Source organism: Rhodamnia argentea, chromosome 1, assembly GCF_020921035.1.
Source record: "Rhodamnia argentea isolate NSW1041297 chromosome 1, ASM2092103v1, whole genome shotgun sequence".
Classification (NCBI taxonomy): Eukaryota; Viridiplantae; Streptophyta; class Magnoliopsida; order Myrtales; family Myrtaceae; genus Rhodamnia; species Rhodamnia argentea.
Genome location: NC_063150.1, coordinates 3,711,644 through 3,852,203, shown reverse-complemented (window position 1 = coordinate 3,852,203; position 140,560 = coordinate 3,711,644). Strand labels below are relative to the sequence as shown.

At 39.8% G+C, this 140,560-nt stretch overlaps 10 protein-coding genes, 1 long non-coding RNA gene and 2 pseudogenes across 27 annotated transcripts; 9 read left to right on the top strand and 4 right to left on the bottom strand.

Moving 5' to 3' along the window:
* The first annotated feature begins 13,347 nt into the window (after positions 1 to 13,347).
* Positions 13,348 to 16,406, top strand: LOC115748706. 3 transcript variants are annotated; one of them, XM_030685298.1, is made up of 9 exons: positions 13,348 to 13,425; positions 13,603 to 13,828; positions 13,994 to 14,110; positions 14,310 to 14,502; positions 15,231 to 15,301; positions 15,376 to 15,453; positions 15,685 to 15,772; positions 15,903 to 15,958; positions 16,058 to 16,406. In XM_030685298.1, the coding sequence occupies exons 1-9, from the start codon at positions 13,360 to 13,362 to the stop codon at positions 16,132 to 16,134; spliced, it is 972 nt and encodes a 323-aa protein (XP_030541158.1). In that variant the 5' UTR covers positions 13,348 to 13,359; the 3' UTR covers positions 16,135 to 16,406. The 3 variants fall into 3 exon arrangements, with proteins under 3 accessions (XP_030541158.1, XP_048135212.1, XP_030541157.1); XM_048279255.1 differs by having other exon boundaries at positions 14,280 to 14,502; XM_030685297.1 differs by having other exon boundaries at positions 13,985 to 14,110.
* A 12,561-nt stretch (positions 16,407 to 28,967) lies between these two features.
* LOC115748705 (S-adenosyl-L-methionine-dependent uroporphyrinogen III methyltransferase, chloroplastic) lies at positions 28,968 to 32,051 on the top strand. Its single transcript, XM_030685296.2, has 5 exons — positions 28,968 to 29,658; positions 29,873 to 29,950; positions 30,061 to 30,130; positions 30,315 to 30,592; positions 31,336 to 32,051. Exons 1-5 carry the CDS (start codon positions 29,104 to 29,106, stop codon positions 31,483 to 31,485), a joined length of 1,131 nt encoding a protein of 376 aa, XP_030541156.2. The 5' UTR covers positions 28,968 to 29,103; the 3' UTR covers positions 31,486 to 32,051.
* Positions 32,052 to 32,786: 735 nt separating this feature from the next.
* On the top strand, positions 32,787 to 38,575 carry LOC115748701 (chaperone protein DnaJ). 5 transcript variants are annotated; one of them, XM_030685289.2, is made up of 11 exons: positions 32,787 to 33,154; positions 33,431 to 33,499; positions 33,753 to 33,848; positions 34,038 to 34,162; positions 34,244 to 34,439; positions 35,044 to 35,219; positions 35,534 to 35,663; positions 36,331 to 36,491; positions 37,730 to 37,812; positions 37,925 to 38,027; positions 38,169 to 38,575. In XM_030685289.2, exons 1-11 carry the CDS (start codon positions 32,891 to 32,893, stop codon positions 38,407 to 38,409), a joined length of 1,644 nt encoding a protein of 547 aa, XP_030541149.1. In that variant the 5' UTR covers positions 32,787 to 32,890; the 3' UTR covers positions 38,410 to 38,575. The 5 variants fall into 5 exon arrangements, with proteins under 5 accessions (XP_030541149.1, XP_030541148.1, XP_030541151.1 ...); XM_030685288.2 differs by having other exon boundaries at positions 37,919 to 38,027; XM_030685291.2 differs by having other exon boundaries at positions 38,155 to 38,336.
* Positions 38,576 to 44,642: 6,067 nt separating this feature from the next.
* On the top strand, positions 44,643 to 47,599 carry LOC115748700 (probable inactive receptor kinase RLK902). Of its 2 annotated transcripts, XM_030685286.2 has the most exons (3): positions 44,643 to 44,852; positions 44,884 to 46,307; positions 46,570 to 47,599. In XM_030685286.2, exons 2-3 carry the CDS (start codon positions 44,957 to 44,959, stop codon positions 47,199 to 47,201), a joined length of 1,983 nt encoding a protein of 660 aa, XP_030541146.1. In that variant the 5' UTR covers positions 44,643 to 44,852; positions 44,884 to 44,956; the 3' UTR covers positions 47,202 to 47,599. The 2 variants fall into 2 exon arrangements, with proteins under 2 accessions (XP_030541146.1, XP_030541145.1); XM_030685285.2 differs by having other exon boundaries at positions 44,643 to 46,307.
* A 1,918-nt stretch (positions 47,600 to 49,517) lies between these two features.
* On the bottom strand, positions 49,518 to 58,495 carry LOC115748697 (probable serine/threonine protein kinase IREH1). The gene is made up of 18 exons (XM_030685278.2): positions 57,592 to 58,495; positions 56,717 to 56,781; positions 56,434 to 56,589; positions 54,999 to 56,348; positions 54,317 to 54,489; positions 53,673 to 53,919; positions 53,219 to 53,311; positions 52,997 to 53,137; positions 52,825 to 52,917; positions 52,493 to 52,697; positions 52,187 to 52,272; positions 52,005 to 52,093; positions 51,470 to 51,521; positions 51,320 to 51,376; positions 51,048 to 51,218; positions 50,845 to 50,922; positions 49,869 to 50,063; positions 49,518 to 49,763 (listed from the first exon to the last, which is right to left on the bottom strand). The coding sequence occupies exons 1-17, from the start codon at positions 58,376 to 58,378 to the stop codon at positions 49,977 to 49,979; spliced, it is 3,930 nt and encodes a 1,309-aa protein (XP_030541138.1). The 5' UTR covers positions 58,379 to 58,495; the 3' UTR covers positions 49,518 to 49,763; positions 49,869 to 49,976.
* LOC115748702 (TPR repeat-containing thioredoxin TDX) lies at positions 58,482 to 77,236 on the top strand. Of its 3 annotated transcripts, XM_030685292.2 has the most exons (11): positions 58,482 to 58,495; positions 73,448 to 73,573; positions 73,850 to 73,883; positions 74,792 to 74,935; positions 75,021 to 75,108; positions 75,212 to 75,292; positions 75,390 to 75,454; positions 75,588 to 75,728; positions 75,812 to 75,925; positions 76,346 to 76,376; positions 76,757 to 77,236. In XM_030685292.2, exons 2-11 carry the CDS (start codon positions 73,464 to 73,466, stop codon positions 77,083 to 77,085), a joined length of 1,137 nt encoding a protein of 378 aa, XP_030541152.2. In that variant the 5' UTR covers positions 58,482 to 58,495; positions 73,448 to 73,463; the 3' UTR covers positions 77,086 to 77,236. The 3 variants fall into 3 exon arrangements, with proteins under 3 accessions (XP_030541152.2, XP_048129331.1, XP_048129330.1); XM_048273374.1 differs by lacking the exon at positions 58,482 to 58,495 and having other exon boundaries at positions 73,471 to 73,573; positions 73,771 to 73,883; XM_048273373.1 differs by lacking the exons at positions 58,482 to 58,495; positions 73,448 to 73,573 and adding an exon at positions 73,607 to 73,732 and having other exon boundaries at positions 73,783 to 73,883.
* On the top strand, positions 68,148 to 72,399 carry LOC115748703 (protein TIFY 6B-like). 3 transcript variants are annotated; one of them, XM_030685294.2, is made up of 7 exons: positions 68,148 to 68,266; positions 70,248 to 70,408; positions 70,579 to 70,865; positions 70,998 to 71,088; positions 71,175 to 71,463; positions 71,574 to 71,634; positions 71,824 to 72,399. In XM_030685294.2, the coding sequence occupies exons 1-7, from the start codon at positions 68,197 to 68,199 to the stop codon at positions 71,954 to 71,956; spliced, it is 1,092 nt and encodes a 363-aa protein (XP_030541154.1). In that variant the 5' UTR covers positions 68,148 to 68,196; the 3' UTR covers positions 71,957 to 72,399. The 3 variants fall into 3 exon arrangements, with proteins under 3 accessions (XP_030541154.1, XP_030541153.1, XP_030541155.1); XM_030685293.2 differs by having other exon boundaries at positions 71,556 to 71,634; XM_030685295.2 differs by lacking the exon at positions 68,148 to 68,266 and adding an exon at positions 69,780 to 70,151 and having other exon boundaries at positions 71,556 to 71,634.
* A 586-nt stretch (positions 77,237 to 77,822) lies between the features above and the next one.
* On the bottom strand, positions 77,823 to 80,759 carry LOC115748756 (ABC transporter G family member STR-like). Its single transcript, XM_030685371.2, has 4 exons — positions 80,406 to 80,759; positions 80,111 to 80,290; positions 79,590 to 79,858; positions 77,823 to 79,501 (listed from the first exon to the last, which is right to left on the bottom strand). The coding sequence occupies exons 1-4, from the start codon at positions 80,757 to 80,759 to the stop codon at positions 77,848 to 77,850; spliced, it is 2,457 nt and encodes an 818-aa protein (XP_030541231.1). The 3' UTR covers positions 77,823 to 77,847.
* Positions 80,760 to 82,002: 1,243 nt separating this feature from the next.
* LOC115748755 lies at positions 82,003 to 82,972 on the top strand (annotated as a pseudogene).
* A 4,806-nt stretch (positions 82,973 to 87,778) lies between these two features.
* LOC115748754 (non-specific lipid transfer protein GPI-anchored 3-like) lies at positions 87,779 to 89,221 on the top strand. The gene is made up of 3 exons (XM_030685370.2): positions 87,779 to 88,190; positions 88,732 to 88,782; positions 88,896 to 89,221. Exons 1-3 carry the CDS (start codon positions 87,845 to 87,847, stop codon positions 89,039 to 89,041), a joined length of 543 nt encoding a protein of 180 aa, XP_030541230.1. The 5' UTR covers positions 87,779 to 87,844; the 3' UTR covers positions 89,042 to 89,221.
* Positions 89,222 to 93,829: 4,608 nt separating this feature from the next.
* On the top strand, positions 93,830 to 104,989 carry LOC115748708. Its single transcript, XR_004016247.2, has 4 exons — positions 93,830 to 94,167; positions 94,544 to 95,812; positions 102,243 to 102,247; positions 104,979 to 104,989. It is a non-coding gene; the product is annotated as an uncharacterized LOC115748708 (long non-coding RNA).
* Positions 101,417 to 104,797, bottom strand: LOC115748707 (annotated as a pseudogene).
* Positions 103,007 to 125,169, bottom strand: LOC115748698 (protein argonaute 10). Of its 6 annotated transcripts, none has more exons than XR_007197763.1 (22): positions 123,315 to 124,461; positions 122,715 to 122,923; positions 122,324 to 122,473; positions 122,113 to 122,246; positions 121,889 to 121,998; positions 121,455 to 121,561; positions 121,199 to 121,337; positions 120,987 to 121,103; positions 119,637 to 119,744; positions 119,481 to 119,552; positions 119,076 to 119,198; positions 118,759 to 118,918; positions 118,547 to 118,668; positions 118,171 to 118,308; positions 117,933 to 118,075; positions 117,764 to 117,826; positions 117,331 to 117,394; positions 117,099 to 117,234; positions 116,941 to 117,014; positions 116,032 to 116,158; positions 115,604 to 115,944; positions 103,007 to 103,110 (listed from the first exon to the last, which is right to left on the bottom strand). XR_007197763.1 is itself a non-coding variant. In XM_030685284.2 (22 exons), the coding sequence occupies exons 2-22, from the start codon at positions 123,753 to 123,755 to the stop codon at positions 115,745 to 115,747; spliced, it is 2,937 nt and encodes a 978-aa protein (XP_030541144.2). In that variant the 5' UTR covers positions 123,756 to 123,844; positions 124,883 to 125,169; the 3' UTR covers positions 115,380 to 115,744. The 6 variants fall into 6 exon arrangements, 5 of the variants coding, with proteins under 5 accessions (XP_030541144.2, XP_048131743.1, XP_030541141.2 ...); XM_030685284.2 differs by lacking the exon at positions 103,007 to 103,110 and adding an exon at positions 124,883 to 125,169 and having other exon boundaries at positions 115,380 to 115,944; positions 123,315 to 123,844; XM_048275786.1 differs by lacking the exon at positions 103,007 to 103,110 and adding an exon at positions 124,887 to 125,169 and having other exon boundaries at positions 115,380 to 115,944; positions 123,315 to 124,224.
* Between the last annotated feature and the right edge of the window lie 15,391 nt (positions 125,170 to 140,560).

Below are 140,560 nucleotides of genomic sequence, written 5' to 3'. Positions count from 1 at the left end.
ATAAGTATACAAAAGGAGAACAAACATCGAAGGTTTTTTGGCAAACACAGAAATACTAGAAAACTTTCTGCTCATAAACCTATTGAAAAATAGATGGGAAAACTTGTGATAGAACCTTAAATATTTTGCATAATGTTCTTTAAATGCAAATTTGAACTCTCAATCACGTTTGGAAAAATGTAGGTATTGTGCAAAACAGCGCAAGGAAAAAATTGCCCAAATTGGCAACATCTGGAAATGACTTTGAAATAAATCTTTAAATCTGGTTACTCAAAGAAAGAATATTTAAAACCAAGAAGTTAATATTTAAAAAGGACAAAACAAAAGTCTCTTAACTCTTTAAAATGTAGAGAGGAATTAGGAAATCTCTTCAAAAGCATATTTAGATTGCAAATGTTGTCCAAAAATAGTGGGTCTTGCACAAAACAGTGTATGGAAGAAAAATGCCAAGATTTGCAACATTTGGAAACGACTTTGAAAAAAAAATAACTTCAAATCCTGTTACTTGCAGACTAAAAGTCTCACATTCTTTAAAACAAAGACGCATTGAGAAATAGACAAGTGATAGAATCCAAAAAAATTTGCCACCCATGTCGTTTGAAAAATAGTAGGTCTTGTGCAAAACAGGGTAAGGAAAGAATTTTCGCCAAAATTGGCATATTTAAAACAAATAGAAAAGTGTACATGAGGAAAAAACAAAAGATAAAGCTTTGGGGAAAAAACTGATATCTGTAAACGTTTTGCTCTAAAAGCTTCTGTGAAATAGATTGGGAAAACTGGTGATAGAATATAAAAGAAGTTGCCCCCCATGTTGTTTGAAAATAGTAGGTCTTCTACAAAACAGAGTAAGGAAAGATATTTTGCCAAAATTGGCAACATTTTTAAATCGGGTTACTCAAAGACAGAAAATTTAAAATCAAGAAGATAAACAGAGAGATGTTAGGAAACCTCTTGGTCAGAGAACTTTTAAAATAGAGAGATAAGTATAGAAAAGGAGAACAAACATTCAAGTTTTTTCGGCAAAAGCAGAAATACTAGAAAACTTTCTCCTCCTAAACCTATTGAAAAATAGATGGGTAAACTTGTGATAGAACCTAAAATAGTTAGCATGATGTTCTTTAAAAGCAAGTCTGAACTCTCAATCACGTTTGGAAAAGTGTAGGTCTTAGGTACAAAACAGAGCAAGGAAAAAATTGCCAAAATTGGCAACATTTGGAAACAACTTTGTAATAAAACTTTAAATCAGGTTACTCAAAGGAAGAATATTTGAAACCAAGACGTTAACAATTAAAAAGGACAAAACAAAAATCTCACAATTCTTTGAAATATAGAGAGGAATTAGGACATCTCTTCAAAAGCAAATTTAGATCCCAAATGTTGTCCGAAAAATAGTGGGCCTCGTACAAAACGGTTTAAGGAAGAAAAATGCCAAGATCATTTGGAAACGACTTTGGAAAAAATAACTTCAAATCCTGTTACTTGCAGACAGCAAACATAAAATCAAGAAGTTAGTATTTAGAAAGCAAAATAAAAGTAGTTGGTCTTGTACAAAACAGAGTAAGGAAAGATATTTTGCCAAAACTGGCAACATTTTTAAATCAGGTTACTCAAAGACAGAAAATTCAAAATCAAGAAGTTAAATAGAGAGAGATGTTAGGTAACTTCAAATCCTGTTACTTGCAGACAGCAAACATAAAATCAAGAAGTTAGTATTTAGAAAGCAAAATAAAAGTAGTTGGTCTTGTACAAAACAGAGTAAGGAAAGATATTTTGCCAAAACTGGCAACATTTTTAAATCAGGTTACTCAAAGACAGAAAATTCAAAATCAAGAAGTTAAATAGAGAGAGATGTTAGGAAACCCCTTGGTCAGAAAACTTTTAAAATAGAGAGATAAGTATAGAAAAGGAGAACAACCACTGAAGTTTTTTTTGGCAAAAACAGAATAACTAGAAAACTTTCAGCTCATAAACCTATTGACAAATAGATGGGTAAACTTGTGATAGAGCCTAAAATATTTTGCATGATGTTATTTAAAAGAAAATTTGAACTCTCAATCACGTTTGGAAAAATGTAGCTCTAGCACGAAACAGAGCAAGGAAAAATTGCCAAAATTGGCAACATGTGGAAACGACTTTGAAATAAAACTTTAAATCCAGTTACTCAAAGGAATAATATTTAAAACCAAGAAGTTAATATTTAGAAAGGACAAAACAATAGTGTGACACTTCTTTGAAATATAGTCAGGAATTAGGAAATCTCTTCAAAAGCAAACTTAGATTCCAAATGTTGTGCAAAGAATAGTGGGTCTCGAACAAAACAGTGCAAGGAAGAAAAATGCCAAGATTTGCAACATTTGGAAATGACTTTGAAAGAAAATAGCTTTAAATCCTGTTACTTGCAGACAGAAAACTAAAAATCAAGAAGTTAATATTTAGAAAGGAAAATAAAAGTCTCACATTCTTTAAAACAAAGAGACATTGAGAAATAGATTGGAAAAACTTGTGATAGAATCCAAAAGAATTTGCCCCCCATGTTGTTTGAAAAATAGGTCTTGCACAAACAGGGTAACGAAAGAATTTTCACCAAAATTGGCATTTAAAACAAAGAGAAAAGTGCAAATGAGGAGAAAACAAAAGATAAAGTTTCAGAAAAAAAACTGATACTTGCAAACGTTTTGCTCATAAAGCTATGGTGAAATAGATTGGAAAAACTTTTGATAGAATCTAAAAGAAGTTGCCCCCCATGTTGGTTGAAAAATAGCAGGTCTTGCACAAAACAGAGTAAGGAAAGAGTTTTTGCCAAACCTTTAAATTCTTTCAAACAAAGAACTATTAGGAAATCACTTTAAAAAAACTTCTAAAACAGAGATTTAAGTATACATAAGAAAAAATACAAAAGCTATATATACACACATAATACTTGCGAACCTTCTGCTAATAAAACCTATTTTGTTTGAAAAATAGTAGGTCTTGTACAAGACAGACTAAGGAATGAAATTGCCATTATTTCCAACATTCAAAAACCATCTTAAAAGAAAAATTAAAATCAAGAAGTTAAGGTTTAGAAAGGACAAAACAAAAGTCTCACAGTTCTTTCAAATAGAGAGCTATTAGGAAATCACTTGAGCGAATAATTTTTAAAACAGAGAGATAAAGAGAGCTATTAGGAAATCACTTTAACGAATAATTTTTAAAACAGAGTTAAGCGCACATGAGGAGAAAACAAAAGTTAGTTTTTGTGGAAAATAACCGACCTTCTGCTGTTTGAAAAATAGTGAAAAAACTTGTGATGGAATCTATGATAATTTGCGTGAAGTTCTTTTAAAGCAAATTTAATGTCCCAATGTTGTTTGAAAAAAAAAAGTAGGTCTCAAACAAAACAGAGCAAGGAAGAAAAATGCCAAGATTTGCAACATTTGGAAAAAAATTTAAATCTTATTACTTGAAGACAGAAAACTTAGAACCAAGAATTTGATATTTAGAAAACACATAATAAAAGTCTAGTTCTCCAAATCAGAGAGAAATTTTAGGAAATCTCCTTAACAAAGAACTTCAAAAAAGATAAAAAAGAATAAACAAAAGTTTACGTTTTTTTTTTTGGCAAAAATAAAGAGATACTAGCGAACTTTCTCCTCATAAACCTATTGAAAAATAGATTCAAAAAACTTTTAAGAGAATCTAAATAATTTCAACCATGTTCTTTGAAAGCAAATTTAAACTCTCGACATTGTCTGAAAAATAGTAGGTCTTGTGCACAAAACAGAGTAAGGAATGAATTTGCCAAAATTTGGAACGTTTGGATGAAACTTTGAAAGAAGACTTCAAGTCCGATTAGTCAAATACAAAAAACTTAAAATCTATAAATTAATATGTAGAAAGGACTTTTGAAACAGATATTAACTCAAAGTCTTACCATTTTTTAAAACAGAGAGAAATTAGGAAATCTCTTTAACAAAGAACTTTTAAAACAGAGAGATAAGTATACAAAAGAGAACAAAAATTTGGAGTTTTTGGGAGGAAAAAGAGAGACACTAGCAAACTTTCTGCCCATAAAACCATCGAAGTATAGACTGGAAAAACTTTCTTTTTCACGTTGTTGTAAAAATAGTAGGTCTAGCACAAAACAGAGTAAAGAGAAAAAATACCAAGATTGCGACATTTGGAAACTACTTCGAAAAAAATTCCAATCCGGTTACTTGAAAATCAAAAAATTACTATTTAAAGAGGACAAAACAGATCGAACCGTGAAAAAAAAAAAAACTGGACAGAGCAAAAGTCTCACAAGTCTTTCAAACAGAAATATCTTTAACAAAGAACTTTTAAAACACACATAAGTATACACAAGAAAATTGCAAACATTCTATCGATAAAAGCCATTGCGAAATAGATCGGCAAAGCTTGCAATGGAATCTTCAATAATTTGCATGAAATTCTTTAAAAGCAAATTGAACCTATCAATGCTGTTTAAGAAATAGTAGCTCTTGTACAACACTTTGAAAGACTTTGAAAAAAGAACCTTAAATACTGTTACTTTAAGACAGAAAACAGAAAATCAAGAGGCCAATATTTAGCAAAAGCAAAATGGAAGTGTCACAATTCTTTCACAAAGAGATACTAGGAAATCTCTTTAACAAAGAACTTTCATAAATATGAAAGGATAAAAAAACAAAAGTTTACATTGTTTTGGCAAAAAATGAGACATTTGCAACCTTACTACTCACAAAACTATTGGGAAATCAATCAGAAAAACTTGTGAGAGAATCTATAATAATTTAAATGACATTCTTTAAAAGCAAGTTTAAATTTCCAATGTTGTTTGAAAATGGTAGGTCTTGTACAAGACAGAGTAAGGAAGAAAACTGTCATCATTAAAAGAAAAGTGGACAAAATACTTTAAATCTGGTTGCTCTTTGATAGAAAACTTAAAAGAAAATTGAACAAAAGAAAAGTCTCACAATTCGTTCAAACAGAGAGATATTAGGAAATCACTTTAACAAATAACCTTTTTTGTCCAAAATACTTGAAATTTTGTCTTCTCCTCATGTCTATTAAAAATAAGTGGGTCATGTACAAAACAGAATAAGGAATGAAATTGCCATTATTTCCAACATTTCGCGCAATTCTTTCAAATAGAGAGAGAAAGAGATTAGGATGTCACTTTAACGAATAAAATAGAGAGATAAAGTGTACATGAGGAGAAAACAAAAGTTTAAGTTTTTGGGGAAAGCACCGATAATTGCAAACCTTCTGCTCGTAAAGCTATTGAAAGTTTGAAACATAGAGTGAAAAAACTTGTGATGGAATCTAAAATAAATTGCATGAAGTTCTTTAAAAGCAAATTAAAACTCCCAATGTTGTTTGAAAAATAGTAGGTCTCGTTCAAAGCAGAGTAAGGCAGAAAAGTATCAAGATTTGCAACATTTGGATAAAACTTTAAATCCTGACAGAGAACTGAAAATCAAGAATTTAATATTTAGAAAACACAAAATAAGAGTGTCAGTTCTTTAAATTATAGAGAGATATTAAGAAAGCTCTTTAACAAAGAACTTCAAAAAATACAAAAGAAGTAAACGAAAGTTTAAGTTTCTTTTTTTTGGAAAAAATAAAGAGATACTAGCAAACTTCCTGCTCATGAACCTATTGAAAAATAGATTGAAATTTTTTTTGAGAGAGTCTAAAATAATTTCAATGATGTTCTTGCAAAGCAAATTTAAAATCCCAATGTTGTCTAAAAAATAGTGGGTCTTGTGTACAAGAGTAAGGAATAAATTTGACAAAATTTGCAATATTTGGATACAACTTTGAAAGAAAACTTCAAATCCGGTTACTACACAAAAAATTTGAGATCTAGAAATTAATATTTCGAAAGGACTTTTAAAACAAATATTAACTAAAAGTCTTGCTATTCTTTAAAACAAAAAGAAAAATCAGGAAATCTCTTTAACAAACAAATTTTAAACAGAGAGATAAGTATAAAAAAAGAGAGATAGAGAGAGACTAGCAAACTTTCTGCTCAAAAACCATTGAAATATTCTGACAAAAAAAAAACCATTGAAATATAGATGGAAAAACTCGTGACGGAATCTAAAATATTTTGCACGAGTTCCTTAACAGCAAATTTGAATTCACGATGCTGTTGGAAAAATAGTAGGTCTAGCACAAAAAAGAGTAAAGACGAAAAATACCAAGATTTGCAACATTTGGAAACTACTTTGAAAAAAAGCCTTTAAACCCAGTTATTTGAAAATCAAGAAGTTAGTATTTAAACAGGACAAAAAAATCCGACCAAGGAAAAAAAAATAATTTGCACGACAGTCTTTAAAAAGCAAAATAAAACTCCCAATGTTGTTTGAAAAATAGTAGGCCTTGTACGAAACAGAGTAAGGAATAAAATAGCCATTATTTCCAACATTAAAAAACAATTTAAAAGGAAACTTAAAATCAAGAATTAAACATTTAGAAAGGACAACAAAAGTCTCACGATTCTATCAAATAGAGAGAGATATAAGGAAATCACTCTAACGATTAATTTTTAAAACAGAGAGAGATAAGTGTACATGAGGAGAAAAAAAAAACTTAGGTTTTTGGGTGAAAAAAATCGATAAACCTTCTGCTCATAAAGCTATTGAGAAATAGATTGGAAAAACTTTTGATGGGATCTAAAATAATTTGCATGACGTATTTTAAAAGCAAATTTAAACTCCCAATGTTGTTTGAAAATAGTAGGTTTTGTAATTTGCAGCATTTGAAAGGACTTTGACAAGAAACTTTCCATCCGGTTACTCTCTGACAAAAAACTTAGTTAACATCTAGAAAGGACAATACAAAAGTATCACAATTCTTTAAAACAGAGATAGATTTTACGACGTTCTATTTGAACAAAAAAAAAACACTTTTTCAAAAAGAGAAGCTATTCAGAAGGAGAAACAAAAGTTAACTTCTTTTGACAAAAACGAGATACCTGAAAACTAAGCAAATTGAGAAATAGATTTGAGAGACTTTTGACATAATCTAACATAATAAGCATGTTGTTCTTTAAAAGAAAATTTAACTTTAAAAGGAATTGAGAGACTTTTCATACGTTTCATTGATATGTTCATGTCACGATAGGTTGAAAAACCAAAATCTTAACTTTCTGCTGGGAAAAAAAAGAGGGATTTGTTGAAAAATTACTGATCATAAAGCCAACGATAAACGGGTTTGTGGGACGATCTATCATGAGTATGCATGTTCTTCAAAAGAAACTTCGTACTCCACGAGATGTTAGCGAAATAACATGTCTGGTGCAAATCAGAGTAAGGGATATAAATCCCATCAGTTGCGACGTTTCGGAAAAAAGTTGACGGGTCACTCTTTGACAGAAAACTTGCGGGAAATATTACGAAATCTCACTGCTCATCACGACGTTGACAATAGGGTCGAGAAATTTGTGGGATATAACTTAAATTTTTAAGTTCTCACGACAAGATTCACCCCAAAGACAGCATAATCGTCACGCAACAACACCCATTCAGACGAGCCAGAGAGAAAAAGTTCAAGAAACTCACGAATCTTCCTCGAACTCCAGCAAGCCCTCGAATCCGCCCGCCGCACGTCGTTGCTCAGCCTCGCCTTCGCAGCCACCACGCACGACCCAGTCGCCGGCCCCCGATCATCGGTACTATGGAATGGCGTGAAGATTTTAAGTTCTTACGGCCAAGATTTACCCTGAACGACAGCATAATCGTCACACAATGACACCCATTCACACAAGCCAGAGAGAAAAAGTTCTAGAAACTCACGAATCCTCCTCGAACTCCAGGCAAGCCCTCGAATCCGCCGCCCCCACGTCGTTGCTCAGCCTCGCCTTCGCAGCCACCAAGCGCGACCAAGTCGCGGAGCCCCGATCGGAGTCCCATTCCTCTTTCTCTCTCTCTGGCCCGACACTGGGGCGTCCCATCACCGATGATCGGCCGCACGGCGGAGCCAGATGTGGCTCCGACCTCTCCGATTGAGACAGATGTGGGGTGGCTCCGTGGAGAGAGTAATAAGGAAGCAACTGGACAAAGAACGAAGAAAAAAATACCCAGACGAAGAAGAAGAGGTGGTGGGAGAGCGATGATGTGACTGTGTGTAAGAAGGGGATCGCACTTGTAGCGGGCATTTAGCGTCACTTTGCTCCTTATTCCAAATTTACCCCTCATAGAATAGGAAAGTGGATTACACTCGTGAGGTCGAAACGGTAAATTGGTAACGGCTACCTCCACGACAGTCAGCTTGGCGGGATTCGTTATATTTTCATATTTTATTCGATGTGTATGCATTCTTTCTTGGTTCCGAATTTGCCGCTCATCGAATAGGAAAGTGGATTACACGCGCGAGGTCGTAACGGTAAATTGGCAACGGCTCGGATAGGTTGATATTTTGAAATTTTTGTTTTATTTTATTTTTTGGGTCGAAAAATATTGTTTTATTTTGATTAGTGAGCATTCTTACAGTAACTTACCGTACAGAAAGCAATTCGAAATAGTTGTGGTTATTTTCCTTATAATTAGGAAATTGAGCGAGCGCTAATCCTTAATATTCTTAATTACAGCATCATCCAAAAGCCTTGTTTGATTCAGCATTTGGTCAAGAGACTTTGAGAAAATGCAAATACATTTGGGCTAAAGGCATTTTTCAAAATGCAAGTAGTGTTTCGTAAAATGTATTTTTAAAAACACATTTGAAAAGCAACTTTGACATAAATGTTATTTGGTGAAAAATGAACTTTGGAAAGTATTCTTACTTTTTGAAAAAAAAAAAATCGGCGACGGACGATGGAGGTCGGCGTGGGGCCAAGGGGGGAGGGTGGTGGCGGCGGTCGGTGACGGCGATGGCGAGCGACGACGGGCCGCGACGGGCGGCGACGACGGCGGTAGACGACGACGGGCGGCGACGGATGGTCGGCAACGGCCACAGGCGGCAATGACGACGGTAGACACCGACGGACGAACGACGGCGGCAGCGGGCGGCGGCAGTCAACCGGGCGAGCGAGTGGTGACAAGCGAAGGTGACAATGTTAAAAAAAAAAAAAATTAGTTGCATTTCACAAAAGTGAGCCACAAAAGTGAACTAAACACCATTTGCATTTGGCTAAAGGACTTTGGAGAGCATTTGAGATGCAATTGCATCTCTTCAAAATGAGCCAAAAAGTGAACTAAACACCATTTGTATTGGCCAAGGGACTTTAGAGCCCCAATACTCATTTCCAACGGTGAACCAAACGGGGCCAAAGTTACACGGGCTTGTCCATTTTGCTGGGCCTCCAAGCCCATGTATTTTTCATGCATTAACATTTTACTACCACACGTCCGACAAAATACTTTTGATGATCGAATCATATTTTTAAAAGTTCAAATCACGAATTTTCCATTTATATAAAAATCGATTTAACAGAAATCGGATGAAAAGTTATAGCCGATTAAAATTCACTCAAATTTGGATAAAATTGGAGTAGCTTCGTTTCATCCTAACACTTAGGAGTACTCACTCATCTCTCAATCTTTCTGTCCCTAAAATATGTTTCATCCGTCACTCATGGAAGTTCGTATTAAAAAAAAAACCTGAGAACTGGAGTAATGCAAGTCTCTTTCTTTATTTTTTTCGTTAGCTTCAATTGTTTTCTTTTTTTTAACTACTGTGGAGAATCCTAATTGTAAGCTTTTGTATTGCAGCGTGGTCGAGGACTCGGAGAGACAAGGAGAGCTTTCTTCTTGATCAAATCACATTTTTAAATGTTCAGATCACGAGTTTTCCATTGATATAAAATCGAGTTAACTAGAAATCAGATGAAAAGTCACCGGCTTTAAAATTCGATCAAATTTAGATAAAAATCGAGTAGCTCCTTTTCAACCAACACTTTGGAGCACTCACTCATCTCTCAATCTGTCTGTCTCTAAAATATGTTGCAGCCGTCGCTCTTGGAAGACCACGATGAAGAGCTTGAGAATTGGGATAATGCAAGTCTCTTTTTATTTTTCTAGTGGCTTCAATTGTTTTCTTCTTTTAACTGTTGCGGAGAGTTGTAATTGTAAGCTTTTGTATTGCAACGATGGTCGGGACACGCATAGACGAGGAGAGCTTTCCTCTTAATCTACCACTCTTCTTGGATGAAGACGAAGCCATGTCATGGCATGCATTCTTTACTCATCTCTTTCGAATCGCATTTTTAAAAGTTCAAATCACGAACTTTCCGTTGATAAAAAATCGAGTTAACTATAAATCAGGAGGCTAATTTCCTAAAAAAGCACCAACTTTAGGTCTAATGACTGGTCCAATTTTTTTTTTTTTTTTGGTCTCATTAAAAAACACCAATTTTAGGTTTGATGACGATTCTAGCCCGAACTTTTTTTTATCTCATGAAAAATCACCAACTTTAACTCGAGTCCCAAATCCGGCCCCCATTAATTTGAAAGCATTAGTTGTCCAATGTGGTAATTTCATATCTTCAATAAATCCACGTGGTTTGCTGAGGTGGATTTAAGGCACTAATCATCATATTCTTAGCACGAAATCCGAAGTTGTTCATCCGATTCACCTCGATCGCAGCTTGATGGACGATAGTTAAGCTATTCATCATCTCCTTCACTTCACCCGCAAACATTCGCTGTCTCATTGGGATCCGAAGCTATGTATTACCACCCATGGAGAGATGCAATGAACGAGATCCACCAAGTTCATGACTAGAGCCTTTTTTAAAATAAAAAACAAAAAATAAGCCCAAGCCCTCCCTTGAAGCTTCGACAAGGTAAGCCATGTTTCTTCCTTTTCTTTTGTTTTTTCACTTCCGGCACTGTTTATTATTGTCGTAGCCACAGCATCATCGGTGACTCAAGTTTCGAAGCTTCGGGGAGGGGTTTGTTAAAAAAAGAAGGTTCTAGTCGTGAACTTGATGGATCTCGTCCATGGCATCTCTCTAGAGGTGATAATACACAATTTTGGATTCCAGTGAGATAATTGATGTGTGAGGGTGGAGTGAACGAGACGATGAATAGGTTAACTGTTATTCTTCAAGTTGTGAATGAGATAAAGTGGATGGAAAACTTCAAATTCCATGCTAAGAAAATGATGAATAGCGCGTTAAATTCACGTCGCCAAGCCATGTGAATTTCTTGATAATGTGGAATTGCCACGTTAAATAACTAATGGTTCCAAATTTACAAACGCCGGATTTGAGATTTGAGTTAAATTTGGTGATTTTTTATGGGATGAAAAAAAGCTCTAGCTAAAATTGTCATTATACCTAAAGTTGGTGCTTTTTTTTAGACAAAAAAAAAATTTTAGGCCAAAATCGTCATTAGAACTAAAGTTGGTGTTTTCTTAGGGAATTAGCCCTAAATCGGATGAAAAGTTATATCCAGTCAAATTTGATAAAAAAAAAATAATGTATTGCTTTTTTCAAAATGACCCTCGTTATTTCAAACAGTCTTTGTTTTTTCAAATAGCATTTTTTCGGTGTCCATATTGATTTTTGGTGCCACGAGTACAGAGTAGAGAAATACCAAGTAGACCGATTGATTAATGTCATCAAAATGATCATTTTTTTTTCATTATTTGCCCAAAGATGTAAGCCGCTTAAAATACATAGAGATTCAGCCAAAACAGTACTTATAATTGCACGTTTTATATGTCACATACTTCAAATAGTAAATTTTAAATTTGAAAGGTATATTTAATGAGACTCAAAATACTTAAAAGCAGAATAATTGCACGCTTTATAAGTCACGCACTTCAAGTAGTAAATTCTAAATGTCAAAAGTATATTTAATGAGACTAAAATAACCCGATATTCGTTTATATTTTCTGTTTGTGTCCAATTTAATGAGTTAAGCATTACAATCGTCCGATCATGTTAATTTCAAGAACTTTATTGAGAATTGTCACGTTTAGTTTACCATTTGTTACACGCAGAAAAACTTTTTTTTTATTACTATTATGTTCTTCTATTTTGATTTTTTCTGCCTCGTACTTTTCTCAACAAAGGTTTTGTTAATGAACGTCCCTGAAAATTAGTTAAGCTAAAGAGAATTTCACATTTTCTCAAATTCGCGGATTATTCGCTTCATTAGAAAAGTTAACACAATTGAAATTGAGGCGCGTTCTTAAGTAGTTACTCTTATTCCATTATTTGGAATCCAAGAAAGGCGGATCGGTAAACGTTGCGTGCTTTCACATCCTTAGAGAATGCCGCATGTCTCATTAGCGATTTCGTATAATAAAATCCCCCAGAAATGGGAGAACATTTTATGTATGGAACACACTGTTTATGTGGTACGACCGACCAATCACATCACCCACGTGATCTTAAATTCTAGATGCACTCACTTTTCATTGACATGTCTCATTAGGTGTTATTTGTCATTAGTATATCTCAAATGTCGCCAAATTAAGGAGACTCGGATTAAGAATTTTTTTTTTTTACATGTGACACTATAATCCAAATCAGATTATACTCTGTATGGACCCGGTTTTCTGGTTCACTTGCAATGCTACTGTCGGGAATCCCGTGTTCTAGTTTCTGTCCAAATTCAAACTGATCCTTGTATATTAAAGAACTTGTAAGAATACATGTGAAATTATTATGAACAGAATAAATATGCAAGCAGTTAATTTCTGCTCAATTCTTTCCTACCTTTTAAAGCGAAGTAAAAAGTAATTTACCAAATTGCCATTTCCTTACGCATATTATCTCATTATCAACTAAGTCTGATCATTGGAAATCGTTGTTTTTTTTTTTCAGCAAAGCGTGGGCATATTTCTGGTGAAATTTAAATTTATTTTTCACGGAATGGACGTGTTTAATAGGTTAGCATAAACATCAATGGGTTGTTTGATGCTAATAGTGGAGTTGCGACAATCGCTAGTGTTCTTCAAGACAAATCTGGTGTGCTACTTGAAGGATTCGAGGGGAAAAAAAAAATTGAAGCTTTATCGCCTCCACAAACCGAAGTGATGACTCACGTTTGGGATTCAAAATTTTTCAAAATCCAAAAAAAATTTCCGTTCATATTTTTTCCTTCCCTTTCAACATATGACATGACTTAAATCAAGTTGTTCATTTTTATTTGAATAGTTTAATTTGAATAATATCACGCATGTCACGTAAATTCCAATGGGAGGCGGTCCTAATCGTTGAGCAAAAGGCCGGGAAGGCTCTCCCGCTCGAACGAAGTAGCCGTTGAATGGTACGGCACGCCGGACACGTTCTTCAAGAAACGACGCCGCCTCGAGAAAGACGTCTCTCTCATCTGCTCGCAAAAACAAGAAGAAGAAGAAGAAGAAGAAGAAGAAGAAAGCTGAAACTGGTTCCGGCTTCGTATTCTCTGTAACGACGCACAAATGGGACATGCTCCGGCCCCGTGCGACTACGAAGACCTCAGAAATGCTCGGATCCTGGAGAACCAGGTCCCTTCTCTTTCCGATGTCTGTTTTACTTGGTTTTGTCATCATCCGATTTCACGGTCAATAGGTTCCGTCTTGTTGATCTCTTGGAAAAATCGGCCATTTCTCATTTATCCGAGTTAGGGTTTTGACGTTTGGTGTTTCGGTCGTTCGTTTTCGTGATGGATCGGTTTTTCACAGGCTCGGTTGGCGTCTTTGGGACTGCAAAAGACGATTCGCGAACTCCGCTCTCTAGCTTCATCGGCGAAGCCGGTTAGGGAATATCGAAAGAAGGTGTACTCCATCGGTTCATTGCGTCGCTCTGAACGATTGAGCGGGAAGCCTGCTTTGAGAAGTGCTTCAGTGCAGGTGCGTCGGTCGGACCGCTTGATAGGGAGATTTACTGCCGACACAAAGTCGGAGAAAGGTATTGCTATATGAAAAAGGATCTAACTTTCTTGATTCGTTGATTTGAAATGGGTTTTTGGGTTGAGTTTATTGGTTATTTGGAGGTGGAGAGTCATATGCTTTTCGAATAGTTCATCTGACAGTATAATTGATATGGTGTGATCTGCTGTGTGAGCCAAATCAGTTGAAATTAGCCACCTGCGTCGTTCCAATCGGTTGAAACCTATCGCTGCTGAGTTGGTGTCAAAACAACCCACAGCATCAGATTCTCCAAACGGCTCATCCGGATTATCACTCGAAGGTATCACTTGTGGCCTCTTATTTCTTTTTCCTCTCTTGTTTGGCCGACATTTAGGCATGGTATCTTACTTGAGTAGCGAATTAGCGGTGTGCTTTAGCAAGTGTTTCTTGCCTCGCTGAATAAGACTCTTCAGAACAAATCCATTCGTCGTATCTATGCTGAAGCTCAGCTCTTTCTATGAGGGTTAATGAGAAAACAGGGAGTGGCCATGAAGAAGGTGGAGAGTTTTGGTCTACCGGAGGTAAAAGCATCAGGCCTGCCAATAAACCACTGCTGAAACTACAGGGCTTAAAGTATCATCTTTCAGCTGACGCTTCTTCCAGACGTTGCGATAGCAAGGGCAGAGGCAGCATCTATGATCCCCTCTTTGGAATTTCTTGCCATTTCTGCAGGTGCTCCGAGCTTTCACACATTCACGTCGTTCCCACGAATCTCATTTGTAGATGATAAACGGGCAGGACGTGGCACAATGGAGTTCATACTTCACCTTGTCTTAGTAGCCATCTTATTTTGTTGAATTGCCGAAAGGTCATTAAATAGCTGAAAGGCTCTTTTAACAATCACATGGAATTGTTGATGCTAGATCTTAGTTAACCTTAGATCAAGTACATGAGAAGTTACTAAGAAGAAGGTTCATCAGTACCTTTCTTTCTGACTTTGGAGCTGGACCATCTATAGCCTTAGCTGAAGAAGTAGAAGAAACAAGAATCGGAGCCAAAAGTTGCAATTCGAAATGCAGTACTAAACGATAAAGAATTATGCTCTTCATCATATTTCTGCAAGCTACACAGAAAGTATTGGCTTTTATTTATCTGGTTTTGTTATCTTGATTGAAGAGTAATGCTGGAAAAATAACCTCTATCATCAGCAATTTTCCATTAGATAGCGATTGATAACCATTTTGTGGCTTCACTAATCCATCTTAGACGCTTTCGAAAAAATTCATGGGTGGTGGTTGTCATTATTTATTTCTCTCTTTTGGCATGATGTGCACATTTTTTCCATGGTTATAGTGAATGTACCATGAAGTTGCTCTTGTGAATGGTGTAATGTAACAATGAAGCCATTATTCTATGATTGAGTGAAGAAATAGCTGCTAACAAAAGCTGCAAAAAAGCAGGCAGAAGAAATTGTGCGGTGAAGAAGATTGCAAACGGTGCGGTGATCTTGACATGGATGAACCATGTATAGGTCAGTTAGGACTTGATGCATTCTCAAAAGCCAAGAATTCCCATGGTTTGTAAGGTTTTCCATGTCTCATGCAGGAAAGACAGATTGCTCAGTTTGTCATTCTGCCATCGGTGTTCTGTGCCGTGGCTGTCTCAAGGTTAGATATGGCGAGGGTAAGATGCTGCTGTGGAAAGTTGAAGTAAAAAGAAGTCGTAAAATCTTGGCTAATAGCTATTGTGTTTGAAAGGAATAATGTGCTAATAGATAAATGTACTATCACTGCGATTATAAGAGATATACTTGTCTTTTTGTTGGTTCTGCCAAAAACTGGCATTTTCATGCACTGAGCTTTTTAACTGCTGCCGAGCATGCAAACTATTTCCTAAAGTCTCCCTATGTTTCAGAGATGGAGGAAGTAAGAGAAAATAAAGATTGGATGTGCCCTCACTGCGTTGAAGCAACTGGATCAAATCCATACTGGATATGCAATAGGTAGACTTTTATCGGTTATTCACTTGCCACTTTGGAATCCTCTCTTGCTGACGAAATTTAAGGTTCTGTGCATTTGCCATTTTCATTATGCTTGATACTAAATTCACCTGTTGCCTTCATGTCTTGGAAGTTCAATATGCTTGAAGAAGCAAAATAGGGCGCCGACAGGAATTGCAGTATACAGAGGTATTGACAGCTACTCTCCTGCTCATCTATGATCTTGTTGTACTCTGTTACAGCTCTTATCACTGACTTCTCACGATGGAATTCCCATTGCAATCAAAGCTCGGGCAATGGGATACAAGTCCGTGGCACATCTTCTAATGGACGAGCTCCAACGAGCCGCAAAGCGCAAGCGATGATGGCGTGACGGGCCTCGCAAAGCGATGGATTCTGAGGTCAAATTGCGGAGAAAGACCAGTAACATGAGAGCCTGGCTAGAACATTTTGGCGATCGCCTTGTGTTTTGGATCACATTTAAGTTAAGACAGCTGTGCACTCTACAATGAAAGGATGGTCCTAGCACTGCTGTAACCAGCTTAAACCGTTTTTGGCTTTTTCACCTTGATTTTGTTATTTTACGAACATTATCTTCTCGATCCCTTTCTCAATGCTAAGGTGAAATTTGATGAAAGCCTATCATCAGCACAAAGAAAGAAGAAAGAGAACTTCTTTTGGTGTCAGGGAAGCCTCTCAGACAGAGGAGATGTAACTTTGCTGCGTAGAAACAGACTTTTTTGATTTGTGGAAAATAGGAAATGCTTCTTTGTTGACTTCTTCGGAAAGCGACCTTTCAGAATATATGATCACCAAATTGCAAATAAATAAATTATAAATGCCTATTTAAATTTTCACTAAATATATTATAAATGAATATTTAAGTTTTACTATTGATGACAATTTTTACAGAAAATGTTTATAATTATGCAATAACAATTGACCACATAAGCCTTCCCTTTGTCTATGGTCAAACCACAGTCTAGGAGAGCAATGTCTGGTGGCGGTTCCCACTCTATAATCGGAAATTGCCCACTAAGGTTTGGTTCCGAAAAATTGGAATCGGGAATCGCCCGTTGGTTACATGGATCCACCCGAGAACAGGACCGTTGGTCCGGTCCGGTTTCTAGATGGGTCCATGAAACCAGTTTCACCAAACTTTATCGACCAAATGAACATTGAAAATTAGGGATTTGGTGAGTAGATTGAAGATTAGGGATTTGTACTAATAGCAAATGGAGGTGAACGAGAGCAAGAGAGCGTGGCGATGAATGGCCGGAAGCGAGGCCGCGAGTTGAGGCCGTGAGTCAATGGGAGTCGAGAGACGAGGATGGAGACGAAGAGACCGATTTGAGAGTAAGACACTGAAAGTTTGAGATGAGAGAGAATAGAGATCGAAATGTGGGTGAGATTTTGAGACGGGATGAGCGAGTTTCAATTTAGGGATTTATGATTTTTTTTAAATAAATTATATATTTTACATATATTACTAGTCCAGTCCACTTGAAATCAGGAACCAGTTCCGGGTAATTCCCGATTCTTTTGCACTCGTAGTAAAATATGGGATTTGAGCGCTTCAAGTGGCTCTAAGGATCCATATTGAGAAGCTAGGCTGAAATTGATTGGCAATCCTCGGCGAGATAGAGCTAAAATATTGGATTGGTCGGACGTCAGCCACCAAAGCATTACAAATGTCCGGGATTTCCTAGTCTAGTGTCCCGGTCCGAAGGTTTTTAAGCTCGACCGTGAACCATGCTAAAAGAATGGACACCTCTCTTGAGTACTTTAGAATATTCCTAAGGGTGGGCGATATGTAAATTTACCGCATTCTAGAGAATTCCTTGTGTGACTGGTATATAGAGAGGTGTACTCTCGTTAGTAGATAAGGAGGTGCAATCTCTACTATTAGATCGAGAAGAGATCTATGATTGTAATTTATGGAGTATTTGTATATACAGGACTAGGGGCCTTCTCTCTCATTTGTATATGTCACAATTAAAAAGAAATCCAGAGTTGCTCTCTCGAGTGTTTGTGCCTCTACGATTCTTGTGAGCGTGTGCGAGTAAAGATTGACTTGGGAAGGGCGGCACGGGTGCGAGAAGCTAGGATCGATCGGGAAAACATATATGACTGAAGCATTAGCCTTAGTGAATTGTCAGTTGGTTTGATTCTTTTTGGCTCTATTTATATTGACGGACTAGATTAAAAAGAGCCATTACTATATCAGAAACTGCAGAGGAAAGGATAGTGTTAATTGACACAAGAGAGCTGTTATTCAATCAAGTGGACACAGTACTAAAATGAACAGCTATATTTCAGCAAAACTAAATTGCGTGATATAGTAGAAATGATCGGCACGTGAGCAGACAAAAGGAAGCAACCTGTTGCAGATGCACAAATTTGAATATATTCTCTGATCATCTCTCCCGACGGATTGAACCGGCGTCGGCGGGTTCACATTCTTACAATCTCCGGTGTAGCTGTCGGTATGAGCTTCAAGCTCCACGAGTTCGAGGAAGCGAGTTGCACGCTGAGAGCACCGGTACTTGCTGCTCCGGATGCTCACAGACATTATGCTTTATCTAAGTTCTTGGCGAAGAACCAGGCGTCTCAAGAGATATAGAATTTGTCCTTCACCTCAAGAGACTTCTTACCATTTCTGAGATACAACTTATTTTGCATGACCGTGATTTGCTTTTATTAAAATTTTGAAACAGGTTTGTCCTTAAGATAATTACAATTGACCATAAAATGAATTGATATATTAATTGTTGATATATATAAATATATATATGACCTATCAACTAATATTATTAATATACATTAATAATATTAATAATAAAATTTTCATATGAATTATTAACATGCAGTAATTAATATTGTCATTTTCATGGACAACATATGCTCTCAAATAAACATACTAAGCATATGTTTAAATCATGGCAATTTTGAATTGCGACACTACAATCCACGATTTTGAATATGAAATGGAGTCTACCATATGTAGAGCGCCTGTATTCGGCCGAATTTCGAGTGGATCCAGGAATTAGTGGACGGTTCCCGAGAACCTGCCTACCTTGAAATTGAGCAACCCTAGCCATGCGTGCCCAAGCAATGATGGCATTTCAAGTTTCTAATTGGTTGGAATCAATTGAAGGCGGCATAAGATTATATGACCCAAGTTTTCCGGTTCGCTTGGTGTTGTCAATCCCGTGTTTTAGTTTCTCTCCAAATTCAAATAGATTTAGCGTATATTAAAAAACTTGTAAGAATATTTGTTAAATTATTATTAATAGAAGAAATACGCAAGTAGTTAATTTCCGTTCAATTCTTTCCTCCTTTTTAAAGGGAAGTAAAAGTATCTTTCCCTACCACGAGGGTTTTCTCTCTACTGATCGCAGTAGGCCACCTCTTTCCAGCTGCTTCTTCATCCTTCGCTCCTTCCTCCCTACTTCCAATTTCACGATGGCCAGCCCCACTTTCCATCAGCTGCTGACTCGCTTCTCATGCGACATCACCTGAAACTATTATTGTCTTCCCAATCACTCTGTATTCTGCTCCGGCTTCTTCAACACAGACAGCTGCTTCTTCAACTCGGCTAGCTGCTTCTTTCTCCTTTAAGCTAATGGCTGACTCTGACGACGCTGCGACCCGGCTTGCAAACATCTGCACACAGCTAGGTAAATTAATGACAAAAAAGGATAAGGCCAATATCTCAGAGGAAGTTATTGAATTGTCACCAGCTACCCTAGTTGGCAAACTGTTCAACAATCCGTCTGTGAATTTTACTGCCTTCCAAACAGCCCTGAAAAAGGCTTGGAGGACGGATAGGGTTACCATTACTCCGCAAGAGAATGGACTATACAGTTTTGCCTTTGATATGGAGCAAGAAATGGAGCGGATTTTAGCAACTGGACCTTGGTCCTTTGCCAACCATTTGCTGTTGCTACAGAAGAGTAATCCTCATACTCCACCCCTAGGCTATGAGTTTAAAACCTGTGCATTTTGGATCCGTATTCTTGGATTACCCCTAGGATGGCAGTCTCATAGTATCGTGGAACGCATAATGGGCAATGTGGGGCAAGTTCTCCAGGTTAAATTGGAGCCTCGATCCCCCTCATCTCCTCTCACAATCAAGGCTCGAGTGGTTCTGTCTCTCGATGCAGAACTTCAAGTATCATGGTCTACAGCGATGGTTGGATTTTAAATATGAGCGTCTTCCGACATATTGCTACTCCTGTGGTCACATAGGGCATTACGCCTCCTTCTGTCCATTTATCCCATATGACGAGGACCGTTTTTCCAACTTTACAGCTAGTTGCTATGGAAGTTGGATGAAGGTTGAATCAGACGACCATAGTCCTTTTTGGAAAGCTTTTTATAATATCCAGCAGGCATCATCTCAACCAACTCAGCCAGTGAGGTCCCAATCTCCTTCAGATTCTATGTTTCCACAGCTGGTAGGTCCCCCAAACACTGTTCCAATTCCCACGCAGCTATCCACCTCTATTCCCCCACCAGCCCAACCCCTATGTACTGAACATCCTATAACCCCTTATCCTGTACTTTCTAAGATCGGTACAGCTCTCACCACACTAAGTGATTGTCCCTCTCCTTCACTTTCGCCTCACTCACCGCCTAGCTTTCCTGCCATTTCAGCGATAGCTGAGCTCCCATCCACATGCCACCCTATAACAGTGAAGAAACCTACCAGGAAACAGAAAGGGAAGAGTATTGCAGGTGCCTCCTCCAAAAAACCTCGTCGTTATGCTCCCTACGGGGCTGCTCACTTCCCCGGTTCTCTGGAGGACCAGTCTCACTTGATCGACACTCCTGTTACTCAGGAGGTGGACTTCTCACGGGCTTTGGTAGCTAGCCCTAATAAGCTACCAAGTACCTCATGACTATTTTGTGTTGGAACTGTCAAGGGCTGGGCAATCCCTTGACGGTTCACGAGCTGCGGGCTTTGGTGGCCCGGGATAGGCCCAACATGGTTTTTCTCATGGAGACGAAGCAGCCGGATGCGGTTCTATCTCGTCACAGGAGAAGACTCCATTTTTTGAATGGTTTTACTGTGGCCCCCCTTGGCACGGCGGGAGGTCTTGCAGTTTTTTGGTCGGATACGGCCTCTGTACATATTATATCCGCATCCGATATGTATATTCATCTTTCTTATGTGGATCATGATAGCCAGCTGCCTATGGAGATCACTTTTGTACATGCCCCCAACTCTTTCTCAGCTCGTTTAATGCTCTGGAGAGAACTACAACGAATCCAGGAATCAGTCCAACTTCCGTGGCTTTGTGTGGGTGATTTTAATGAAATACTATATGGCTGGGAAAAGGTTGGAGGCCGCGCTCCGGAGAATTTTCGTCTGTCTGCTTTTCGAGATTTCATCACGGCTTGTTCCCTTATGGAGGCAGAGTGCCAGGGATGTGCGTACACCTGGTCAAACAACCGGAATGGATCGGAACTCATAAAAGAAAAACTTGATCGGGCTTTTTGTTCCCTCGACTGGCGCCTACAATGCTTACAGGCTGAAGTTTATGCGCTTCCTGCAGTAGGCTCGGACCATAGCCCTCTACTTATTAATCTCTTGCCACATCTAGGACCTCGTCTTCGCCAGTTCAAGTACGAGGCCTTCTGGAATGATGACCCAGATTGTGTTCGTGTAGTGAAACAGGCTTGGCAAGCCCGCTCTTCTGTTCCAGAGTCTTGCCCACTTAAACTTCAGCGCACTGCTCATCAACTTGCCCGATGGAGTCGATCTCGATTTCCTAATGCTCGTCTTGCCATTGCGCAGCTTAAGGAGGAACTTCAAAGTCTTACTAATAAGACTGATGGCTCCCCTGAGGCACTAGCTCGAGTCGCTTATATCAAGGGTCGGTTAGATGAATTGTGGCGTCAGGAAGAGCAATATTGGGGCTTACGTTCAAGGATTCAGTGGCTTGCATTTGGGGACCGAAATACTCGTTTTTTCCATGCCACGACAATTCAACGGAGACACCGCAACCAGCTTTCTGTCATTAAAACTGCTAACGGTACTTGGATTCGAGATGGGCCACGGCTTCAGGCTTATATCCATTCCTTCTTTAACGATGTATATCAAACTCGAGGTTCTCGTCGGTATGATCCTATTCTAAGGTATTGCCCTGCCGTTATTACTGACTCTATGAACCATTCATTGCTTCAGCCTGCTACTTTGGAAGAGGTCCATGCAGCCGTTTTTCAATTAGGCAAATCCAAGGCACCTGGTCCTGACGGTTTGAGTGGTCAGTTTTATCATCATCATTGGGAGACAATTCAGTATGATATCCTTGCCATGGTAAATGCTTTTCTAACTACAGGTGTCTTATCGGAGCATTTAAATCGTACCCACATCATGCTGATTCCTAAGGTGCTACATCCTGAGAGCCTAGACCAGTATCGCCCTATCAGCCTCTGCAATTTCTCCTACAAATTATGCTCCAAGGTGCTTGCAAATCGATTGAAACCTCTTTTGCCTCAGATCGTAGCCCCCGAGCAGAGTGCCTTCGTCACTGGTCGCCAGATTCAGGATAACATCCTTATTGTGCAGGAGGTGCTCCATCAACTTCGGGTACGTCATAGGATGAAAAAATTCCAAGCTGTACTAAAACTAGATATGTCTAAGGCCTACGATCGTGTTGAATGGGATTTTCTAGAGGACTGTCTACTTACTATGGGCTTTTCCTCTCGATGGGTTTCTTGGATTATGGAATGCGTTCGTACAGTCACTTTCAGTATTAAATTGAACGGCACTCAGCTTCCTTACTTCCAACCAACAAGAGGCTTGCGCCAAGGAGATCCGCTTTCACCGTATCTTTTCATCTTGGTCTCCAACATCCTTTCTTCTATGTTAACTCAAGCAGTACAGGATGGCAGTTTCACAGGCATTACCTTCAATCGCCATTGTCCCACTCTTTCACATCTCCTCTTCGCTGATGATGCAATATTCTTTCTAGATGGGAAACTCTCTGAGTGCCAGAGTTTGGCTCATATCTTGCATCAATATTGCTACGCGTCGGGCCAGGAGATCAACCTCAATAAATCAGGCATTTTCTTCAGCTTGGGCTGCCCACCGTCCTTACGTTCTACATTGGTGGCTGAATTACGGGTCCCAGGGATTACTCATACAGGGAAGTATTTGGGCTTGCCTTCAGATTGGGGTCAGACTAAAAAACAGCTTTTCTCTTGGATATTGGCCAAAGTCCATAGCAAGCTTGAAGGGTGGAAAGATAAATTGTTCTCAATGGCTGGAAAGGAAATATTAATTAAAGCAGTCATTCAGGCCATACCTCAGTATGCCATGACAGTTTTCAAAATTCCGCTTTCTGTGTGCCGAGCCATCCAAAGACGGATTAGCCTTTTTTGGTGGAAAAACAGCGAAGCTAAATCTGGCCTTCACTGGAAAAGCTGGGATCTCCTCACTCGGGATAAGAAAGAGGGAGGATTGGGGTTTCGTGATCTTATTCACTTTAACAAGGCAATGTTAGGTAAAACTGCATGGAGGCTACACTCAGCTTCTTCTAACTTATGGGCAATTTTATTTAAAGGTTTATACTTTCCTCAGACATCCTTTTGGGAGGCACGTAAGGGTAACCGCCCTTCATGGGGTTGGCAAAGCATTCTCGCAGGTCGGGACCTAATCGCCCCCCATGTCCGTTGGCAAGTTGGTAATGGCCAACACATTCGTATCTATTCCGATAGGTGGCTACCCTCGGGTTTCATTCAGGGACAGCCGCAGTCAGGAGTTCCTTCTTTGGTTGCAGCCCTTATTACTTCATCGGCACAATGGGATACTACCCTAATTTCATCTTTATTTCCTCCCGCAACTGCTACTGAGATTCTCGCTATTCCCCTAAACCCATTATTGCCCGAAGATAAACTCATCTGGACGTTACATCACACCGGCCTCTATACAGTTAAGTCTTCCTACAAGCAATCCTACTCAGCCTCCCCATGTCAACCATCAACTGCACCATCTTCTTCCTATCAACGACCCCCCACTTTATGGTCAACTCTTTGGAAACTACCCATCCCCCCAAAAATCAAGCATTTTCTTTGGCGAGTTTCCCAAGATGCATTGCCTACTGCTGTGAACTTAATGAAGAGGAAGATCTTACCAGATTCTTCTTGTGCCATATGCCGTCGAGCTCCTGAAACCCTCGAGCATCTCCTGCTCCTATGCACTTGGACAAAAAAGGTGTGGCAGGATCAGCAACTTAATCTAAAAATTATCCCACGAACAATCACAAGAATTGAAGACTGGCTTTTACAGATGTTGTCTGGGTGCTCTCAGTCATCTCGGCCTTCTAACGCTATCATTGCCCACACCCTCTGGCAAATTTGGAAGGCACGGAACCAATTCATTTTTCGACAACAGCCTCCCAATCAATGGCATGTTCTACAAGCAGCAAACGCGAATAATCTCAGCTTCTTGCGATGGCACACTCAAGCTACTCGAGTGAATGACGGACAGAGCAATCCAACGAATCAGGGACAGAGGTGTTCTGATTTACCTGTTTTGTGGATTCCTCCTCCAGAGGGAACAAAGAAATTGAATGTGGATGGATCGCTCGTTCTTGGTGAGAAAACTGGCGCGGTGGCTGGCCTCCTACGAGATTCGCAAGGTCGTTGTTTGGATGGATTTGCTCTAACAGTAGCTGCTTCAGATCCAGAACAAATTGAGGCTATTGCCTGCCGTGAGGCTCTTCGTCTATGCGTTAACCGCCAACTTCGTGATCCGGTTGTTGTCGAATCTGATTGTAGTAATGTGGTTGCTGCTCTTCGACATCTTCAACGATCGCCTCGTTCCATCGATGACGCCCTCTCTCTTCAGACAACGTGTACGTCATCTCCTATTCTGCAGGAATGTATTCTGCTATTGGACCGGGTTATGACCTCAGTGTCGTTTGGGCAAATGCCCACGCACTGCAAATCAGGCCGCGCATTGGTTGGGCCAGGCCCAGAGGCACGGCGTTTTACCTTGCAACTGGCTCTTATACCCACCCCCTGTACTTAAGGTCCTCCTTTGCTCGGAGGCCCACTTCTCTTGTAACTTGACTTAATGTTTGTTTCTAATAAAACGTGCCTTTGATCAAAAAAAAAAAAAAGGGAAGTAAAAAGTAATTTACCAAATTGCCATTTCCTTTCCGATATTATCTCATTATCAAAGCGTAGGCATATTTCTGGTGAAATTTAAACTTACTTTTCACGAATTTGATGTGTTTAATAGGTTAGCATAATTATTTAAAGCTAAAATTAGATCTAGTTTTCTAATTTCAGCAACTTACCATCATTTGTACGAAACAATTTGCATATAACGTAGGAAGCAGTTTTGCATATGTGCTAAAGCATTACTTAAATATATTGTCGGTGCAAATGAATAGTACTCAAGGTCTAAAAAGCCTTTTTATGCAAGTGGACAACACGTAGTAAGAAAATGAACAACTATCACACTACAATTTCAGGGAAAACTAGAAATCTCCGAAGCTCGATCCAGAAAGCCCGAGGAGAGCTTCCATCCGTAGCAAAACAGCGGAAGCGAAGAACAATGCGAGGAATCGCAAACGCACGAGAATCGAATAGCAACATGTCCGTCCCGTCGCCAGACCGTTCAAACGAGGCTTGTTGATTCTATCCTAGAATGCAAATCTAAATTAACTCATTGTAAAATTAATAAAACGTGAGAATATCTACATGATTTTAATTTAAGAATGTAATTTTTTTTTATCTAAAATGCAATGCAATATCTTTTAGAATTTTAAATATTACGCAATAAAATATTTATTCTAAAGATATTATGCCTATCAAATCAAATGGATGTCTTAACCGATTTTTGAAAATATTCCGCTATATTTGAATCCAATCTTTAATCCATAATCTTACGGTTAACGATTGAATTCAAATCATTGCTCGTGTGGCAAGTTGTGGATTAGGAAAAGAAAATTTTCCTAATCAACCCGTATCTATAAAAGAGATATCCACTTTTATGCAATATGCTCAATATGCAATATATATTTAAAAATATGCAGAATTTTTCAAATAAGACAATCAAGTATTCTAATTAAAAAATAAAATAAAAAAATTAGAATTTCTACCATATCAGAAGATTGAACCGATATCGGCTCGATCTTGCGGATCAACGGATTGGCTTGATGGAACTTAGCGCGAGATTGGACAAGGGTTAACCCGGCCACGGATGGTGGTTCTCGGTGAATTGTCTTGCGTTTGTGGTGATGGCGAAGACCGTATGTGTGCTCGAGGAAGGACTCACCAGAATTGACAGTATCATAGAACTCCAAAATCCCACCGCCTGCTATATCTTTAGTTGGGTCGACCGGTGCATCAAGCCAAAGACGCCTATGGTGACGTCACTCGCAAGTAGGAGGCAATAAACCACCAGCAAAGAGGATCTGCGGAACTCCGGTGTGCTCCTCGATGTGCGCTTGAGAGATATACAAACGAGGGAGAAGGCCCCCAGCCCTATATATACAAATACTTCATAAATTACAATCATAAATCTCTTTTTCGATCTAACGGTGGAGATTGCACCTCCTTATCTACTAACGAGAGTACACCTCGCTATATACCAGTCACACAACGAACTAATGCGATAAATTTACATATTGCCCACCCTTAGGAATATTCTAAAGTATTCAAGAGAGATGTCCATTCTTTTATCAAATAAGTGGAAGAGCATAACTTTTAAGAGAAAGGAGAAGAAAACTTCTTTTGGTGTTAAGGAAGCCTCTTAAACAGAGGAGATGTGACTTTGCTGCATAGAAGCAGACTTTCAATTTGCTGGCAATTCAAGTTTTCCCCACGAAATCTTTTGTTGATTTGTGAAAAATAAGGAAAAAAGGAAATGCTTCTTAATTTGCAAAATCGAATCTCTTCTCCAAACACCTAAGGAGAAAAAAAGCCTAACTCCTTTTTTTTTCTTTTTTTCATAACTTCTCCGGAAACTGACCTTTTTGAATTGATGACTGTGGAATCACAAATAAATAAATTGTAAATGCCTATCCGACCAAAAAAAAAATTTGTAAATGCCTAATTAAGTTTTTACTATTTATGACAATTTCCGCAAAGAAAAATGATTATAATTTTGCGATAACATACATTGTAAATGCCTAATTAAATTTTTACTATTCATGACAATTTCCACAAAGAAAAAATATTATAATTATGCGAGAAAATTTCAAATAAGAGCCTATAAAGTGCACAAATCGTTTCAAAAAAGGGCATGGCCAAAGCATATTTTGGTCTTTTATTTTTTTGTATTTTTTTTTTATTTTCCCCTTTACTTGTTCTTTTCGTTTTTTTCCCCTTCTTTTGTTCCCCTCCCCCCCCTCTCCCTCCAGCCATGGCCAGCCTCGGGCTCGGGCGGCCCTCGCCTTGACCAGCATCGGGAAGGCGAGGGTCTCCCTTGCTTGGGTAGCGCCCGGTCGCGCGAGGGCGACCCTTGCCCGGACGCTTGGCCCCGATGTTCCTCGCCGGCATTAGTCGAGGGTAGCCCTCGCCCGAGCGAGAGAGGTAGGCGGAGGGTTAGTTGGTGTTTTTTCTTGTGTTTCTTCGTGATTTACCATCTGGAAAATGCTAAGCGGAGGGAATTTCCTATTTCTTTATCATAATTTTATTCTCCGAAGTTTTTTAATATTTTTCGCTCGAATCTTCAAATCTAACTATAGCCAAGATCCGCGAAGTTATCACCGGAGGTGAAGTTTGCCGAGACCCTTCTCTCTTCCTCGCCATTAATTTCGGCCGAAGCTGAAGAATCGATTCAAAGCAGATTTTAATTAACAGATCCATCAATGTCTCCGGCATCATTTAATGACATAAAATCCACGCAAGATGGGGCTGCGAAGTTTCCCCTTCCCACGCAAACCACCTGCCCTTCTCTGTCGAACTTGCCATTAGCCCGAAATCCATCCCCCTCGCTCGCGCCACTTTTTTTTTTTTTTTTTCTGCTTCTGTTATGTGAGGTTTCCCATCAAGAAATCTTTGGAAAGATCAGATAAAGTAAAGAGGGAAAAAAAAAAAAAGAGGAGATGGAGACCAAGTTGGATTTGAGAAGCTAGTGCGAGGGTCGCCCAACACCGGTCAAGGCGAGGGACGCCTGTGCCTAGGGCCAGCGGTGGCCGAAGGGCGAGAGGGAAAAGAAGATGGGAAAAAGAAAAGAAAAGAAAAGATAAAGAAAAAAAAAAAAAAAATGTAAAAACAATAAAATACCAAAATAACCTTTGGTCAGGAGCTTTTTGAAATGATTTGCGTTCTTCATATTTTTATTTGAAATGTGATTCACTTTAAAATTTTATTCCAAAAAAAAAAAAAGCCTCTATTTGACATTTTTCCAAATTATGCAATAATAAACCATGGTCTATTTCCCCATAGCCGCCATCTTTCAGCTGTGGAATTCATCAGACACGTAGATCTGTCAAATCACAACTTACTATGAGCATTCGATGGTACAAAAATCAAAATATGCCACTATAATTCATTGCTTTAAAATTAAAATTAATATAACAAAAAATCTTAAACCGATACACTTATGATAAATTTACCTTAAATTAATTTTTTTAAAAATAAAAAATCCTAAACCGGTATACATATGATAAATTTACCACTAAACCGATACACATATAACAAATTTATCCTCAATTAGTTTTCGTTAAATCTAACGCTGAAATTGCCGAATTGGTCGATGCGTGGAAGTTGACAGGTGTACGGATTTAGGGTTTTTATCCTCTGCTCGTCATATATGTATCAATTTTGAATTTTTCGTGGAATCAACCCAATTTAACGGACGACAAATTTATCACAGATGTATTGTTTTGGATTTTTTAAAAGTCAAAAAATTTTAATTTAGGGTAAATTCATCATAGATGTACCAATTTATGATTTTTTAAGGTCAAATAAATAGTTTGGCTAACTATTAATTCGTAGCGAATATAATCTAGTTATTTTAAATACAAGATAACAATTCCCCGCATTACTCACTACTGGACCATCTTTATATACATTAAGAAAAACATTTTCCCGGTAAATCGAAGAAAAAGAAAGGAAAAAAAAATGAAAAAGGAAGAAGAAGGAAAAAAAAAACCCCACGAGAGCCTCCAAGGGAAGCGGTGTGCCCCCTCACAATCGCAAAAGCTGATTTCGCCTTCTCGTCTTCCCCAAGAGAGAGAGAGAGAGAGAGCGCTTCTCCTTCTTCCTTCCACGTTCCAAGCTCGAAGCTTCTCACCTTATAATCTTATATACATTCCCGTCTCCATTCATCAGCCTCGCTCTCTCTCTCTCTCTCTGCGACTGTAATGGCTCTCGTCAACAGGCTCGCTTCCTCCGTAGCTTCACCTCGTCTTCGACCGACCTCCTCCCCCGCTCAACCCCGAATCTGCTCCCTCCGCTACACCCCCTCCTCCAGTCCTCCTCCTTCTTCTTCGCCGTTCACCGAGAAACACTCGCCGGAGAGGTACCGCCGCGACGGGTGGCTCTACAGCGACTCCCTCTGCCAGGCCCCTCTCCCCTCCTCCTCCTCCTCCTCCTCCGGCTCCGATCCCGACTCCCTCAGGCGGGACGACATCGCCCTCCAGCTGCCGGAGCTGAAGAACCTGCTCCGGGTGCTCAAGGACAAGAGGGAGCGCTCCTGCCGCTGCGGCGGCCAGAAATGCGTGCCCGGGAACGTCTACTTGGTGGGGACCGGGCCCGGCGATCCCGAGCTGTTGACTCTTAAGGCGGTCAGGGTCATCAAGGGCGCCGATTTGTTGCTCTACGACCGGCTGGTGTCGAACGACGTGCTGGACTTGGTTGGCCCCGCCGCGAGGCTACTCTACGTGGGAAAGACTGCTGGGTACCATAGCCGCACTCAGGTAAGTTAATTTAGCATTCTCGTCACTCTGCTTCTGTGTTCTATCAGATTTTGAGGAATTAGGCTGGTGTTTTTGCTTTGATTAGTGTCGTTTGGGAGTGAGTCATTATGGTGGTTGATGGGATTATTTTTTGTCCACGAAGTGTTTGAGTTGTGGTGAATGTGTTGTTGGGTTGTGAAAGGTGGTATGATCTTTTCGGTACTTGTGTGGGCAGGAGGAGATCCATGAGTTGCTTCTCAATTTCGCTGAGACGGGGGCTACTGTTGTTAGACTCAAAGGAGGTGATCCTCTGGTGAGTAAATATCAGATTTAACATTATATTAATCTGCAGTTCTTCTAATGTTGACTTGGAATGCGCTTTCATTCCGGTTTATATGTGGATTTTGAACATGGTTTCTGTAGGTATTTGGGAGAGGTGGGGAGGAGATGGACTTTCTGCAACAGCAAGGCATTCAAGTACAAGTTATACCAGGTAAAGATGAGCTTCAATGAGAATGCACCTAACTTGTTGGATTTTTCACCTGGTTGTTGTTTCCCGCTCGGCCGTCGGCCTTTTCATGATGTTCTTTTGCATATAAATACTTTGGCTACGAAAAGCCGAAGGAAGTGTTAGCCTTGTAGAAGATATTGACTTTCATTGTATCTCGATGTTACAGGCATAACTGCTGCTTCAGGAATAGCGGCAGAGCTGGGAGTCCCATTGACTCATAGGGGTGTGGCGAACAGTGTTAGATTTCTCACGGGACATTCGAGGAAAGGTGGAACAGATCCTCTGTTTGTAGCTGAAAATGCAGCGGATCCTGATTCTACTTTGGTGGTTTATATGGGCCTCTCGACTCTCCCTTCCCTTGCACAGAAGTTAATGCATCATGGTTTACCACCCAGTACACCAGCTGCTGCAGTTGAGCGTGGAACCACCCCCCAACAACGTGTGGTAAGCTAATATATGTCATTGTATATAAAATAGCTATATGTACTTGCTGTGTACTTGTCCACGCAAATGAGAGTATAATCTGTAAATTAGTGACAGTAAGCACGTTAGTATATTCTTTATGGAAGCACGGTATCTGATTCTATATGAAGCAGTCGGATGCTGCATGGAATTAAAAGCTTTTGATTCAGTTAGATTGATGAAATAGCATGAAAGCGTCATCTTGGTTTAATCAGTCCAAGTAAGAGAACTTTGTGGATAAATGCATCTCAAGTTGACCATCAAATCTTGAATCAGATGGTGGCATTCTAACTGAATTAGTGATGCAGCATGTCTTTTAAGAGGTCTGGCAGCATGTTTCATTTGCCATGGTTAACCAGATAGTAGTCTTGTTTCCTTGACAAGTTGTCTTCCCTGCGCTGGGTGAGTAAATATAAATGTAGTTGCTGTACCTTGAAGTAAGAATATGTATCCTCACTGTTCAAGAACTTCTCGAGCCTTTAGGGCAAGGCTGCCAATAATAACCAGTGTGTCAAAGCCGTCATGGCCATTATCTTGTTTTTACCGCCAATAATAACCTGTTTGTTGAAGCCATCATGTTTTTGTTATCTTGTTTTTACCTCCAGATCTTTGGCAAGCCTTTATCGGTGGTACTCAAATTTCCATGTAATCATGTGGGTTTAAAGCATTTCTTGCAATTGCATGCTATCGGAGAAAATGCCTGACCGTCTTCCATCAATCATCAGGTTTTTGCTGAATTGAAGGATCTTGCTGATAAAATTTCTGCTGAGAAGTTGGTCTCACCCACATTGATCGTCATTGGAAAAGTTGTCGCACTTTCACCATTCTACTCAGAGTCTTTCGAGGATGCGTCTATGTTAGTAGAGGCTAAATGATGCATTCCCATGTAAAGAAGTAATCATACCTTCAGAGGGTTTTGGTGGCTCAAGCCTGAGATTATCGCACCCACTGAGCGAGCTCAATCAGTCTCGTGAGTGGGGGCGCATTGGACAAAAAGAAATTTCCTCCATGATATTTATTCCTACGGCCGGTGTTTAAGTTCTGCGGAAGCTAACAACATAGGTGACTCGTGTTGGCTATTGAAGTGGAGGAAGTGTCGGAGACCTCCCGAAGCACTGCTATGCGCTAACAAGTAGCACCTCTGTTGGCCAGGATTAACCTGATGAAAGGCATTGAGTTTTGGAGTGGAGGTGTGCCGACTGAATTTTGTGAGGCGATGTGCAGCTTTGCGTCCATTGTTTTCGCGAATGTATTATGGTTATTTATCAAGGAAATTTGTTGTTATCATTGTTGTCGTCGTAGTTTCACCATGTGCTGGCTTCTGGTCCTCAGGAATCTCCCCTCTTAAAACTCCCTCCGGCTGCCCTCAGCAACTCAATTCAAATGTTTAGTTAGTGTTACCCTTTCCAAACTTTCCTGTTCCTGTACTTTTCCTGTTCTAGTTTCTGTTTTCATGGCTAATTGAGAAGACACTCTCACGCTCAAGTCAAGTGAGGAAGTTGGGAGGACTTTTCAAAGAGTGCCAACCGTTTCTTGATAAACCCTTGGATGGCATAACTCGAAAAGGCCAACTTCTTGATTTGTGTATATTTATAGGGCTCACGAGATATAATCCCATTTTGAGACTATACAAGTGAACTGTGGATGAGGTTTCTTTCAATGAGCTTGCTTGCCACAAAATGCTGATGGGGGAAGAATCGAAATTCTGTACGCAAGCGGCACAACCGGACAAACTCGAAACTTGCATAAACTCCTTAACTAACAGTTCACATTCTAAACTTATTTCCGGACTTGGCCCATTTTCAGACTTGGGAACTGGTCACGAGTGGGAGCAGCAAGAAAAGAAGGAAAGGTGGAGCAGCTCTTGAGATCATTATATCGAATTTCATTTGCCAATAGGACTATAGTTAGCAAAAATGGAGACTAGGAGGACTCTAAAATGCTGGCCACAAGTGGGGCGGCAAGCTAGGGAGTCTCCGGCATCATGAAAAATCTTGCCGGGACTCGGTCATCCACGACGGATCTGGCGAACGACACTGATCGATGTTTGTGGGTTCACAGTCAATTCCACACAGGCCTTGCGGCCACGATTCAAGATGCATGGGGTCAATGAACAAAATTTCCACGATTTGGGCCTGAACCTGCCAAGTCGGGTTTAGTGGCCGCGTAGCTCTCTTCTCGTTTTCAGACAAATCCAAAAACCCCGGGCAAAACCCCCAGCGCTCGTCTCCGTTCACGTCAATTCGTCGAACACCTTGCATGACTTGATCAACTCCCACAATGAGAATGTCCGTCGCCTATAATCTCTCTCCATTTCCATTCGCCGCCTGCTCTACCTTCCCGGCTTCGTCTAGCTCCGAGCTCTCGGGCACGAAGGTCTCCGGAATCCAGCTCAACCCTAGCTTTCCTCCCTCCGCTCGCAGAAGACGGAGCCGCGGCGCTGCGATCCGCGCCGCGAGGAAGGATCACTACTCGGCGTTGAACGTCGGTCGCAACGCCACATTGCAGGAGATCAAGAGCTCGTACCGCAAGCTCGCCCGTAAGGTGAGGTAAAATCTGCTGCGAATTCACGTTGTTTTATGCCATGCTCATGGTTCCTCTCTTTCCGTGCTGGCAAAATGGGAGGACGGACGTAGATGATTCTACTTCAAAGTGATGTGGGATGACTTTGTTAAAGATGAAATGGGATGATTCTGATTGACAGTTAGTTGTCATTTGGATGGAGTTGGTGTTTGTGATGGGAATATAGGATGCCTACCAGATTGGCTTGCAAAATTTCATTGATCGTTTCGTTTTCGGTCTGTTGTGGTTTTTGAGCAGTACCATCCGGACATGAACAAGGGACCTGGGGCGGAAGACAAGTTTAAGGAGATAAGCGCTGCTTACGAGGTAGCCTCTCCATTTCTCAGGATTTTGCTTCGCTTGCCACTGTTTTTTGTTGCTTAATTTTGTAGAATTTGGATATCCGATTCTGGAATTACTTTCCCACTTTCTGAATTAATGATTGTGAAAGTTCGTACTCTTCTGGGACCAGTTACTACGGATTTTTTTTCTGTCGTTCATGGTGCATTTGCTCTGTCATCGTATCCTCTTCTTTTTCTCCTCCTTTCATCAGCTGACGGTGTAGTGTGTATTGGTGCAGGTCCTATCAGATGAACAGAAAAGATCTATGTATGATCAGTTTGGAGAGGCAGGTTTACAAGGCGAATATGATGGTTCGGGTGGTGGTTCACAGGGGGTAAGATTCTCCCTGACTTCAAAATTTCAAACCAGTGAAGCAACAAACAATCTTGTCTATATTCCTGAGGGAACACTCTGATTTACATACTTTTGGCTCTCTCGGATATGGGGGTTGATATAATATCAGTCCTTTTCCATGTGTGTGTTTCTTTCTCCTTTTTTTCTAATGACCTCTCGCTCTCTCTAGGTGGATCCATTCGAAGTATTTGGTGCATTTTTTGGTGGACCAGAGGAGTTTTTTGGAGACAGGGGTGAACAAGGCGGCCTGAACTTCAATTTAGGAAGTGCAGGAAGACATGCGCTTGATATACGGTAACTGGAAAGTATCGCCTTGTACAAAAGATTTCCTCATGAATACTTGAGTTCTCATTTCTTTAGTTTATTTTGTTATAGGTATGATCTGTTCCTGAGCTTTGAAGAATCAATTTTTGGAGGTCGGAAGGACATTGAAGTTTCATCTTCTGAAGTGTGTGATCAATGTGGTGGAACAGGTGCCAAATCCAGTAGCTGCATTAAGCAATGTGCTGCCTGTGAAGGCAGAGGTGGGATCATGAAAACTCAAAGGACTCCTTTTGGTATGATGTCTCAGGTAATTGTCACCACGAAGAGCATTTCATATTTTCCAATTTCCGGAGTCATTCTCTAAGTTCCTTGTGATGGTCAATACACCGGTTTTCCACTCTAATTATGATTGTTTATAATGGAACATGCATCATCGTGATGGTCTCGACGTCACTGTGCTGTAACTGTAACAAGCAATGTGAATTCTTCTGATGGGGAAGATTGACTCTTGAAGGGCATCTTTTTATGTCTCCTGTAGGTTGTTATACTTAGGTGACATGGAGAGGTCTTTGGCTTCGAACATAGTAGTTGAAACGTGCTATTGCTACTTATGTTTTATGGGTATTACTTGTCCTCTTTCATTTAGGATGTATTGGCCCAAATCCGGTCAGCGCACTTCACTTCTGTAGATTCGAAATTGCATTTTAAATTGCTGGCCAGCTTTCTTTTCGTTATGCTTTTGATTACGTTGGTAGTATTGATACATCCTTAGACGTAAGATAGACATAGTAAACATACAGAGTTGACCAAGTTATGTTTGATTCCAACTATATTATGGGCGTGGGTGAGAGTTTCCATCAATTTTCCATTAGATTCACATCTCTTTGGCATGTTCTTTGGATGATTGCCAGGTGACTACTTGCTCCAAGTGTAGTGGTGATGGTAAGATTGTAATTGACAATTGCCGGAGGTGTGGTGGTAGTGGCAAGATAATGTCAAAGAGAAATATTACTATCGTCATCCCACCTGGAGTTAATGATGGATCCAGAATGCGAATACAAAAGGAGGGAAACTTCGATAAAAAAAGGTGTGTCATTGTTTTACGGGTGTTCTCAAACTAATTAAACCTGTTAGTGGAAACTATTTGAAGAGTCATCCCAACTACATTTGCCTGGTTTATTTGACAAGAAGGATAACTGAAATCTACCTGCCTTTGTGGTGGCAAGGCATTACCATGTACAAGGAAATCGATTCTATCAGACCTTAATAACTCAAGTCCTTGCTTGCAAGAACAGAATATCTTTTTAAGGTTTTGAATTTTTTATCTTGAGATGTATATGGGCTTCATAGTAAGTTGTGTGAACTGACTCGTTTCTTCTCTTCCTTGTTTCTATCTGCCAGTGGTTTAACTGGTGATCTTGTCATAGACCTCCATGTAGATGAAAAGCAGGGAATCAAAAGGGACGGCATAAATCTCTTTTCAAAAATCAATGTTGATTATACTGATGCAATACTCGGAACAGTATTAAAGGTACGTGGTTATGCCTATATGCCTATTGCACTTGTGCAAAAGTACAGATGTTGTCAACTTCTATGGATCTTCATAATATTTCTGATCAATTATTGGTGCCTTGTCATTTCCTGTCATTACCTGAATTAATCATCACTAGTTTGATGAATATTTTCCTTTCTTTGGCTGGAACTTGTTGCCCTCAGTTCAGTTTTACCTACATGTCGTGGATTAGTTCAGATTAGCTTTTGAAGAAGAGTAATTTGTGACCTATGCATTGCCTTCAAAAGATGAGTACTAGTATATTTTAAGAGTTGACTTGTCCAGAGTTGCAACACACTTCATTTTATCAAAATAAGCCTAGAAGTCAGTGTGTCTAGTTTTATACTATCTGCCATGTGCTTGTAGAGTTGTATGTGGCAACTCTAATAGAGTCCTTAATTTGAGGAAAAGAAAGAAAACAGATCTTTAGATTCTAGAATCAGGCAATCGGGGAAGAACTGCCAAATATGGAACTAATTACTCTATGGACAATTAATCGGATTGATAATGGCATTACCACAATGCTTAGTTTGCTCATCTCTGTACTGCGTTCATTTTTCTTACATAGAAGGTTTCATAATGAGAGCAATTTTACAGCTAAACGGAAGTCATTTGCCAGTTGTTTGACGTAGGTATCTAACTTCAGGTTGATACCGTTGCTGGTCTGAGGGAACTTAAAATACCTTCTGGAATTCAGCCTGGAGAAACTGTAAAGTTACCAGGCATGGGTGTTCCAGACATCAACAGACCAACTTTGAGAGGTGATCATCAGTTCATCGTCAATGTTTTGATCCCCAAAGATCTTAGGTGAGTTCTGTTATATCTTGATTTTCTATGGGGCCCAACAATTCGTTCTTTATGAGGTCCTTCATCATGGAAAAAGTAGTGATTGTTGACATAAGTGCCTGAAGCTGTTCTGCTTACGTTCTTAATTCAAGACACCAGATTGTGTCTTCGATCTTGTCTTTCAATTGACTTATCCTACCATTGGATCCGGTTGTATGCTTAGGCACAGTAAGGCCGCAAAATTTGGTCCTTTTAGCTCTGCAAAAATGATTTGGATGCAAAGGATGAATTCACCTTACTATATGTGTGCAATCTAACTGTTATGATATAATATTAATCTATTATATTTTTAGAGCTTTTTTCCATATGCCCCCACAATACTTATATGAAAGAATTTGGAGGAGCTATTTTTCCTTTTTTGTTCATTTCGCCCCTGCATTTCAGAATCTAAATAGATATTGTCCAGTTGTGGTAATATAATTACTACGCAGTCGAAGTTTTACTCAGTATCATACTAACAAATCTAGTTTTACAAGTAAAAGATCACTATGTAAATTGCGTGAATCACTGAAATTAATGAGTTCTGAATTAATTATTAAACATTTGTCCCCACCGGGAAATGTTCCAGATTGGTCCACCCTCTTTGGGTGTCTGATTGTAGTGGTTCTGCTGGTCAGTCTAGATAGACTGATCGTACTTGCAATTCAGCAGGGCCTTCGCCAAGAGTTGCAAACATGATGTGGATGTTTGATACTAGTAGCTCAGGGGTCTAGTCTAGGGTTGACTAAAAGCCGCTTCTTAACATGAAATCCAGAATGGTCTCTCAAATTGACAGTTGAATTGGCTAGATTTGATTTTGTATTTTTTGCAAGATTGTGCTGCACGTATTGTGAAGGAGATATGAATGATGCATTACAAGGGGTTTTCTTCGCCATCAAATAATTATGCTGATGTGAGGAAGACCTTGGAAGAATTCTGATTAGAATTGTTGTTGTATGCCAAAGATAAGGCATATGATAATAAATACATGGCAACCTTGTGCACTTTCTATATTGGAGGAATGAGGGAGAGAGAATCCGACTAACCGTGAAAAAAATCCTTCGTCAATTCATTTCTGGGGATGTAAGAGTTGCTGATCATATGCTTTAAGAAAAATATTCTAGTCATAAGTATACCCACCGCACAAAGATTATTACTGTCCTCTAATTCTTAATTTAATTCCACTTTATTGGGGCTTAATGTGTAAAAAATAATTGCAGTGATGCAGAGCGGGAACTTGTGAAGAAATTAGCCTCACTCAGGGCATCTACCAAATGCCATCCAAGTTCTGTTGGCAGCAGTGGTAATTGTTTTTCATGTTTTAACTCTTGGTGAACCATGTCTTTCCAGTTTGTCGTTGTTTGACAGGATTATTCTGATGCATTGATGTCTATTCGTCATTGCAAAAGGTTCAGAGGGCAAGTTTGAGAATCAGAAAACTAGGGGCAGTGGTACAGACTCGTCCAGTGGGGGAAGCAATGCTTCATCTTTCTGGAACTCAATAAAGGACTTTTTCGGGTACATCTCCATGAATTTTCTCGTTTTCCTTATTAAGCTCCGCTACATTCTCCATACAGGGCTATTTTAATATCTCGTGTAAAACAACTATTGTAATGTTAGTTTCGTCAAACTTCAACTTGATTAGTATTTGACCTGCAGGCAGAGGCAGTCTGGAGAGCGGTTCGCGTCGGTTAGTTTGGACATAGCAGCAGCATTGCCGTCTAACAAGCCAGATCCCTCATTCATGATTTCAGCTTCCTTAGCTCTATTAGTAATTTTTATATTCACTTCTCTAGGGAAATCTGATCGCTCCTTGTTATCGCAAAAGAGAAACAGAACCCGGTATGACAGCAGCAGCAGAATCAGAGGAAAGCAGCATCAAAAGGATTTTTCCAGGTGAAGTACATAGATTACATTTTTCGTTGTCCCTCAGTACTTTTACCAATGATGGAAAAGTGGGTATAGTAGCAAACTGGTTACCCATGCGTGGTGGGTGCACATGCATTAATTTCGCTGGGAAGATAGCCCAATCATCAGTACTTGTTAGTTCATTCTTCTCCTCTTCAGTCTTTTCGGTAATTTTAATTCGGCCTTTTCCTTGGAAAAGCAGTTGGATTCAGTTCTTGATTCTTAAGTGTTCGAGCACTCGTTTGCAACATCATTACTCCAATAATCCTCAAGGATAATATCCACCTGGATTGGCTTCTTAATTACTCTTTTCATGAGTATGTTCATGAGAAGACAACAATTAAACTAGGCGACATCGATTGACTGTTGTATTTCCCGAGACACGTCTTATCTGAATTTTCTTGCCATGTTTAATAGCAGTCACCGTTCATGTACGTACCACCTAGAATATCTGATCAAGTGCAGCACCGACCCGACAGGCATTTTCAAGCTATTAATGCTCACAACCTCCGTCAGTTTTCGGTCCTTTTCAATTGAGATTGATGTGAAATTGGGGCACGGAGGGGTTTCAGCGTCACTGCTGTTCTTTTCTTCTGTATGATTTTTCTTCTGACCGACAGGTTTCTTTCCTTGTGAAGCATCCTCCAAACTAGAATAAGAAAGGGGGTCTAGGATCACCCTAGTCTCTAGGGTTTGGTGAGATTTTGCAATTTTTGTGCATAAGTTCTTACCAAATCCTCACTCTACGGCTAGGCAGTGGCCATAGTTGTGATGTGACTACAAAGAGAAGCGTGCATCTAATCTACCTCAGCTAACCTTCATGTTTTTAAGCAAACATGAACAGAATTCAATTCCATTTGCTGTTGTCGATAACTATGCTTGTAAATCATTGTGTTTATTAGAGAAAATCGTAGATATTAGCTGTTGATGAATAGGTGGGAAGGTGGGTCAGTGGGTTGGTCCTCCTAGATTATCCAATTCGAAACTTGATCAATATCATTAAAGTTGGACCCCAATGATAAGCTGGCTCCGATCTGACTCGCGGCTAGAAAGGTCCGAAATGAAAGGGAAAACAAAATATTTTTGTAGGATCTGCTGGATCATGCGTGCGTGAGTGTGGCGAGCGTGTGGACCGACAGTGAGATGGGGGAAGAGTAAACACTTGAATTATTCTGATGATGATTCAAGCTTTCTAGCAAGAACCAGCTAATTTCTAGTTTAATTATTCTGCTTAGGTATTCTAATTTGTTTGGAATTGAATATCTTGCTAATGTATCGCCCACATGATTAGTTTAATAGAAAAGGTGCGTTGGTTAGGAGGTTCCTCGTCAGCTCGCTGGCGAAACAGGGTCTTTTCGGTTCCCATGGACTTTGGTTGCAATTATTGCTACAGCCTAAGCCCTCCGAGAATCACCATTGCCAGCTTTTAAGCTGTCTTTAATAATATCTTCCAATTTCCTATATTTATATCACAAAAGTATTCGTTTCGAAGTGGTTCGGAATTAAGTTTCGTTTGCTTCACGAAAAATGAATAGTCTATAAAATATTTTCTTAAAAATGACCGATCGTATCGTTCGAAATAATTGATCGGTAATTTTATTTTTTATTATTAGCATTATGTGCCGTTCTTGTAAGTGATGCAAGCGATTATTTTAGGAAACTGATTTTCAGATTATTTATTTTTTCAGAAACTAGATACTAAATTGGAATAAATCTCAAATGGGTTTGCATGTGAGATTGAAAGGGACGTCCAATAGCCCGTTTGCAAAGAAAGACAATAGAGCATGGCCTCCTCCCCATCACGCAGCGTATCTCCCAAATCTACTTTTTTAATTATCTTGGGTCTCTTGATTTCTATTTTCTTTCCCCCTTGATTTTTGTCAGCCTATTATTCCTTTTTTTTTTCCCTTCATATTCTTCATTATATTTTCTGCAAATCATTATTTCTGGGAGTGTTTTTCGTAAACACTCAAAAGTGCGGCGAACATAATTTTCAACTCCAATTATGTACCGCCTGAAAAGAAAAAACAGAATTCGAATCATATTCTTTTTCGATATAAGTCTTATGTATTTGAAAAAATTACAAGAGATCATCGAATATTATGTATATATCATGCAAAGGCCTCTCGGAGTGAGGACCAAAGGTAACCGATATTTGACGTTTGGGCAAGAACATTACCCACTCCTTGACCTTGGAACTTGTCTGGAAGCATTGTCCATCATTATTTCCGTACATTTAGGCCCTTTTGTTTTACGGAGAATCAACGATTTGTAAAATATTTTCCTAACAGTGATCGATGGTATTGTTTGAAGTGATTAGTCATACGTATTTGAATATTTTGCGTGAATAACGAAAATATGTTCCACGGTATTTTTTTAAAACATTTTTCAAATCATTTTGACAATGTATTTATTTTCAAAATCTTCTTCAATCGCAATTAGGTCAAATTATAGATTAGGTAGGAGGACCACCACATTGGCGTCCTCCTCTGTCTCTGTCTAGCTGGGACACGATAGCGATGCCTATCCATACAACTGAAACACCTTCCAGATAACTTTTATCGGGAATCTGGTTGACGAGTGCCTTTGAAATATTTTGTCAAGCCTACAGAATGTGATGTAATTCAAGAATTTTGGTACCGAATGTCCACGATTTTCTATCAATCATTCGGATAAAGAAATTTGTCATTATTGAAGCATCCCCTTTCTCTCGTGTTACGCACATTCAAAATGTTGAAAATGCATATATCACTATTGTTGGATATGACTAATCAGCGTTTGGAGAGCTCTCGTTAATAAAACTTATTGTTCAATTTCCAAAACATAGATTACGTCTAAGAAAAATGCATCCGTACAATTGGTTTAGGACTGATCGGACAATTTACTTTTTTAACGACGTCACTCACTTTGAATAATAAATTCAAATTTCAAAAGTGCATCAATGTAGTTTCTCCGATCAATTTTCGTCGAAAATCGTTGACGGGGAGATCTAGTCATTATCATCTTATGTGGCACACCGTCACGGATTTTTGGCAAAAAATAATTGTGATGACTATATTGGGAAGGAGGAGGACAGTGGGCGAGATCTATCGGTAATGAATTTCCTGTACAGATAGAGACGCCTATCAAAAAGAAACTTCGGAGGCTTCGAGATCAAGGTATTAGCTTAAGAAGACCTTGGCCAATCCACGTGGCTTGCTTGATGAACGTTAGCGACGGAGACATCGTAAATTGGTCTGCAGTTGATGTGGACAATTATTATAATTTTTAAAATATATTTTTAATATTTTGAATATTTTCTTTTCTCTTTGTACTAGCAATACCTTGGTGCCCGTGGTTGGCAATGCAGCAAAGGGCTTGCCGAGGGTCATCGCAGTGGGTGGCGCGACGAACGCCTCGCCGACGACCATCGTGGCCTCCTTGGCCATAGGAGAGGGCTACCTAGCCTACAACAGACGGGACATCGAAGGCCCTCGTCCGCGATCGGAAAGGCCATGATGGCCTCACCCAAGGCCTTCTCGATCCTTGCCGGCCACGGGCAAGGCATTTGCAATGAGCGAGGGTTACTGGTACAGAAAAAAAAATCAATGAAAAAAGGAAAATAAAAATAAAAATTTTCGAAAGAAATAAAAGTCACAACAGTTTTTCACGTTAATGACAATTATGCCACGTAGGATGACCATCGTCCGTGTCGGTATTTTCCTGTCAAAATTGGCCAAAAAGTCAACAAGCAAATTGTCAAAAGATTCAAGACTAAATTGGTCAAATCAAAAGGTTTAGACGCTTGCATAATCCGATATTATGATTGGAAATAATTCTATGATGGCGTCTATAGGATTATCTAACAAAATAAGGAATCACCTACACTGATGGTAGTCTTTAGAGATGGAAAAATATAGCTTTTGCTTGCGAAATATAAACGGGAGATTAGAGCATAATTGGAAAAACCCCTTAGGGACGCCACCCCATACAATGATGCTTAGCTGGTGATGTAGATTCTAGCCTCAATTTCATCAAATTGATTTGACTTCACTTTAGTTCACTATGTTAGTGTGGCCAATCTCTCCTCAAATTATGCAATTGCAAGTGTGACTTTCTTATAAAGGTATCAGAATTAATTATTTTTACATCGACCTTTATCACGACAATCAATAAAATTTGAGAATGGCACAAAATGGTACAAAGAAAATCAATTAGTAACATCGCATCACCGGTTTAGACGAAGCTCGTGGAAAGATGCATAGAAGCTCCGTCGAGTAAATTGATTCCGGGATCACTCAATTGCACTCAAACCGTGCAACAAGATGCAATCAAAATCTACAACGAAAGAGAGAAAAATAACATCCGAACAGACCCGTAAGGTAAAAAGACTAAACAATCTTCTAGAGCCCATCGCTAAATAAATTTTCATCATTTTCCAAGGATTAATCTCTAAACTTGTTATTTATTAGGGAAGAGATGAAAACAGATTCTCCATAAATAAATAAATAAATAAATAAAACCTTTTGTCTTCTCCTACCTCCTCTCACGATCACATCATCTTTTAATGAAATACCAAACTTCAAAAACATTAAGGGATTGCTTCCACTTCAAAATTCAAACACTAGGAAACAAAAACCTCATTTTCCAACCGTTAGGACATCCAATGTCACTGCACCACGCAATAGTTATATTGCACAAAAAAAATAAATAAAAAAGGAAAAAATTAATGAAAAAATAAAAGCAAAATTTTTTCAGTTCAACAAATCATGTACAATTTACACTGTAACAATACGTTTATTGTTGTTTTTTTGTAAAAAAAAAATGTCATTCATATATCATAATAATAGTTGAGAGTTACGTCTTCCCAAATCTAGCAAATTTTAAATAATTGTTGAAAACAAATAAAAGCGAGAAAGCAAATAACTAAACACAATCTAGAAGCATACTCTCATCCCTCTATAACAAATATATTGTAAAATTTAATATTTGCCATCCCGAGATTTTCTTGTCTTTCATAAAAGAAAATGCCGACAGCCTACATGAAGTAGGAAGTTTTCTTTTATTCTATTCTTACTTATTTTTATATTCTATTTCTATATAGGCTTGTTGGCTCTCTGTAAAATATTTGTTTGGACGAGGGCTTCCAAACACATCATAGGCTAAACCCGCGCCGACGAATAACCAACCCACAATGAATGGGGAAGGTATATTAATGTTATGAATAACCCAATATCGAATATTGGTAATAATATCGGGGAAAGAACGTTCTCCTGTGCTTTCGGACATGCTGAGCTCCACATATTCTTGTACAGTTAAAGAGGGGGATCGATTCCACAAAAAATGATATCAGTAAGCCGGCAGTCGATACCAGATTCAATGATGAGCATACGTCGAGATTTCCCCTTCACTTGTAAGGGCTTGCAATACACGTCTACGTTTAACATCCTCATTACCATTTGTAACGGATTGCAATACGTGTCTACGTTCAACATCCTCATTACGATCGTCGTGCAGAGACAACAATATCAATTTATTAAAAGAGTGTAAACCAAATACCTATAGAGAACTCTCGGATCCATTATTAGATCCAGCGATAGATTCATCGTCAAATCTATGTACTTGTACCCCATCCATAGTCGAGGAGGAGGGCTCCCTGCCTTAAATTTGTGCTCGCAGAATCAATTGAAAAATAGTTGAAAGATGACGTCAGCAATCGCACGCCTGATTTTGTGAGTACTATATAAACATGAAACAAGCGTACTCGACGAAAGAAGGAAAAAGGAAGAAGAAGAAAAATATGGAGATGGCGGTACACCCACCAAAAGAAAGAAAAGCAAAAGCAAAAGCAATAATAATGAACAACAAAAAAGAAGAAAAATGAAATAAAAAATCACCACCTTCATTTTCTTGGAAAGGCAAAAAGTATTAAAATAAAAAGAAAAGAAAAGAAAATGAGCATATAAAAAAAAAGGGAAAAAAAAAAAAAGGTGGATGGTGCATGCAAAGCAGGAAAAGACACGAGTTGACCAATCACCAGCAAATCACACATCATCACTCACTCCCTCACTTCAATAGAACAACAGCCAGTGTTTTTACTTTTTTACCCCCCTCACTTTTTTTTTTAAAATTTTTTTTTTCACTTGCTTGTTCTTCACTGTCCTGATCTCTCTCTCTCTCTCTCTCTCTCTAAACCACAGAAAGACTGTAACACACACAAACAGCCTGGACTCTTCCTCCTCATCCTCCTTCATCTGCTTCTTCTTCTTCTTCTTCCACCACTGTTCCGCTCTTCACCAAGAAACCCACAAACCCAGAAAAGCGAAAACCCAAAAGAGACAGAAAGATCCGATTTTTATTGCGGTTCACCCAACCTCGAACCGTCTTCAGGACCCAACCGCAAGAAGACCATGTATTTACACTCCCATTTACTCCAAGCATAATCCTCCCACTCTCTGCCGGAAGAGAGAGAGAGAATCAAGAAGACCCATCTTCTGCATCTGCATTTCTTGGTCCCCCCCACCCCAACCAGCTCGGGAAGAAGGGATCTCTCCCCAACAATGCAGTTTCGAATTCTTGCCTTCCTTGGCTTTTTCGCCGTTTCGGCCTTTCTCGTCCCCTTCGCGGAGCCAGATCTCGCGTCCGACCGAGCGGCTCTCCTCGCGCTGAGATCCGCCGTCGGTGGCCGCACTTTGCTCTGGAATGCCAGCCTCCAGAGCCCCTGCTCGTGGGCGGGCGTCCAGTGCGACGCGGACCGGGTCACCGCCCTCCGCTTGCCCGGCGTCGCCCTGTCCGGCCAAATCCCCGGCGGCGTCCTCGGTAACTTGACCAAGCTCCGTACTCTCTCGCTCCGGCTCAACACGCTCTCCGGCCAGCTCCCATCAGATCTCGCGTCCTGCGTCAACCTGAGGAACCTCTACGTGCAAGGTAATCAGTTCTCTGGCCCGATCCCTGAGTCACTCTTCAGCTTGCGCGATCTCGTGAGGCTCAATTTAGCGTCCAATAATTTCTCTGGGGAGATTCCTGTTGGTTTCGGCAACTTGACTAGGCTTAGGACTCTCTTTCTTGAGAACAATCAGCTGTCCGGGTCGATCCCCGCTGAGCTGAAGCTGCTCAAGCTCGAGCAGTTCAATGTCTCTAACAATTTGTTAAATGGGTCGATACCTGAGAGCTTGGGGACTTTTGCTACCTCTTCGTTTTCGGGTAACTCTCTGTGCGGGAAGCCGCTGGCTTCTTGCTCTCAAGATATTAATCTGCCTGCCGGCGAGCCGTCTGGTAGTACTGAGAACAGAGGAGGAAAGAAAAAGAAGATTTCTGGGGCTGCGGTTGCGGGCATTATAATTGGGTGCGTGTTCGGGTTTATATTCCTGGTCATACTGTTCATCTATCTGTGCCGGAAGAAGGGTAGCAAGAAGACTAGATCTGTGGACACGGTGACCTATAAGCACCAGGAATTGGAGCTTCCAGCTGAGAAACCGGTCGGGGAGGTCGAGAATGGCGGTTACAGTAATGGGTACTCCGTGGCGGCAGCTGCAGCTGCGGCCATGGCAGGAAGTGGAAAGGGGGAAGTGAATGGTAGTGCTGGTGCCGTGGCAAAGAAGTTGGTCTTCTTCGGTAGTTCTGCAAGGGTGTTTGATTTGGAGGACTTGTTGAGGGCTTCGGCGGAAGTTCTCGGGAAAGGGACCTTTGGAACGGCTTACAAGGCGGTTTTGGAGGCCGGTATCACGGTGGCTGTGAAGAGGCTAAAGGATGTCAACGTGGCTGCAAAGGAATTCAAGGAGAAAATTGAAGCAGTCGGAGCGATGGATCACGAGAATCTGGTTCCTCTGAGGGCATACTATTACAGCAATGATGAGAAGCTTCTCGTCCATGATTATATGCCTATGGGAAGCTTGTCTGCACTTTTACACGGTGATAATTTCTTCCTGAAGCTTCAATTTTGTTCTGCTTTTCTTCGGGTTGTTAAAGTTTCCTGTTATCGTAGCTCCTTGCAACTATTTTCTTCTGATTGAAGTTTGATTAATTCGATTATACAGTTTTTATGCTACTGATTCTTGGTTCATCCCAACTTTCATTCCTTGAGTTCATCGTGAATGCATGTCTATCTGTAACATTGTCTTTCAGCTGTAACTGCACTGAAACGATAGAACTCTGTTTTCAAAATTTACTGCAGGAAACAAAGGAGCAGGTAGGACTCCGCTGAACTGGGAAATCAGGTCTGCCATTGCCCTTGGAGCCGCCCGTGGCATAGAGTACCTACATTCCCAAGGTCCAAACGTCTCCCATGGAAATATCAAATCCTCCAACATCCTTCTCACGACATCATACGATGCACGAGTGTCTGACTTCGGCCTGGCCCACCTCGTGGGGCCTTCCACCACTCCAAACCACGTTGCCGGCTACCGAGCACCAGAAGTCACCGACCCTCGTAGAGTTTCCCAAAAGGCCGACGTCTATAGCTTCGGGGTGTTGCTTCTGGAGCTCCTGACTGGGAAGGCGCCTATTCACGCTCTCCTCAATGAGGAAGGTGTGGACCTCCCAAGGTGGGTCCAGTCCATTGTTCGCGAGGAGTGGACTTCTGAAGTCTTCGATCTCGAGCTCCTGAGGTACCAGAACATTGAGGAGGAGATGGTTCAGCTATTGCAGCTCGCGATAGATTGTGCCGCCCAATATCCCGATAAGCGTCCTTCAATGTCCGAAGTGAGGAGCCAAATTGAGGAGCTGTGTCATTCTAGCTCGCAGAAAGATCGCGCCCCACAGCTCGACCAGGTCAATGAAGTGAATGATGGCACATCTTCTCGGTGAGTTGATTTCTGAGACTGGCGAGCAAAATTCCCGAAGGATCATCTTGCAACATTATGTCCACATCCAGCATCATAATCTGGCTTTTCTTCTCTATTTTTCTGTTCTATGTCAATTCGGGCCTCTTTCTAATGTCATTACGAGGCAATAGTCTTTTCCCCTTTTTCCTCTCATCATTTTCTGTAATTCCCCATTGTGCTACTTTTTTTTTTTTCATCTTCTCTTCATTTATGCTTTTGGGGTGGATATCAGTTAAATTTGTTCTTGTTGGTCAGTATGTTGGATCATGGTTTCTTGTAATTATTACTCATGCTTTTGCTTTTGCTTTTGCTTTTCCCCCTTTTGCTTTTGATGCAACTTCTCATCCGTTCAGAGTGAGATGTTTCATTTGCTTCTTAGGATGCTTGGTGTAGTAGTGTTTTCAAGTGTACTGATCCACCAAACTTTGTCTATTTTTTTTCTGGACCTTTGGAAAATCAGATTGAGATATATACCTGAAGTCTAAAGTTGATTTTGTGACCTCCTTGGAGCTGTTTCTTTTTGGTAATTCACTAGCCTTTGATCATACATTGCAGTGAGCAAACTTGCTGGTACAGTTATTGCAGCATGTGCTTTCTCTGTCATAATGGCTGGCAAATCTCTATAATTGCTATAAACAAATAAAATAACCTTGGGGAGCCTTGTGAGAATAGGTATTTATCGATTTACAGCTAACCAATGGAATATCTCTGTACTTGCTGTTACAATAAAGAAAAAGAAAAGGAAAAAGCTTCTTCCTTGATGATTTAAAATTTTGAAATTTGGGTTGGCAGTGGTGGTGGCAGGTGGTGGTTGTATGGGATTCTCCTCATCCTATGTGTGATTCACAGCAACTACTTGAGAGTCCTTTAAAAAGGAAGTGAATTTATTGTGGCTACAAAAAAGGTTGACAAACTTTGCTCCATAGACATGGAAAGATCATCAATCTGATTTTATGTGGTCCATGGTGGATATGATGATTAACTTTTGTTTTTCATTCAGGCCCCCGAACAACTCCAGACTTGTCTTTGTTCCTCTTTGTATATCTTTTTAAGATTTGCTGCATAAGGTCCAATTACAAGGGGACAGACAAGGAATGGAAATAAACAAAAAGCTGCACCTGTGTGGTCTACTTTTTTTTTTTTGGTTTAAATAGGCTTTCTAGTCTCTTGGGTCTGGGCTGATACTGTCCCCCACATCTTCACCTTTTAACATGGAACAGATTTTTGTCTGAGGGGATAACTACAAGGCTTGTTGATCGCATAATACAAAAACATCTGGGCACTGCACAAAACCGGTACACGAGGGTAGTGGGCCAATCATATGACTTTGATTTTCTCTTTGTCTGAAGAGAATTCTCAGATGCCTTGCTCCAGGCAGACTTTCTTGGATCTTTGTCACTTGATTTAACTCACTTTCTTTCATTGATTAATGGTATGAACATATTTAGATTTACTCGTTAAAATGGACCGTTCAAGACTTTTCTGGATAGTTTCATGTCCAACATCCAATTCACAAACACGAACAGATAATTTGGTGCTTTTCAAGGGGACGGGCGATTATCACGCTATTATTCACCTCCGCGAGTTGGCACACCGCAGAAGCACAATGAAAAGGAAATCTTTGTCGAGCAAGATTGGAAGTTGCAAGGAAGCAAGTTCACAGATGGTCGATTGCTTTAGAAGTGAGACCATCGTCCGGGGTAACCAGAGAAGTATTTCCCTCTGGAAAGGAAAAGATTATTCGCTCTCTTCATTCAAATACCCGAACATGTCAATTGCCATGTTTGATCCTTAGAAAGATATAGCTATTCCTGTATCATCAGTGGTACTTAAATTCAAACCAAAGTAGAAAGGATCAACTTACCACTGACCAGGAAACTAGCGACAGAAGTGAAGGACATCGCCAACGTATTGAGTGAACTTTGTTACCGATTCATAACAGCTAGCATAAGCAAAATTTCTTTGACACGTGAGATCAAGACATTGAAACAAATAATTTATTACTCCACTTTCTAGACTGCTCTTAAAGCTCTACTTGTTTTGCGAAACATGAATGATCTGAAATTTTTTTTCCTAAATACGATCTTTTGTATCACTTCCTAAACATATTAGTCATCAAATGACAAGTGTTTCTGTTGTCTGTGCAGTATGACTTCGATCTAGATTTCATCATGAAGTTCATTTTCCACAGCACCGTACTCATAGAGCTCTCTCATTCTCAAGAAGAGTAGCTCGTGTTTTGCATGGCCCTGTAGATATTGTTACACAGCCCTATAAAATGCCCAAGGCGCTATGAATACGAGAAAAGGGAGATGTGTTCTCATTGCCAACTTCTGCAGATCGCAGATGATACACTCTGAAGGGTCATAAATACACCGACACCTAGGCACGTAAGTTGAAGGTACATTGACAACCCAAACTCGTTACCAACCCAAAAACAATTCGATGGCAAAATTGGAACCCCCACGGCGTGGAAAAGTTACCAAATCGGAGAGAGAGAGAGCACATCTCTGGCACAGTTTCTCCATCAATGTCTCTTCTATCTCTGCAAAAGAAAGATCACATTCAGCAAGGATTCACATTTGTAAAACAGAGAATACGACAAAGGAAAGTCTGATAAAAGAGGAGGCTGAACTGTTCAGATACATACATGTACAGGGTATACAAAAGCGACGAGGTCAATCGGTGCCCTCCAAAGCCCGTCATAAGCCAAGTTCAATAGTATTCCCTCCCCACTTTTGCAGGGGAAGATAAGCGATCATGCACTGGAATTGGGTGGAGGGTCATCCTTCCATCCCTTAGATGATAGCAAATCATAGTTGATTGATGCCAACTGAGACAGATTCTGTGAAAATTGAAGGGACATCGCAAGCCAAGTAAATATAAGTATGTCCTACAAGGTAGCAGCCATAACATACAAATCATAAAACACAGGGAGGATACCGGAAACAAACCTCAATTTCGACCCAACACTTGTATATCTCTGTTTTCGCAAATACCACTCACACACCTCTAAACAAAATCCCATATCGAAAAGACCATATTGCCCATCCTTACAAACTCGATTTGACATCTGCTTAGGGTTTGGTAGTTTAGTTTTTAGTTGGTTTTCAATGTTCTAGACTGGGTGCGAAAATGTAGGAGTCTGGGATGAGCATTTCTGGAAAAAGAAAGGCATTTTCATACATAGGAACAATAGGATAATTGATGTAAACGTGCAAAGTGGTCTCCGATCGTAACATTCAGTAATGTATTTGGTATTTTCAACATGAGGTATGTAACTGTCCATAAGGTGAAAGATGAGGTATGTTAATGCTATTTTTCCCTAGAAAACATGTCAATTATCATAATCCAATTTTTCTGCAATTGAAGCCTAGAATGTACTATCATAATATAAGATTTCTGCTCATAGGGAAATGATTATGACAGGTGGCTTAGCTACGGAAAAATTCGTCATTTAGCATACCAGCTCTTAATATGAATCCGCAGATTCGCAAAATGCTGAAGAGTGAACTTGGCGAAAACCCAGGAAGAATGATGATGTCGTGATAGAAAGTTAAGAAGTTATCTCAATCCAGCTTTGGATGCACAACAGCATGGAATGAAATTCTATAGTCAGCTATTACCTTGAATGAGAAATTGCTGAATGAGTAGTTGATAGATGAGCCAGACTCAAACTCAGCAAGACCCACACATTCATCTCCCTGCATGTCATCATCATCCAGAACAAGTCCACTAACGTGAGGTCATATACTAATACAAAACAGTCAAAAGAACAAAATACATCACAACAATGTTATCAAGTTTGAAAAATCTTGATTAACTTTACCACTTCATCTTGGCGATTGCTGAGGCAACTACTTCCACTTGAGCTATCCGCGTCACTCATATCCTCGAACTCGCTGTCTGGATAAAATTGCTCATCCGAAGGATTCCACGAGTAGCGGCTTGTGAAGTAACTCGTATCCAGGGCACTTTCTGAAGAGGGGACAAATGCCGCCTGTAAACAAAGTCGTCCAGATGCCATGGGTCAATATGAAAATGAACAAAACGTCGACGAACTAAATGCTAGGAAATGAATGGTAAACATGATAGTAAAACCTTTTGCCTGGCAAGAGTGTCCCAATTGATATCTTTGAAGAAGACATGCTGCTTCACCTGTAAGTTTAATTGTCAGTTCACCGAATAACTAAACATCAATTTCATGAACATGATTATTCCCCCAAATAGATTTAAGGAAAAAACAATCACCTCCCATGCTCCTCTAGCTCCAAGTCTCTGGTGAGGATCTTCGGTCAGTAACCTTTGAAATCAAATGAGGCACATTGTTAACGTTTTAACTTGATGTTGAAACATAATAATTTCATCTTGACTGATCATCATGGAAGCCAAAATATGAATTTCAGAAGAGTATCTGTTCAGAGTGTTCATTTCCATTCTCTCTTTCCTCATAAGTTTAGTTCTCAAAAAAATGTCGAGGGGCATAAAGAAAAAAAATACAGAAACTACGCACTGCAGGAATCGTTTTTTGGGGGCCGCTTTGAATCTTGTTAAAAACTTCCATTTTTTCTTCTTTTGAATTTAAGAATGAATCTACCAAAGACCAAGAGAGAATGGATCGCTGATGGGGGATCAAAATGGAAAATTTGGGGGCTATTTATGGAAAACTCTCCTGATTATTTAATTTCCCTGGCATCCTGAAGATTGATTTGTCAAATTAGATCAGCAAATATTCATCCAACATCGACAAATTCTAAGTGCCTGAGTAAAAGAGAAGTTAACTCACCGATCAATTAGGTCTTGTGCTTCAGCGCTCATTTCTTCAGGCACTCTAGGCCAAGGTATATTACGATTAAGAATGTTATCAAATATTGTCTGAAAGAATCAGAATGGTCAGTTTGGATAAATAATTTTTACATAATTACACTAAAAAAACCTCAACTACTAGGTAAAAGATAAGAAACTAACCTGTGGATGCTCCGCATTGAATGGAGGGATTCCAACAATCAACTCAAATAATATAACCCCAACAGACCACCAATCGGCAGTCGTGCCTGAAATGCAATAAGTGAGATGTGATTATGTTAGCCCTACTGCTACAATCAGTGAATAAAGGAACAACATAACGCAACATTCAGGAGTGTGATCAGTGATGACATGACTGTACATTAGGGGTATTTGCGATTTTCCTTTAGCGATAAAAAAATCAACAGAGTGAACATGAAAAACGAATGACAAATTGTATACAAAAATAAAGCGAAAGGCAATACAGACCATGTCCTGTTCCCAGAAGTATTTCTGGTGCCAGATAGTCTGGTGTGCCCACAGCAGAACGTTTCTTCCGTCTTTCTTTCTGACTCTCGGACATAGATAGCTGAGGCTCTTCATCTACAAGCATGGATGTGCCACTAACTGCGGGACCCGATAAATCATCGGTGCTGTTGATGAGACCAACTTTAGAAAGCCCAAAGTCTGTCAACTGTACGTAAAATAAACTATCAGCTAAACAAAAATTGAAATTTTTATAATTAATGACCAGACAGAGATGTCAAAAATTACTAAGGAAAATCCTCATGTTCCTACTGAAAAGAGTCTCTTACAATTACCTTGATATGACCATCGTGAGCAATCAACAAATTATCAGGCTTCAAATCACGATGAACCACGCGCAGAGAATGTAAATACTCAAGAGCGAGCACCTACATGGATATGTTCATGGTTCTTAAGACTGCATCATAATTTGTACAGTACCACATCCAAGTAACACTAGCAACTTACCACTTCTGCTATATACACGCGAGCAACTTCTTCATCTAAGCAGCCTAAGTTTCTCAACAACGAATACAGGTCTCCTCCATTCAAATACTCCATCACAAGATACAAATTTTCACGACAAGTGAAAGAATAAAAGAAGCGAACCTGAGACAGACAAAAGCAAATGAATACAGGAAACCATGTATTATATAGACAATGAGGTGCTTCATAGATAGACCTGCTCACCACAAAAGGATTACGGACTGAAATCAAAATATCACGTTCAGCCAGAATACTTTCAACAGCATTCTTGCGAATCATATCTGCCTTTTTAAGAACCTGTTGGACAAAGCAGAACACAGATAATGCAAGTCACAAGCAATATACAGGTGAAGACTCCATATAATCATAGCAAGAATAAAAAGAGTTCTTCTGCCAAGTTTTAACAACAAGGTTCTTTCTAATACCTTTTCCCGACTATGATTCATAAAACAGAACCTTCATTAACTAAATGACGCATCAAGAGGTGTTCCTGACTTCAAGAATCACTATATGTTAACATGCTTTACTCTTAAAAAAAGTAAAAGTTAAGAACCCCTTCCAAAAATTTGTTAGCTAGTTCTTTGATAGAAAGAGAAAAGGTGAAACAATTGCTTATGATAACAAACAAAGATTGAAAATTTAAATCAAGAGGCATTACCTTTATAGCGAAAAGGTCGCCAGTCGTTCGCTTTTTAGCCAAGAAAACGCGTCCAAAAGCACCACGGCTAATTGGTTTGATGATCTCAAAGTCATCAATGGATGTTCGATCTTTAGAAGTATGTACAGGGCTTGTTCGCAAGCTACGAACCACATCATCTTCCAAAGGAGCATCTTCATCAATAACAGTACTTGTTATGTCGATCTTTTCATCATCCACCAGCTCACAGAGCTGTAAATACTTTTCCCTAGAGGATGAAATCCAATCACAATCAATGATGAAAGTCACATAAGAGTGACCAGTCTTCTTTCAGACCAGGTGAACCCAAAACTTAAAATGTATCAAATTAATCAAGGATAGAGCAAATAAGCTCTGAGGTATCATTAGAATGGTGTCTTCTGCTTTTGCTTTGAAAAGAACAAAAACTGCAAAATATGAGAAAACCACTTTTGCATCAAGAATATTATTTAACAAAAGATAGTTGACCTTAAGTTTTAATTAATCAAATTGCATATTACCCGTCCGATTTCCATCAAGGCAATGTGCTTTTTGTACATTAACAAAGCATGCAAACTAATTGTTATCCAATAAAAATATCACTACTTTACTGGATTTAGAAACAAAATCATCAGTAAATTAAGCACCGTATCAACTTCTCAATTCGGGTTCCAAAGGTCTCCACCGTAAGTGCATCAAACTTCCGCCGATCAATAACCATCCTCAAATCTTCAAGACAGGTCAGTAAGAAGGGTGACGATCTCTCATCTTCCAATGGTGTGCTTGCTGCACATCGAGCAATATCAGCCAGCTCATTCATCTGTAGAAAAGATACTTCAACTTACCAAGACTGCACAACTAATGAAACAATCTCATCGTAAAGGATTAGCGTAAACTATGCAAACTCAGCTAGTGCATTCTGATATGAATGTCAAATTACTTTTCATAATTGACTTGTAGAACGTGACGTTATCCAGGCACATAATTTCAGAGACACTAAGTATGGAATGCATGTTTGTCGCCCTTAGGTCTTAAGCCAATTGATGGGCCAATCCATAAGGGAACCATTTGGCTGCTTAGGATTACGATTGAGGATTAATGCCTCAGACATGTCTTTTGCAGCTTTGCTTGTGACTTCCTCCAGTAAAACCAAAAGTAAATGCTGTAAGATCATCACTGTTTTTCAAATAAGTTAAGTCAAAGCACAGAGGATGAACTTAAAACTTTCCAGTCATATATCATACTGACACATCAAGTTTTGCAAGCAATATAAGATATCACTGAGAAAAGCAGCTCAAGCATTTTAAGACAAAGAACTGAAGAAGATACCTGCGAGAGATCCTCATTCTCACTGAAAGCACCCTTCCCTGCCAAGAGCAAGTCTAGCTGACTGGTTCTTGGTGTCAATCCAGGAGACCGAGGTGTCATACTTCCAGCAGACGATGCCGTCATTCCCTGATCAGACTTAAGACCAAAACGGGTTTTACATGACATGGAAGGTAGACCCTTCATATCGTCCATGAAAATGGAGTTATCGACATCTTGGAAACCATCAAGCATGTCCTCTGAACCTCTCCTTGACCAGTCACTGAGTTTCGGTGAGGGTATGTCAGATTCTTCAGTGACACTTGAATTTGATACCTTGGCAACATCTGGGCTGCCAACATGTTGAACATCCTTCTGAACCATCTTTTCAAGAGTTTCAGATATCCTGAGAAGACGCTCATTGACACTTAAACCCTTCTGATCGCATCGATCAGCAACTGCACAAATTCGAGAGTGATCTTCTACAAATGAAGTGAGAACCTCCTCTTCGCAAATACGACATATTATGGTGCTTTCCCCAGAAGCATTTGCTTGATCTCCCCAGTAACCCCAAGAAGCCTTGTGCTGATGCTTCAAAGACTCTTGGGAAGAAAGGAGCTCAGGAGACTTTGCAACAACATCCCCATCGGACATTTTTCTCCTATTGTTGAACGCTTTTTCAGGTTCGACCTTGCTATCGTGATGCTCCTTTGCTGGGACAGACTCTTTCAAGGTTTTCCCAGCTGCAGCCGGGAATTTTTTCCATGAAGACATCCGATTCCTGCCTCCAGGAGACTCGTTCTTAGGAGTGTCATTAGCTGGGGGAGAGAGAGCATCATCTCTCTGCACGGAATGTTCTCTCTTCCATACCAAACCATGCTGCTCTTGGCTATAAAATTTCCTGGATGAAGGTGCTTTTGAAGGCTTTGCAGCACTCAAACTGTTACCATCTCTCCCCATGCTGGGCGGAACTCGCTTATCAGCAGAATGCAGCACCCTGGACTGACGAAGATGTAGGAACTGCTCATCCTCGGCCAATCCACTTTCCTTATGGAACTGCAACAACCTAGTACACCTTGTCAGGATGAAAAGCATTTTTGTGTGAAGTTGTTTCAGTATTCCCATGGGAAGTTCTTGGCGCCTGTCATCCAGCTCCTGAACTATACCTTCACACTGAAGCCAAAACTCTCCAGGTGATGTCATAGCACACCTACGAGCTAACACCAGCAGGTCTTCGATGGTCTCCTGCCACTCGGGATGACTTTCTGCATTTTTCTCAAGAATTCCCACCAAATCAGCTGCAAAGATAGCCAGATCAGAGTTGACTTCTTCCTTGGCCTTGTCAAATTTGGTTCTAATTACAACCAGAATCTCCTGTAAAGAGCATCAAAGTTGTCAGAACAAGATAGAACAAGAAGTTTTATCATCTGGAGAGTTGCAAGGCTTCAAATCACAGTACCTCCAGATTATTCAAGCCACGACGCTTCAAAAATGGGAAAGGCCGCACACCTTTTGAGTTCAACTCATGTGAAAAACTTTTGATATCACCAGGAAATCGCTTCTTTGGTGCACTTGTCACACGCAGAATCGCTTGAAAACGGGGAGACTCCGATTCCTTTATTCAGAATCATATGAAGTATAAATAAGAGTATGTTCCATTTTTACATTACACGCACAAATAATGATGATTCAGAGCATTAGGATCTGCATGTGCAGCATTAATAAGAATCTCTTAACAGTACCTCAGGTGTACAAACATCAGAACTTCTTAAGTCTCCAGCACGGCCCCACGATGAATCTGCATGGCCTAATAGAGATAATTCAAGATATAGAATGAGGCTAAGAAAGAAATATTAAGTCTGGCAATGTACAGTGTGTAGGCTAGCATAACTCTCACGACTCATGATTACAAATCCTCTCATGCGTCAGATATTGACCCTTCCAATCCCCCCGCCCCCCCCCCCCCAAAAAAAAAAAAAGGAGGCCCTCCTCTACAGCTTCATATAGTAACTCTATATTGCACTAGTCGCGACCGCTTTTTGTCATACCCTTCCTCTACATTTTTTAAATTAATTGTTGGCAAAAGCATACCTAAAGTGGACAAAAGAGTTTTAGGCAACCACGTCCCCGCTCATCTTATGAAAACCCTACCGTTACGAATCGTTCATCAGCCTGACCACACAAGTATACTCATCTCATCTTCATCCTCACTTCCTTTCCTTGATTACTAGTAGAAAATATATCTCGTATTATATGCAATCATACCCGCCTCATGAAGCCTATCCTGTGATACTCATGTCCTCTCTTCCGTATCAATATCTCCCGCATAGCGCTTACTTTAAGTTACCCTATAACTAATTGGCCAAATCACAAAGAAGTTAGACTACACCTAAAGCTGTTATGTCATATTCTCACCAGTCCAGACTCCAAACACATTGGCACAATGAACATGAACAGCCAACAAATGACTGATTTGGGAACTTTTAGAATCTCATTTGGCACACAGGCAATTGAAAAAAGTGCAGCAGCTAACACGCACTTGCAAATGACGTATCTGAAGAGCTGTGAGATTGAAAAAAAAAAAAAAAAACAAGCACAAACGTTACCAAATGCATACCTGCTCCAGAAGACGATTCGGCATTCGCTACACTGGAAGCTGCAGGCAAATTAGGGCTCCGATCCCTTGACGGCACACTCCCAGGTGACATGCCGTCGGAATTAGTCCCATTTTCGACCCAATTTCCAAACACCGCATCGTCCTGATGAAGACCCATTCTGCTCAGAGCAAAGGCCGTTTCCTTCTTCTTGCCACCACTGCCGGAACTCGAATTCGCTGACCCCGAACTCCGATCCCCGACATTCACACTCGGCCTGGAGAGGTTACTTGCCCCCAAACCGGACCCCTTGTCACCCCTAAACCCATAAAAGGTCTCCTGCGGCAGGGGCCCGGACCGCGTCTTTATCCTGTTCAATCCCAAAGAAGAAGCCAATATGGGCGACACCGAAGAAGGCGCTTCCTTTTCTTCAACCGGGTCTGCGGCTGCGGCTGCGGCTGCGGCTGCGATGGTCGCTTTCTTGGACTTGGACCCAAGCGACGAGCCCGACTTAAAAGACACGGGGTTGTGCTTCTGCGGGGTGGTTCGAGCTTGGTTCGACTTCTCGGGCTCCTTGCACTTGGAATCCTTCTTCTTCTGACCGTCCTTGACTTGGGTTTGACGACATGGGGAGGCGAAGCCGGAGGAAGAAGTCGGGGCGGTGGAGTCGTCGAGTTTGGAGGTGGATTTGGTCTTCTTCTTGTCGGATCGGATGGGGGAGTTGGATCCGAGGGATCGAGGGCTGTTGGATCCGTCGGGGCTGGAGGAGTCCGACTTCTTGGAGGAAAAGAATCGCCCTTTGAACACCATGTCCGTTCGCTGCGGATTCTCCTTGAAGCCTCGCTGCTATGTTGGAGGTTCACAAGTAGCATAGAAGACGCTTATCGGTGGTCGAGACTGCGGCGGCATAGATAGAGAGGGAGAGAGAAAAAGAGAGAGAAACAGAGAGAGAGAGCGACTGTGAAGCTTAGGCTTATTACCAGGGAGAGAGACAGAGGTTGCGGACAGTTTTGGACTTCGATGAGCAGAGAGGACGGAAAATCAGGGGGACACCGAGAGAGGCAGAAAGGGGTTGAAGCAACCAGGAAGAGGACGCGACTTTGTGTGTGAAAGTCTCGTGGGATTATCGCAACTCTGTAAAAAGTAAAAACTGTAGCTGTGGAATTTGAACTAAAAGCCGAAAAAGAGGAAAATATATATAAAAAAAAGGAAATTTTTTGCTAATTTCTCTTTTTGGAAAGAAAATTATTTACATAATATATGATAGGGAAATTTTTAAATACTAATCTAAAGTGCCCTCATTTTTTTTTAAATAAAGATATGAAATGGATTTTATTTTAAATAAGGATTTGAAATGCCCCTACTATTTCAAAGAAATGCCCGACTAGGGGCATTCTCGTCATTTACTTTTTTGATCTTTTCTTCTCTTTTTCCCCATTTATTTTCTTTTTCCTTTTTTGTTGCCAGCAAGGGCCCGACGACCCTTGCGGGCCACCGGGCGAGGTCTCGCCGATTGCTAGCCACGATCACGGCCTTTGCCCAAATCTGGCCGAGGTCGGCCTCGCCTATGGCCAATCGGGTCGGCTCTCCCTCCCTGTGCAAGGCCGCCCTCGCAAGCCGTGAGCAAGATGATCCTCGCCTAGATCCGGCAAGGGTCGGTCTCTCCAATGGCTAGCACGGGCGACTCACCTAGTCCCTATCGATTATCGATATGGCCAACCACCGGCAAAAATAAAGCGGAAAAAAAGAAAGGAAAAAAAATCAAATGCCACTTGCAATAATCCAATCATTCTCCAGGTAAAAAAACACTAGACATTCCATCCTAAAAAACCAACACCTTTGATGTTATTTGGCGTCCAATAATTTCTCTGTGTCTATTATGGATTTGTACTTGGGGATCGATAAAACTTTTGGGTCTTATCAATCAAAGATATATATGACTTTGCACTATAGTTAGCTTAGCTCCAATCAAGAATCCCCAAGGAATTTCAAGATTTATTTTTATTTGCTCGTTCCAACCCTCAATTCTTTTTTTTTTAGATTCATCGATATTGAATCAATTAAATGCACTTCTAACACTTGTTCCACTTTTGGAAGGCCCTGTGTTATATCACCGATCTCGATTTTTCTTATATAAATGCGGTTAATGTACGTCATTCATAAAGGATTTCTCCATAAGAACCATGAGAGGTTGCCCCTCGAGTGGCCAAATGAGGCACGGAGAATCTAATTACTACAAACTTGAAAAATATAAATGATAAAAATGCTCTTGCCCGGGACTTTCTTTGAAATAATAAAGAGTATTTCAGGCTTTTATTTAAAACAAGATCCGCTTCAAATTTTTATTTGAGAAAATAAAGGTATTTCAGACTTATTTGGAATATTTTATATATGGTATGATTTGATTTGGTGGTGGCTGTTTTTTTTTATTTATTGTTCTTCTTCCCCATGAAGAAAGAAAAGTAAAACTTGGAGGCTTTGGAAGTTCGGCCACCACTCGTTCTAAGGACCTATGTGAAGAACAAGGTTTGACTACCACAGATTAACATGTCAAAAAGAAAAGACGATATATTGGGAACTACTTCGGTAATTCGCGGTACAAAATGTGATTGAAAATACGGTAGATCAGCGGATCCACGAATCTGTTTCGGAACTTGTACCGAACACGCTAATCCTCTTTCAAAACCTGTAAACCAACTTGTGTTGGATCTAAGATTTCGTTTGTTTCGTGAAAAATAACTTCTAGAAAATAAATCTAATTTTTGCAAGCATTTTTTGCGAAACAAACGGAGTCCAAAATTATCTCTTTATTTTAGGTGAACGCATACAATCGATTAAGATGAGGGTGGCCATCATTAGACCGTATCATCTGGTCAATAGGGCCGAAATGCATCCAAACCCTGCCCACATGATATTCGCGGGATGAAAGAAGGGGAAGAAAATTGAGGGGGTAAGGAATGAAAATTCAGAATAATTTGCATAATTCCCCCTATTGCCGCCTTTCTCACTAGAAATTCAATACCGTCACTATTTTCCGCGCCCAGTTAGATCTCCTCCTTGTCCCTTTGTTTGTCGGACGGAGCGGTCTCGGGATCCGACCGGACTCGGCATCGCCCGGCTTAACTGCGAGCCTGTGGTCCGCAGCATGAAAGTCAAGGGCCTATGGGCTGACCATTTCGTGGGGACTTGACTATTGGAGGTGCATCGTATGAATTCGCCGCAGAATCTTTGAGAAGCATCGATCGTCTCTTTTCGCTTCGTTTTATCTAAGTTGAGCGCCTTCGGAACGGTGGGCTTGTTTCAAGAGATTAAGGCCTGTATACACTGGCCCAACACAAGCCCATCACATTCTAGGCCTGGTGGTACCTTAAACAGCTTCCCCGTTTCTTATTTTTTTTCGGATATGTTCAGCGAAGTCCTAAAACTTATCGTGAAAGGGCAATTGATTCGTAAAACTTGCAAAAAGTGCAATCGAGTTCTAAAACTTATCAAGTTGGTGCAATCAAGTCGTTCCCTTAACTCTATCCAATTTGATTAACGAAAAATGCTGACGTGTTCGTTTCACTCACGGAACGTTAAAGTTGCTTTGTTAAGCCATGCCAAATGCCATCCAAAAACAACTTTCTTCTGGTCACCTCGATCGCTCTTTCGCCCCTCAAATCGAAGACCATCGCGAGTACTTGTGCAATCGAATCCTAAAACTTATCATAAAAGAGCAATTGAGTCGTAAAACTTGCAAAAAGTGCAATTGAATCCTAAAACTTATCGGTTAAGGGCCCGTGGGCTGACGATTTCTCGTGGACTTGACTATTGGAGGTGCATCGTATGAATTCGCTGCAAATCGATTGTCTCTTTTCACTTCGTTTTATCTAAGTTGAGCGCCTTCGGAACGGTGGGCTTGTTTTGGGAGATTAAGGCCCATAAACATTGGCCCACACAAGCCCATCACATTCTAGGCCTGGTACCTTAAACAGATTCCCTGTTTCTTATTTTCTCTAGGATATGTTTACCATAAGTCCCAAAACTTATCATGAAAGAGCAATTGAGTTGTAAAACTTGCAAAAAGTGCAATCGAATCCTAAAACTTATCAAGTTGGTGCAATCAAGTCATTCCCTTAACTCTATCCAATTTGATTAACGAAAAATGTTGACGTGTTCATTTCACTCATGGAACGTTAAAGTTGCTTTGTTAAGCCGTGCCGAATGCCATCCAAAAACAACTTTCTTCCGGTCACCTCGATCGCTCTTTCGCCCCTCAAATCGAAGACCATCGCGAGTACTTGTGCAATCATGACCACGTTTGTACAGGCAAAATCGATCAACGGAACCGGCTGACGGAGCGATACGACATGTTAGGTGAATGTTGTCCACCTTTGTTGCTTTGATTAAATTATCCGTCTTAATTACCCGGCGTGGCGTGGTCTTAACATTCCAACAAATGCCAAGTACCTACATCCAATTTTCCATCCCATACATCCGATATCAAACTTAATTGAACTTATTATAACGAACAATCTATGCCCATTTATTGCGGAAAAGTCTCCAACCCAAAGGGGGAACAAGAAAAGAATTCAATGAATTGCACTTAATCAGAAAATACTAGCTTTGAACTACTTCGGCATAGTGGTCCATGCCTAGCCACTTCTTCACATTCAACTTTTTTTTTCCCCTTTTCTTTTTAATTTCCTTTTTGTGCTTCAAATTTTAAAACAACTCCTACTCGAAGGGCTCTTTTTCTCTCATTTTGTTCGACATTTTAAACATGTTCTTAATTACACGTATCAGGGGTGTAGGAAAACATTGGTCAAAAACAACTCCAGCGAAAAAAATAAAAATTAGGCTTCATTTATTTCGAGAAAAATGAATAATTTGAAAATTATTTTCTTGAAAATGATCATTTGTTTCCCTTGAAATAATTAGTTCATAAAAAAAATTCCACTATCTATAATAATATATGTTTAAATAGCTTCGTGGACGATAAAAATGTTTTCCGCCCAATCGTTTTTGTAAGCGAACATTTTTAGGAAAATATTTTCTAGATTATTCGTTTTTTCGCGAAACAAACGAAACATTAAAGAGAGTTTCTCTCCTAAAAAGGGGGGTAAATTTTAAAAGTGGGAAAGAGAAGATAGCAAATGTGATTTTTTAAACTTATAGTAGAAGCCAAGCCACATGAATGCCCCATATATCGTCGAAGGTGGGTCAATTCCTTTCCTTAGAACTGTACTTGGCAGTAAAAAAACCAAGTTCAATATATTCGGAAACAGAAGTGTTGGTCCAAATTAATTCTACAAAATCCACCAATTTACGTATCACAAGTTCAAGAACTGTGAGACCTAGATGAGATTTCACCAAAAAGATCAAATTGAAGCACATATTTGACGCTGCAATTCATCTTAATCCGAATTTGCAACTGCGCTCTGTTTATCAAGTGCTATCTCCGCTTTCGTTTCATATTTCCATCAAAGTCCTATTATATTTAGATAGATCACTAAACCTGTGGACATTCAATAGTTCCTGTGGGATCAGCAACTCTAGGCATGCGTTACCTTCTAGATTTACCAAGAAAAGAGGCACGGGGCGGAGATAACATTTATTTCCTACTATAGCGCAAATTGCTTCGATAAGGCAGGAAATAAGTAGGAGATCCAAATCTCAAGACCAATCTTCCAAATAGTTACTAGTGGCAAAGTTCATTTCATACAAACTTATTTTATTCGATTTTGCTCATCTGCTAATCTGCAGGCTCCCGCATAGAAGGATTAATCAGTCAAGAGTGCTCACATACACATCTTTAGGTAACACTATATCAACCCCCTCGTGTATGGCACACCTGTTTGAGGCAGCCAGGAGTCCCCATTTATGAAGTTTGCAACGGTGAAGTTCTTGGCGTTCTTTGCACCAATCACGTGGTACCCAGGCCACTGGACTCGGTCCTTCGTGTTCGTTCCGGGTCCTCTATTTTCAAACTCCGCTAGAATACTAAGTCCAGTCGAGTATTATTATCCATGAAGCATAAGTTCCATGCGGGCTCATATCAATGGATTTATTTCCTACACATCTGCGTTCTGCTCGAACTAAATTATTGTTTTTTTTTTCCTTCTTAGAATGGGTGATATTTACTAGAAAAAAAAAGTCTGAATGCATATAATTGAAGCAAAAATCTCATGCAAGTACGGAACGGATGAGGTAGATCCGTTGTGTTCTGCCAGAGATAATGTATTCCAAACCCTAATGAAAGATACAGACCTTTGGTATCACAATGCGACCCAGCGGGCTCACGTCACTATGCTGAAGCATCTTCTCAAAGAGGAAATCCATATTCAAAGGATTAATAACCAGAAAAGTGAGGGAACTAGGATTAACAGACAAACGAAGTTTTCCATAAGAGAAGTGAGTGAAATAAAAGAGCGCAAGCTACGACAAATAAACATTTTAAGTCTCACGTGATCTTCGGATACGGTATTTCCGGATGAAGTGTTATGAAAAGATTGTGAAGAAGAAAGTGACGAGACGAACGATCTCATTATTTTTTCTTTTCAAAATGAAACCAACGTATCACTTATTTATCCGTTAGCACGTGCGGTGTGACTTTCAAACAAAAATACGCATTCATCTTCATTTTTAGGAAGAAAAACATTGGTATGAAAACCCTAACTTAGCAAAGTCGTACATCCCATTCTTGGGGAAAGTTATCCAAAAAGTCTTAGGTCTATTGTAATTTTGTCAATTTACTTATAAACCTTTTAATTGTGCTAATTTAGTCATAAGTATTTTCACGCTTTACAATTGAGAAGAAAATATAAACGTGAAATTTAGAAAAAAAAATGGTGGCTAGTGTCAACGTAAGTGATTTCAAATCAAAATTGACCGCACTGACTATAGTGGCAAATTTTTAAAAGGTTTAGGATTCAATTGGCCTAACTGAAAGATTTAAAATTGAATTGGCACAAGTGTAATATGTTTATGCCTTTTTTGGTAGTTTGCTCAACTTTTGAGAGACGGAAAGATTGGAGAAAGAAGCAATAGGGGTAGTAGTAAAGTCCTGCGTTACGAATTTGGTGTACAGCGGAACAATTTATTCACTGTAGTCAAATTACAACTCATTGGTTTAAGCACTCGGGTGAAGACAAGTTCAATTGAACACGTAAACAACTCGAATTTGGACTCTTTCTTGATTGAGTAATTGACTATATATATGAAATACTACAAATAAAATTGGAGCATTGCCATCCTTTTTTCATTCTGTTTGTCTACCTATAGTTTAGGAATAAATCAAACAATAAGATATGGACGTTGACAACAAAAGAGTGGTGGGGCGGTAAGCTGGCCAATCACATGCCATCTCTTCAATTCAAGGCTTTCTCGTGGCAATCAATATGTACGTATTTTATCATGCTCGAGTCCACCGGTTTCTTTATTCTCAACATCACATGTTGAATATATTTTATTTTGGTCGAATTTTGCCAACTTAGCAAGGCATCAATCTTCTTTATTTTTCTTTTATTTTCTTAATGTTGTTTGGATATTGTGGCCTATTTAACTAGTATTTTCATATTTTATGGGGCCGCTACCAACTATTTTAAAAATTTAAGCTATTACACGATCCGCGATTTAATATTTAATAATTCTATCACTATCTCTTACGCTTAGTCTGATATTTTTTCTTACACTCTAAGCGTGAAAATATGTAATTGAAAAGACAAATAGAGTCTTGAAAAGATTTGACTCATGACCTTCTCGCTTTTATACCATGTCGATTTTGTGGACCATTGCTAACCGTTTTAAATGCTTAAGATGTTAAATGATGATGTAGTTTAAAATTTAATTATTCTATCAACTATTATATGTAGGCCAATGCAACACATCCCAATTGTTTGGTGCGAGAAAAACACTTGATAAAGAAGTCTACCTAGAAACCTCACTGCATCTAAAGATGTAAGACCCTTCAATTTAGAATTTTAAAAGAAGGGGTTGACACGATTTAACAATTCCTCTTTGTGACAATACATTTATACACTTTCTTCGAACTTTAAGATGGTATCTCGCTCGAAATTTTTGTTTGGTTATCAAATGAAACCAACACATAACTTACTTTTCTATTAGCACGTCACGTGTGACTTTCAAGCATAAATACGTGTCCATTCGTACTTTCATGGAGAAAATAGAAAGAAAATGTACGAAAACCCTAACTTTGAGAGATTCTGCCGTCCCAGCGATTGCATTATACCAAGATAGATCTCTCTTTCTCGTAGAATAGGCCGTAATTCTAGCCACATCTGTGTATTTCTTTTGCATATCAACAACACCACAAACCCTAATCTGTACAAAATATGGCAGATTTGATGATTTTCAAAGAAGCAATTTTTGCACACTTGAAACTTAAGGAATTTAAAGCTTCAATCAATATAAAAAATCATGTTAGGATGCACGTATGAGTGAGTTGTGCTAAAGAAATCCCACATCGAAGAATATACTCATATTGGATCATAACTCATTAGTTTAAACTTTTGAGTGAATGTGGATTTGATTGAATATATTGTCAAGAATTTGGTGGAGATACGTCACATTTTGCGGAAAATCTTCGGAAACTTAACAAAACGTTACCATCATTATGGAGATTTTTTGCATCATTATTAGAGGTATTATAACAATGAGATGAAGCCTCAAGCATTATGGCGGGTTTATCCATTTCCATCTAAGAAAAGGATGACGTGCAAAGAATTCAGAGGAGACACGTCGCATTTTTGTTGGATTAGTTAGGACACTTCGAAAGTTATGCCATTAATGTTCGACAGATTAGAGACTAGAAAGGTAAGAATAAATAGATGGAAACACGTCGCCACGTCCAAATGACAAGAACCATCAGCCATGTGCATTGTGCTTAACCTAAATTTGATGGGCCTTAAATGGAGAAATCTTCATTTGAGTGGGCACAAAATCGAAACAATATCACATAACGGCGGAAACGACATAAAAGTTCGCCCGAGATAAGGAAAATAGCCCAAAGGACAAAGAAAGAAGGAAGGAATTTGGGAACCAAAGGGAAAATTTCAATTAATGATTTAAAGTGCTCTCATTTTTTTTAAATAAGAGCTTAAAGTGGACATTATTTCAAATAAGGGCCTGAAGTTATATCATTATTTCAAATAAAGACCCGAAATTGATATTTTTTCAAATAAGGGCCTGAAGTTACCATATCAATCTAAAAAAAGATCTCTTGCCAATTAATTAGGGGCATTTTTGTCATTTATTTTTTTTGAAAATTTTAATTTCTTTCTTTGTTTATTCATCTTTTAGTTTTCTAAAAAAAAAAAAAAAAAACATGAGCGGGAGGGGTTGCCTCTCGCAATCGTGCCGAGGGCTTGCTAGCCTTGCCACCGGTTGATGGGGTCGTCGGCCCCCTCCGAAGCACCCGTGACCTCGACGACAACCGCCCTTGCCCCACCGCCGGTGGTGCGGCAACCACAAGCGGGAGGGCAGCCCTCCCGCTTGTGTTTCCTTTTTTATTTTTTAATTTAAGGAGATGTCCTTGTTTGAAACATGCATAATTACTTCATGCATTTGTTTGAAATAAGGAGGACATTTCAAGCCCTTATTTGAGAAAATAAAGGTACTTCGGGCCCTTAATTGAAATTTTCTCGGAACCAAATGGATTCTTAATTTCGGTAATTTTTCTCGCATGAGGAATAATTACAACACATTTTGTAAATTTTCAATTTCTTTTTTCAAATAAAAATCTAAAGTAAAAGCTTGTTTCAAATAAAGACCTGAAGTAATTTTTTTATTTCAAAAAAGGGTCTAATCCAAAGATATTGTTGTCATTACATATTTTGAATATTCTTTTTTTTTTCTTAGGGGGACAACCACTAGAGGGTGTCCTTGTCGGCCATAGGCGAGGACACCCTCCAGTGGCCATCAAGGGCAACCTCCTTAACGGCCACCTGGGCAAGGTGAGTTTCCGCTAGTGGTCGCCCAAGGGAAAAAAAAAGAAAGAAAAATAGTAAAAGGCAAAAAAGAAAATAGGATCTAGACCCTTTTATGAAATAAAGAGAGCATTTCAAGTTATTGTTTGAAATAAAATTTACTTTGCGTTTTTATTTAAGAAAATCAAGGCACGTCATGCTTTGGAATTTTCTCAAAAAAATAGAAGATTTTTGCCTCCTTTTCGTTTTTGGGCTGCATTGTCTGCATTTTTCCCGGTAAAGGCACAAAAATATGGGGACTCCGCCACGTGGCGCAGACGGTAAAATTCTCAGCACAAGCAGTTTCGGATCCCCACGTGTTGCATTGCCCACCATGCAATCGCCGCCCGTTCGTTACCCCCGGAGACACCGCACGTGTTCGGAAACCGGGAACAGCCGGTCATCCACGACCCTACGGTCAAATCAAATGGGTCTCTCTCTCTCTCTGTCTAGAGCTCTTTGAATGACCTCTTGAAAACGTGTCTCTCTCTCTTCCTCTGCGCAGCACTACTTCAGTCTGTGAGCAGTGTACGCAAACAAAAGCATTCAGATTTTTGTTTCTCTTTTTGGAGAGAGAGAGAAACAAGTCGAACATATATGAGAGAGAACTCTCTCTCTCTCTCTCTCAGCTTAGAGAGAGAAGTTCGAGCGGTGGAGTTCAAGATGGGCAGAGATTTTCTGTTCTTGGATCCGAGAACAGATTGGCTTCCCCAGAAAGAAGATGGGAGTTCTGGTACGACCCTCCATTTCTCCTTCTTCCCCGTTCTTCAGTTTCGTTCGATCGAGGGTGTGTGCTCTTGATCTTCATCGGTTCCGGGTTTCCACGTCCAACGTTTTTGACTGTACACAGTGTGCACCTGTCCTGGTTGGAGGGTTATGGCTGTGGAAATTAAGACATGTTTTTTTTTTTTTTTGCAGCTCATCCTGACATTCATACCTTTCTTTAATGCTTTTGCTGGTTTCTGCCAATCAGTATTCATCTTGCTGATATTTTACTTGTCCTTCCAAGTGCATTTGTTTAGTTTTTATAATGTGTTATATGAGTGGGATGATTGGCTCTACCTACTCCACAATCTTTGTCTTCTTATCTTATCTTCCAGGGTTTTGGACACTTATATTGCTTGTAGGGTATGCACTTGCCTGACTCTGTCGATAGATGTTTGACTTGGGCAGCTCATGTAAGGTGGAGAATAAATAGCACGGCATTCTTAGGGTTGTTTTTAGGTTTTTATTTAATGTGCTTTGTAGAAGTAAGAAATATATACTATAGCATTAAAAAAAATTAAATATTATACGATGCCCGGAGCTACCGGGCTCTAAATGACGCCCCATACGCGTGCCACATTCACCTTGCGAGAGGATGTGTGAATAGTCTTCCAAAATCACGATTAGTGGGTAGGTAAACTGGCAAGTCCGGATTTATAACGCCCACTTCCACATTTATAGGCATGTGTTGTCAATCGATATCTCCGGAAAAATAGCCGTGCGTGCTCTCCATTTTTTGCACATTAGATTACGGTTCAACCCGTCTTTCTCGTTTAGTGGATATTAGTCGACATGGAGATATAACACATTTTGGAGTGCACTCAAAATTAAATTTTGGGTTTGTTGTTGTATTACTAGCATAGACATGACATGTTTTGACAAGACCCATGAAGAAAAATAGAGGATAAATCCTGGGCTTGTGTGCTTGGCGGTGTAGGGGAGATCAATGCAGGGTAGATGACGTGCGCCCAATGGCATTAGTGTGAATATCACCTCCAAAATGAGGACATACTCGTGAATTTATCTCGGGTGAATGTGGTCCTTGTTTGGAATTTAATATTTGTGTCTTGTCAGGTGCTCCAATCTTTGATGACATTATTATTATTATTATTATTATTATTATCATCCGTGCCGCCTTTAAAGAAATCGCTGCTTATGTTGCGGTTGCATTAAGCAATTCACGTTGTGCACTACGTTAATTATTAAAAGAAGCACGATTTTTTCTTCTTTTACTCGCATGAGCATATTATAGAGTTGCCGCCTAGATAGGTGCGGGCATCCGTACTGAGACTTGCTTGACAAAAAAAAGTTTTTTGAGTTCTTTAATCGAATACTAAAATCTCAAAAAATAAAGTAATACGGGGTTCGTAGCTTTCTTGCATGAATCTAGGCCGAGAGGACCACAGACCCTTTTATTAAAAATGACGAAGAAAGCTTGCAGCTTGCTTGTCTTGGCCAATCACATTGCAGCACCTTGGTGGGTCGTCTGGTCTTTATTTAGTATTTTTGATTAATCAAAGCTTTCTTGCAGATTGGCTAGTTGATGATCATATGCGTAAATTATATCTTAAAGTTGGAATTTTTTATAGCGCACGTTCAGTTTTTAGGCGTTTAATATTCCATTGATACCCTCCTTCGTTGAACGTCCACTCCTTTTTAGAATTTTAGCCTTTTCTTGCCCTGTGCTCAATGCTCATCTCACATGTTAAGCAATAGAGCTTTTGAAGGAATTAGCGTTTCTCTCTCTGCATTTGAAAGAAAATTTTCTGGGTTTGGTGACTGTTAAGGCGGTTCTGGTTCTTTAGTTAAGTCTGTGACTCTTTTTCGATTTCTCTCTCGGATTCGAATGCTAGGTACGATGGAAAATGCTTAGCTGTTGCCCCAAGTAATCTGAGGTTGGATTTGTCTAATCAGTGCCGGTTTCTTTGTGTAATCTTTTGATTCTGCAGAGCTGAACAGACCCGGAATGCATTGGTCGTTCTCGAACGTGGGCTCTGCTCCTTCTCAGCTTCTATCTTTCAAGGCCTCATCGGATGACGGGCTGGGAAAAAGCGCCTGTGATTCGTTAGCGTCGTTTGGATCTATGACCGTATCTAGGTTGGACGTTGAGGTATGGATTGGTTCGATCGTTTTAGCGCTTGATCTTTGCAAACATCCGAGCTGGAGTACATTCTTTTTGGGCTGTGCTTGGAGTTTGGAGCATTTTGCTTCACTCATTAGTCCTTTTCCTTTCTTGTTGGTGAAGGAACGGAACTGATTCTGGATTTCTGTGGCTTGCAGAGGAATAGGTTCGGCGACAAACAAGCAGGAAGTTACTATGTGACAGGGGCTAACCCTCAGCAGTACTTGAATGCGCAGCCGATCAGTCGGCCCCAAGAAGCGAGGACTTTCCCTTCCCCGAAGCACCTCAGTCAAGTGGCCACAAAGACGCCGGTCGTTCAGTCCCATGTGGCGGCATCCTCTGAGCAAAACGTGATTTGCTCCTCTGTAAAAGGGGGATTTACCTTTGTCCCTCCTGCATCAGTTCCTCCGACTTCGACTTCTCTTGTTGGCTTCACTGATTCTAGGTGATCTAGATTTCTGTCGGTTTATTTTTTTTTTTCCTGCAAGTTTTGTCAAACTGATTTATGCTTTGGCAAGGAGTGGAAACTTTTCAAGTTCAATGGATGATCGGTCAAAGTGGTGATCTTATTTTGTAGGAATGCTACGAGATCCTCTGCAGCACCAGCCCAGATGACCATCTTCTTCGGCGGTTCGGTGTATGTGTACGATGATGTATCTCCAGAAAAGGTGTATATCTCTTGCTCTTTAAATGAGTTACCATTTAAGCCTCCAAAATTGACAGGCAGCCTAAAATGTTTGCGACCCGATGTTAGGCTCGGGCAATCATGTTGCTGGCAGGGAACTGTTCTTCTGCATCTCTCTCTAAGACCGTTCCATCGGCTCAAATTCCACCACCTATTACGCCGATCACCAGACCTGTGCCTGTTGATGATTTGAATGGGAGCGGAAGATCGTCGATGCTCTCATTTTCTGCAGTTCCGAGCAATGGGGATCAGAGGAGGGTGAAATCTGTAGGAGCCTACGATTCGTCAATCAGACGACATGAGACTCCGAAAGCAATAACTTCCGTTGCACCGGCTAGACCAACTATTTTTCCGGCCGGTATGTTGTCTCATCACTCTCTTAAATCTTTTGGGTGGAGATTTCTGATAAAACTGATGAGCTTATTTCAAGACTGAATCAAATCGGTAAAGCTAATTGTTGCCTCGCAGTTGCTCTACCTCTGGCTCGGAAGGCATCCTTGGCTCGATTTCTAGAGAAGCGCAAAGAACGGTCCGTGTTATATACCAAAACCTTCACTCATCATTCATTCTTCTTCCAATGTTTGGGTTGGATTGTTGGATGATACCCTCTATGGATCATTCGGTCTCCGATCATAGGCACTGTTCAATTCGAATCGAAGTGTATTGAGCTGAAATTTGTGAATATTTTGGCCTAGACCTAAGTTCTGTTTGTATTCAGGGCGATGTGCATGTCTCCTTATGCTCCGGGCAAGAGATCTCCAGATCATACCGGCTCAGCTTCGGACAGCTTTAGCCGCTCTACCAATTCCGCCGCTTCCTGTCATCACATAGACATCAACCAGAAGCTATAGCTGCTGTTTTCGATGAGGATTCCGGGCAAGGGAATACCGACAAAGGTTTTTTACGCAAGCCAGCAAATGCCATCATCAGCAACTCCTCCTGTTTTTGGTCCAAGATGAATTTTTTTTTCCAGCCATGACTCTTGGTTGGAAGTCATTAGTCGTATGCTTTTTAGTCCCATGTTTTTTTTTTTATTTCCCCTCCCTATTTGCCGTCTTTTCGATCCGATTTGTCGACAAAAAACAATGCGATTTCCGTCACCCCCTTCGTTAAAGTTTTGTTCCGGATCGAGCCGAGTGTAAATGTAATTCTAAGTAATTCGTGATTTGTGCTGCATAAGATGGATCTGCAGCGCTAAGAACAGTAGGAGTACTTGAACTGCATATAATGCTCACATGCCTTAAGATCTCATCTTTGCTCTGCGTTGCTTCTTTGGTTCATTAGGACTCGGTCAGATTGGATGGATGTTTGCACTGCTTTTGTTTATTCCATGTTGATTGGTATGTGCAGACCAAAACCAATGGTCAAAGCTGGCGGTCCTGCCAAGCTCCATCTCGTTTGCTGGAAAATGATTTTTTTTTTCTTTTTTACCAAGGACTTGTGTACGAATTAAATCTTTCGTAAATCACTCACATGAAAAGTTGGGAGACCTAATTAAAGTTCTTGATAACTGCGTTTTAGCGGCATTGCCGCGGGACATTACGCAGTGGAGGTGATTAATGGTTGGCCTCGTAGCTATTGCCATGGTGACTCGTGGTGGTGCGGCAATGGCGGTGAAATGCTTTAGAAATTAAGCATGAATTTCTTGTTGATTCAGAAAAAACCCGTCTTTAAACCATTTACCTTTGAGCTTAAGCTTACCTTAAATCTACTTCTTTGTTGATAATTAGAACAACACTTTTGAAATGTTGAATCTCACCAACTTTGTGTATTAAAAAAGACATGATCGGCATTGTCCCATTGGCCAATGCCGATCACCTTATGTCAATCGTGATAATCACCCAACAACCGACATCACGCGAGTGTCTAAAATTAAAAATATGTCATTCTTGAATATACTGTATTTAGAATTTGGTATCGGCCTATTCGAAATGATTTTTACTTTTCTCATTTTTATCGCTTTTATGGAATTATGTGGCCTAAGTAGTTTGATTTTTATAGAACGTGAAACACTTGGAATTTTTTCAAAACGTGCACATATTGGTTTCATATATATATATATATATATGTGCGTATATGTAGAGTAAATTTGATAATTTTACAAAGTCCAAGGGCAAAAACGACCGGATTCATCGCTGTAAGTTTTGGTGAGTTCGGGCCGGGCCGACCGAACCAATCGGAACTTGCAGTTGCTTTGCTTGTGGACCCAAAAAGCCCGTTTGTGCAAGATCATTAGATCGATCTTTAAGGCCCGGCCCGGGAGGCCCGACGGCGGATTCCAGAAAGTTGCGGTTCCGCGGCGCATCTGCGCACTTCCATTTCTCGACACTCCCAGACACAGTAGAGAGAGAGAGAGAGATGGAATCGGAGAAGATAGACGAGCTGAGGCACTTCATTCACCAGTGCAGGTCGGATCCTTCCATCCTCCACGATCCTTCGCTTGCCTTCTTCAAGTCCTATCTTCAGAGGTACTGTATCGGGTTCATACGAGCACGCTTGTGTTTCGCTAGTCTGAATCGGTCAATCGCCCAGCAGATTGCTGCCGCTGCTGCTATATAGTTAGCTGGATAGCGGATACGTTAAGACTGAAAGTTAATCCATAATCTTTCATTACAAAGCATGTCAGTACGTTTTAGTCTGCTGATTTTTTTTTTTTTTTTGGGAGTGGGTGGGGGGAGGGGATTGTGTGACATGTTCTCTTCTGGTCGCGATTGTTTCAAGAACGTGGCATGTTTTGTTTGCAGCTTGGGTGCACGAATTCCGCCCGCCACGAAATCAGTGAGAAACTTGCTCCTGAAATGCTTTTTTCACACCATTTTTTTACATCTTCATTGGCCGGGAAGTGCTGTGCATCTAGTATAATTGGCTGCATTGAACACGTTTTGGTTTACTTTGATATTCGTACATTTGTTTGCTGAATAGAATGAGAATCGTGCATTTGGGGTGCATTTATTTCGCGGGAAATCAATGATTTGGGAGATGTTCACCTCGAAATGATCGATAGAAAAATTAGTTGAGGGAAAGCAAAAGAAAGGCATTACATAATTAAGATGCCTAAAGACAGATTGCACGTAGTTTTCCAATCTCAAGAAAGGGAAAAGTATTTGACAATACAGAGACTCTACAGAAACCATACGATATTACTGGAGCATACCATTATGAAAGTTACTTTGGATTCATAAGATTGGCGTTGAGAATCTGGTCGAGGTTTAGCAAAAGTAAAGAAAGCTTGGGAGAAACCACGAGATTGGAGAAGGGAGCAACCACAAAGTTATGTTCTTTTGGATTTAATGGTCATAGTTTTCGGAAGAAGTCATAAGTTTTTGTGACAAAATAATCCATGTTTCTACTTAGACACCTGCCATTAATAAACAAAAATCTGAACCGGCAAACTCTTTAGATAGATCATAGGGTAGGGCAAGCTGATAAAAATGTCCCTCATGTAATTGAAATTCCAACCTGGTCTAATGCATGCATTGACCCGCTTATGGTTCATCACTTTTTTTTTATTTTTGGGTCAGATGGTTCATCACTTGCATTAGCACTTTTTATATAGCCACTCATACTGTGTCTCGAAGAATTTGCATGGCAATTTTCTTGATTTTTGGCTTTATATACTTGAAAGAGTGATTGAATTCATAATCTTTCTCTTCATGCTTGAACTAATCTAGTTCTCGATGTGACAGGAGAACCGTGGCATGTCAGGCTCTGGGTTTGATGCAAACAAAACTGATTTCGAAATGGATTATGATGATGATGTCTTTGTTGAATCTGATGTTGAATTAGACGAATCTGACACCGTGGCACCTGATGATGATCCTCCACAAAAGGTGAGCGGTGGAATAGATTTCCGGGAGAAGTAGCTGTAGGATTCTCCTTTGATGAAAATTGAATGTGCAGATTTTCTAATTACAGATGGGAAACCCTTCTGTTGAAGTTACAGAAGAAAAGCAGGAGGCTGCACAAATGGAAAAATTAAAAGCTGTGGATGCAATGTCAGAAGGCATGATATTTATGCTGATACCATTTGGGCTTTTTAACTTAACATTCATCAACTGCTCTTGCTGGAAAATGGTCTGTCTGTTTAAATTGCTTATACTTCCTAGGTAAGCTGGATGAAGCCATAGATCACCTAACAGAGGCAATCATGTTGAATCCATGTTCAGCGATACTCTATGCGACTAGAGGTAACATCTATTACCATGCATTTATAATGAACAGTGCAGTCTCAGTGTACATGTGACTTGGTGGCTACACCTTAGCAATTTTCTTTTTTCCATCCAGCTAGTGTCTTTGTCAAATTGAAGAAGCCAAATGCTGCTATTCGGGATGCAGAGGCAGCTTTACAGGTGGGTGTTCATAGCTTGTTGTCAGCTCGGCTTTACTGCTTAGGATTGCATTGGCATAGTGGATAATTGTGACATGTGGATGTTTCTTATGTGTCTGAATTGGAGTGATGAAGCTCCTCTATCTTTTTCATAGATTAACCCTGACTCAGCTAAAGGATACAAAGCACGAGGGATGGCAAGGGCCATGCTGGGTAAGTGGGAGGCAGCAGCTGGTGATCTGCATGTAGCTTCAAAATTAGATCACGATGAGGAAATTAGCATGATGCTCAAGAAGGTACTGTACACTCCGACTCCCCTGGAGTTGGGATGCTTGAGCTGCTGAGGGATCTATGTTTAAGATTCCATATGCTTTTGCAGGTTGAACCCAATGCCCACAAAATAGAGGAGCATCGCAGAAAGTATGAACGCTTGCTCAAAGAGAAGGAGCGAAAAAAGGCTGAACGTGAGCGGCGGTGCCAGCGCACTGCTGAAGTGAGATGACTTGATACATTCTCATTTTTTTTTTGGGATTTCAAATTCACATAATCTTTCAGATGCCTTGTTAATTGATTCTTAGTAGAAACCATAACTCAATCCAAAGCTTCGTCTCCTCATGTCGTACAGTACTTTGCTTGTGGTCCATGCGCAATAGCCATGTTGGCATCATGAACTCCTTGCTGTCGGGGTGCAAAAGCAAGTGGAACTGTTTGCTTTTCCATGCCCCTTGCTGAGTCTCTTTGCGCATTTCGGGGTTTGATTTTGTTTTTTTGGTTGGAAGGGGGTTTGATTTGAGTCATGCGCCTGTCATTTGAGTTGAAAGTGAATACTCAAGTCCCTTCTGCATCCTCTAGAGTTGCATAACCTTGACCTTTGCTCTTATCTGGAATTTGGGATCGTTTTTCACCTGTGCAGGAGTCGGATGCTTTGACCGCTCTCAAGGATGGTGAGTTCATTGTTTTGTTTTGTGTGTAATTTATCACTTGAATCCTTAGTTATTTATTGCTTATTAGGACTCCAATTAGAAGGATTTAATTGCCAACTAAAACTTGAGACTGGATTTTCTTCTTGTTTTTTATTTTTTATTCACACATATTCTAGTGTTTTTTCCCAGCATCTATATTTTGTCATGAGCCGTACTCAACAGTCGGTTGGAGTTTGCTGTTTTTTCTTTATCTTTCTCAAAGCTACACTTATCAGAGTAGTTCCCCAAAATTTCTGTCCTCATGAGCAAAATGATCATGATGATTCCTCCAATCAATTTTCTTGGTCTTAACATTGAAATGGTTCTTGCTGCTTATTTTTTTCGGTTCTTGCTTTTGCCAGGGCAAGTAATTGGCATCCACTCTTGTGCTGAACTGGAATCCAAATTGAATGCTGCTTCAAGAACATCCCGCCTGGCCATCCTTTACTTCACTGCTACCTGGTGTGGGCCCTGCCGCTTCATTTCTCCTCTTTTTACTAGCCTAGCAGCAAAATACCCGAAAGTGGTATTCCTAAAAGTTGACATTGATGAGGCGAGGGATGTGGCTGCGAGTTGGAATATCAGCAGTGTCCCTGCTTTCTTCTTCGTGAGAGATGGCAAAGAGGTCGACAAATTAGTTGGTGCTGATAAGGGCGCCCTTGAGAGGAAGATAGCGCAGCATGGAGGCTGATTATAGGGATGTGAAAAGTGAGAAACTTGGCCCTGTAACCTCGGTGTTTGCAACATGGAAGGTATACATACTGGTTTTTTCCTGCTGTAGGGTGTGAGGCATGTCAAATTGTCTGGGTTTGGTGTAATAAATGACGTTGGCCGCTCAAAAACTGTGTTTGGTTTGGCTTCTCCAGTTATACATGCCTACTGTGTCCTCTCGGTCCTCTTCTAATACTCCATTCCTTGTTTTAACCCTGAAGAAAAGCATGGATATCCTGAATGTTGTTTTACAGGCCAGACCCACTCAGGCAATTGGAAAATATGAGCGGAACTTATCTGAGAGATAATCCTTAATAAGGGATTATTACCAGATGAATGAATAATTATTAGTTCAATGACCGCGAAAATATTAATGCTCTTTCCTCTTATGACATTGACAAACTTTTATACATGTCGTATAGAGTCAGAGGTGCTAAAAATATTCAGACTAACTTTGCTACAGCGAGTTGTGACTGTCGACTCTTTGAACATGATCGGGGAATTCCTCTGCAGATTCAAAGCTCGCTGCAGAGTCCCCTGTTCGTTTACTCCGAACATGCATGGGGCGTAACATGTACGAGAGAAATGTAGCTTAGTTTCATTAATGGCAAAAGCTTTGTCACAAAGAACACACAGAATCAGCTCTCTTTCTATCACTACGCTTTTGGGGAATGCCAGTATCTTAAGTTTAAGAAGGGATAGCATGGCTACGAACGCAGGAGCATTACCAAAATAAGAATCTTCACTTCCTCTCATTCTTGGAATAGAATCTCAAGACCACGTAGAAGAGGAGCCTGTAAAGAACTCCCCACGCTAGCAGAATACCGATGTCAAACCAGATGCTCGGCTTATTGATGTCCATCGAGGACAGAACGTCCTGTCCCATCAGAGGGCAATGCGTGCCGAACGTACCGTTAATCTCATGCAGGTGGCTGGGCTTGGTGTTTCCTAGCGGACCTGGCGAGAGATCTGATGGAGACCCGGTGTAGCAGCGATCCCCTTTGAATTCATTCGTTAGCAGCGCATCGAATGGGTACTTTATGGCGGAGATGTAATGGAGCCACCTCCAGTATTTTGGTATTTGTGATTCCTTCAGGAAGAACCCGCAAGTAAGGAAGAAGAGAGCCGTGGTTGCTATGACGACGGCATATCCCGTGATGTAGCTCGGGACGAGCGCACTCACGAGCATCACGTAAGCATTGGTAGTGATCAGGGAGGCGAACAGGATTATCCAGAAGTAGAAGAGATGGCTCTGGAGGCGGAGAATGAACTGGGTGATCACCGCGAACGTCAAGCCCTGGATGGCGAAGAAGGGGAGGTACACGATGAGGGATGAGATGACGTAGGACGAAGCTCGGTACGCGTTGTGGGACGTCTCTCGGATGAAGATGAACCGCTCTTGGATGAAGGTCGGGACAGCGTCGTTCGAGGAGAAGAAAACCAGGCAGATGGCGAAGATGTAGAAATTGAGGAGGCGGTTGATGGTTTTGAAGTCGTGCTTGGAAAGGTTCTCGAAGAGGGAGGATAGGATCAGCGCCATGACCGCAAGGACTATCTCGCGAGAGAGGAAGAGCTCTGGCGTGCGAATCACATTGAGCGCAGTGCGCCAACACAGGACCGCGACCTCACGCAGCCATGGATTCGCGAATTTCTGACTGTGGTCGGGCTCGTCAAGGACTTCCATCTCAAACTCCTCGTAGGAAGTAGCGTAGGAAGTAACATAAGATGGGTCAGGGTTGGGGCTGAAGACCAGCGGGGTCTTGGGGCGAGAATGGTTGCGCTGAGGAGTCTGGTAGTGGCTTGAGATTTGACTCTGCGAGCCATACATTGGCGTCTTACCTCCAGGCGTCCGCCCAGGAGTCGTTGCAGGAGTCCAGGACGGCGGGCGCCGGGGCGTTCCCTTGACACCATTGTAGATCCAGACAGAGAAGTCCTTGTAAAAATGGGACGCCAGTCTAGGGTACACACCGCTCTGCATGTGCATTGGCGTCTGCATTACTTTGCGCTCCAGCGAGTTGTCGAATTCATCATTGTCGTCGTCGTCGTCGTCGTAGTAGTCATACTGTTCAGAGTCAGATCGAGGAGTCTTCTGTCCTCTAGGAGTGTAGGTCTGAGAGTGGAGACTGAGCTTTGAACTAGGGGTGGGTCCGTGAGGAGTCCGCGGAGTTTTGGGCTGTTTCGGTGTCTTTCGGACAGGGGTCCTATCTTCTAGGGTAGGTTTAATGCCATCTCTTTGGTACAGCACAAGCGGATCCAGGCCGATGTTTGACTCGTCATACTCTTTGATCACATCTAGGAGGTACTCGAGGCTGTTCTCGCCCTCGGGAACCGGCCTTCCGAATCCGGAAAGGTGAGTGGGCAACGCCAGAGGATTCCCCATGTATATCAACCTTCCCCTGTAATCACATCACACATACTCGTGACAAATTAGTAGAACGTGAGAATAACTTGAAACTGCGACATCAGCGAGACCGATGTCGTTACCTTGCCAGGACCGTGATGTGGTCCAGGAGCAACTGAATCCTGTAGGAAGGCTGGTGGATGGTCATGAGCACGATGCTACCGCCTCGAGCTATGTCCTTCACCTTCTCAACGACGCTGTAGGCGCTCGAGGAGTCCAAACCGGAGGTAGGCTCATCGAGAAACAGCATCGACGGCTTATGGATGATGTCGATTCCTATGGAAACCCTTCGCCGCTCCCCTCCCGACACTCCTCTCCTTCCCTCATCACCGATGCGCGTATGAATCGTGCTCTGTGAAAACAAAAGGTTGAGGATAATGTCAGTCGTGTGAAAAGTCGACCGACTACGCGATTAATCATGAAACTCGATTTTGCTATAAATGTTGATTCTATCATTCCAACGTATGCACTCATGACTGGTTAGATCTAATCTTACCAATATGCAATACTACTTTGTCTTCTTCAATATTCTGATTCGAGATTTCTTCTTTCACAGCGGACAGCGACCAACATCAAGCTCGTGAAGGGGGCATAGGATCTGTACCTGGAGGCCAAGCTGCTCGAGGAGATCAAAGACGCGCTTCCGCTTCTCGGCCCTGGAGATTGAAGGAGGGAGCCTGACCTCAGCAGCGAACATGAACGTCTCGAAGACGGTCAACGTCGGAAAGAGCTGATCATCTTGCATCACGTAGGATGAGATCATCTTCATGTAGCTAGTAGTAATCTGTCAACAGCCATCTCATCAACAACAGTTAATCACAAAACGTTATTTGTTCCTAATAAAAGCATAACATGACTAGTAACGAAAAATGGCCATCTCCACGAATAGCGCGACTCACTGGCTTCCCCTCAATCCTGACCGAACCTTGGAGGCTTCCCTGCGCGATCCGCCCTGCCAACGCGTCAAGGAACGTGGACTTCCCCGCCCCGCTGGGCCCCATGATCGCCATGACCTCGCCCCTCATCGCCTGCCCCGAGATGTCGTTGAGGAGGTAGGCCTCTCTCTTGACCGACACGCCGTCCTTCTTCTGCTTCTTGATGATACTGTAGGAGAGGCCGCTGAACTCGAGCCCGTGGCCAGGGATCATCTTCCTCGGGGGCGGCGCAGCGTTCTTGCCCATGGTCACGGACTTGTCCATGTCCAGCAGCGTCTCAAGGTTCTGGTTCGTGTCGTCCTGCGCGAGCCTAGCCATCGTGGCGGAGGAACTGTTGGGCCTCCCTTGCACAGGACAGTGTTGTGGGGGGAGGAAGGGGTTTTTTTAGGGGTTGGAACTAGGGAGATACTTTGAGCTGAGCGTGGGGAATGATTATACGAAGGAGGACAGGTTAGGTTTGTCCAATGGAGACAACATTTGACGGTTAAAATGATGGGAGAATTCATGGACTTCGCCAAGGACACAGGGTAGAGACTGCAATGAGAACCGAAGGCGGCAACACTTAAGAGAAAAGAATGGAGTTAGCTCACTTTGGGCTTGCCGGAGAGGGGAGTGTGTAGCTTTGTTTCCTTCTGCACAAGAGACAGCTCCATTTCTTTGTTACCTTCTCTTCTTGTTCTTTTCAACCATTTTTTTGTTTCAATTTTACAGTGCTTTTCAATCAAATTGAAAGGCTGAAAACTACTTGTGATGAACAATTTCTGTGTTTGTTTTAGGGATAAGTGTATTGGAAGTCTAAAAACTTATTACGAAAGTGCAATCGAGTCTTGAAACTTGTAATTAAGTCTTGAAACTTGTCATGAAAGTGCAATTGAGTTTTAAAATTTTCAAAAAGTGCAATGGACGGAAGGACTTGTTTGGACTAAGTTGACAATTTTTAGGATTTAATTGCACTTTCCGAAAGTTTTTAGGACTCAATTGTATGACAAGTTTTAGGACTTTCAATGCATTTATAAACTATGAAACATTGACACTTTTTGAGGACCTCCGTGTTGTGTTGTGTTTGACACTCTCCTATATGCGATCGACACATGCTCAAGCCTCAGGATACGCCGGCGATAAGCGAGTCCAGCATATCGACATGTTATTAGAGGTGTCAAATAGGTGGGTCGGACCGGTTTGGGTCGGGTCGAATATGGTCAAACTCATATTGACCTATATTTATGTAATGAAAATTCAATGACTTATACCCGACCCGATCTACATTCGACCCATACCCGATTCGACCCATACCCGATCCAACCCATATTGACACTGCTCGCCCTTCTCTGCCGCCACCGCCGCCTGCCGCCGCCGCCACCGCCGCCTGCTCCCCACCGCGTGAGACCATGAATTCTGGATCGCACGACGTGCTCAATGCAGTGTGGCCATTGTTGAAGCACCTCACCATAGCGTTGATCGGTCTCCTCCTCACTCACCTGAGATTCAAAATCGCCCCGAAGTCCACTTTTCGGGCAGCGGCCAGCATATCAGAGCGACCGCGAGCTCCAGGACGCACCCGATGGCGATGCTGACCACAATGTTAACGGGAATGAACCACCAAAGGACGATGCTCTTGTACGAAGTGCAGGGGCCGAGGTGGGTGAAGATCAAACAGGGCAAGAACAGAGCGAACACGGGCAACCTTCCTCTCGCCGTTCTTTTCGTCGGTGTGCCACAATGTGGAGAACCCGTTCGGTCCGGAATGCTACAGCCCTGCCGTGGCCTACGTCTCGTTCTCGCAGTGGGTGTCGGTCTTGTTGGTCTACACTCTCGTGTACCACATGATGGAGCCACCGCTGGAGTTATACGAGGTCGTCGATAAGTCGAGATCCAGGAAATAACTGAAGAAGATTTGGATAGACCGTCAATCAATGGGGACGCGCTCGCGAGCAATCTAAGCAGGCCGCTCCTAGTCGAAGCCGAATGGCCTGGAATTGAAGATAAAGAGATCGAGCATTGCAAGGCTGTTCAATAGCATATCGGGCTTTTCGCACACTGCACTTCCGGGACCCGATACATCGGAAGTCGGTGAGGTGCTTAGCTGAGCCGAAGGTGATCAGGAAGATCGGAATTGTCGCCGAGAAGACCCTGATTCACCACATCCTTCAACCCGCAATCATGGCACCTATCTTAGCTATATTTGTAGAGATGATTCCTATACTCAAGGACTCATGCTTCGGAGAGGACGCGGGGCTTGGCTTCCTCAGACAGTTTGGACATCATGGCGGGTGCGATGGTGCCCACGGCGATGCTCGTCCCTCGGGGGAATGCTCGCCAAGGGCCCCAACGAGTCGAGGCTTGGCCTCTACACCATGATTGGGATCGTGGTGGCCCGACTACTAGTGCTTCACATTGGCAGGCGGTGGGCAGGCAACGGCGGCAGAGGGCGGGTGGTGGCAGATGAGCAGTGCCTGCAGGTGGCGGGCAGAGGCGGTGGATGGTGGTGGGGGGAGGTGGCGGTGAGCGGCGGGGGGCTTGAAAAGCTATAATTCATGAGCCAAAAATGTATTGAAAATGAGTTAAGTTGAAAACCCATTAAAACTCATATTTAAATAGGCTTTATAAGTTTAGACCCATATTTAATCTATTTTTAAATTTAATGAATTCACATATGATCCAAGTGTGTAAAAGTGATTTTTTTTTATCTATTATAAAAGTAAGTTAAAAAGTGAATTCCGACACGCACGTGATCAATTTTAAGCATTTTCAATGAATTAAGGGTCAAAATGTAAATTTATCAAAAATACATATACTCAAGTCACATATTCAGTCACCTTAAAATTAATATATCCAATCGGCCAAAAAAAAAAATCTAATCGTGAATTCCTTATAGAAGAAGAAAAAAAAAACTTCATATATGTATAATGATCTATATTTAATATACAACATATCAAAATTATCTATTTTTTAAGAAATAATATGTCGGCGCATTGTGTCGTGTTGTGTGACGCAGATCGTGTCGGTGCCACATAGCTTATCCATTTGTTTTCCTAGCGAGGATCTTGAGGCATTGGACCTAGTTAGGCCGACATCACAGGTCGATAAGCCCCGTGATGTTTTTGGGCCCTCTTGCTTTGCCTGTGGATGATTGGGCTGAGCCCGGATAGAAACTTAGGCCCCATCTCCGAGGTCGTGCGCTTCTTCTAGTCCCAACCCGAATGAGAGCCCTCCGATTCTTGGCAACACTCCGACCTTGTGCTCTTACTTTGGTTTTCTCCACAAGTTCCTTTGTTATGAAGAAATCATCTCAATTGACCTCGAAGCTTTCGCAGTTCATCTCCAAATCATGCTGCCGCGCGACCCGAACGACAGCTCCGGTGATTGTCCAAAACCCAACCGTTTTTATTTTGAAACACCTACTGGTCCTCACAATTTAGTACGATTGCATACATAGCCGGAATCATAACACTAGCTGAAAACTCAAACTATACCACCAAATTGAGGGTCCAAAGTTATGACAATTCACACTTGAAATGGACATGACCGAGTCAATGTTAACCATCTATTACAGAACATAGCGACTTTGCTTTGCCCTCGGCTTTAAGTATTCGAACACCCAAAAAAAAAAAAAAAAAAGCAAATGAAATGCAAAGGGGTGAAATCAAGAAGGACCTCTAATTTCACGAGGTGAATCATAAACGCCACAGTAGCTGCCGCTTCAGCTAATTGTCCACTCTTTCCAAGTGTGATTACCCTTAGACATTTTTGAGCGTTATCGAAAAAGGTTCGACCGGGTTTTGAAGCTGATTCCGAGATTAAAGTAGTCTTCGAAAAGTCGACAAAAATACAGACATGGAAGCTTGTCCAAAATGAAAATTGCTGTGCACAAAAGGCTTGATGAAGCAGCCGGCGATCCCTAAAAATTCTCATCGCTATGCAAACTCCATTTGGCGGGCATCCACTCCTTCCCTAGAGAAAATCGTGTTTTCTTGTGTTCTGTGCCTTGTGATCATCTGATTAAATGAATTTGTACATTGCCAAAGGCAAACTAGCCTCTACAAGCTATCTATAAATTTGTCAATCACAGGTTCTTCATTCCATGACTCTCTTGAGTCTTGATTTAGCTTTTCTTTTTCACACATTTGTTCTTACGCTTTTTTCGTTATTTGAATGATCCACAATAGCTATGGCATTTGGTTGGGTCCGAGGTGTTGCCGCGGTTCAACCTCACCGTGACATCAATTGACGAGGGTTTGATTCCAGGATTTGGTTGAGCTGCGCCAATATCCCGTGCCACGCAACTATCGTAGTTATTTGTTTGCCCTTGCAATATCAAGTTTATTTAATTCTTTAAGATGAAATTTACTACATATTTTTCCTCGTCGTCTTGCTTTAGTTTTCTTTTTCTATCAATTCTTTGTTCCTTCGACATTTTCTAAATGATTGACGATAGCTATGGCATTTAATTGGGTCCGCAGTGTTGTCGCGGTTCAACCTCACCAGGGTTTGGTTGTGCTGCGCCAATATCCCATGCCATGAAACCATCGAAGGTCTTTTGTTTATCCTTGTAATATCAAGTTTATTTAATTCTCTTAGGTGAAATTTAGGAGACATTGTTCCTCATTGTCTTGATTATTTATTTTTTCTCACTTCTTTGTTCCTCCGACATTCGACGATAGCTATGGCATTTAGTTAGGTCTGCAGTGTTGTCGCGGTTCAACCTCACCATGACATCAATTGACAAGCTAGGGTTTGGTTGTGCCACGCCAATATCCCATGCCATGAAACTGCAATAGCTTATTTGTTTATCCTTGTAATATCAAGTTTATTTAATTCTCTTAGGTGAAATCTATGACACATTGTTCCTCATTGTCTTGATTTATTTATTTTTTCTCACTTCTTTGTTCCTCTTGACATTTGACAATAGCTATGGCATTTACTTGAGTATGCGGTGTTGTCGCGGTTCAACCTCACCAAGACATCAATTGATGAGGGTTTGATTCCAAGGTTTGGTTGAGCCGTGCCACAAAATTGCCGTAGCTTATATGTTTACCCTTGTCATATCAAGTTTATTTGATTCTTTTAGGTGAAATTTACTACACATTGTTCCTCATCGTCTTGATTTGCCTTTTTTTTTTCTCAATTCTTTGTTCCTTCGACATTTTCTAAATGATCGATGATAGCTATGGCATTTAGTTGGGTTTGCGGTGTTGTCGCGGTTCAACCTCACCGTGATATCAATTGACAAGAGTTTGATTCCAGGGTTTGGTTGAGCCATGCCAATATCCCTTGCCACGAAATTGCCATAGCTTATTTGCTTATCCCTGTAATATCAAGTTTATTTACTACGCATTGTTCCTCATCGTCTTGATTTAGTTCCTTACTTCTTTGTTCTTGGACATTTTTTGAATTATCAACGATAGCTATGGCATTTAGTTGGGCTCGTGGTGTTGTCGCGGTTCAACCTCACCGTGACATCAATTGACGAGGATATGATTTTAGGGTTTGGTTGAGCCGTGCCAATATCCCGAGCCACGAAGTTGCCATAGTTTATTTGTTTATCCTTGTAATATCAAGTTTATTTAATTCTTTTAGGTGAAATATACTACACATTGTTCCTCATCGTCTTGATTTAGCTCCTCACTTCTTTTTTCCTTCAACATTTTCTGAATGATTGACGATAGCTATGGCATTTAGTTGGGTCTGCGGTGTTATTGTGGTTCAATCTCACCGTGACATCAATTGACAAGGGTTTGATTCCATGGTCTGGTTGAGCCGCGTCAATATCTTGTGCCACGAAATTGCCGTAGCTTATATGTTTAGTCTTGTAATATCAACTTTATTTAATTATCTAGGTGAAATTTACTAAACACTGGCATTTGGTTGGGTCCGCGGTGTTGTCACGGTTCAACCTCACCGTGACTTCAATTGACGAGGGTTTGATTCCAAGGTTTGGTTGAGCCGCGCCAATATCCCGAGCCCTGAAATTGCCATAGTTTGTTTATTTATCCTTGTAATGTCAAGTTTATGTGATTCTTTTTGGTGAAATTCACTACACATTGTTCCTCATCGTCTTGATTTAGTTTTTTGGCCCCACTTCTTTGTTCCTTCGACATTTTCTGAAGGATCGACAATAGCTACAACATTGATTTGGGTCTGCAGTATTGTTGCGGTTTAGCCTCACCATGACATCAATTGACGAGGGTTTGATTACAGGATTTGGTTGAGTCGCGCCAATATCTCATGCCGTAAAACTGCCATAGTTTATTTGTTTATCCTTGTAATATCAAGTTTATTTTATTCTTTTCGGTGAAATTTACTACACATCACTCCTTGTCGTCTTGATTTAGTTTTGTCTCACTTCTTTGTTCCTTCAACATTTTCGAAGTGATTGACTATATCTATGGCATTTGGTTGGGTTCGAGGTGTTGTGGACCGCTAGTGCACGTGGTACATATGCTCTTTATATACTTTTGGTATCTCTCCACCTATCAACTTAAGATTTTAATTGAAAAATATCATAACCTGGTTCTGTCCCAGTTTACTTTGCATGCGTGTCTCCCGGTTCGCCAAATTCCACGTATGGTTCTTTATTTGATCTGCGCACATGAGCGGGGATGTTTATGTGCTTTTAGGACTAAATCGGCAAAACTTCAAAAGGCTTAGAATTAAATTGACACAACTGAAATGTTTAAAGCTAAATTGATACCGTATAAAAGGCTTATGACTAAATTGGCATAATTGAAAGAATTAGAATTGAATTGACCGACGTACGATAGGTTTAGGACTTTTTAGACAATTATCCTCTTGTTTAACTAGATATGTTCACGTCAACTAACAAAGAACTACGGTTCTGCAAGTGAATCTCAACAGCCGATCTCGAAACAATTCCTACTTATTCAAAATCCGAATCATGGGTGTATATACCTAGACACGTTCGGGTGTTTTACTTGGTCATTAACGTAGAAATTAGGGAAAATCGCATAGAACCTTGAACTTGAGAGAGAAAGAGAGGGATGTCGATAAGGATCGGAAACGATGAGCCAAGGAATGAAACATGTGAAAAGAAAAAATAAACAAAAGGAGAGATATCTGAGAATACATTGAAATTGCCTTCCTTTTGCTCATGAATGGAGCTTTTCAAAAGCTAATCTTATGTCTCGAGAAAAACAACATCAAACGCTATCATTATCTACTAAGAAGAAATTTAAATCATGATGCTGGTGATAACTTCTTGAGAAAATCAGAGATAATCCTGCAAGTTAATAGCAACAAACTCCTTCAACAGCTATCATATTGACTCAGTAATCTCTATCCGTGAAGCTTTCTCACTCTATAACGAGTTCCATCCTTCGAAAAATTACCATTCAACACCGCCTTTCTTACTTCTCTCTCTGAAAAACCCTAATCACGCATCAGCAATGGCCTCCAAATCCCTCTTCCTCCTCCTTATCTCGCTCTCCTCCTGCGTCTCCATCGCCTTCTCGGGAAACCCAAGCCCGTCTCCTCCTGGCGGGAGCAACGGGACGTCGCTGCTCTGCATCCAGAAGCTGATGCCGTGCACGCCGTACCTGAAGCCGTCGCCCTCGGCGCCTCCGGCCTCATGCTGCATCCCGATGAAGGAGGTGGTGGCGAACGAGGCCCAGTGCCTCTGCCAGGTCTTCAACAACGCAGACATCCTCAAGAGCTTCAACGTCACCCAGGACGAGGCAATGGCGCTTGCCAAGGCGTGCGGCGCCAATGCCGACGTCTCCGAGTGCAAGACAGGCCAGTGATTGTTTTTTCTTCCTAGTCTTTTTACTGTGCCCTGAACTTAAAAATTGTCATAAGATTACTGGTAAGAATAAAAAGGGTTCATGTCCATTTGGTATACGAAAGTTTGTGTAGCTCATTATATATCGTTGGTGTCTTCTTTCTTTCTTTTTCTCCCTATAGATATATCACTATCATCCTCATATTGATAAATCGCGGTTGCACTAGTAATTATCTGGCACCGATGTCGTTGGGTGCCAAGTCTAGATCGAGATCTAAAACTGGAATACGCACACACGCGAATTGCTTCACATGTTGTGCAACTGGACTGTTTTCGTTTTGAATCAGACCTTTGATTAATCTTTTGTGGTCAATGATGACTAGAAATATGAACGTTGTATCTCGACATAATCGAACTTATACGCGAAACAAGTTTTCCCGGTCGAGGCCGTCCATATCCATTTATTTCGATCTCTTCACAGACTGAGTAATTAATCACAAACACAAGCAAAGATTTTCTGGCCTAGGTAATTACTTGTCTTTTCACCGGTTACAGGAGGAGCTCCATCAAGTTCGCCAGCAGCAACATCTCCATCCCATTCTCATGGTGAGTTTTTCAACTTCTTTTCCTGTGGAATATAAGTTTTCGACGACTTTCATATTTTACAGATCTTATTTAATTGTTAACTTGGGTTCTTCCGTTTTTTTTTTCCTTTGCAGGAGCTGCATCAAGCAACTCAAGTGGATCACCCGAGAGTGCTAAGGATGGTGCAAACGAAGTGACCCCTTACCTTTTCAGATTAGGAACATTAGTTGCAGTTTCCGCGATCTTCTTAATTTCAGGCATTGTAGGATTTGGGGATTAGGTTTATGTCTGGTTTTAATTCGGTGACTTTGGTAAAAACTCCATCTATCTTATCACTTTAGTGAGGTGCTTGAGGTCTCGACACACCTGTTTATCCGTCTTAGTTATCAACTTTTGCTGCTGCTTTGAGTTTTCAACTTCATTTTCCACATCACATTCATCAATGTATTGATCTCTTGATTCACTGCAAAACTACTTATGATTTTCCGATTCGTTCTTACCAGCCCAAATTGCACACGTTCCATAAAGAAGAAGAAGAAGACATTAACTCTTTAAAGAAGTTGGTATTTGATATAAGAACGAGACCGAAATCACTTCTTTAGCATACGCGTTTCGTACATTATTCTATTTCTTGAAATTCCCCGCAATTGGAATACCGACGTATAAGTTTAACAATACATATATTCATGTAGCATATTATCACACATTCAATCGTTATCTCGAATAATTGTCGAATCTATACAGCATTCTTAATTTCATTGTGTCCTAAATCGAAAACAATGTTTGTGTAAATGATTTGGTAAGATCTTTATCAAACATATTTCCTTATTATAAAAGAAAAATTCATGAGAAAATTATCCTTCTCCAACAAGATCTTGTCACCATGTAAATCTCTCTGCAACTTATGCGGTCCCTGTTACATAAATCTTCGCAGTAGCAGCAGATAACACAGCATAACAGGCCTTCCATACAAACTGCTGCTGCTGCTGCTTGAATCCAACACAGTAGAGAGAGAGAGAGACAGAGACAGAGAGAGAGCTTTTGTTGTTACCTCTTCTGTGACCATATTATGAATCTATGGGAGAGAGAGAGAGAATATGTAAATGTTTCCTCTGTTGTGACAGCTCATGCTGGATTCAATAAGGACCACCCTAGGTTTTGCAGGCTCAAAGCAAGTGCTATTGCCTCTCTTTGATTTTTATTTTTTTATTCTTGATTTTCTTTTTTTTATTCTCGTAGTAATTAGTGCTGAGGACCTTAGGCATGCAAGCAATTTTTCCTTTTAACAACCCCACTATTTTCATTGGTTCACGTGAGTCCCATCACTTCAATTTCAACGGTTATTATGGCAAGACTAGGACCACGTCATTTGTGACTTTAAGAGGCTGTGGTCGGTCGTCAAGATAGCTTTTGGAATAGAATATGATGAGGTTGAAATAAAGAACCCTAGACTGGTTATGTTCATATCTTGTCCAAGCAGCGGCGACCTACCTTGTGAAGTTACAATTTATTCTTGGATTGGTTATTGATATGTTGAGCTTATTCTGATTTTGTTCCCACTAAATTTTCCAAATGAAAACTTGACCTTAACAAGAACTTTAAATCCCAAGTTACAGGGAAAAGAAAATCCAGTTTTTACCAATAATGTAAGTACTTTATGCGAGTTTTGTTTCAGAACATTTATTTGCATGTTATATGGGTCACAATTCTTATATAATTGAAATTGTGTTCATTGGACATGAATTATCTGATTTCTTTGACACTATTTATACAGGTAGCTAGATGTGTCCAAAACTCACATTTGACGCAAACGAGGATTATGGAGTGAAAGTCATGTTAAGAGTACGATTGTTTTGTCAAAAGTTAATAATTTTAAAAATATTTTGCTTAATTTGATTTTTTGTATCGTTTACAAATATTAACTAATTAATGAAAGATATTTTTATTGCCTACAAAAATGTTCAAAAATAAATTATTGTTGCTAATGAAATTTTTTGGCTAATTATTTCAAGTGATACATATGATTAGTTTTAGAAAATTATTTTTCAAATCATTCATTTTGTGCAAAACAAACATAGCCTAAGTTTTGAGATAAATTATTGATATTTTCGATTTCAAATATTATCATACCTTACAATCAATGAAAAATTTATATTATTATTTTTTTCTTATCGACAGAGATTCGGAATCAAGTGGGAGAGTGGGAATCCCTGTGGTTGGATGGGACAATTCAATCGGCTAATTAGATAAGCGGACTCGAATCGTTAACATCTAAAACAAGGTGAACTGCCACTCAAAAAAACCCCTTAGCTTTGCCGCTCCATAATTTTACCTTGACCTAGTTAGAATTGGGGCCCAAACAAAGCAAATATCCAAATGTGTTCCTTTTAAAAAAGAAAAATCCTAAACCCGAAATCGCGGTCGTTGGCGGCCTCTTGAGTTGTAACTCGATGATTTGCTCTCTTTCTTCTTCGATTTTTCAGTCATATTCTTCTCTTCGTTATCGTTTAAGCAATGAGCACAAACTTCTAAAGTTCATAAAAAACACTAAAAAGGGTCTTTTCTTCATTTGTTAATTTTCTCGGTAAAATAACATTAACAGTTGAAAAAAGAAATAATCAGTATGTGACACGAAATTCGAAATCCAACCCGAATTGAACCGGACCGACCCAAAAATTTTCGTGTTGGATAATAACCTCGAGTTGGGTCAAAACAAACAAGCCCGATCTTTTTACTGTTTGGCTCCTCAGCTTTTGGCATGCTTGTTGAGACCTCTCCTCTCTCATGCATTTCCTTATAAATCTCGAAGCCATGTGAAAGGATCATATGTCATTGCCCCACTCTAGATTTGAGGCGATCTGCTATATCATGGCTGGATCACCAAGTACATCTTTTTAAATGAGGTTTCTTTAAAGCAAGGGCTTCAAGCCCCCTGGTTCCTCTAAGCTCGTCATAATATGCCCAAAAAAAAATTATTCAAGTTATTTTTTAAGTTAAAGAAAACTACTAGTCTGACGGTCTGACAAGATTGTCGTGTACACGATTTCCCAATTAATGAGTGTTTTATACATAACAAGCGATGATGGTACATAAGTTTACGGTTGAGATTGCATTGTCCCTGACAGTACTATCATGAAAGCATTTCCCTAAGTTAAACTGTATGCATAAACCCTCTAAAGTTCAAAGAGGCTAAGACATCGTTTTGGCTTTTCTTTTGTGAAAATGTTTCCTTGATAGTACTGTCGGGGATGGTACAATCTCAATCGTAAACTTATGCACCATCACCGCGTATTTTGTATAAAGCATTCATTGATTAGAAGATCGTATGGTCAGAAATAACTATCAATACTCTCAGACCGTCAAGCTAGTAGCTTCCTTTATTTTGTTATCTCCAATATATTTTTTCTTTCCTTTCCATACATAAGTCAATAAATAATTCTGTTATTTCCTTTTTGGTGATTGATGACTAGATAGAAAATGTCCATTTCTTTACATGATCACCGATAAATACCCAAGTAAGAACTCATGTCTTGTGATGAATAGTAAAATTCAGTTTTTTCTTTTTTCAAGCGAAATGCTAAAGGAATAATTAACTTTTGGCTCCTCAAATAAGATGAAACTTCATAGTAAAAAACTAATGATGTAGAAAATAACAAGTTGTAAAGCTTCATTAAAAGACTACTTTGCATAAGACCATCACTCAATTTGTTCATATTGAGAGTTAGGCAGCTTTTATTTTTTCGAAAGTAACCTTTCTCTCAAATAGAGCCGGACAACCACCATTTCTTTCTTCTTCTTCTTTTTAACTCAAACTTATCGACCACCATATACGAAAAAGAACTTTTACTACATTTTTTGGCCTTAATTACTACTTTAAACAGTATTTTTTGCCACATAAGTATCATGTTTTAAAAAGCCTTTCATTTCCCTAAATTATATAATTATAAGGTTGTAATTTGCATTGAAAGGACAACAACTATACCAAGTAATTTGAAATTGAGTGAACTATGTGTATTATAGGTCATATGAGTGTACTTATTTTTCCAGTATTTTTTCATAAACACATGCAATTGTCAATACAATCCTTATATGATAAGTGCGTCTTTTTATTTGGATAACGCCATCCTCGAATTCGATGTGCTCAATAAAACTAAATTAGACCATGGTTTAACCTTCTTAAAACAACTTACAGGTAAAAAAGTAATCTCCGAAGATCTCGATGTGGATGTACACATATACTCAAGATTTTACCGGTATTAATCTCGGGTTTATCTTCTAATTAGAATGTCAGCATGATCTCTTCTTTAAGCATTATTATCATCAAACAATACCAATAATTAATGCAGTTCGACTTAATTTTGACGATCGCAAATGGCGATTGATTTTATCGAGTTTCTCAATAGAAGACAAAGAAAAAGAAACCGCTAATGTCAGTTGGTGACCCTTTTATTGAAAAAGCCAGTGAATTATAACAACACCAATTCTTGTGATTGCAGATAATGAACAAACAAGAATGGTTTGGTCTTCATATACAAAATCAAGAAAAGAAACATGTTCACGTAATGTTCTCCGGCTAAGATGCTCTCACCCTTTTCTTCTTCTTTTCTCTTCTTTTTTTCAAATTTTTTTTCTCTTCTCTGTTTCTTGCAGAAACCTAATATTTACTCCTTTCATGACATGCAAAAATATGGTCCCCCTCTCATGTCTCTCCTCCCTTTTCCTTTTGAAGCTTAGCCCCCACAGTCACTGTGTCAATACTTTTCTAGAGAGAGAGAGAGAGAGTTAATTAATTCACTTACAGTTAACAGCGACAGTAGATATGGAAAAACTCCCAGTCTACCCTAACTTACCCTCTAGGCTGACCTTTCTGCGAACATGCATGGTGATATTGTTTTTCTGGCGTGACAATATTCAATATGCACCATTTTTGGGACCACGCCTTCATTGTTTTTTTCCCGATTCTTTGTTCTTGTTTAACTTATTCTCCGAGCTTTTCGCTCTCCCCCACTGTTCCGTCCGTCGAAAGGAAAGGAAAAGAATTCGAATTCAGGATAATGCCTCATCAAAACCTCACTTTTCGGGGAAAAAAAGAAGAAGTATAATCTCCTTCATTTTCCTCTGTATATATAGCCCTTTATCTTCTCACTTCTCTTTGTGGCCTCTAATGAACAATACCCCAAGAACAAAGAAGAAGAGTGGTCATCGTTGCCGCCGGCCGGCGCCATCAAGAGCGTTGTGACCTGTCCTTATCGCGCACCACTATCAGTTGAAGCTGCCAGCGTGATCTCAACTTCCCTGGTCTCGTAGGAAAGATCAGATCATGTGGCAGCTTCACCTGTTGCTGGGAGCTCGAGAAAACCCTAATTCCAGATTCTAGTCTCCGGTCATGCTGGCGTTCATCGAGAGGTACAAGAAGTTCCCGAATAACATAACTTGCAATCATCTAAACTAATTTGGGTCGCTGTAATTTTGTACTTGCAATTTTCTATTTGAGGAAATAATCAAGTGCGTTCAGTATCAATTTGTCCCCTTGTTTGTAGAGTCTTTTATTTCAGATTTTCTGGGTTGAATCATGCGTTCTTTTCTTCTGGGGGCTTTCTGGTGTAGGGCTTTAAGGCAAGAGCAGTAGTCAACTGTTTGGGTAAAATTCTAACTTTTGGTCTCAAGGCTCGATGAAGGGCCTGTACTGTGCGATTAATTTCAAGATCTGCACTTGTGCTTTGGTGATTGAGCCCTATCACTGTCTATGATTTCAGATTTTTTTATGTCTTCTTTGGTATAGGAGGGTTAGCTTTGAGTTAAACTGAAACTCTTCTCTATCGAGTAGGTCAAATGTAAAGGCAAAGAAGATGATAGATGCCACTTAATTATTGAAAGGAAATGGAGATGTCGGCTTAGCGAAGACCAATCAACGCTCAGGTACAGGGTTGAACATAATTAAGTAGCATTCATGCTTAAATGTCTGCAATCGAAAAATGCTCGAACATTATATTCGCAGCTAGCCCATCAACTTTGTTCAAGAGATTTGAGTAGGTCTGACAAAAGGGTTAACACTTCCAAGCTAGCATATACTTAAAGAACAAAAACTTTGATGCATTAGATTGATTAACCAAGTGAAATAACCGAATATGCAAATTATGTGTAACTAGAATTGTTTTTATATTCTTCATTTTCTTGAGTTTGATTTGGATCTGCTAGTCACCTGCAGAAAGTAGACATTTTGTCCTTGCCCCGTTTTGAAGCTGTGTACTCAGAATTTTCAAAAACTAACATCAAGTTAGATGCTCAGCCAGACTGGTCGGATCCTGCTTAAGTGGTTATGTTCAGCGCTTTCTGGTCACACTTGCTAGATGTTTGCTTTGATAACACTGATTTATCTTTTCGTGAAAGTTGGTGTCTGAACCTCGTAGAATGCGCGACTAAATTCATCAGGTCGCGGTAGTCCTCTTGTCTCCGAGGATGACTATGAGAAAGCTGCCTTTTGTTGTTACTGGAATCGATTGCCACCCTTTTCCTGCAATGTTCTTAACCAATTAAGCTAACTTTTCGAGGCTACTAGAGTATACTATTGATTAAATGAGATGGTGGTGAGAAATATGGAGACTGCACGGAATTGGAATTCACATAACATTCACCATAATGCCTGACAATTCACACTGAGTTCTATGAATAATAGGAGATTTGACTTCACTATTATTCTGACACTCACTTTAATCACGCATGGGAACTAGGTAGTTTCAAAGCCACACCCGCATGTGTTCTTGTCCCTAGACCTTTTGTTAGGTTTTATATTTAGTCATCATAGGATTATGAGGGTTCAAATGTCAGGGCGCCTCGCCTTTTGTTTTGCCCTTTTTTTCCAAAGCAGAGCATGCTACTGTCACGTACGTACATAGGGACAGGACAGGGAAACAACCAACAAGTACTGAAGAGGCACCACATTGAAGTTGCCGAAAGAAGATGAAAGAAGTGGGAGGTGAAAGAGATGGATCATGCATCCGCGTGCACGGGTGCCGGTTTTGAAGGGTGTTGACGAGCTGAGCACTCATCGGTATTTTGGGAAAAGACATTACATGGATTCATTTACATGGACTGATAGATCTTACCTTAATGTAGGAAATATATTTTGCCTTGTTATAGTAGAAAGTGGAGAAAATTACCAAAAAAATCATAAATCTGTTGTAATTGTGCCAATTCAATCCTAAATCTTTTTTTTTCTTTTGTCAATTCAATGCTAAACCTTTTGCATTTGTGCCATATCAGTCCATCCGACTAACTTTGGCTAGCCAACACCGACGTGGACGCCTCCGGAGTTGACATAGCAATTTTTATAAAAAAAAATTCATATTTTTTATTTTTTTATTTTTTCTTTTTTTTTCCTCCTACTTCCTCTAGATGCAAGTGCCAATGAGGACGAGATCAACCTTGCCCTCACCATTGCCGGGCGAGGGCAAGGTCGACCTCGCCGATCCGGTGACCAACTAGAGGAAGAAGGAGAAGAAAAAGAAAGGAAAGAAATAAATAATTAGATAAATAAATCTAAATTTTTTTAAAAAATCCACATCAGAGCCAGCCGGCGTTCATGGCAATGCCGTTCACCCAAAGTTGGTCGAACGGACTGAATTTGCACAAAAACAAATTGTTTAGGACTGGATTGATTTAAAAAAACGTTTAGTAAATAAGACGTAGTAGAGAGAGATTATGAATAAGGAAGGTGTGCTTTACCAACCTATGCAATGAAATGTTCTAAATATACAGATATAGCATAATAAAATCAGTGTAAATCTTAGTAACTTCATTATAAAAGTATATTCGATGAAATAATTGAGAATTGAGCGTATGACTTTCGGGGTATGACGTATCTCTATTCTCTACTACATTCACCGAAAGCAAACTCAAGGAGGACTTCAACCTTGCTAAAAAAAAATAGACGTTAGTACTATATAGCAAAATGGATAAAATTTTAATTTAAGTAGTTGCCATAGTTATCAACTAATCCCCATAAATATCCGTGCTTTTTCAAAATTTAACGTATTGTAAATCTCTCTCTTTTACTGGTAGAAAATACGGGACCATAGCCTAATGTTACATAGTTATACTTCGAGTTAAAGAGACGTCAATTTGGTTATCAAGTAACAACGTCCAGATTCCCTCCGGTTAATTAATCACTTCAAAAATCTTGTTAGAAACTCTGTAATATCCAGTTTTGTCAATCAGTTGGCACATACATTTCCTTTTCTATAAGCATGACTATCTAAGTTGGTGGCATTCTATGAAACATTTCGCCGTTTCAGGCGGTCGGACTATCTCTATCTTTCGATCATTGAAATTTCTTTCCTAAATCAAGTTGTGCTTTGAAACAATTATCTCTTTCCACGCATATGTGAAAAGAGAAAGACATTACCCTCTCTTGTTTCGGCAAACAATTTCTGAATAAAGTTAATGTTTTCAACTAGCTAGATAGATTTATTTTATCACTTGAACGAGAAAGAAGAATCAAGAGCTTCAAAAGACGATGATAAATAAATAACGTAAACAAGTAAATGCAGTAAATTTATAGTAAAATAGAAATACAAAAAATGGAGGAAAGGTGGGAACATTTTCAATTCCCAAAAAGTTCTGTCTATTAATAGAGGCTACCCATAATAATGAAGATATTACGAGCAAGGTGTCAAAAAAGTCGTAAACTTATTGCATTAGTGTTAATTCAGTCTTAAAATTTTTTTTGGTATCAATTCAATCATAAACCTTTTGCATTGGTGCCAATTATGTCCTAAATCTTTTTTTTAATGCCAATTCAGTCCTAAACATTTTGCATTTGTTCTAATTGAGTTAATCCAACAAATTTTGATCGGAAATAGTTGATGCATACATCGATTGTCCTATGTGGCACGACCGACGCCGACGTGAATATTTTTTTATATTATTTGAATCATGTCAGCCCCCATTAAAAAAAAAGTGCAAGACAAAAATAAAAAGAAGAAAAAAATTATTAAAAATTATTAAAATAATATTAAAGAGTCTACATTAGTTCCAACCGTGCCATGTAGGATACCAACATCCATGTCAACGATTTTCGGCCAAATTTTTTTCGATTGACTCAACCGGCACAAAAACGCAAAAGGTTTATAACCGAATTGGCATCAATGTAATATGTTTATGATTATTTTTACACTTTTTTCATATACAACACTCTATATTCCGCAACTCTAGAAACATAACGAAGCAATTCATCTTTGGCACAAATACAAAATGTTTAAAACTGAATTGACATCAATGCAATATGTTTATGATTTTTTTAACACTTTTTTTTTCAAATATAACACTGTGTATTCCACAACTCCAGAAACATAACGGAGCCATTCATCGTGTTGATAGAAACAATGACGACCGAAGGAATATTCACATGGTGGACTCAAAGATAGATAAATATTACATATTAGTAAATTGTAGGGTTTTGAGTTTTATTAAGGTTTGATGTTGGGTCAAGCATCTATTTTCCCCTTCTCACATATGTCCAGGATTTAAACCCTAAATCAGCTTCTAAACATCAATTCACATCTCATGTGAACATTACATGATACCGAGCACTTCCACATTAGTCGGGACAAGACAAGACCAGCTCAAAACTGTTACGAATTGACGTGTTCTCACTCATTTTCAACGAGTAGGATTTCACGATAATCGAAGGAATATGGTTAATTGTGCCTCATGCGTTGTAGCGATGAGATAAATTGAAAACGGATGGAAGGAGTTATTACGGGTAGACTTTTGGTGAATTCATTTTGATGTCTAGCTGTAAGTAGCTGGACGCCTTGACTGCATACTACTATTCAAAGTTACTGGCCCCCCTCGTCTTGCCTACAGGGAACATTTAGCTCTGGACCCTAGATAACGCACGCCACTTTGCACCGCCCTATCTAAAAGGGCCCAATACCGGGAAAAAAAAAAAAAACCTCCAAACTTTAACATATGTCCTAATTAATATCTAAAACTTTAATTTTTATTTGTATCCCAAATCTACCGGCATAATATCCTAAAACACCTCAAACTTTAGCATTTGCCCAATTATATCGATTTTTTTTTATCTCATAAAAAATCTCATACGTTTACTTTTGTCCCAATTCTTCCACCATTACCTTTTCGCTCATAATTATCGTTAGTTAATCCTACGTAGCATTTTCACATCGTTAATAAATTATAACTCAACAAAATTGACATAAAAAAACCCCTAACTTCTCTTTTGTTGTCTACTTTCCCAACACATTGTCGGGAGATACGGAACCATTCAAGACGGCTCGTTTCGGATTCTCCCCGGCACTCAACAACCCAATGAATGGTTAGACATTGAGATCTGATTATTTAGACGAATAATCTCAAATCTCGTCGTTTGTGAAACCTATTATTTTCGAATTTCGAGCAATGTAGGATTAGCTAACGGTAATTATAGACGAAAGGGCGACGGTGGAAGAATTGAGACAAAAATAAAAGTTGTGGGTTTTTTACTAGACAGAAAAAAAAATTGGATATAATTAGGACAGATGTTAAAGTCAGGATTTTTTTAGTATTAGGCCGGTAGAAGAGACAAAAGTAAAAATTGGGGATTTTTTTATTAGACAAATTTTTTTTTTTGGATATAATTGAGATCAATGCTAAAGTTATAGTTTTTTTGGGTATTAGGCCTTTGATTAAGAGACGCTCATTTTTGGGTATTAGGCCGTTGATTAAGAGACGCTCATAAGCCAACGAACTTATAAATATGGTTTATCTTTTTTTAGCCTTTTATGGTGGGTCCTCATTTGAATGTTCTTGAATTTAAGTTTGGGAATCACCACCTTTGATAGGATTTATTACCCTAACAGCTATGTAGAACCCATGTTGAAATCGCGGGGAAAATGGCTTGGATTTTTGTATTCTATGAGCGACGTGGTAAATGGAATCGACCAATCATCATTCTTTTGGATTACTTAAAATCGACTGGTTTAAAGAACAACATTTGTGATGGAACGTAGGGAAGGCTTCCATGAATCCTACTTTCTTCAACAATTTTGGCATTGGAATTTATGTTAGGGCAATCGAGTTTAGAAGCGACACGATTGTGCACGAACCTTGCTTTACAGAATGAAGACATTTCATCATGAACTTTATCTGATTCACCAGAATTCTACATGCAAACTACTCTGGATTGGAGCCAGCTACATATGCCAAAAGCCTAAATTTTATGTGCTTCGTGGGGTTTTGCAGAGAACATTTCATGGGCTTCTAAGTAGCCTGGTCTCTGAACCGATGCCCCGGCTTATTCAACAAAAAAGAATCCCCATGAGTTATATATACTCCCTTGTCAATTTGGATGACATGATCTCCAGTCTTTTCCAGTGCCAAGTGTTTGTGTCCAAAACAACTAAAAGACACCCATATTATAGAAACTTGCAAGTGTATAGTTGGGTTTAAATAAGCAGTCTTCCCGGACATTCAATTCACTCGCCATACCCTTGTATATGTTCTGTGATATCATGATAGAATTATTGTGGAGGGCGTATAGATTCTTGAACTATCCCCACCAACCCCTCACCCATCCCCCTAAATTGCTCTAACAATGTCTGCTAGATATTACCAAGTCTTAATGGGTCATGCCATTCAAGAAAAGCGAGGGATTAATATAGCAAATATCAGATCCCATTCAACCAGCCTTTAGGACAGTCTCGGTCTTTATTAATTTTCTCGAATTTCAAATCTTCAAAAAGAAGAGATCGACTAGGGTCTCCAACTTTATCAAGAGAAAAATTCAAGTTAATATCATGAAAAACCCCAAACTAATATATTTATGAGACATTTACCCAAATTAATATTTTTACCAAAAAAACTTCAAATCCATACACTAGTGATAAATTTACTCCAAACTAATTTTTTGACTACTAAACCCCAGATTAATACACCCGTGACAATTTTTCCTCTATTAGTTTCCGTTAAATTATGTCAATACCATGAAGAACCCCAATCTAATACGCATTTGATAAACAGAGAGTAAAAATCTCAAACCGATACATTTGTCAATTGCCACGTGTTATGTAACTCCATAATTTGATAATAAAATTTAACAGACGTAAATTTATCATAGATCCTAAGGTCCTCATCACCGTATAGGGAATTGCATCAAGAAAGATAAAAATTCTGTCAATGAATTCTCCATCTCTAGGATTTTTGGTCCCAAAAAGATGTACTGCCGATTTTCACTCCTAAAAGAGCGTGCATTGCTTCCGCAGGGGAATATAGGTTATAGAACTGCCGCCGGATCTTTCCGGGCCACCGCTTACTAAAAGATCGAGAACTCTTACGAATAGAGAGAATTCCCATAGCACGACGTGTTCAAAGCAGGCATTACTCGTGCGCCAAATGAGGGGCAAAATTACTTCCTCCTCATACAACCACTGCCCTTATTCAAGTCATAGACTACATATATTACACATCTTGGATTTCTAACCTCAAGCCCTATCAAGCAAGAAATTCTTCGTCAGATTCGTTCAAGCCAACTCGACCTTAGGCAGAGGAGAGACAGCCGCTCAAACAAAGAGAGCTTTTAGGTCAAGCAGGCACAAGAGGCCATCAGCCAAGAAGCCAGTTTCGATCAAAGCTTAACACAGCTTTAGATCCTTGCCCATTCCTTGTAATGTACTCCAAACCTACTAATTTCGCAGATATCGCCAGAGTTACTGACTCCCAGCAACGGGGCCATCTAGGCCTTTCTTGATGTCATCCCATCCTCTCACCCATGGCTGCCCAGGTAATGCCCTTGTCTCGGGAACGGAGTGACTGTTGAGGTTGTTCGTGACTTTATCGTGCACTGCACGGAAAACCTGAAGAACGAAACCACGATAGTTAGAGAAGATGAGGTACCGAGACTACCTATTCGAATTGAAAGCAACTGACACTTGGAATGTTTGACCTCACCGGATTCATTTCCACAGCCTTTGGGGTTTGCTCCTGGTTAGTCAGCTACTTCCAGAGATCAGGGTTTTCCTGGTTATAGGAAATAAAAGATCAAGTCGCATACATGTCACATGAGCAACTTAATGCAACCTATAGTACTTGTCTACAAGATGCCTAGAGAGGCATCAGCAACATTTAACTACATAGATACTTTCCATCGCATTACCAACTCAAAAAAGGAAAGAAGACATAAATTAGAGTAAAGGAGTAGGGGTGACAATGTCAGACACAATAGACTTACACAATTCAAACCAGACGGGAAGTCAGCAGGTTTAGTCTATGCTAATTCTGTGCATGTCATAATCATAACAACCTGTTGACACGATTAGAACCAGGCTGAGTTTGGTTTAACCCAAATAACTCAACATCGACTTGTCCAACCTGTTCAAATAAATGGATCGTGTCCACTTGATTAATGACCAACCTACACTGACCAATTTTGCTAAAAGTAGTTGGACTTATCTATTATTTACTACTGATGGCTATATTATAAGGGATTGTCGCTATTAATCTTTATTATGCTATATTACAATCATAGTATACTTTTAGACTAATCATAGTAAAACTTGAGTATAACAAGCACACCAATTTTATGCACAAACATGACCTATTAACAGAAATTGACAACTCTAAATGTGAAACACAGAAATTTTAGTGCTTCCAGCTCAGCACAAGAAGTCATTGAGCAAGCAAAATTAATGGACTAAAGGATCGTTATTTGGTCTTTTCCTGCATTACAAGCTGGTTTGATAAGTGCTAACAATCTAAATAAAGTAATTCCCACTCTGAGACAGAAGGAAACCCTATGTCAGCCGGACAATAAATTTTGCATAAAGGATTGAATGAGCATTAGTAAAAAGAGAAAAAACAGTCTCCTTAACCATGGTCCAAATGGTGATTATTGATTCTGCAGCATCGTAACTGCTACTATCAATGAGCTATATTACCTCCTGCCACAAGGAACATGCTACATGAGGAACTCATTCCTTTTTCAAATCAGGGGATTGGACAAAAAGCAAAAGATGAAGAAATAATCATCTCAGGCTTGAGGGTCCTTATCCACCCCAGATGTTGCACGAAACTTATTGCAGCAACAAATTATTTTTTGGCACACAGAACTCTACTCTTTGCAGGCCATTATATCTTATGTCCTTCTGCAGAGTAGAGACTGAGGATCCGAGACATTGTCATTCACTTCCATGCGAAGAAAAAGAAAGTTGATTATTCTTTCATAATCCTTCACAATCCCTAACTTTTCTTTCTGAAATATGAAGCTATGTGTTGTTTGACAATTCCTTGCGCCATGCAGTCTCCAAGGTAAGCCTCTCTCTCATCGTTCGCAATCCCCCCCCTCTCTCTCTTCTTCAACAGTCAGTGTTGCCTGATATTTTCTTACTTTCAAATTATTGTCTCTTTGACTACGAAAATAGGGAGAAATTGAATGATGGATCTCAGATCTCAGTAAAAATAAGTAAATTGATCTTTTGATCTAATTTAAGAAAGTTTATTGTTTATTGACATACCTGTTGACATATTGCTCTTAGACAAAAGATTACTTTTGGAAAATTATGTTAATTCTCTCAATTGCCCCTGCTAAGAAGATGGGATGGCCTAGCCCCGCCACCAGGACGGGAGTATTTTACAAAGTCCGTAAGCAACTCACATAAGCTAACTTCAATTGAGGATCATAACATTGTTTGCATGCCTTCATTCAGAATCACGAACACGAACATTCTACAAAGAGGGGACCAGACCTCACAAAAAATAAGCCTATTCCAGCCATAAAGAGCACAAATTATAATTTTAAGCCCAGGCACCATTACAATAACAATTTATGCCATCCCAAAAATTCAGGCAAGGTTACATTAGAGAAGCCAACAAAGTAAGCACCACCACAGGCACAGCAACCTAAGATTACACTGCTTCAAAAGGCAGCAGGTTATGCCACCAACACCTGGCTCAATTGCCCCTCCCTCCCTCCCTCCCTCCCTTTCAAACAAAATAACCTGACTACAGAAAAGGTACATCTGATAGGAGCAAAAGCCATCGACTCAATAAGTACTTTAAACTGATAATTTTGCAAGATTTTAAGCTTCAATGCTTGATATTTTTCTGGCCAAAGCCTTGAATAAAATTTAGACTCGGGTTAAAACCTAACAAAACTATCACCATTATCCACACATCAACCCAAATTGAGAATACATAATTGCGCAGAAATCTCCAATAACAATCTATTCCATGCGCAAAAGATTAAGAATAGTTGTATTCTCTTTCATAACTCATAGATCCCAACCAATCATTCTATCTCGCTTACAGCCATAAATTATTGCCAAGGACAAAGGTAATACAAAAGATAGATGCCTTTGCAGGCCATTAAGACGTCAAACAAGGCGATGAAAAGTTAAAATTGCATAACTAGACTGTGACAAGAGCATGTAAAATCAGCCAAACAAAAGAGTCAGAGCAGGGTTGAGTAAGAAATACCAAGTCAAGAACATTGATGAGTGCTTTAATCCCATTCACATCCATGGAATAAATATTGTCCTCCACCCATTTCCCCAACACCAGATCCAGCTCCAGAAACCCTCTCTGCCTGCTCCTGTACAACAACCTATCTTGATGCAAACCCAAAACCAATCAATCATACCATGTTGTCCAAATCAATTCGCAATATCATCTGAAAAGTTCCATAACGTGCAACAGTAAACAATCACAAAAAAAGGACCTGTTGCACAATTGCCTCTTGCTCCCTTCATTGGATAAATCAATGTCTAGGAATTGATTGCTAGCATCGCCATTACCAGTGCCAGAAAAATGTGGCACCCAGTCATTTCGAGGCCTATGCAAAGAAAGGACAAACAAACAACCCATCAAACAACTTCATTTGGACAACAAATCGAAAGGAAAGGCAGCGAGCACAGCAGCGAAAAAACCTGAGAAGGGCCTCGGAGTAGCTCGGATGTCAAGCAGCGATCGAGCTCCGACGGGATGCCGCGGCATGCCTGAAGATTCTGTGAACGCCCATGAGCGACCTCCTCAAGCTGGCCATTTTCGATCATAATCGAGCTCTTCGGTTTACAGGATGACAAGATTGAATTGAAAACGATGCTAATATGGAGGCTGGCAGATTGAAGAAGATGAATCTCCTTTGCACTTGAACTCGTTGGAAAAGTGGTGGTGGAGAAATGGAAATCATGGCCTCTAGAGAGCGAAAACGCTGCTTGAATTAGAGCCTCTTTATATCGGTGGATGGTGCCATTAGAAACAAAAGCAAAATATTCAAGTAATTATGAGAAAAAATGAGGAGAAAAAGAAGGAAAATTTTCAAATAAAGACCTGAAGCTCTCATTCTGACCAAGGGTATCTTCGTCATTTCCTTTTTTCTTTTTTCTTTTCTTTTTCCCCATTTCCTCTTTTTTTTTCTTTGTTGTGGTCGAGTGAAGGTGACAACCCTCGCCCAAATTTGGCAAGTACCGACCTCGCTTGTGGTCGGCGAGGCGTCCCTCGCGGCCGTGAGGGCCCGCCGGGAGGGTCCCCTCGCTTGTGGTCGTCGAGGCGAGGCAACCCTCGTCGGTCCTTGCCAATGGTCGGCAAGGGCGGCAAAAAAAAATACTGTCGTTGAAGAATTGACTTTCCACCAAGTTAAGATATCAAAATCAAGACTATTAACATTCACATCCTTCTTCCAAATACTTATCTAGTTCAGATTTTTCTTCGAAATATTGTTGTCCCATTTGGCTAAGATACATTTCAATCAAAATGTCTGCACCAACCACTGGAGACTTTGCCACGCTCATTGTTCTTGTACTCTTTGACCTCAAGTTGCTTTGGGGGCATACACAAGTGCGATATTGCTCAAACAATAACTTTAGAGATGTCGTTACTTTATCTCCTCAAGTTTCCGCCCGCTTGCTTTCATAAACTTGATTAATCACCCATTTCACATACTCCCACTTATGTCGAGGGTCGAGTATGCAAGCAATGAACAAAGTTAGATTGATGTTGTTCACATTGCCAAAATACTTATTGAATTTGGTCTTCATTTTCTTGGCCACTCCTATCCTCATTCCCACAATATCAATTAATCACCGTAAGAACCCCATATACATCTTTCACCAAATCATTAATAGTGACATAAGAAGTACTCGATACTTTTAAAGTCATGTCATACAACAACTTCAAGAAAGGAAGAATTCCACGGGCATAATCCCAATCACTACTAGTAGGCAACCCTCTCGCCTTGGAAAACTCTTCAACAAATTTGCAATCCCGAGCCTCTAACGAGATAGAAGCCTTTTCAAACTTCAAAGCCGCTTCCAACATCATGTATGTTGAGTTCCAACGAGTCCACATCCAAAACATACAAGACTCTTGGACTCTATATTTCTAGCTAAATGCACCTCTTAAACCATTGCATCCTCGATGGAGAGGACCTCACATAATGCACAGCCGAGCGTATTCTAACAAGTGAATCATCCATTTCTTTCAACCCCTCCCACAATCAAGCTCAATATATGAGCACAACATCTCATGTGGAGTAACTCACCATTCAACAATAGAGTTCCAAGAGATGAGTCTCTTTTTCAAGTATTGAACTCCCAAGTCATTTGAGCTTGCAAGATACATGGTGATAGAAAAGATATTTTTAATTACCCAACCACCCAAGGATCTCTCCACCGCTTTTCCATTCGGTGTCTACAAAATATGCGGTGAGACACATGTAACTGAAGTTTGACACGAGGTCCATGTGTCGCTGGTAAGACATACTCTTGGAGATGTATCAAAAAAATATATTTTCAATTTGTTTCTTTGCTCCAAGTATAACTCATAACAAGCTTGCCTCAAGGTGTTTCTTGTGGGGTTAAAAACTTCGGTTGGATTCTACTCACGAATTGCCGAAATGCCTTATTTTCCACAAACTTGAAAGGCAATTCAGCAATAATAAACATGGCCGCTAGGTCTTTTCGATTAACATCTTGGTCGGATTTCCATGGAACAGACGAACTACCAACCCCAACAAGTTGACCCAATGCACCTTTTTGCCTTTTCTCCACGTTCCCATAAGGATATTGCTTACATCTAGGTAAATGATTATGCATCACACTAGTCCCATGTTTACAGCAAATAGGAAACCCACAAATATCAACATTCAGCTTTGTCTTGGCTATTACCTGTCATTTTAAAGTGTTCCCAAGCGTCAGATCTCGTCCTCCTTCTATCTGGGCCAGCAGATTTACTCATTGAGTCCATCTATCAAAATTTAAGGAATAGCAACTAGAACCTCCAGATAAGACTGCCAAATCAAAATGTGATCTACAATAAGTGAAGTCAGCAATACAAGTAAACTATGATGAGCTTCAGCACAAGCAGGAATATTAAAAAGAAAACAAAAAACAAGGAGAAGAATTTAGCACAGTATGCTACAAAGGAAAATCAGAACAGTGAGAGATAGAGAGGACATCCCAAACTAGAAAAAGAATGCGAGATTCAATGAAGCACCTGCTGATTCTGAATACCAGATGTCAACGCAAAGAAGCCATGTCAAGAGGCATCAACTCCATGCACTAGAACACTATTAGTGCACAGGTTGGAAAAAAGCTTGCTTCCACAATTTACTACAGAGACACTTTCTAGCAAATAAATGCAGCCACTTTGATCCTAGCGACCATGACACCTGAAAGAAACAAACATTATTGTCTAACTACTGACACTCCTCGAGATTAATCGAAGAAGTGGGCAAGCACACAGCCACAAATAACAAATCGAAGCTACGCTGACAGAGGTTCTGCCAAGCAATTCACCAAATAACTAAAATGCATTGGTGAGTAAGTGCCCAAAAGCGCCTAATATTCGAATAAGGTTACGATTCCTTTCAAACCCAGTCAAACATTCTTTAAAGAAAGACCGACTTCATATGAGCCTATATAGCTGATATGAAGTGCAACCAAAAAAAAAAAAAAAAAAATTGGACAGAGGCAACAAATTACCTGATCGGTGAACCCCACGAGTTGGGCTGGAGGGCACTCGCTAAAACCCTAGAAAATCACCGAGAACCGAGAGGGGCCAACAACAGTACCCACAAAGACCGGACAAAAATCACCACGAGATAGACGAAGCTGAGAGAGATGCAAGAGTCTTGCACTGTGTCAAACAGAACCGAGACCATCGGTAGATAAAAGAGGATTACTAGACAAGAATGCGAGAGAAGGCACGAAGAAAAGCCCGACAATCGGTGGGGACGAAGCGAAAGCCTCTCGCGAGCAGTACCTTCCCAAACAGAGAGAGAAGCGCGGATCTCAGGACAGGAATGCCCACACCTTCTTCTTCTTCTTCTTCTTCTGCTTCTCGAGGGGGACGACTGGCTTTGATCAAAATCTGACGCGAGCGCCTGCACCTCAGCTTCCGAGAGCGCTGGAACGAGCGATAGAAGAAAGACACAAAGATGGATCGATGACGTCCTGTTGCACGAGAAGTGTGTCCAAAAACAGATTAATAAGAGCTCACGGATGTTTTAATTGTACTTAATTAGCTTAATTTGAACTTCAAGTTCTGGCCTTTAGCTAACCATAGACTTAAAGGAAATTACTTAAGTCACCGTCCCCCAAAGTCAGACGGTACGAGGTTCAGCTTATGGCCACAAATCTCAATTTGTGTAAATCAGATCACTTGCTGATCTGATTTCGCCATTTTGACTTTTCATTTTTTCCTTTTTATTTTTATTTTTATTGTAAGCTAAAATTAAAAGATAATGTATACAAAATAATTATATTTCTATTTGTTATGTTACAAAGAATTGAGAAAAGCTAAGATTACAATCCGTGAGAGTGACAAATCCATGCACACCATATATACGCGTCATATGCTTGTCGCCTAAACATCCACATCTGATATGTACAATTCAAGTTGCACCGTTAAGTGACGGTACCATCACCCAAGTAAAGTCCTTAAGTATTTTTTTTGTAATTGTAGAAATAATATCCACCGTAATCCTTTTATTTGGCCGGAGAATAATGTTTATTATTTTCAAAGTTGCAACTTGTTGTTTGAATATTATCAATTGGATATGTTTCATCATAACTTTAATTATCTTCTAATTTTAGCCTACAATAAAAACATATAAAAGTAAAAAAAAAATGAAGAGTCAAAATGATGAAACCAGATAAGCAAGTGATGCAGTTTCCACAAACGAGATTTGTGACTAGAAGCTAATTGTCATACCGTCCGACTTTGGGGGATGATCGGCTTAGCTGGATGCTAGACTAAAAAATTGATCGGTTCCCGAGTAAATCCTAAAACCAATCCTTTAGAATTTGTGATGTCATAAGTTTCGAGTTTCACGGTATGTAAGGTAAGTTTTAGATTTCAATAATTGGAAAACTGATTCCAACAAGGTAAGTTTTAGGTGGAATCTGAACTGATCATGGAACTCCTCATCTCTAGTAGAACTTGTTCCTAACTTATCAATTATAGTAATAAAAAAATCTGAGAAAATTTCACACTCAAAAAGGAAATGGGGGGCAAGTACTGTGAAAAGCTAGGAAGCGGGGACACTCTTCGGAGGCATCTATGTCCTATTGGATGTGTGTCAATGTCCAACACGTAGTCAACACTTCGAACACACTAGTCCAAGTATTCGACACGCCTTTTCGAGACACACGAAGTTAATTTTAAACATTTTCAATAAATTAGAGATCAAAATGTAAATCTATCCAAAAAATATACAATTAAATTATTTACCCAATCACCCCAAAATTAATATACCCGGTAAGCCCAAAAAAAAAAAAACAAATCTTGAATCCCTAACATATAAAGAGAAAAAGAAAAAAGAAACTCAATACTGATATTTTTATATACACACGATATTTTATCATGTAAATAAACGTATCCTAACATGTCGAAATTCTTTATTTTTTTAGAAATGACGTATCGTATGTCGTGTCATGTAGTGTGTCATATCGTGTCTTGTCGCATGTCGACGCTAGACGATTGTCACAGAAGAGGTGAGTCTTTTTTTTTGTTTCATAGATTACGTCGTCGTCGCTGCGGTGGTTGTATAATGGTTTATATGGAGCAATGTGTGCGTTGCATTGCTTCATTGTTAAGAGACTGCTGTTCTCGAAGTCTGCCTGAAGCTCGTGGTGGAGCCTCCTGCCATTCGAACTCACCTTTACTTACGAAATTTGTTTTGAGGCCCGGAGTCACTTTGCCTCCAATTTTCTGAAGTTGCTTTGACTGAGCTGCTGTTCTTCTGCTTGTATTCCGTAGAGTGGTGTTAAATTTCGGATTTACTTCGTTCAATTTCAGAGCAGCAATGGTGACGTGTGCTGCTACTGAAGAAATAGAAGCTGAGAAATCTATGATTGAGAAAGACGTCGTAAAATGGCTCTTGCGTAACTATTTTGGACTTTAGTGTCATGACAATTCGAAAGAACGGGCATAGTTTCGTGCTTTAGCTACAAAGACAGGCACGTCCTGGGCACGCGTGATCGATCTCCATGCAATCACCTAAGCAATCTTGGAATTTGGAACCACTCGATCGTCGTTAGATCGATAGCAACTTGTTTGGTTTCCCTTGGCCAATCCATGGAGGGGTGGACGCTTTTCCTCCACCGATGCCGGACTAAACTACACGTGGCGCATCATATCACTAAACTCGCCTTTTAAATGGGAAAATGGATCGTCAAGCCTGTGAAATCGATGATGGATAGCGTAACTCTTTCTTTCTTTCTTTCTTTTCACACCGGCGGTGTATGCTCTAATGTTCCCAATTGCCAATCACTAAACGAACATATTGATCTACCCGCAAATGATTTAGGTCGGATCACTAATATGATCGAGCAAGGAGCATCTCAAGTGGAATCTGTCATTGCTATATTTGATTAAGGGCTCAATACCGAAAAAAAAAAAATCTTCAACTTTAACATATGTCCCAGCTATATCAAAACTTTTTTTGTCTCATACGTAACACTCAACTTTTACTTTTGTCCTAATTCTATCGACATAATACAAAAAAAAAAAAAAACCAACTTTAGCATTTGCCCAATTATATCCAAAACTTTTTTTGTCTCATAAAAAAATCTCAAATTTTTACTTTTATCCCAATTCTACCACCATTAGCTTTCCTTCTATAATCATCATTAGTTAATCTTACGTAGCGTTTTCATTTCGCTAATGAATTATAACTCAAGAAAATTGATATGAAAAAAAAAAAAATCCATAACTTCTCTTTTGTTGTATACTTTCCCTTCACATTGCCCGAAGATACAGAGCCATCAAGACGGCTCGTTTTGGATTCTCCCCCGCACTCAACAACCCGATAAACGGGGCTAAATGTGGAGAACTGATTATTTGGACAAACAATCTCAAATCTCGTCGTCCGTGAAAACTATTATTTCTGAATTTCGAAGATGTATTGATAAGTTGAGCGAGAAAATTCGAGTCGTGTAGGATTAACTAACGGTAATTATGGACGCAAGATTAAAGGTGGTAGAATTTGGGAAAAAGTAAAAGTTATGGGCTTTTTTATGAGGCAAAATTTTTTTTTGGATATAATTGAAATAGATGCTGAAATTGGGATTTTTAGGTATTAGGCCGGTAGAATTGAGGTAAAAGTAAAAACTGCCGATTTTTTATGAGACAAAAAATAAGTTTTGGATATAATTGAGATAGATGCTAAAATTGGAGGTTTTTTTTTTTTTTGAGTATTAGGTCTATTTAAAAGCAACTTATTGACCAAAAAAAAAAAAAAGGAAATAATAACAGGAAAAGAACATAAGAAAATCTAGTCCGGCAAGTGGATGAACCGGCTTTTGCTTGGGATCTTGTGACCCACGCAGCCGTCCGACACATTAGATAAGAAGAGTTGGCCCAAGGTGGTCGAGGTGCGCTTATGAGCACGTCGTGCTTGCTTTTGACGTACCCAAGAAAGTGGATAAGAAGAGTTGCGCCGATTGACCTCGATTTGGAGGTACCTGACGAGACTCAGGATGGAACGATCCCGTTTTGGATTTGGGCTATGCTAGGCCCATTTAACCTAATGGGCTGGTCCAAGCCCGAATAATGGTCTCGGCCCATCATTAAGAATCTTTGGGCCTCGGCCCTAAAACTTAGATCAATGATTTATCGGTGACCCAATCCGGCCCAATGGCTGGCCGACAACGGCTGACCATTGGCCCATAGCTTTTAAAAATAAAATAAAATAAAATAAGCTAAATGTGGCTAGTAAAACTTTTTTTTTTTGTTTGGGTCAAAGTCCAGTGAAACATGTCACACTTTTAAACGCTCTGGCTTAACATTTTGTCAATTTCATTTGTTTCCTTTCTTTGTTACAATTGAATCGCGTTTCGGATATTGCTATGACAATAACGACAAGGACCATGCCAGATCATCTCAACTCAATCCGGACTTCACCGTGCAATTAATGCGGAACTCGTAAGTGAGTTTAACGCTTTTGAATCCTCATTGTTTGCTAAGTGGAATGCTAAATGAATGGTGGCTGTCCTTGCCCTAGTGGATGATAAAGTTATTACTGGTGATAATTTTCATAAAATCAAGGCTCTCGAGCAGCACTTGAATGTGAAGTTTGGCACCGAGGATTTGGGACACTTGCGCTGTATTCTTGGTATAGAGATGGCTTACTCCAGTAAAGGATTATTTGTCAATCAAAAGAAATATACTCTTAACTTGTTAAAAGAGATCGGGAAACTTGAAACTACTCCTATGGAGTCTCTCGTGAATTATGCTAGTAAATTTGTTGACAACGTCACCGCAATTACCCGACATTGGTTTGTTTCAAAGGTTGGTTGGACGGCTGATCTACTTAACCATTACTCGGCCGGATGTCGCTTAAGCCGTTAGCTATGTAAGCCACTCCATGCATGCTCATACTGAAGGACACATGGCTCTTGTGGATTGCATATTTTGATATCTAAAATCTAGTCCGGGTCGGGATATTTTGATGAAGAAACATGGTCACACTAGTAGTGAGGGTACAATGTACAAAGTCATGACCTCAACTACAAGTGAAATGATTTGGCTTCGATTGCTTGTGCAAGAATTGGGGTTTGGAACTCCTAAGTCTTATGCTTCAAATTCAGTTTCCATACACGAACAAAACATATAGAAGTCGATTGACACTTTGTTCGTGAGAAGGTTCAAGACAAGACAATTAAAACTCCTTATATCCGTAGTGATGAGCAACTTGTAGACGTATTCACCAAGGCTCTCTCTGAAGGTGTTTCCTAGAATATGGTATCCAAGTTGACCACCGAGGACATCTTCGCTCCAGCTTGGGGAGAGAGTGTTGGAACAATAAGGATGCCAGATTGTCCTAAGCCCCACATTGTAGGAAATATAGCTGGGTTTTTGGGATAGTGTTAGTTACAAATTAATGACTATAACCCATTGTATTTTTCTCTATTAAGAGATAACAAATCCTCCCCAAAGGTAACAAGATGAACTGGAAATTTACCTATGAACGTATGCTATTATTCTCCTGGTCATCTGAACCACGAGTGTTCCTCTTCTTTTCATCATTAAAACAGGGACACCATTAGACATTCTATTTGATCGTAATTTAAGTGTCATTGTCTCTCTGTCATTGTTCTCTAATATGATTCAATAGAATGAACGTTTTCATTAATTCTCCTCAATCGATTTTTTTTTCAATATATAACAACAATTAGTTAAATTGGTTTGAATATTTCATTAAAAATATTTAATATTTTTGTTGTATATAGCAATATCACCTATAGAGGGGTGAATAGGTAATTCTAACCAAAATGAAACTTAATGCGGAAATATAATAGTTTCAAGACACGACTGAACAAAACCAATAAGAGTACGTGCAAATAAACTAATATAAGAATTCTGGGAAGAGAATATTGCACGCAGTATTTATAGTAGTTCGGCTTGTTAGGCCTACGTCCACTCTCCCATGATGACAGCCGACTGGCTAGATTCCACTAGAATGAATTCAATGAGGTTACAAGAGATGATACTCTCAATCGCTATTACAAATCCTCACAATGAAATAACTTTGAGCTCTTTTAAAAAAGAATGTGCATCTAAAACATTCAGCCTTTTGAATTAAATGTTCTCTCACTATCTCTGCTGGTCACCACGGATCTTCTTTTATACTCATTTACTTCCAAACTAGCCGTTGAACAAACCTTCAAAGGATCGCATCAATCATAGATTCAACGTCATCAATAGTAATTGAACGAGACCGTATCTCAAGAAGATATGGTAGCTGTTGGAGTAAACTCTGAACTCTTCAGATTCGATTGCCCATACAACTAAATCTTTAGTTTCTAAAAGTAGAGTGAATCAAATAAACAGCAATTCTTCATTTCTAGGAAGTGATATCCAATCGTAAATATTCTCCTAATTTGATTGAAGAATAATCTTTTCAATCAAATATCACGAACTTCCAAAAATGATATCGCCAATATCGAAAACTTGTCAAACGTGAGTCTTGGGAATATGCATGGAAAATATTGCAGAATTTGAACTATATGGAGAAGCAGTCTTTAGAAGGAGATTCTTTGAATCGAACAAACTTTAAACAATTGTCTGTGAGATTCAATAAAGTCCTTCTGACATGTCATACTCCATTTGAACTACTTCAAAAGCAAATACATGACTACTTCCATTTAAGTCTCGAATGTCGAATTAAATCAATATGAGCTTTTGTTCACTTGTTCTCCCGCAATAAGAAGTTAATAACCATTATAAAGATTCTCTCCGAATAAGTATAGTTTTGTTAGAATCAAAATATTCAAAAGGAGGGTTTTCTTCGACAATTTTAAGAGGAAAAAAAGAGGGGGACTTGGACCAATCGTCTGGCACGGCCCGTACTAGTACAACATGAGACCAAAAGACAAGTACGCCTCTTGATAGTCTATAGTAGCGGTAAGCATGAGTCAGATAGGAAGGGTCTAGACCTAGATCCCGAAACCGACCATGTTATAATCGGTTTCCAATTTTTTTAACCTAGAACCAACCATGTTTGCCCCGAAACCTGTTTTGGAACCGACCTTGTTTTTCAATCTGGTTCTAGGGTTTACCCGAGAACCTGTTTTCCTTTTGTTTATTTTTCTGATTTTATTTTTTCCATCAAAATAATATGCTTGCTTTGGATAGCTACGTCGGTATCGGTGAGATGCAACATAGAGGAGACAACGAGAGGCTATGGTGGTTAGTCCGGCAACAATGAGACAAAAGGCCACGACGAGTCGGTGACAACGAGGGGCGAGTTGATGGTGGCGACAATGAGAGAGAGAGAGAGAGAGAGAGAGAGAGAGACGAGATGAGAAACACGAAACAAAGGAGGGGAGGCAAGGGTGGCAAGTGAGGTTAGGATTTCTTTTTTTAAAAAGTAGCTAAAAATCAATTCTAAAATCGGTCAGGGTAAATCTCCACTAAAATTGGGAACCCCACCAGTTTCAATCGGTTCCCAAAGAGTGGAACCGGTTCCTAGACCGGTTTGAATGTAAACCGATTTTCGGCACTATTTTTCGGGTGATCCGACCAGGGTTCTGAATAAACCCGATCCGGTTGCACACTCTAGTCTCCGATGAAGGGGAAAAGACATGATCACATGAGCACAAGGCAAGATGAGACAAGGTTTACCAACTTTAAGGATTTGATTTGACTACACTGGGAAAAGGAAAAAAACATTCTTTACAATGGCTACTCTGATCCATCAAATTCCCCCTTCTTCCTAGAACCGATGGTTACAGCCAGGATGAGAATTACCCTCTATCCTCTCCTATCTGATTTTGACTATTTTGTCTATTTGCAACTTTAACTCTCTCATCCTCCACTTCAAAAGGGCCTAAAACACTTCCTGCACTCTCTCTCTCTCTCTCTCTCTCTCTAACTCAATTTTCTGGGGCAACCATCTACAGCTTATAGACAGAGCATGTACACATCTACCAGTAAGACTGAGACTCGAAGATCGGAAGTTAGTGGCTGCCGCGCCCCCTGGCCCTTTCTAACAGTAGAACATCACCTTCTTCACGTTCTCCTTCAAAGCTGGCAATGGCCTCACGCCTGACTCTCCGGTCAAGCGCACACCTTTGGTTTTGTGATCTCCGCCGCCGCCACTCCCCGTCGATCCATTCTCTTGTGCCTCCGGCTCCATGTAGAAGCGGGCTCGGAAAGCAGCCAAGTGTGCGTAGTACGCAGGAGGCACTGCAATGAACCCAGGCGTCCAGTTAAAGACATGGTAATGCAATGATCACATGTTCTTGATAGTCAACGTGATAAGGGTTAGCTTACCAACTGAGACCGAACGCGTGCATCTTGCATATGTGTAGCAGAGATTGTTCGTCAACGACTGAATTCCATCTGCTGTAAAATTATTCTCATCCCATAGGACGTGATAATGAGCTGGCCGACTTGTTCCCTATCAATGAGCAAGGAGACGCACAAAATTAACACCTTTGATATTCCGCAAAGAAAATACAATATATATCTTCTATGACCACGTACTTGGACGTAGAACCACATTGGAAGGACTATGTACAAACAATTTGATCATATCCACTCAAAGTCTAAAGAAAGTAGTGATGCGACATTTCTTCGAGTCTTACTTCCAAATTACAATTTGAGGTCCAATGTACAAATCTCACATACAAGTAACCAATAGTGTTGCATTTCAGTCAAATAAGGATAAATTGATCACAATAAAAATTGCTTCCCTGAACTTCTCATTTCCTACTCACTAGGTGCGTATAATATGCAAGTCTTCTCCTGATGGCCCCCTCATCAAATTAAGATCCTGGCTGCAAATTCAATTGCCAGTCACAGGAGGACCGAAAGGTCAATTGCCTAGATGGTTCAGTACTATAACCTGTTTACCTCAGAATAGTTCGCAATTTCTACCCAATAATGGCAGGAAACGAAAAATCGCAGCCTCGCTGTGACTATATTGTCCACATGTTTGGCCATAAGATTGATACTTCCTGTTACTTTATTCTCCAATGCTATATTCAATGTCCACCTAACATATTCTCACTTCACAAGAAGGTGATTATATCTACCAAGCACTGGTTCCTACTGAAAAATCCTTAGTTTCTGTCCAAAATACTGTGAGAGGAAACTTTTGAAGCTCCTAGCACATCTGTTCCTTTACCGTTTGGTGAGGGACGCTTGATAAATAGGAAAGGATCAAGCAAAGAAATTTACCTGAATTCCAGCATGACTACAAAGGTAAAAGTCAAATTCTGTGGGATGGCAAATCTTTGAATCAACCACGGTACCTAAAACAACAAATTTGACAATGTCACATTTCCAAAAAGAAGCAAAATGGTGCAGGTATGTGAAGATGAAACTTTTTCATTTACCGGGAAGAATATTGCCACTCTTATCAATGCTGCTTCTGTCTCTATGATTGTTAGCAAACAACCGTGTATGGTGTCGTTTTTGCACCACAATGAAAGTTACAGGCGGTTGATAGTTTGGTTCTAGTGAAGCACAAGCCTGCAAGTATTTTTCCAAGGGCAACGGTAGATTCAGTTCTATATGAAGTAGATAAAGACGAAAAAAGCATATATGTATATGTACACAAATCCTCACCTTTCTGATCGCATCCAATTCATACAAGAGAACTTGATAGAACTGTCCTTCACTTACGCCATCCCTGCACATTTCATAAAGTAATATGAGTATCGAACAGCTAAATGAAAAATGGATGAACCTACCTTTACTTAAAAAAACAAAACATTGCATAACATGTATCACTCGCTCGAAAAAAGAAGAAGGAATTACACCCACATCACCAGCAGCAATGAACAAGACAGTAAAATTTTTCACTCAATTTACAAAACAATAGCAGAAAGAAAATATTTAGACTACAGAAAACACATACTTGGATCATCCCTCTTCTTATCAGTTATTTATACAAACACCCTAAGCTGAGGATCCATAACATATTTAGTTGGGTACAAAACAAGGATTCAAATTTAGCCTTTAAGAACATACAGTGAACAATGTTAAGGACGATATGAACCTGTAAAATATTATCCTCAGCGGCTTCTGCCCCGTTGCTTTTCTAAAAGACACCAAAAGATCCCTGTGTGAAGACAACACACGAGATAAGGATTAGAGTCCCCCTTTGTGCCACGCAAGAAAAGCAGTTCTAACCAAGTTAGAATCTAATGCTCAGGATATCCTTGTACCTGATCATGCCCCCACTAACAGTTCCATGAACTGGATCATTCCATGTTTTGTACAAGTCTTGGATAAGTTCCTGTCTGTGAGCTTGAGCACAAACAAGTCCTGCGTATTTTGTAACTTCAGGCCAGTCCTGAGATGCTACTACCTACATAAAGAACATCATTTATAAGAAAAGGCTGTGTTACTAACATTTATGCGCTCAAGACTGTAGAGATGCGGTAAATTGATCAGCATATGTACAGCAGCTATTGAGGGGCTAGAGTCTTCCCCGTTCTCCGGGTGGGTCACATCTGCTCCGAATATTATAGTTGGTATGTCACTAACTAATGGAATTCTGCAGCTAATTGCATCCAAAAGAACAGTATTTCTGCCACCCATCTGCACAAAGACAAATTTTACATGAAAGTCTGAAGAGAAAGGTAGCATACAATCAATCACGATGACGAAGACAACCAATCTAAGAGCAGGCCACTTCAAACAGTGGACATGGCTGAAGAAAGATTCGTGGAAATTAAAGGATATCAATTGCCATTAAAACATGTGAAATTAGCAAGAAATATGTGCAGATCTTTCCATTGTTTTTGGAAATAGCAAAAGATCAGAAGTTTCAAATCACCTTAACATTGATCTTCAGGGATACATTTGCCAAGTACTGCTTGGTGATCTTGAAAACATGCTTTGTGAGACAGCATTGCGATATTATACCAAGATCAGTCTCGCATATTCTTTTGAGTTCCCCTACATCATATTAATGGAAAAACGTCAGTTTTATAGTTTAAAACTAATTTCACTGACCCAACATTGCGCCAAATAGCTTGTACGGCCTACCATATAAGGAGCCATTATTGTCAGGCAAAATTGCCAATAAAAGCTCTAGTTCTTTTCCTTTGGTTTTATTCATGCATGCATGGTAAACATGCTTCAAAGCTTTCTCTACTTGCTCTGGCTTCGCGTTATGGATGGGTATGACGGGCTGAGTATAAAATTCCTTCAAACAGAAAAAAAAAGTATTGAAACTTTTAGTCAAAGGAATAACACGAAAAAACCAGAAAAGGATAAAAGAAAAAGAAAGGAACACCAAAACATATAAAAAAGAGTCCTATGCAAGTGTTTTTTTTTATCAAGGATAAGGAAAAGAGTACCACCATTCCAGAAACTTGACACATTTGAGCGAGTTCACTGCAGAACCCCTTTGCAACACTTTCCTGCACACTCCTAGAGAAGTTGATACACGCCCACCGATTGACAGTCATACCATTTATCATTTTCTGCACATTATAAACAGAACAACTTCGAGCTGAAGCAGTACGAGCATCGAAAATACACAAAACAACTTCTAGACCAATAAAACGAGAGCTAAAAAAGCACCATGCAAGTTGAAATGAATCTTTAGTGAAGACTTCTTATTTCAACATCTACAAACTTTCACTGATTGACATGAAAAACTTTCTTTGTTTCTATAATTGTAGTTGTAGAACTATGATGCAACTGTCCCTGCTGCATTCAATTCATAATAAATGAAGATGAATATTATACGGGTGCTGAGATACCTTGTTCATCATATTCCACTGACCAACTTGAGGCAAACAATCCTTCTCTTTTCCAGTTTCGTGATATTTCAACTGCAAATATGTGTCATTACAAGGGAATCATATGAACTTCCTGCCCATCATATGCAATGTAAGAGAAAAGGTTTAAAATATTACCCAAGGGGCTGGAAGGATACGAGCTTCGACAGATGCCAGCTTTTCACTGATCTTGATCCCAAATTCCTTGGCATAAGGGTCTTGATCATAGGCATTGTGTTGAACAGTCTGCACTTGTTTACATGATCCAAAAATGAATAATAAGCCCATCAAGACATAAACAGCCAAGTTCAAGTGGGGAAAAAAGCTACTCCTCTAAATAATACAGCGCGATAGAATATAGTAGAAATACAAGACCGTTGAGCCCAACTCAAAAACCAGAAAATTGAAATTGGATATTGATATACGTTTCCCTTCTTTTTAACCTTTACAATAGAAAAGGCTGTCCTACTCTGGATGTCCATGGAGCGGTGTGCGAGTCAATGTTCCCCATCCTGCCCTGCACCCTTCCCCTCTTCCCCATTCCACTTAACACAACTATTTGGAGTACCCCACCCCGTTTGCACTTTTCTTTAAGAACCTTAAATCTCAGTCAAAATCCTAAATGAGACATTCTGATAGAGATTTCTCTATATCAAATTTAACAACTAACTTAATAAGACAATGATTTTGACCAAGATTTCTTAAAGGAATATAAAATATGTGCAAGACATTCTAAAAGAGAGTAATTTAGCGTTCATACCAGTAACAATATGAATAACAAATGTTGCTTTCTATTCAGTATTTACCCAAAAACAAGAAAGAATCATATCCAGGACGAGGCCACAGAAGTCCCTGCTCAGAGGCAGAAATTCCATCCCCACCCCCAGGAGAAACAGGGTGGACTCCAACAGGACATTTGCCGTTCCTCTTGGGCCATTAGGTATGCGTTGTTATCTAGGAACCATAGCAAAGACGGTAGAGTGGTGTAGCCACGCGACGCACGTTGGATTTCCCAAACCATCAAGTGCTAACAAGCAAAATTTCGGGCCATCCACCCAGACTCAGGCTAAGGTCTTATCTAATCTAAAAAGTTTAGTATATTTCATGACTTGGAATTTGCTGAGGCAGCTTTCACACAAAAATAAGAAAAAAGCCTGCCCTGACCAAAAGGTTGGCTTCATCAACTTGTGTCTGCTACAGATAGAAGCAATTAAGAATGAATGTCATGAACAAATAGAATACGGACTCCATCTGGATTCACTAACGAGGAAGACGGTGTGTGCCAAAAACATGATTGATGAGATGCATCCAAGGTATGATAAAGACAAAAGTCTTGATTTTTAGTCTTAAAGCAAATGTTCTTGGTTTAATGATTGAACCGATGACATGCTTGAGATGACAGTGATATATCATGATAAGTCAACAAAAAAAATATACCAGAAGGCTATCTTTATATTATAAAAGACGAAAAAAATAAAGTAATAATACCCGGAGAATATCATTTTCACGATCCCTAGGTCTTTGGCATGTAACTTTTAGAAGGGCGGTAATTTGCTTCTCGTTCAACCTTTTTGTATATCGTTGCCCATCAACAATTTTGCATGCCTGACAAAGTCAAAGTAATGTAAATTATGTTAGGAAAGCATTAGCAAAAGTTTCCCCAGAAGGAATTTATTTGACAATCTGTAATAATTTGTTACCTCCATGGGTAAATAGTTTGCCTTCTTTTGATTTCCTACTTGGAGGCAAGGAAGGTGTGTATGCAGTATTGTAAAGCCATACATCTCTTGAAAGTATTCCACGACAGACTTCATGTTCAAATTGTCATCAACAGGAAATCTAGAAACCAATGTTTGAGACATGCCAATAACGGAGAGATTTAGCTTATTTTCAACTATAGATGGCTCCAGTTTACTGTCAGGACTTTCATGTGACAAGTAAAGAGTGAAAACTTACACTAGCTCTCTCGTTGGCTGAGATGTCAACCCTGAAACACGGTACTTTCTCCGTACGCTCCCTCTGTGCGTCACTTCAACTTTTACCCCTCGAAGGGCCTTTTTAATCTGGCAGAATATTTTTCATCAGAGAGAGCAAGTACACCATCACATATTCATTAAGATATAACCATTTATTTTCAATAGATCAACCAGACACTGAGCCAACTTTGTGTTGATCTCAAAGAGGAAACGCATTATGGAGTGCCTCGGCAAAACAATCCATGGAAAAACACAACTTATTGTGAGAACTACCCTTTTAAAAGATAAAATTTCAACAACTGATTGATTTGATCCACATCATGCCACTCCATAATTTACTTTCTCCAATATCTAGCCTTCACAATACCCCAACTTTGCGAAGTCGACTCATAGACATCATGTAAGATAACATACCTTGATGCGATCAGAATCAGATAATTGCCTCGTCAGGACATCTTTGCCTAGAAGCTGGGCCACGAACTCTACCACAGGAAGAGGCTCAATAAACGCAGCCGAAGCCATATCTGTGATGTACAAAAGAATTCTCAAAGAAGATAAAGGAAGCAACGTGGTGTATCAAGGGACCAAATCCTCTAGTTGGTTTGGCTTAAAGAGTGAAATCAATTTGGTCCAATTACCAATATTCAGGGATAAACCCATTTGAGTAGGCCTAATGCTCTGGTAAAAACCACACCATGATTCCAAGCCATCACCAAGCTGTTGGGGTGTTCGTATATTGGGTGAGAAAAATGAGCGACCAATGGGGCAAAACCTGCATACGTTGCATCCTCAAAAAAGTCATTTCTTTAGGGTGAGGTGGAAACTCTATTATAAGAGGATATTATTTACCTTTTCGTGGAAAGCTCCCTCAAAACGATATCAAGTACCTGAAGCGCTTCCTGAGGGGCGTCAGCACGCTTACCAGCTAGGAATTGGCTTAAGTGGTGCATGTTTGCACGAGCAACATACTTAATAACAACCTTATATGTTCTTTCTCTCCTGAAAAATTGCAAAAAATGCCCAAGACTTGAGCATAAGAAAGAATTTTGCCAATGCAACTCTCTACGATTCAGTGACTAAGCAATTTAAAATCTAGAGTAATGCCTAACGCACGCAAAGTATAATGCTTGAAAGTCTATCATTTCCTACATTTTTCAAGGCAGATTCCAAGTGAATTTTGCGTAAAAAGTAACTCTATAAAGAGATTATAAACAGAGATTTCGATGTCATAAAAACTTACTTGGGTCCATTAACTCCATCCTCTTCATCTAAGAGCTTAATGGTGAACTCCTTCCAAGCAAAGGGAAGCTCACCGGCAGTGTACAGACTCTTCCTCCCATCATAAGCAGGCAATCTCATTCCCAAGTCAGATTCTCTATACAGCCTCAGCAACTCTGCCATGATGGCTCTGTTCACAGTCCTTGATGCCACTTCTGGTGTTATGCTGACCTGCCATGAGCACATAGACGGAGTCAGGAAAAAAAAATCAGATAGCTGAGCAAAACAATAAGAACAAAACTCTGAAGCGCAGATGTTTCTATCTACAGCTAATCAAATTAAAACCTCTGAAAAGGACAAGGCAAATTGAAAACCACTTTCATTGTCAGCTCCAAATGTAAAAGACCACAAAAGATAAAGAAGAAAAAGACGCCATGTGACGACATCAAACTACATTGTCTGTCAGATTGAGGGTCCCAACTGTTGTATCACAGATTAACAACTATCTCAAATTTATCTTCTGCAAATCTCAGCAAGCAGACATGTTTTCAACACCCAGAGGAAAAACAAGAAAAGGAAAAAACACGAAAATCGCCCCATTTTAGAGAACAGGGCTACTTACATCATACTGATTCAAGTCTTTCTCCGGCAACTCTGCAAAAAAATGGTTGGCCTTCACAATGCACCGGGTCCCAACTTGCCCAAACCCGGGCCTGCGAGTCAAGCTCAAGGACCGGCTCGAGGTCGGGAAATCCACCCGGTTCCCACCACCATTCTGTGGGCACCCGTTCGGAGCCCTCCGCACGACAATCTCTCCAGTGCACGGCCGAGAGCTCGGCCTCGCGCAGACGTCACCTTGGTCGGGCTTCCGCTCGCCTCTCCCTCTCCTCCTTCTCCCTCTGCTCTTCGAAGGAGGTGATGAGGTCGGCGGGCCCTTGCCGTTCTGCGCGGTCTTCGGGGACTTCTGAGACTGATTATTCATGGGATTGTGCAGGTGGGTGGTCTTGGTGACAAAGGGTTGGTGGTGCTGCTCTGCGCTCTCTTTCATTTGCCTCGTAGGCATCTGCTTGGGATAACTGAAACTCCAAACAGACGTCGCAAATAGTACCGACTCCCCTTGGCCTTGGCTTATTTCAACAGACTCGGAACTATCTCGTCTGAGAGAAAAATAAAGTTGATGAAAAGAATGAGAAAAAGGTAAAATCTTGCATGTCAGAGAGATGGCTACAATTGCAGAACAGTGGATGAATGGAAAATCTCATCAATGAGTGTGTGAAATCTTGGGGTCAGCTTCGGCACGCAATGGTTCAGAAGAAGAGAGGTGGAACAAAGACCACCCTTTGTTGCAGATTACAAGCATTACTATTTCTTCGCAAAGATTGGAAAACACAGTCAATTTTTACCTCTGATTCAGCACACAGATCACACCAAATTTTCAAGCAAAAGTGAGGATAAATTAATGCTACAGGCCCAACCAACATCGAGCACAAATTTTTCTCCTTTTGGCCCCTGGTAATGTCAGCTGAGAAAATCTTCAAAGACCCAGCAAAAGAATCAGCATGAAAGAGAACAGAAACCTCACGAACGCGAAGACAAAGCTGACAGTCAACCCCGAAACTAATGAAACTTGTTTTAGATGCTTCTTCTATTCGGTAAACCAGTGATCATGAATCGTTGAAGACGAGAATCACAAGGCAAGAAGACCCAAAAATAAAAAATAAAGAGATGAAATGCAAAAAGAATTTCTGGTTTTTTAATAAACGGAGAATACCCGTGTGTGGTTTTCTTAATGGAACCTAACAAACGGAAAGTACCCAGAAGACAAAACTGGGATCCAATCCTGTCCCCGACCAAAAACCGAAAAATTTGTGTTGGGAAAACATCGAGTGAGACCAACCAGATACAAACACCAACATAATTTGCTTAAAAAAAAATATTTTTTTAGCTAGGAAAGAAAAAAATTGGAAAGGACGAGTCGGTTGGGGAGAGAGAGAGAGAGAGAGAGAGAGAGAGAGAGAGAGAAATGAGAACACATAGAAAAGAACAAAAACGAAGCACAAGGAATAAACCTTGAAAAGGGCAGTGAAATCACTATCTGAAGGATACGGCGAAATTAAATGCTAAGAAGCTAGAGCGGCTCACATAAACAAACATTATTGATAACCCATAACAAGCCGAGAATTTACTAACTCACCAACCAAACGACGACCCCAGCAAAATGAGCTCTCCCTAGCTCAGCACACGAAGAAAGCAGAGGACTTGGTCTCGCAATGTGCAGGTTCAGAGAAGAGAGGGAGAGAGTTTTATAGCGTAAGATGTGTCTGATTCAAACACACACACAGAGTGAGAGAGGGAGGGAGAGAGAGAGGGGCAAAAGGTTGGTCTTTCTGGGAACTGGAGAGATTCAAAGTTGGAGAGAGAGAGAGAGAGAGTGTGTGGGGGTTACTGGGTTAGAACAGAGGGACATGAAATGGGCTGATGATGGCGATGATGAATCTTATACACGCATGCAAGTGCTTTTGGGGGTTGCTTTCTTTATCACGTGTAAAAGAGCTCTGGGAGGGGCCTCTCTCTCTCTCTCTCTTGAAACCTTTGCTTTTTTCACACTCTCTTTCCACACAAAGATGCTGCAAAAAGCCTCCCCCTCCTCTTCCATTTTCGGCTCTGGAGCCAACATGACAGTGTGATCAATAAAGCAATTACGTTTTTCTCTGCAAACCCGAAAAGATAAAGCTAATTTGTTTAAATCCTCTCTCTCTCTCTCTCTCCCCGATGCTTTCCATACTCTTGTGTTCATGTGCATCTATGGCTTCTTTTATGTCCCATAATCTGTCAAATGTTCATGTCCAAAAATGAAATTTGTCCGACGTAAAACAAGAGAGAGAGAGAGATGGTCCACAGGAATCATCTTTTGGGATTTTACGAAAGCAATCATACCTAGAAGAAGAGGAACAATTCGAAGTTCGCAGCCTCTCTCTCTCTCTCGCTCTCTCATTTGTAAGAAACTCTTGAATACTACAGCGAGCTATGGCGACCCTGTAACGGAAGATTGGCCCACGGCCAAGGTAAAAACTTTTGTAGGAATTTTGGCGTCGAGTTAATGTACCATTTAAGGCATATTTAGGGCAAATTTTATGAAAATTCTATGGTCCAGTCAGATAATTTTCGGGAACTGTTGAATTAAAAGGATAAAAGTTTCAACCAGCCAATAAGTTTGAGAAGAAAATTGCTGATTATAAAGGGAAGAAGTGTCAAAAAAGTCATAAACCTATTGCATTTGTATCAATTTAATCATAAATCTTTTTTTATACCAATTTAGTCCCAAACCTTTTGCATTGGCGCTAATGTAGTCCTAAGGCCTTTGATTGGTGTCGATTTAGTCCTAAACATTTTGCATTTATGCCAATTCAGCACTAAATCTTTTGCAATTATGTCAATTTAGTCAATCCGGTCAATCTTGAATTGAAATCGTTGACATAGATGTCAATTGTCCTATGTGGCAAAAAATGATCCTTGTTTACTAGCCACACACCATAAATGCAAAAGACTTCGGACTGAATTAGCACCAATGCAAAAGGTTTAGGATTGAATTTGGCACCAATGCAATAGGTTTAAGATTTTTTTTTTACACTTTTCCTCGATTATAAGGTTGCCAATGTTATTATTGATTGAGAGAATTACTGTAGATAATCACAACTACTGACCGATAATGCCTTCCACTTTACGAACTGGGATGAAATGTTACAGTCATAAAGGTGAGTTCCTAAGGATAGGAAAAGAAAATTCACAATCAATTCGGGTTGGTTACAACTCACGCAGATAGTTATCGATACTAAGATACTCGATTTTTGAAGACTTCAAGATAAACTATTTTAGGTAAAAGACCGTTACTAATTTGTCATTTACCAAGCCATGTAGGAAAATAACAATTATTGAGGATAATTTTTATGAGTTATGTTTTTCATTTCTCGATCGGTCTTCTGATTAGTAGTTGCAATTACACATATAAACACCGCTCTTTTTTTTTTTTCAGTTGAGTCTACATGCGGTTAATGTCCATATTTGTAACTCGCTTCCAATTACGGATAGAAGAAGACACCCTCTGTCTCTCTCGGGATGCAACCAATACCTCATGGGGCTGCCCCGCCGTCGGCAATGGCAGCTCAAGCTGATCGCATGCCCTCGACGACGCCAACGTATGCAACGGCGGTCTTCATCACCTTGCACGACCTCTCTCTTATCTCTCCCATTAACCTCGCATAATTTCTCTCTTTCTCCCCCCCTTTTTAGATGATGACCATAGCTATTCGCCCTCGATGTCTTAAGGCAACAGTGACCACCGTCGAGGTAGCTGCCGCAGCGGTCATTGGTTACGACGTGACCAAAGACCGCCGTATTGGCAAAAACCCATCTTATATCAAATCGTTTATCGATGCCAAAATAATCTCGTGGTACGCACAAGGCGCGGAAGCACCCTTGACCCAGTCGCGGCGAGTCTTTTCTCTGGGCCATCCCATCTTTGTATTTTGAATTTCACGAATCTCATATCCAAATTAGATATATATACATATATATATATATATATATATATATATTCATTCCGATTGGGTCCATCTATAACCACGACACCAGCCAAATTATTTCGACATAAATTAGACTGTTCAGTGTCGTTGTGGTTTTCTGATTTTCATTGTGCCCTCCCACGTTAACATTCATTAAATGTTGTCTTTCTTCTCTTTAGTGAGGTTTTGACGGTTAGAAATTGGATATTGTCGCCATTGTGACCTATTGTTCGACAAGCATTGGAGCTACCAAGTAAAATATGGTAATACTTTGTTTACCAAAAACAAAATATTGGTAATAGTTTTCTTTACAATTTCAAACTGTTCTAACTTGTATGTTCCATTAAAAAATATATATATCAGGCTAAAGTTAGATAAAAAAAAACTATTTTCTTTTTCGGTATAATGATCATGTGGTGCCCGAGCCAGCCTTCGTGCACATCGACCAGTCCAACTCCAGACAAGTCTTAAACCCTACACCACAATAAAAGGAGCAAGCTCTCTTGCCATCTATGCCAATACTTTTTTTTTTCAAAACAAATTTTGATTTTGAACTTTCTTGGGAAAATTATATAAAAAAAACATAAATTTATTGTATTGGTACCAATTCAATCATAAACCTTTAAATTGGACCAATTTAATCCTAAACTTTTTTACATTGACACCAATTCAATCCATCCGTCCAATTTTGGCTAAAATTGTTGACATGAATGCCAACCATCTTACGTGGCATAGTCGCTCCGATGTAGATATTTTAAATATTTTTATTTATTTTCTATATTTCTTCTTCCCTTTTCTGGTTGACAATACCAGCCATAGGCCATGCCTAGTATAGGCCGGCTTCATCCGAGCAAGGGCGAGTGTCGGCGAGGCCCCCCTCACCAAATCGGGTGAGGTTGACCCTCGCCAGCCATGGCTTGTGGCCGGTCGCCAGCCATTGGCAAATAAAAGGGGGAAAAATGAAAAAATAAATAAAAGGCATAAATTATATTTAAAAATATTGTAAAAAATGTCAACATCGGCATCAATCGTGCCACGTAAGACGACCGGCGTCCCTATCAGCAATTTCTTGTCAAAATTGGCAAGATTGACTGAGTTGATACTAATATGAAAATATTCAAGACTAAATTAATCAAATTGAAAGGTTTAGGATTGAATTAGTATGAATTCAATAGATTTAGGACTTTTTTGGTATTTTTTTGAACTTTTTTTTTGTATGTCTCACATAAGTGAGAAAAGTATAGAAATCGCTCTCAAACGGTTGGCTGAATGGATAAGTGCAAATTTAAATAGGACAATTCATATTATAAAATCTCTCACTCATATTAATCTCTCGGGCTACCCTTACCACCTTATGGATGGAGCCTTAACCAATATACCACTAAGGATTTGTCGAGCTGAAAGTGTCAAATACTCCATGTAATAGAAGAAAGCAAAAGGATAAAAAAAACCCAACAATGACATTAAAATCTAAAATCATCCTCTCTTAACTACATAATATAGGATTTTAGCCATAAAGATAGAATATGAGGTCAATGGAATTTGCGCTTCTTTGAAATGCAATCAAAAATTTTTTTTTTTTGGGTGATAAATTAAGGGTACAAGTGCAAGGGTTCGGACACTTTACAGTATTACGGAAGATACTGGAAGTCTCAAGAACCGAATAAGTGCAGGTTTTCGGCCTCTTTGAAATGTAATCAAGTTGAACTATCAATCCTATGCTTAAGGAGTTCAAGTCACGAATCGCATTAGTCGTGCTCCACATCTCTTCTCCAAGCTGAAATCAAGTCCAAGAAGCAGGAAACTAACGTCGGTCGAGCTCAAGATGATCATCTAAATACCCAACTCAAGCAAGTTGAAGATCTGACAAAACTAGCTGAATTACTGCTATGCATTCTTATAGGATTTATACATCCATAATAGAAGGGAAAAGTACACTAGAAGTGCCATAACTTTTGTATGGCGTTCACTTGAGTGCCATAACTTTCAAAGGTTCACTTAAATACCATAACTTTGAAAAATCATTCACTTGAGTGCCATGTCGACGTGGACGCCGGAAAAACCGACGTAGCATGCCGAAAAAGCTAACGTAGCACGTCGGAAAGCTAACGTGGCATACCGGAAAAGTTACTATAGCACTCGAGTGAACGATTTTGCTCCGACGTAGCATTCAAGGGAACGATTTTTGAAAGTTATGGTACTTAAGTGAACGTTTTGAAAGTTACGGCACTCAAGTGAATGCCGTACACAAGTTATGACACTTCTAGTGTACTTTTCCTCATAATAGAGCAAACACATTGCGCACGCATGCCTTTTCCTTTTGGTTTTAGACCATCAAGTTCCACCACGTTTTGAAAGCAAAAGGACAGTGAAGAAAAAGCACAAGCCATTCCATGCCCTCATCAATGGAAATGATTCACTCCTTTGAAAAACCCTAGCCAGGGCAAGCAGGTGATGTAAATTTTTTTTTCATGGGGGAGGGGGGAGGTTGAAGTGCCTGCATGGAAAGATTTTCTAGGCAGTTGAAGTTCCAACGTCATCGAGGCATGGACTCGAATTGGACCACATGCTTCGAAAGGGTTGCATGATGGAGGACGATCGTGGATTACAACATTAACATCATCACTGATGAGGCCTGTTCAGCAACGGCATCCACCAGTTAATGGAGGAGTCACAACGACCGACGAGACGTCGGAGTCTTTAACGTTAAACCCTCTGGGATCCAAAAAGGTCCGGGCCCCAAAGGAGATCGCTGTACTAGATCCTTTGTGCAATTATGGAATGACTCCGAAGAGTGATCATGGCGCTTTTAATGGTGTGATGATAGCAGCGTTAGAGTCGTCATGAATCATGCGCCCTCATGAACCGTGATGATTTCCTCATTTGGGGCTCTGCTTCTCCGGGTGGTTTGTTTGGAAATTTTGATTTCCTTTCCTACTCATAATCAAAGGGCATCAATGCAACGGAAAAGGGAAATAGAGGTGAGCACTGGATTCGGTCATCACCAATTGGCAAATCGGTTAGGACAAACGAGTTTGATTGATTAGGTTATAGGTCCTTAAAGTAATCAAATATTAAATCACGCATTCTTATGACTTTTAGAATAATTAATAGTGGTCTTACAAAATCTCTCATGATATCAAGGTAGGAGGTTTTATGTTCAAATCTTTTCAAACCCCTATTTATCTCCGGATGAAATATTTTCACGATTAGTACTTGACAAAAAGATCAAACTAAACATGAGAGAGATTATTAGAGTAATTAAATATTAAATCACGTCTTCATCTAACAAATTAAGCTTTTAGAACAGTTGACGATGACTCCCACAGAATTTTACAACTTAAGTTTTTAGAACAGTTTTGACTAGTCAAAATTGTCCTCAAATAATCATTTGCCTAGTGTTTATATATATAGTCTTCTATCAAATAACGTATAAGCCTATTCCATTCTTCTCCTATCAGGCCATGGAATCCGAACGATTAGACGTCAGATAAAAGCATCGACGTGAGATTAAAGTGCAATAACAAAGTTTCGGGTTCATTTCTTCGCCATTTATCGGTAATAATTTATCGAATTGCCCTTTTTTTTTTTTTCCGTTGATGAGAAAGATGATCGCCTTTATGGTCCCATCCATTTCCACATACTTCTTTTTAATCATTCTTCACGGATGAATTTACCAGCCATTAATCACGTTGCCATTTTGAGAATTACCTTAATGTTGACTGATGGATGCATTGATGAGAATAGACTTGCCTTTATCAGTAGGCATCAGCAAGGATGTTTTACGTAGGATCCAATATCAAGGATGTAATTACATCCCGTACACAAGGTCTAGAACTTCAAATGCAGTTAATTGTATTGTGATGAGCATCACAATTCCGCCCGGCGAAAATGAGTTGATTCCAGTTGCTTCAATCAACTCTTCAACAAAAAAAAAAAAATTGCAATTAAAAAAATTCGGTTTACATACACATGCTCCCCTTTTGGTAATTATTCAAGATACGCTGGACAAGCAATCCAACGTTTTGTGTAGTTACTTTTAGGCTATGTTTGTTTAAAAAAAAAAAAGGATTTGGGAAATATTTTTCAAAAAGCAATCGCATGTTTTACTTATAGGAATCAATGAATGGAAATATATATTGTAATCGTCCATGAAACTATTTAGAGATACATTGTTGTTGATGATCAAAATATTTATCATTAATTGATTATTTCTAGCGATATAAGCTATTATTTTTCTGAAAATATTTTTCAAATCATTTATTTTTGAGAAAATTTCAATTAAGGACATGAAATGCCTTCGTTTTCTCATAAAAAGGTCCGAAGTGCCATCATGTTCTCACAAAAGAGCCCGAAATGCTATTATTTTTTCAAAAAAGGGTATGACGCGAATCTTATTATAAATAAGGGTCTGTTGACCCTCGCCTTTGGTCGGCGGGGTTGCCGACCCTCATTGAAGCTCCGACCACATCGCTAGCCTTCGCCAACGCCCCATCGACGGGAGAGAGCCCTCTCGCCAGTGTGTGTTCTCTTTTTTTTTTTTCAACTTTTATTTTAGTTTTTAAAAAAATAGAAAAAGGAAAAAAAAAACAAAGAGAAATATAAAAAGGGGAAATTGAGGAAAATACCCTTTAGGCCGGACCTTTTTTTTAGATTTCATGGCCACTTCAAACCCTTATTTGAAACCGTTATGTCACTTCATGCCCTTATTTAAAACAAGGTTCAATTCATGATCTTATTTGGAAAAATGAGAATATTTCGAACTCTTATTTGAATTTTCCCTTCAGTTTTCGTGAAACGAACGTGGCCTTAGTTGGCGATATTTCCTCAAAATTAAATGTTTCTCCCATACCTTGATATGCAAAATGCGTTCTTCTTTCCGTCATCATCCCAATTTGATGTGTAGATTTCATTATTACTTATTTAGCAAGGAGAAATTAGCATTACTATTATAATAATTATTATTATTATGAAAACAAGGGAAGGCTTACACCACCCTCGTCTTCTCGCTTTCGCTCTTGCATCGGTCGTCGCAGTCTCCTCCTCATCGAGTCCAAACGACATTAATATCAACGTCGCAAGCTCGACACGTTACACCCCAAAATCCAGTAGGTGAGGCCAATGAACTTAAATGACCTGAGAGAAGGACCACGAAGAGAGAGAGAGAGAGAGAGAGAGAGAGAGAGAGAGGATTCAGCAGATGAAGAAGTCGGGAAGGAATGAGCGAGAGAATCATTGCAGAGACAGGTTAGCGATGATGATCCAAAGGAGGAGCATAAATGGAGAATGTACCCTTTGTTGGGAGGTCATGGAGCCATCGAACACAAAGTTCCATGCCACCATCAATGCACCCTGTCATTTTTTTTTTTTTTTGGGTCCAATGCACCCTGTCATTATTCATCTTCAATATTCAAAAAAAGATCCCCAAAAAACACATATGCCAAAAAAAAAAAAAAATTTAAAAGGAGTTGGAGGAGAGTGAGTGGAGGGGGTCATGGGCTTGTTTTGTTTTGATCCACAAAAAAGTTGTTTGGATTTTTTCCCCCCCAATTTGAATGAGAAAGTGGAAACAACTATGATAATATCAATACATGGGCCAATGGGTGGGTGGGACTTTAATCTCATGTTACCACCATGTGCATTGGCTGAAGCGACATGTAATTGCCAAATTAAAATTGGGTATTCTTTTGAAAGCAACGTGCCGATCTCATGCACCCCCGAAGATTTTCCTATTTTCGAATGCAAAGAATGCCCACATTGGATCTTAAACACTAATGATTGAACCACTTCATTGGACTAATCTTGGTATCCATTGCATTAGGTTTTTTTGTCTTCCTCTCGAGGGTGCTGAAGGCTTTTGGTCATTGAGCTAATAATACCTAAGGGTGAGCAAAAGGAATCAACCAAATCGGGAGTCGCCCAGATCGAACCAAACCGGTCGATTGGGTCCGGTTTCTGATTTCATAAAATTGAAACCTGTAATTTTCGTTCGCTCCAGCTTCCGGTTATGCGATCGAACCGCCACCTCGACCGGATCGATTATGATTTTTCAAATTTTTATTCTATCTGTTAAAAACTTGTGAAGAGAATATTTAAACTCTCATGATCGTGAAATGAAAGTGACTCGATCCAAAACTTTATTCAATATTATTGAGAAACAATCACACTTGATCTTAGCCAAAAGATCGAGAATGACATGCCTAATTCCATTACATCCCTCGCTTCTCAAACAGGCAACCTTCTTGGTCACCTCTTCTAGCAGTCGATGTGGGACTACAAAGCTCTCCATTGCTATCCACGCTCACTCCCTCTGTCTCTCTCTCTCCCAAGCCAAGCCATGTGCACCCAAAACATCCTTGCCGCTCTGAGAGTCTCACATTGAACGGGCATGCAGAGAACATAAGAGAGATCGTGAAGAAAAGCCAAGCCATGCTCTTACCCAAAGCATGCTTTTCTCGGCCCCTTTAGCTGAAGATCAAGTGTAGTAATTGTTGAGCACGATCAATGCTCACATAATTTTTACCCCGTTTTTGAAGTAATATGATTTTTTTTTGCATGTGTGAATGTGTTTCAAGTACATGTGACTGGTTTCATTGAACCGCCTGAAAATCGCACCGAACCGATCGACCCTGTCCGTTCCTTGATTTCGAAAATTTAGAACCGATCCTACCGGTCCGGTTCCCGAGTGGGATTGGACCTAACCGGAAACTCGGGAACTGGTCACCCCTAATAATACCCATAGAGTGTGCTAGGTTTCAATAATGAAAAAGCAAAATGTAAACTTTATCACGAATATATCAGTTATGGACTTTTTTTGTCAAAAAAATATTTTAAAGTGAATTTATCACATATGTATTAATTTGAATTTTTTGCGATTAAAAAATTAGTAACCAATTTAGATCTTTTCATAGTATTAATATTTAGTTAAAATAGTGCGCAAGCTCGTGGGCAAAAAGGGGGAGTTTGGGAATTATTGAGGTGGTGGAGGGTTTGGTTTGACGTACCCCAAGCAGGGATAGTGTTTTTAGTGCGTGCGGTGGGGCCCATCTCCAAGATAGTGCACGTTTCCTCACGTCCCTCTACACATCCCCATCCCAACATCCCCCACCAAATTTCTTTTTTGCACTGCTCCATTGCTGCTCTGATTCCACCCATCTCTATCTTGGGGGGCATCCCATGTTCATTTTATAAAGAGATTAGAAGTTGATGACGTGGAATTTCAACAAAATTAATTTGATCTTTAGAGCAGCTAAAAGGGTAATAATATGTTTTCTCGCTACATATAAAGTGATCAATTTCATAGTGGATAGATTTCAAATATGGAGGCTGGAATCTACCCTGTTCGGATCATATTCCAAGTTTTGAAGAATCGGGGATCGAATCGGCGAAGGCCGGTTCTCTTTGGTTCCTAGTTTCTAGAATTTGAAATTAGATTGTTCCCCTTGTGAACCGGCCGAAAATTGATCGGTTTCTCATCGCTATATTCGATCACGACAAATTTATCATACCGATTGTGATATATGTATATGTCCAAGAAAACGCAAAAAAAAAACAAAAAAAAAAAACAATTCTTGTTGTGGGTTTTGAAGCAATAAATGGAATAATTGGTGATTGGACAAACCATATGATATTCACCCACTGTGCATATAATATTTGCATTGAAGTCCCTAAAGGGATCGGAATTATCAAAAGTGGTGACCAATAAAAGTGGTTCGCATATAGGCTAAGGGGACACTTTTACCACCCTCCATACGCTTCAAGAGGCTGCTTTACATGACCACTTATGTTATTAAAACCATTCCTATAAATAACTCGAAAGTTGGTTCTTGGGAATGTTGAGGGAAGAATTAGGGCCATAGGGAAAAGTGAAGTCAAACGCAAGGGTTATGGTTAAAAGGATTAAGAAACGAATGTATTGAATCCTTGCATCATGGGATCACTAAGGTATTATATTCGTATAAGGTTATAAAATGAAAAATCGAGATGGATGCCCACGATGTCGCGGGTCTTCAGTCCCGTTGCTATGTTCTTTATATTTGTTCGGTCTGCCGATGCACGCATGTACCATTGCTTATTCCTCGCGACCATTTCTTTAATCCATTTTCATCATTCCATTTTGATCTCCGTTGTCTGTGCTCGGCACGCATGTGTGTGATTATCCTAATCGGGTCTACACTAGAGGCGGGTGGGGAGGCAATTAGCTTCTCATTAGGGCCAACCCCTTTCGTTTTTTTGGAGCTTCTTTTGATTGTTATTTATGTTCAAGTAATGTTAATCAGCTCAGCTGCACATGGGAATGGCTCTTTGTGGCTTTAGTGCTTCTGAGATTAAGGATGACACTAAGGCTCAAGTAATATTAAATACATCAAAATTAATGTATTAAAATGATGGGAAAAAGACTACGATAGAGCATTTTTTTTTGTCGGACTATAATAGAGCATTCAAATGAATATTTCGTATTTTACATCGGATAGAGTTTGCCACATCATTTAATATTCCTAGTTTCGGTATGCTTCTTCTAAAGATATACAAAGTATGGTCATGGCGTCCTTGGCTTGGTGCAAGAGCCATGTGGAGTCTACTTCGGTCCGACTACACATAGTTTCACGTGTAGGCACGATTTTGAGCTTTTGTATGACATGAAACACAAGCTTTAAGGGGTGTAAAAAGAGGGGCGTGATTGTTTTCCACATGCCATTAAAATATATTCTATGGAATTGATCTTTTGAAATCCGTTGCGAAGGCGTGGGAATGTTTCACTCGAGCACAGGAATAATTTACTCTTGTGCCACTTTAAAAGGTGGCAAGGTTCACCTCTGGATGCCATTGGCGATGGTGGTACGTGATCTCGCGATACAAGTAGTGATGCTATGGAAAAAATTATCCAATCAACCATAAACCTATTTTACGAATGTCAATTCAGAGTGTAGCATTTTTAATTTTGCCAAATTTAGTGATAAACTCTTTTGCAAAGCAACAACGCAGTCATTATAGTCAATTTTAGCAAGAAGTCACCGACGGGGCAGTCCATTTATCGCCGGTCGTCCTATGTGGTATATCACTATGTCAACGATTTCGGGTAAAAATTAGTCGAAATGACTACTTTGTATAAACGCATGAAGGTTTATGACTGGATTGACATCAATAGAATAAACCTAAGACTGATTGGATAATTTTTTGGGATGGAGGTTGCCTGCCTCAGGCAAGGACAAGGGTTGTCCTCGCCCTCGCCTAGTCTGGTGGATGGAAGAAAAAAAAAAGTAAAAAAGGACAAGGAAAAGAAAAAAAAAGCAGAAAAAGAAAAAAAAAATTAAAAAATTAAATGACGAAAATGCCCTTCAGCCATCGGTAAGGTCATGCCCTTCTTTAAGACTGATATAGCTACTTCGGGCTCTTATTTGTAATAAAATCCACTTAATGCCCTTATTTGAGATGATTTGCCCTTTTAAGCCCTTATTTGAATAAGATTTATATCAGGCCTTATTTGAGAAGATGATGGTACTTCAGGCTCTTATTTGAAAATTTTCCAAAGTACCCACCTAAAACAATCTTAATTAAACATATTGAATAAATTACCACTTATGTTTATATGAATTTGCAATGAATGACCCAATGATAAAAATGATAAATATCTCATATTAACTCAATTCAATTCAAAATGAATCATCAATTATATGCTATCAATCGATATTTTGCTTATATTATGATACAAATTCCGGAAGAAGAATCACTCTATATTGCATCAATGGGGATGTTGATGGTGAACAATGCATTTCATTAACAATATATAAGATGCAAGGATTATTATTAGTGATTTATCTATAAATAAAGTATTGTAAGTACTCCGACCAAAAAAAGTATTGTAAGTACAGTTAAGAACTGATCAAATCTTGGCACAGGCCGTATTTCATTTTCCCCTCAAATTCCCAATTCATTTAAGATCACATCAAATTAAAATATTTCTAGGGAGATGATCCATGAAGTCTTTAGAGACTTCGAGATAAAAGAATAAGTTTTTGGAGACAAACAACCATCCTTTTCCCCCTTCATATCCAACCACTTGAAAGATATTGGCATTTACTAACCGCATGAGTTTTAGCTCCAAACATTGTCCCGGATATATTCAATTCTCTCCTCCATTTATTTCAGGAAAAATAATTTGAAAAATATTTTTTCGACAATGATAGCTTGTTTCAATTACAAAAATGAATGAATGAATGAAAAACATTCTCATTGTTTACAGAAATATTTAGACATAAATATTTGTTGATAATGAAAATATTTTTTGTCGACTAATTATTTCAAGTGATGCAAGTAATCATTTTTAGAAAAATATTTTCAAAATCATTCATTTTATGCGAAAGAAACGGGTCTACATTTTAATAAGTTTTCCCCTCCACGGATTATTTATGACTAATTACCTAGAATGGCTATTTAGTTTCCCTCACAAATTGCAATCTTTTCTAATTTTGGAGATTTATCAAATAGTTTTCAATTTAGGTTGCTACACTACTTCTTTCCTGCATGCAATTTCATATATCCATGCAATTGATTTTGCTCGTTAAATAATTAGATGATCAAATCATCCATATTAAGTAAGATTTCTTCAACAAATTTCTCTTCTCATCAAGAATTAAGTTTTGGACATTGAGATTGTAATTTTTGAAAATGCATATAGTTGCTTTCTCAAATAGTTTTTTGAGCAACTATGATTAAAATGATATACTTGACACAATCGATATAGATGCTAATGAAACGTGATTTTAAATTATTTCTCCATTTTATGTTCGGGATTGTTGTTTGATGGATCTTTTTAAAATGTTATATAACTTGGAATTTTTTGATTAATTGCTTAAAATAGCATCAGAATAGAGGTAAATTTACAATATCTACCAAAAGGAAAAACTTTCTGGAAATTTACCCACGACAAATTCATGGGTACACGTTGATATACCGCAAAGGCCAAGTCACAAAGTCAAACTTGCTTGCGGAATTAATGCAATTAATTTGGAAAATTGTCTAAAAAATCCTAAATCTATTGTAGTTTTATCAAGTCAATCCTAAATTTTTTAATTTTGCCAATTGAATCCTAAACCTTTTCACATTTTGTCAATTGAGTCTATTCGGTTAAATTTGATTGGAAATCACCGACATAGAAGCCGGTTGTCCTACTTGACACCACCGACGCTAACGTAGATAATTTCTCGTAATTTTTTATTTTATTTTATTTTTTCCTTTGTATTTTATTTTCTATTTTTTATTTTTATTTTTATTTTTTATCCTCTTCTTCCCTCCACTGACCATCTATGTGCCTGCACGAAGGCCAACGGAGGTCATTGGCTTCAAGCAAGGGTCGTCCTCGCAGCGCAGGATCCGGCTAGGGCAGCCCTTTGCCAGATTGAGCAAGGGCTGCCGACTCCCACCCACTAGAAGGCAACCCTCGCCAGGGGCTAGCAAGGCGACACCCACTTGAGGTTGGTTGAGGGAAGAAGGAAAAAAAAAAGTAAAGGAAAAAATAAATAAAATTCAAAAAAATATTAAAATATAATTAAAATTTATCAATGTCTGCGTTAGGCGTGTCACAAAGGACGAATGCATTACCTAAGTGAATTTATGATCAAAATTGGCCAAATAGACTTAATTGGTAAAATGTAAAAAAATTTATGATTAAATTGGCAAAACTGTAATAGATTTAGGACATTTTGGATGATTTTTCCCATGTAATTCCCATGTGAATGAGTTTTGTGCTTATACTGCATTTATGATTTGTGAGGAGGTTACGATAGTTGTTCGATAATCCTATCAAAAATGGGTTGTAAATGGTATTGATTCACAAATCTTTTCAAAGCACAAACCTCAAACAATCCGTAGCGGGCGTAAAGCTCTCGCGCCGATCATCAGTGGGAGTAATTACATTGATTCTTCTCGTAATTTAACGGCACAACCAAAATTAACCAGCTATTCGGAGGAGAGCTAATACGTAATACAAATAACCCGTAATCGTAATCCCTACTCAACTCTAAAAGCATCGCCTCGTTGGTCGCGTTTTGTCATCATTATGTTGCACGAAAGTGCGGAGAAAGATCATCATTTGATATTATCAGCAGCCCTCATGGCCGTTATTATTACCGCAATCGTACAAGATCTTTTGAAACTCGAAACAGTGTTGTCTCGCTTTTCCATTTGCTTCCGAGGGTTCACCTACTTGTCAGAAGCATGCAATCACATTCATCATAGCGAAAAGCCATTTTCCAAAGGCAACAAGACACTACTCATCTTTCTCTCTGTCTCTCTCTGTTTTTTAAACTCTCGAGTCTCATTGGCAGCAAGACACTACTATACTGCACGAACGTTAAACGTTGTTAAGAGCAAGTTTGTGTAGAACATTTGTCTGCTAAATTCTGCTGGAGGTACAATGAAACTTGGTACAAAACCAGGGAAACCAAGAGGCAAAGCACTCTCGCAAGTCACAAGCTACAATTAAACTCAACGACAAACAAAACTTCAACAGACTGAAGAAAGGCCCCATCAAGTTATACGACAAATAATGCCCAAAAAACCAAATATAGACAGACAAATCCGTGTCCTCCATTCTTTGGTTTAACTTTTTTATGTTTTTGGGTGGGGGAGAGAAGGAAAAGAAGAAGAAGAAGAAGAAGATAAAACTGATAAACGAGGCACAAGAGGAAAAGTTTTGGCGCGTGGTAGTGTCGGTTTTCTCCTAGACAGTTAGGGTTTCTGCAGGGTTCTGCCACAAAAGCTTTGCCCGTCTGTTGGGTGGGAAAATATGTCCAATGTCACTCGGGTAAAAAGCTAAAACCAGACCTAACCAAACAATGTTTTTCCTCAAAAAAGGAAGACCTAAGCTATGGCTGTCTGCAAAAATCTTGCACCTCTAGCTAAGCTCAGTTGCCCTAAGGATGTGCTTGGGGCATCAATTTTGTTGCCGCAAATGGTAAAGTTGGATCTTGCTAGAACTAGCCTTTGAAGTACTACCGTTACTGCTGCTGTTGTAATTCCTCTAAACCAACAAGCTTGACGTTTCATGGAATTCTCCATTTGATTATAAGTGAGGAAATCCCTAGGAAAAGATCTACTGAAACATGTACTTGCGAGATAAGGCATCTTAGAAGGGTTTGTCTTAAGCCGGAAAAAAAAAAGGGTAATAGAATTATAGTCGAGTCTACTAATGATATTATTGAAATAATGGAAATATAACATTGAATAATATGGCAATTCAAACCTTTATTAGGCCAATTTACCAAATTTAAATAGTCCAATTATATAAAAGACGGACAGATTGTCC

Bases quoted from the DNA above. Each gene is read 5' to 3' on its own strand.
- LOC115748700 (XM_030685286.2), top strand. From the start codon at position 44,957: ATGCAGTTTCGAATTCTTGCCTTCCTTGGCTTTTTCGCCGTTTCGGCC. The intron at 46,308-46,569 runs GTGATAATTTCT...AATTTACTGCAG, and splicing joins CTTGTCTGCACTTTTACACG to GAAACAAAGGAGCAGGTAGG.
- LOC115748698 (XM_030685284.2), bottom strand. From the start codon at position 123,755: ATGCCTACGAGGCAAATGAAAGAGAGCGCAGAGCAGCACCACCAACCC. The intron at 121,562-121,888 runs GTATGTTATCTT...ATATTCTGCCAG, and splicing joins CTGATTCTGATCGCATCAAG to ATTAAAAAGGCCCTTCGAGG. The intron at 117,395-117,763 runs GTTCATATCGTC...TGAAATGTGCAG, and splicing joins CTGAGGATAATATTTTACAG to GGATGGCGTAAGTGAAGGAC.
- LOC115748705 (XM_030685296.2), top strand. From the start codon at position 29,104: ATGGCTCTCGTCAACAGGCTCGCTTCCTCCGTAGCTTCACCTCGTCTT. The intron at 29,659-29,872 runs GTAAGTTAATTT...TTGTGTGGGCAG, and splicing joins GGTACCATAGCCGCACTCAG to GAGGAGATCCATGAGTTGCT. The intron at 29,951-30,060 runs GTGAGTAAATAT...TGGTTTCTGTAG, and splicing joins TCAAAGGAGGTGATCCTCTG to GTATTTGGGAGAGGTGGGGA.
- LOC115748702 (XM_030685292.2), top strand. From the start codon at position 73,464: ATGGAATCGGAGAAGATAGACGAGCTGAGGCACTTCATTCACCAGTGC. The intron at 73,574-73,849 runs GTACTGTATCGG...TTTTGTTTGCAG, and splicing joins TTCAAGTCCTATCTTCAGAG to CTTGGGTGCACGAATTCCGC. The intron at 73,884-74,791 runs GTGAGAAACTTG...TCGATGTGACAG, and splicing joins TTCCGCCCGCCACGAAATCA to GAGAACCGTGGCATGTCAGG.
- LOC115748703 (XM_030685293.2), top strand. From the start codon at position 68,197: ATGGGCAGAGATTTTCTGTTCTTGGATCCGAGAACAGATTGGCTTCCC. The intron at 70,409-70,578 runs GTATGGATTGGT...TGTGGCTTGCAG, and splicing joins TATCTAGGTTGGACGTTGAG to AGGAATAGGTTCGGCGACAA. The intron at 71,089-71,174 runs GTGTATATCTCT...ACCCGATGTTAG, and splicing joins ATGATGTATCTCCAGAAAAG to GCTCGGGCAATCATGTTGCT.
- LOC115748706 (XM_048279255.1), top strand. From the start codon at position 13,360: ATGGGACATGCTCCGGCCCCGTGCGACTACGAAGACCTCAGAAATGCT. The intron at 13,426-13,602 runs GTCCCTTCTCTT...GGTTTTTCACAG, and splicing joins CTCGGATCCTGGAGAACCAG to GCTCGGTTGGCGTCTTTGGG. The intron at 15,959-16,057 runs GTATTGACAGCT...TTGCAATCAAAG, and splicing joins AGGAATTGCAGTATACAGAG to CTCGGGCAATGGGATACAAG.
- LOC115748697 (XM_030685278.2), bottom strand. From the start codon at position 58,378: ATGGTGTTCAAAGGGCGATTCTTTTCCTCCAAGAAGTCGGACTCCTCC. The intron at 52,918-52,996 runs GTAAGTTGCTAG...ATATCCATGTAG, and splicing joins GCGTGTATATAGCAGAAGTG to GTGCTCGCTCTTGAGTATTT. The intron at 52,094-52,186 runs GTTAGTTTCTTA...TGATTCTTTCAG, and splicing joins TCAATGCGGAGCATCCACAG to ACAATATTTGATAACATTCT.
- LOC115748756 (XM_030685371.2), bottom strand. From the start codon at position 80,759: ATGGCTAGGCTCGCGCAGGACGACACGAACCAGAACCTTGAGACGCTG. The intron at 80,291-80,405 runs GTGAGTCGCGCT...GGCTGTTGACAG, and splicing joins TCAGGATTGAGGGGAAGCCA to ATTACTACTAGCTACATGAA. The intron at 79,502-79,589 runs GTAACGACATCG...ATGTGATTACAG, and splicing joins CACATCACGGTCCTGGCAAG to GGGAAGGTTGATATACATGG.
- LOC115748754 (XM_030685370.2), top strand. From the start codon at position 87,845: ATGGCCTCCAAATCCCTCTTCCTCCTCCTTATCTCGCTCTCCTCCTGC. The intron at 88,191-88,731 runs GCCAGTGATTGT...CACCGGTTACAG, and splicing joins CGTCTCCGAGTGCAAGACAG to GAGGAGCTCCATCAAGTTCG. The intron at 88,783-88,895 runs GTGAGTTTTTCA...TTTCCTTTGCAG, and splicing joins ATCTCCATCCCATTCTCATG to GAGCTGCATCAAGCAACTCA.
- LOC115748701 (XM_030685288.2), top strand. From the start codon at position 32,891: ATGAGAATGTCCGTCGCCTATAATCTCTCTCCATTTCCATTCGCCGCC. The intron at 34,163-34,243 runs GTAACTGGAAAG...ATTTTGTTATAG, and splicing joins AGACATGCGCTTGATATACG to GTATGATCTGTTCCTGAGCT. The intron at 35,220-35,533 runs GTGTGTCATTGT...TCTATCTGCCAG, and splicing joins GGAAACTTCGATAAAAAAAG to TGGTTTAACTGGTGATCTTG.